This window comes from Leucopleurus acutus (assembly GCF_964270905.1).
Source record: "Leucopleurus acutus genome assembly, chromosome: 12".
Taxonomy (NCBI): domain Eukaryota; kingdom Metazoa; phylum Chordata; class Mammalia; order Artiodactyla; family Delphinidae; genus Leucopleurus; species Leucopleurus acutus.
Window position 1 is genome coordinate 87363066 of NC_139154.1, and position 144179 is coordinate 87507244.

The 144179-nt window shown below is 42.5% G+C and overlaps 4 protein-coding genes and 1 pseudogene across 7 annotated transcripts; 4 read left to right on the forward strand and 1 right to left on the reverse strand.

Annotated features, from left to right (window-relative positions):
* The first annotated feature begins 652 nt into the window (after positions 1–652).
* On the forward strand, positions 653–48093 carry GMCL1 (germ cell-less 1, spermatogenesis associated). Of its 2 annotated transcripts, XM_082852089.1 has the most exons (14): positions 653–1054; positions 6041–6164; positions 7967–8063; positions 9162–9259; positions 11606–11718; positions 12682–12747; positions 14813–14897; positions 16658–16748; positions 19601–19738; positions 27798–27867; positions 32703–32778; positions 37972–38117; positions 40197–40284; positions 46796–48093. In XM_082852089.1, exons 1-14 carry the CDS (start codon positions 795–797, stop codon positions 46922–46924), a joined length of 1581 nt encoding a protein of 526 aa, XP_082708215.1. In that variant the 5' UTR covers positions 653–794; the 3' UTR covers positions 46925–48093. The 2 variants fall into 2 exon arrangements, with proteins under 2 accessions (XP_082708215.1, XP_082708216.1); XM_082852090.1 differs by lacking the exons at positions 32703–32778; positions 37972–38117.
* A 4810-nt stretch (positions 48094–52903) lies between these two features.
* On the forward strand, positions 52904–61297 carry SNRNP27 (small nuclear ribonucleoprotein U4/U6.U5 subunit 27). Its single transcript, XM_082852322.1, has 6 exons — positions 52904–52967; positions 53966–54086; positions 55220–55332; positions 56146–56225; positions 59626–59690; positions 60657–61297. The coding sequence occupies exons 1-6, from the start codon at positions 52934–52936 to the stop codon at positions 60709–60711; spliced, it is 468 nt and encodes a 155-aa protein (XP_082708448.1). The 5' UTR covers positions 52904–52933; the 3' UTR covers positions 60712–61297.
* A 9615-nt stretch (positions 61298–70912) lies between these two features.
* Positions 70913–96306, forward strand: MXD1 (MAX dimerization protein 1). 2 transcript variants are annotated; one of them, XM_082852091.1, is made up of 6 exons: positions 70913–71178; positions 71926–72025; positions 76890–76919; positions 90769–90883; positions 92859–93018; positions 93257–96306. In XM_082852091.1, exons 1-6 carry the CDS (start codon positions 71106–71108, stop codon positions 93442–93444), a joined length of 666 nt encoding a protein of 221 aa, XP_082708217.1. In that variant the 5' UTR covers positions 70913–71105; the 3' UTR covers positions 93445–96306. The 2 variants fall into 2 exon arrangements, with proteins under 2 accessions (XP_082708217.1, XP_082708218.1); XM_082852092.1 differs by having other exon boundaries at positions 93260–96306.
* Positions 96307–111055: 14749 nt separating this feature from the next.
* Positions 111056–111763, forward strand: LOC309969776 (STARD3 N-terminal-like protein; annotated as a pseudogene). The gene has a single exon. The product of its transcript is annotated as an STARD3 N-terminal-like protein (transcript).
* A 9422-nt stretch (positions 111764–121185) lies between these two features.
* ASPRV1 (aspartic peptidase retroviral like 1) lies at positions 121186–122311 on the reverse strand (the record flags this gene model as incomplete). Its single annotated transcript, XM_082851447.1, is given in 4 exon segments — positions 121186–122060; positions 122063–122192; positions 122196–122251; positions 122254–122311. Coding segments are annotated over 4 exon segments (1119 nt in total).
* Between the last annotated feature and the right edge of the window lie 21868 nt (positions 122312–144179).

The following is a 144179-nucleotide window of genomic DNA, read 5'->3' on the forward strand; positions in this document are numbered from 1 at the left end:
CAGTCCCGGTTCAGACCCTATTCAGACATCCCACTGCCGCTGGGAGGGAAGGAAAAGAGAGCGTGGAACGGTTGCCATAATCAGTTAAGGGCAGCGAAGAGGTGCTGCTTAAGAAACCCGAGGGCCTAGCAAAGTTCCACATTCTAGGTCCTCCTCTGTTGGAAAGCCTGCGCAGGGCGTGACCCTAGCACATGGTGAACTCCTCCAAAGATGACCCCAAACAGCAATGTCTTTTTTGCCCCTTGCCTAACACAGGGCCTGGTAGACATCTGGAGCTTAAGGAACCTTCGCAGAAAGAACAAACGAGGTGGAATTGCCGGTCTTGCTAACACAAAGGGATGTATAAAGCAATTCTAAAAGCTAGCCCGGCCCCCAATTCAGGATTGCAGGTGGGCCTAGCTGACCTCACGGCAGAAAGCGCCAATGTGGCCACGCACGGCCGCGCTCCCGCCCTCATCCCATTCTGCGCAGGCTCCATCCGTGACGTACACGCACCTCCCCCCGCCCCTTCCGGAGGCTCGCCGTGCGCATGCGCTCTACGGCCCGCGCTTTATTGCGAAAGTCTGGGGGCAAGGTCCTGAGGTCCGCGCGCGCTGCGCGGCGAGACGCGGTGGGCGTGGCGGAGGATGGAGGCGGTAGCGTCCAACGCAACGGTCGGGGTTGCGCGTGAGAAGGTGGCGGTGTAGGCACTCGCGCTACGTGGAGGCCGGCGGTGGTGGTCGGGCCATGGCGGGAGACCGTTTTCGTTGGACTCCCTGAGGTGCGCTCCCTGAAGTGTCGGCGAGCCGTGACCCATGGGCTCGTTGAGCAGCCGAGTGCTACGCCAGCCGGGGCGAGCCCGAGGCCAGCAGGAGCCGGGTTCTGGGGCTGGGGGCTCGGCCCGGAGGCTGGAGAGTGGAGGCGACGCGGCCGCCCACGGCTTCTGTTACTGTCCGGGCAGCCGTAAGCGCAAGCGGAGCGGAGAGGCCTTCTGCTCCTGTCACCCCGATTCCGAGACAGACGAGGATGAGGAGGAAGGGGACGAGCAGCAGCGACTCCTCAACACCCCTCGAAGGTACGTGGGGGGACGCGCCCGCACCTGTTGGGCGGCTGCCGCGGTCCGGGCTGGGGATGAGCCCGGTGCCCGGGGGGCTTCGGGGGCTGCGGCGCTCCCCAGCCTGTGACGAGCGGACGTGCCCTTGATGGGGTAGACCTGGGAGCCGGTCCGAGGCAGGGCGGATGGGGAGCACCTGGGGAGACGCTCGGTATTCTGGTTTGTAAACCACAGACGCCGCCAGGGTGGTGCTACAGCCCCAAGACGAGACTGAGAAACGCCAAGCTAGAGCTTGCGCCTCATTAAACCTTAGACAGGGCCGGCCGGCCGGCCCTTCGTAATACACCTTGGTCCTCTCTGAGCGGGTGGCAGTAGAGTAAGATGTTTTGCATCCGGCTGCCTTCTATGGGCCAAGACACGTAAATTTAGGCTCTGAAGTGGGCACGCCTGTTGTCGGTCCACAGTGGAAGGGAAATGATTACAAACAGGAGCTCTCGCTGTACAGGTGAAGTTTATCAGTACTGTGTACATTTGTTCCTCACTAGGAACAGAGTCTTTCAACGTCTCTCGTACTCGAAGTCGTTGACCGTGGATATATGTAAGGCAGCTTGCTTAACCTTTTCTAGAAGAGGTGAAAAACGGAATATTTACTTGTGAACTAAAATGTAGTTTATAAGTGGAATAAATTTTCACATAAAAAATCCGGTTGCTCCTCTTTTTTTAAAGGCCATCAGTGGGTCACATAGATGTAATAATTTTTTTAAACGAAACTTTGAAAGATTCTAAAATTTTAGGCTACACGTGTTACATATTTATTGTCAAATAAGAGTATCATAAACAATCTCTGTTAGTAGTTTGATTTATAAATCCCTTCATACAGTTTTATGTATGAATGTTTATATTTACAAAAATGGACCCCCACTTCCAAATTGTGCAGTTACCTTTTTGGAGAATTAGTATTTTAAGAGCTCAGATTCTGAGTTCTAGTCTGTACTTTGCACTTAATAGCCTTATTTCCTCATATGTAAAATGGAGATACTAATACTTGCCTTATAGGACTTGACAAATATTAGAAGGCATGCGACGCACAGTGCCAGGTATGGAAGCACTCAGTAAATGTTAGGACTCCTTGATGAATTGGCTCCCCTTATCTTTACAAAATGTAAAGACATTTACATTCCTGATACTATAGCCACTGCCACTTTCTTTTGATAAGTGTTTAAATGTTACATCTTTTCCCACTCTTTCCCTTTAAACCTGTGTCTTTAAGTATCTTGTAGACAGCATTTAGTGGGGTCTTGATTTTTTAAAAATCCAATAGGATAATCTCTGTCTTTTAATTAGTATTTAGACCACTTGCATTCAGTGTCACTATAGAAATATATATGTCAGGGGTCCATTTCAAAGAAATCACACAGTAATTTGAACAGGGAAAGTTTAATATAACCATTATTAGGAAGTAACAAGCGATTAACTACTAAAGGTAAGTTACTAAGGTAAAGAGATCTCTAAAAAATACAGGAATAGAGGACATAGGGAGCTATCACTACTTCTAGGACTGAGACAGAATACCCAAGGAAGGAACAAATTTGGGCTAGGACCACCTTTCCCAAGCTGAGATTCAGATGTTGGAGGAGTTGTGGCCCACTGGATGGTAATGGAGTTTGCTAAGATGTTGAAGCCTGAGACTGGCAAGCGAGAAACTGCCCGCTGGCGTGCCAACAAAACTAGCTTGGAGGCTGTCTGGTCCACGAAGCTGAAAATATTAACTGTCTAGACCTTTACAGAAAAAGTTTGCCAACCGCTGAACTACATGAGTGGAGTGGAATGGAAAGCTTCTAAAGCAAATTTTTGTTGGAAAATGCATGTCCGAGTCTAGTATGTGTTGTATCAGTACAAGATGCCTAGTTTATTCAGCTCAGCATGGATGAAGGGTGTAAGAAAATCTTGTATGTTGGCACTAATATGCTTCCTGAGGTTGTCTCATGTGCACTTCCACCTCAACTAACAACTCCATGAAAAGCCTTGGCCTCCAGGCCCACCTTCTCTACCTTATACCTTTTGTCAAGTGCGTGTTTTACTTTTATGTTAACAAGACTTAAAACTCAACTGTTCAGCAACCAGATCCTTAGTTTTTCGTTCATAGGTTGTCTCTAAACATTGAAATCTAGTAAACAGTTAGTTGTTGTTATAGCTATGTAAATATTGTTCACTGCAGAGTCAAGTAGTGTGCTGGGATTATAAATCGTACTTCTTGGGTCCAGTGTCACAACCCCTTGTTTTTCTCTTGGGAGAAATTTTCTAACCTCATAATTAAATGGATTTTTTTTTACATTCCATCATGTTGGACCCTATTTTCATTTGTAGCTTATTAGAACAATACTTTTTCGTATTACTTTTTTATTTTCTTAGACTTTCTGACTGCCTTCCCTCCCACCCCCGCCATTGACAAAATAATAATATTCCTTCATCATATCTTCAGATTTTTCTCTTTCCTAACACACTTGCATGGAGTCCTTCTTCTCTAAACCCAAGACCTCCCTCCTGGGTCCCTGCATCTTCTTGTTCCAATCTGGATCCATTGCTCTCTAGGTCTACATTTATCCTGGGACTTACTTTGACTCTGTCTCTAGGATCGGATCCACTGTTTTCTGTAGCCTGTATCTTTTTGTTTCTAAACTCATTTGAGGGAACTACATCCTCAAATATTTTCCTAAGAAAGGTGCAAAAGAAGGTAATTTGTGCTTATCTAGTTGTAAATTTAATCTCTCACTTTAGTCATCTTTTGACTGGGTGCAGAAATCTAAAATAACTTTTGATATCTTTGATGGTATTAATTCATTGTCTTCTAGCCTACCATACTGATGAGAAAATGTGATGCTGGTCTAATTCTCTTTTCTTTTTAGGTGACTTTTTTTCTCTCTGGAACTTTTGGAATTTTTTCTTTAGTGTTTTGGGATTTAACTAGAAGGTGCTTAACTGTAGGTCTTTTAATGGCCTTGGTAGTTGGTGGATCCTTACAATCTGGAGACTAGTTTGGGGAAACATTCTTCTGTAATTCTCTTTCTCCTGTTATCTTTGTTTTCTCTTTCTTGGACCCCTCTTAACTGGATTTTGGATTTCTTGGATTGTACCTCTTTTCTCTTTTCTTTTTTTCCTTTCTAGGTCTTTTTTGCTTTGTGTTCTGGGAAATTTCCTTAACTTTCCCTTTTGTTTTTTTGAATTTCAGCAACTGTGGTTTTGGTCCCAAAGATCTCTTTTTTATTTCCCCCTTGTTCTGAGTAATACTTTAGCTTAGCATCCTATTATTTTATAAATGTAGTAATCTTAACTCTCTAGATGTACTAGTTATAATTAGAGTGTTAGAGTTTTTTTTTTTAAGTTCTGTTTTCCCTGAATTATATGGTCCTCTGATGCCAATTTTTCTCTTTTTTAAAATAGTCTTTAATGCTGTTAATTTTCCTCATGTTGAGAGATCCTTGATTGTCTGCTTCAGAATGAGTCACTGGTGTGTGTGTGTGTGTGTGTGTGTGTGTGTGTGTGTGTGTGTGTGTGTGTGTGTGTGTGTGTGTGTGTCTTGAGTAAATAGATCTGTTTCTGCTGGGCCTCCTTTGTTTTAGAGCAGAGATTCGCAAGCCTTATTGGTTCACAGTGCCCTTAGTGTCTCAGTAATTTTTTTCATGGCACCTCTGGTCCTAAAGAAATATCTCATAGTTAGGTCCAAACAACTTAATAGCGTAGATTGCATGGTATCTGAAAGATGTTTCTGTGATTTCCTTTAATTTTGGAATATTCCACATGCATCCCTGAATTTGCTGTGGTGCTCTAGGTGCTTTGGCACACAGTTTGGGAACCATGATTTAGGGTGAATAGGTTGGGAGCTAACAGGCTACAGATTCCTCAAATGCCAGAATGAGGATTGCTTTGTCTGGGGCACCAGCACCTACACCAAAGTCTTAGATCTTCCTGATAGATTTGTTCTGTTTCTTTCTAGAAAAACCTTGGAATCTGTTTGTATAAGTTATCTGTACTCTGTGTTCATAGAGAGTGGGGGAGGCCATTAGGGGAACAAGTTTCCCCATTTTTTGCCTCACTCCTCACTTCTGCCTTCTGTTTCCCTTGAGACCTCATCCTCCCAGCCCCATCCCTACCCCCACGGTTCTGAAGGGCAGATGGGCTTCAACGTCCATCCTAGACCGTGATATCTTTTGGGCTGTGGTTGTCACTGCTCTTTTCCATTCCAGTTTATTTTCTAACTTCCAGATCCATGGAATTCTCTCATCATGTGATAAGCCCACCCTCACAAATCCAAGATGTTTACAAATATAATATATGATGCTGCTCTGGTTGAAGTTAGATGGGATGCCCAGAGTTCACACCTCGGCTCTCCCTGGTGGCCCCTAAGACACTCCTCCATTGAGCATAATTTTGAAAACCTTTGGTCTAAGGCTGCAAACCATTTGTCCAATATGGGGAAAAAGACATTTTAAGGAGTTTAAGAATAGTTCGATACTAAAATAAGATTAAATTATTTTTAAAATTACTTGTGTAGGGTGAAATTTTTATTCTTGTTCTTCATTTTGTAATTGCATAGCAGTATTATTGCAACTGTATTACATCATCCATAGTGCTGGTTACTAAATAAGGAAATACGCAAAAATCACCATGCTGACTTTTCTTTATTGAATAGGTAATTCTCTTAGTTCAAAAATCAGAAATTGCAAAAAGCTGTATAGTGAAAGGTCTCTCTTCCACGCTGCCCCCATCTATCCACTATTCCCCCTCTTGGGAATAGAGTACCCCACAGGTAACCACTATTATTAGTTTCTTATGTACCCTTTCATACATGAGCACGTTTGAATATATAATATTCCTCTATCTTTTTATACAGTGGACAGATTGGTTCTATTTAATAGAAATTGAGCAAAAGGAGTATTTTGAGTTACATGCAAAATCAGTAAAACATTCAGTTTTACATATATGTAACGTTTGCATTTCTTTTAACAGGAAAAAATTGAAGAGTACATCCAAATATATTTATCAAACATTATTTTTAAATGGTGAAAACAGTGACATTAAGATTTGTGCTCTAGGAGAAGAGTGGAGCTTACACAAAATATATTTATGTCAAGTAAGTATTTTATTTTTCTATATATTTGAGTAACCAAGGTAGTCACTTAAAACAACTCACACTCTTATAAGTCTTGTTCTTTCTCATTGCATTTCACAGTAATCTTTTGCATGAACATTTGTTGTTTAAGTCCTGTCTGATGAAAAGTCTTGTTTTGTAAGAGATATGGTGAACATTTTTAGTGAAAACTTAGTTTGGTCTAGAAAACAGATTTTGAGTTTTCATTGTCATACCAGCCTTTTTGTCATTACTCCAATAAGGTACTTATTTTGGTGCCTTCTGTTGACAAAAAGGGAAAAACCATTCAACGTTTAAGTTAGGATTGCTGAATTTGTTTATTTTGTATATGATTATTTCAGTTGGATAAATTCAGCTGAAATGTTGCTTTGTAGTTAAGACTGAATGTAAATGGAAAGTTCTTGGCACTTACTCTTCCCTCTCTCCTGGAAAATGCCAAAACCAAAACCAAAAAAAGTATATGGACTAAGTCATTTAGCTGATATTCCTGTTTGATTTCTGTGAAAATATTATTATCAGCCACCCCATTTTAAAGATTCAAGACTTTCAAAATAAAAGAAAACGTTGTTCTAATGGCTCAAATATTTTAATCATTTATTCCTTCATCAAATCTGTTTTCAAGTCATTGGTCTAGGCAGTGGGAATAGAACAGTGAACAATTCACTTTTTATCCTATGGAGCTTATATTTTCCCTCTCCTCTTCACGATATGACAGTAATTACTGGTAAGACGGTATAGTATAAGATTTTTCAGTAGAAGCATTTGAAAGGAATTTTTTCTCTTACACTTTAATCATGTTTTTTATTTAATTTTTTTGAACAAGTTTACTTTGGCTTGCATTATATACCCCAGAGACTATATCAGAATACTGGTCTTAACTTGAGGACATGGTCCATATCTTTCTTTTTGATCTCTGAAAGCAGTTTTGTGAATTCAAGGGTGAAAATGCCTCTGTTAAGGCTTTCCCTCTCAAGAGAAACTGGATTGATCATAGTGCAAGACACATGCTAAATTATAAGTCCCCTGAGGACAGAAACGTCTGTTTTGTTTTCTGCTATATTCACAGTGCCTTGAACTACATACTCAGTAAATTTTTAAAAATTAGTAGTTAGTATTTGATCCGTTCCAAAGTATTTCTAGTTATGGGAGGTGCTACCTAGAAGGTAACTAAAGACTTCATCCATTCTGGTGTCTTTCCAATAATTCAGATTCATTCTGGAATTTTTTTTATAAGCTAAAGCTAAACTTTGGATTTTCCCTAATTCCTTGGGGATCATCCTATTAGTGTTGACTTGGGACTGGTCTGGACCCTTTATAGCCACTGAGATAGAGTAAGGACTCAACAGCTTTTAGTTTTCTCTCTTCCTCAGTACATTATTTTGTATCCACGTTGTGTGTTGTTATATGTTTATGAGAGATACTTAAATATATGATATAATTTCTAAGCTTGAATTTAGAATGCTATTGAAAAGGAAAACATATTCATGTAATATACTCAGAAATTGTTCAACTAAGTAAAAAGCTTAGTTGGTTCAAATAGTAACATAGGAAGTCAGTTCAGATAGTAATACGAGAATTTAGTTTGGTTTTCAATAATTAAAGTATTTGATAAGCCTAATGAGTGTCCTTATCTTAATTTCTTTTCTCCTATCTGGCAGTTTGTTTTCTCTTGAAATAATATGATGCGTTAGTTTTGATAGAATAGTTGCTTAGAGTTAGAAATGGGAAAATAATTTGGAAGACAAAGTACTGCATAAGTGTGTTTTTTGTTTTTGTTTTTTAAGTCTGGCTACTTTTCTAGTATGTTCAGTGGTTCATGGAAGGAGTCCAGCATGAATATTATTGAACTGGAGATTCCAGACCAGAATATTGATATAGAAGGTAACCGCCACCATGATTACTATTATGCAAAAATCATAAAAACATAAACTTTGTATTCTTTTCACAGAAAATAAATATTTTCTTCTAACTTTGTTGGCTAGAGAAAAGTTCCATTTAACACCCTAAGGTGACAACTTTATATTAATTTACTCCAGAGTTTATCAGTTCTGTTCTAGTATCTTTAATCTATTTAGTCATGTCAGCCTTATCAATCTGTTTACTTCATGTTTGTAAATATATCTGCCTGGGATATAGAGGATGTAGAGTGAAGGAAGGAGAAGTATGACCAATAAACAATAAGCCAATAAATATTATTCATTGATTATTCCCTATATATGAAGACCTTTTCTGGGAATAAGTATATGAATCATGTAGTCAGTATTGTTTTAGAGCTGTAAGGACCTTAGATGAGGAAGCTGAGGTCCAGAGGATTTAAGAGACTTACTTTAGGTCTCAGAGCGGTTTAGTGAGCCTACATCAGACCGTAGGTCTCCTAACGCCTGTCCTAGTGCTCCTGCTCCTGTCTTTGATAGCTGAAGTGGAAGTACCCAGCACTCACCTCATAGGCAAACAGAAAGGAACATTTATAAAGCAAACCATGTAGGACATGCATGAGAATGGCAGTAGAGAAAAGGGTGGACAGACTTAAATAGCTGTGGCAGCTGGGTGAGAGTGTGGCATGCATAGGACCAGGAGCTTTTCCACACTCCCCAGTGGTAAAGCACTGAAAGCACCAGGGTTAAGATTATCATTGGGTCTGTGTAGTTGTACTTAATGATTGGTTTACTCAGGGATATCTTTATAAAACTTTTTCCAAGGGTGTCTTAATTCTGACCACTAACTAATGTCAAGATTAGATGTAGAAAAATCCAGCATGATTTGGTAGAACAGATGGAAATGTATAACATTGTTATTAAATTAGCACCATCAATCCATAACCATTACTAATAGTTAAATTAATGATACTAATCTTATCCTTTTCTGTACCTACTAGATTTAGACATATGTCTTAGTGTATAAAGACTGTCATTGTTATTTTTGTAATACTCTTACAGCTATAACTGTTATTTCATTCTACCTGTGTACTTTTGCTTTAAGCACTGCAGGTGGCATTTGGGTCATTGTATCGAGATGATGTCTTAATAAAGCCCAGTCGAGTTATTGCCATTTTGGCAGCAGCTAGTATGCTGCAGTTGGTAAGTATGCATAGTACTGAAAAAAAGGATCACACTTGTATTTTTGTTTCAAGGTATCTGTTCCAAAAACCATAATAAAACTTAGCTTTTTTATAACTTTTAAATGAAATGTATAAATATTCCATTCATGATAAGTCATTTAAAATGTTTAGTGAAAAGCAGTTTATTACAAATGAGACGGTCTCGATGCCTATGTAAAATGAAGGCAAGCTATTTCTGTGTGGATATCTTAGAATGACTATAATGTGGAAGGAAGGTACTTGTCTTAAATCCATTTACAGATTTCTGTTCGTTAATAACTTATCTTGACTGTTTTAAGCAGGTGGCTTATTACTAATTCATATAGTTCATGGGTTTGGGAAACATTGAGTGCTTACTATGTAAATGTTTTCTTAATTAGGAAATAATTGTGTGTAAACCACCTAAATGTATATAATCTATTGGTAGAATGACAGATTTGTTCATTCATCGGAAGTGTATTGAGCAGTGTGTCAAGCTAGGCATAGAGATACAAAGGTAAATAAAGATATAATCCCCACCTTTAAGAAGCTCACAATATAATGAGTGTGTAGAGTGGGGGAGGGAGGGTTGATATACAGACTCAAAGGTAAAGTAAGAGCTGTCCAATATTATAGATGTGATGGTAAACTTTCTGTAGGATTTAGTGGATGCACAAAGTGGTTGGTTTAACCTGTTGGTGTCAAAGAAAGAAGTTGTGTTTGAGGTTGAGCCTTAAAAACTGAAAATGTATTTATCTTGTGAAGTAAGAAGAGAGGGGAAGAAAGAACATTTCAGACAGAAAACTAAGACCTAGAAATATGAAACAATGGAGGATTAGAGAATCTGAGTGGAACATAGATCTAGCACAGAATATAAGAAGGGTTCGAGAGAGGGAGGCAGAGACCAGATCACGAAAGCCCCTCAATCAATACCTTTTAAGAAGTTGAGACTTTACATATAAGTACTTCTGGAAAGTTTTAATCAGGGGAAAGACAAAGTTATATTTCAGAATGCTTTGGGAACAGTGTGAAGGATGAACTGAAGGAAGGATGAGTATAAAACCTATTACATTCCCACCAACAGCTGATTCACTTTGATGTACACTTGAAACTAACACAACATTGTAAATCAACTATACTCCAATAAAAATTATAAAATAAATAAATAAATTAGAAAAATAATGATGAGAAAAAAACTCAAGGTATATTAACATTAAAAATTTGTTGCCACATCTAGGAGAATTATACTAGATATATTAAAATTACTGTACATTCCATTAAATATGAAGAAAATGAAAAAAAACCTATTGCAGTAATCCACGGGAGGGTCTAAATGAGGGTAGTAGCAAAAAGCATGGAGAGGAAAACTGGTTACTGGAGAGGTTAAGCAGGGATAATCTACTGGACTTGGTGACAGATGAGATATTAAAAGGAAAGGGAAGGAGTCTAGAATGGCTTCCAGGTAAGTGTAAAATCACAGTGGAGTCAACGTTTTATTTTGATCATTTTAAAAAGTTGTTTCTTTTTATGTGACTTTTGTATACTGATTTATTTTAAGTATTAGTTAATAGCTTGCTAAATATCCTTGGCTGAGGTAATTTGATTTTTTATAAGTGTTTTGATCCTTTCAATACTTATTTCCAATAATTATACTTTATTTTTTAACTTTTAATCCTTTTTTGGTTTCGTTCTTAACTCACTTTCTGCATTATCTTTATGATTTAACTACTTAACAATAATACACTTGCATGATGAATATATCTCAGAAATTTGAGTAAAAAATGATGGGGTCCTTTCCATATATTAAATAAAGTTAGCTATTTGAAATCTTCCATATAAACATTTTAGATTAAAAATTCATTGTAAGTTTTAAACAATAATATATTTGTTTTAGGTGTATTTCTTAGGTATTGATAGGTGTTTTAAACTAATAAAAACTTTCTGATGATTCATATTGTTTACTTACCTAGTCCATCACCTGGTCATCTGACTATATAAAGAGGTCTTAGTTTTAAAAGAACAGGCAAAACAGACAGAATGCTGCTTAAATTTGCAAAGGTCCCAGAGAGGGGAAGGACAGAAAAGAGAGAATAGCAATATTCACCTCTGTCTTACTGCTTTTACTTCCTCCTTTCCATTTTCACTTCCAAGTATTTAGTTTAATACTTGCTGGATTTTTTTAGGTATTTTTACTGGACTTATAAAAAGACTTAGGTTTGCTGCACTTATGAGTTTTCTTTCTTTCTTCCTTTTTTTTTTTTTAACTTTTTAATATGTAAAAGCACATATTCAGAGCTTATTTTTCCCATGTGAAATGGGCCTTTCCAGTGCTTATTTATATTTACAGGATGGTTTAATACAGCAGTGTGGTGAGACAATGAAGGAAACAGTTAATGTGAAAACCGTATGTGGCTATTACACATCAGCAGGGACCTATGGACTGGATTCTGTAAAGAAAAAGTGAGTTACCTTTCTTGTTTTTCCTTTTATCCTGCTTTAGGGAATTTGGCTGCTTTGGTTTCTTAAGAGAATGTATAGCTATAAAAAGAAAGAAAAAAAAGGGAGGATAGAATTTGTTATAAAAGGTCTGTTTTTACATTTGGACTATTTAGTAAATTCCTCAAAAGTGTGGTCTTTGTGATTGTGGGTGGATTATACATGCTTATAAAAACTATGGCCACTCTTTACAGCACATCTCTATTAAATTTTTTTAAGCAGTAGGCATAAGAGTCATTACAGTCGTCCCTCACTATCCGCAGGGGATTGGTTCCAGGACCTGGGTGGATACCAAAATCTGCGGATGCTCAAGTCCCTTATTTAATGGTGTAGTATTTGCAAATAACCATCCTCCTGTATACTTTAAATCATCTCTGGATTACTTATAAATACCTAATACAATGTGAATGCTATGTAAATAGTTACAAATACAACGTAAATGCTTTGTAGATAGTTGCTGGCTTGCGGCATATTTAAGTTTTGCTTTTTGGAACATTCTGGAATTATTTTTTTTTTCTCCAATATTTCCAATTCTCGGTTGGTTGAATCCATGGATACAGAACCCGCGGATACCGAGGGCTGACTGTATATCAGTGCAACTACTGGCAATGTTTTTAATTCTTGAGAATTGCAGTACCCATTTTCAAATTATAAAGAAGGTAATAGAAGTATGTAAACCCCTTCATAAACCATTTAACACAAACTTGAAAATGAGGTTTTCTTAATTAGAAATGCTCTTTTTAATATAAAGGGAATATTCCCTTACTAACTGCTGACAAAAACAATACTAACTTTCCAATTGTTAAATTTAAAAATTTGCGCATGTCCTAGAAAGATTAATATTCTTTTTAAATTTTAACTGTAAGTACTACTTAATAAATCATAGATACATGATATATAATGTAATAATTCCATGTTTAATTTCAGGTGCCTTGAATGGCTTCTAAACAATCTGATGACTCACCAGAATGTTGAACTTTTTAAAGAACTCAGGTACTTGAATTTTAAATAACTTTATTATCATTTGTTAAAGTATGCAAGACATTTTTGTATAAAGTAAAAATATATTGCTTATGAAAAAGTGAACAATTTAATGAAAGGTATCTTGACTACATCATGAATTGAAAAAATGCTACACAAATTTCTTTTCTTTTTTGTAAATGATACAATGTGTATTATGAATACTCCTTTAACCAATTTTAATGTAAAAATTCATTGCTGCTATAAAACTATAGAAAAAGGGTTACCTCACTTTTGCTGGGCTCTTAGAGAATCTAAAAGTTTATTTTAAAAACCATCTTTTCCCATTGAGAAATTACATTTGAGGAAATTGCTTTAAACTTTTTGCTAAGCTTAGTGAAATTAAATTCACAATTAAGTTGGTCTTTTGAATTAAGTTTGCTTATTATTCCTTCTTTCAACAAATAATTTCTGAATGTCTACTGTGTGTAAAGGTACTATGTTAAGGGCTGTGAAGGAGGCAGAGGTGATTATGTCATTGAGGTCTCTGCCCTCTAGGAGCTTATTTGTAATAATGGAGATGACTTATCTGCCCTGGGTCTGAGAAATTCAGAGTGGGAATGAACTTTTAAAGGCCAGTAGACTATGCAGTCACTTTCAGGCTTGCAGTTCCTTGACAGTGATGCTTCTGAGACAAGGGTACAGATGTCCCTAGGAATGTGTGGCATTCTGATGGAAATATGCAAAACCAAAGCCTTAACATTGCATAGCTTACTGGGATGTCAATTTTAATGATTTTTGGGGGGAGGTGTGGGGAGGAGTAGGAGAGAAGTAAACACTTTTATGTTTAAGTACATTGTGGAATAGAGAGAATTAAGTTTCTTTGGATTTACAAGATGAAATACAAAAATTAATAGAAATGTTATTCTTATGGCTAGCCTACTCCTGGATTCCTGGGTCCTTTCCTTTCCTCTGCCCTTAAGAGGTACTTTGGTAGAAAAGTTTGAGAAGCATTATTCTACCAAAAAATCATCACCTAATGATATCAAGGCGTAAACAAAGCTCTGCAGTATGTTTGGTTTAAAAGTCATTAGGGGACTTCCCTGGTGCTGCAGTGGTTGGGAGACCGCCTGCCAATGCAGGGGACGCGGCTTCGAGCCCTGGTCCGGGAAGATCCCACATGCCGCAGAGTGGCTAGGCCTGTGTGCCACAACTACTGAGCCTGCGCTCTGGAGCCCATGAGCCACAACTGCTGGGCCCGTGTGCCACAACTACTGAAGCCTGCGTGCCTGGAGCCCGTGCTCTGCAACAAGAGAAGCCACCACAATGAGAAGCCCGTGAGCTGCAACTAGAGAAAGCCCACGCACAGCAACAAAGACCCAAAGCAGCCAAAAATAAATAAATAAATATATTAAAAAAAAAAAAAAAGTCATTAGAAACACTTTTTCTCTTTTATAATTTCTCGTTGAGTTTTTTCAAAAGAAAGATAAATCATAGTGGTCATCTTAAAGCCCCAGATGCTCTTCTGGCTTTTTGTGGCTTAAAGGAAGGAAAGAAAAAGGAAAAAAGAAAAGAAAACAGCTAGTGATATTATTTCCATTCTAAATTTAAACTAACACATATTTCTTGATTTTAATCTCCTTAACAGTAATAAAAACATGTTTTATGACTAAGCAATTCTCTTAAGCCTAGAGGTGAAAGATAGACTTTGAAGATATATCTCTTTCAGTGAATTTTGACAAGTGTCTTTTTTTTTTTTTTTTAAATTGAATGAGGGGGAAAGAAAAAAGAGGAAGGCTGCCACTTTATCAGAGCATACTAAAACTTATCTTACTGGGACCTTGCTTTAACTTGATTAATTAGCACAGCAAAGCTCTTTGTTTCCTTGTCAGTGCAAGAAAAGACCTTTCACAGCATACTGTCTGAATTAAAAGTATCCTTATGTTCGGATAGATTCTTTGTCTTGGGCAAAAAGACTGATGTAATTTTTAATTCCACAGTCTCTTTTGATAAAAAAGACTTAAAGTTTTCAGTTCCACCAGGGTCTTTTAGCTTGTGCATGAAGAGAGGCTCACTACTTCTATTTTATCTTTTCTAGTATAAATGTCATGAAACAACTCATTGGTTCATCTAACTTATTTGTGATGCAAGTGGAGATGGATGTATACACAGCCCTTAAAAAGGTATTGCCATAATATGATGTGTGTAAAGATATCCCCACTGCATTGCTTATAATATTGAAAAGCTGGAAACAGCTAGTGTCCAGTGGTAAGGGAATGGTTATAAATGTGAGAAAAGGAAATATGCCAAAATGTTAAGAAGTCTTTGTGTTTAGGGAGTTGATATCATGATTGATTTCAGTGGTATTCTTTATAGTTTCCTCTCCTAAGAATACATTTCTGTTTTTTCCCAGATTTTTTTCAACAGTTAACATGTTATTTACATAATCAGAAATGTTAAATGTTTTATATGTTTTTCAGAAATGTTTGCAAAATTGAGCTTTAGTTGAATTAATAACTTTATGATGAAGTTTTCACATGTTTTTCTAGAGAATGTTGAAATTCTTTTAAAGGTCTTTTGTACTTCAGGCATATATTTCAGTTCATCCTTTTGAAAGGTTTCAACATTTTTAATATAATTTTGTTTTCACAACGTCTCTGAAGAGACAAATTGGCTATTACTCTTGATCTGTAGATGGTAAAACTTAGAACTCTTACAATTATTAAGTGGCAGGCTTGAGGCAGAACCCAGGCCTGTGAATTCTAGTCCATTGCTTTTCCCACTGCATAATTTTGCCTTTAGCCTTTGTCCCTAGCTAACATGGGACAAAAATGTAGTTGAGTGGCTTCCCTGGTGGCGCATGTGGAAGATCCCACATGCCGCAGAGTGGCTGGGCCTGTGAGCCATGGACGCTGAGCCTGCACGTCCGGAACCTGTGTTCCTCAGCGGGAGAGGCCACAGCAGTGAGAGGCCCGCGTACCGCCAAAAAAAAAAAAAAATGTAGTTGAGTCTACACTCACAGTGTAGTTGAGTCTATACTAACGCGGCCGTGAAATCTGGGAATAGTCACCTTCTAGGTTATATCATTGGGATTGTTTGTCTTATGATAGAGATGAGACTCTATTACTATTTTTCCTCAGGGAAGTTTAATAACTGTGTTAACCAGTCATTAAAGGAGGGTAGAGAGTCCATTTCTATCTCTGAGCCACTGGTAGTATTCATTCTTTCCCATAATTATTGATGAATGCTTACTATGTGCCAGGCACTGCTCTAAGTATGTTACACATATTAATTCTTTTAATGTCCTGTGACATTGACATATTATCATGCTCATCTTACAAATGAAGAAATTAAGGCCCAGATTACAGAATGATGTAATTTCCCTAGCTATTAAATGACAGGGCTAGGATTTAAAAAACAGTAATGCTCTTCATTACTCTGCATACTGTCTCTCAACAGCAATTAAGACATAAGAAACTCCTTTTTCCCATATTTAATTTCTTTCTTTTATAATCTCACATAGTATGTAGTGAAACTGAATTAATTGGTGAGTAGAATAAATTAGTATATTTTATATATATATAGTATATTATAATATACATAATAGTGTGTGTATATTATATATATATACACACACACACACACATAGAACATTTACCTTTTTAATACTATAATTACAGTGTGTTTGAGACCATAAGTACTTTTCAGGGATTAGCTTATTCCTTATCATATACTCATCTAGTTTTTATCTTTGGACCATGATTAATGCCATGATGAATTTAAGAATTCTGAGCATATCCTGTGATAGTTCTACTTCTTTCGATTGCTTGTAAAATGGAAATTAAATTTTTTAGCTATTATGTTTTAAGGAAGCAGTTTGAAAATGTAAAATCATAAACTAAATGAAGTCTTGTAATTTTTTTAATTTATTTTTTTAACCTAGTGGATGTTCCTTCAACTTGTGCCTTCTTGGAATGGATCTTTAAAACAGCTTTTGACTGAAACAGATGTCTGGTTTTCTAACAGGAGAAAAGGTATGCCTGAAATTTTTATTGAGAACTTGTCTTTTTTGTTTTAAATTGAAATTTAATTAAAATCAGGCCCTGATAAACCTAGGGGATTTTAGAGCTGGAGAGGACCTTAGCAATGATCTAATTCAACTCCGCATTTACACTGAGAAAATTGAGACTGGATAAAACAGACATAGAAAAAACAAAATTTTAATGGCCCTCAGATGCAAAGAAGTGGATAAAAATCGTAATCCTTAGCTCACGATTTTCATAGTTTACTGTCATTTTTGGTCCATGCACGGCCACCTTTTTCATTTTTTTAAATAATGTATTGAACCTCAGTGAACTAATCTTCAAGTACTAGAACATTAGTAACTTCAGTCTGCTCATGTGCTTCTTTCCTATTGTGCCCCTCTGAATTTGCTTTTAAAAAATGTTTAATGTTATGGCATTTTGCACTTCGTAACATGAATGCGTTACATAGTGATGTGCTGGTAAGCTGCCTCTCTGAAAAAATAATCACTTATTTGTAGCATTTTTTAAAATTTTCATGATACAAATTCTCCCAGCATGGCTAATTTCAGGCTACTAATGTGACACCGCTGAATGTGGAGTTAGGAAGAAATGCATACCGTCAGCTCCTGTGAGCCAGCACAAGCCAGATCCAGCACACCACTGGACAGTATATCATCCTGTTTTTTTGTTATTGAACTATTTCATATTGTGGTATTGATTTTCATTTCCTTGAAAACTAAGGAGACTGAACACCTGTTTGTGTGTTTATTGGCCGTATGTTTCTTCTTCTGTGAAATGTCTGTTCAGGTTTATTTCCTATTTTAATATTGTATTTGTCTTTTCTTACTGATTTGTCGGCATTCTTTATATATTCTTGATTCTTTGTCATAAGTGTGTGTTGCATTTATCTTTCAGTTTGTAGTGTTTTTTTTACTTTTCTGAAGGTGTCTTTTGATGAATAGAGGTTCTTATATTAAAATTTAGTGCTCTTTTTGTCTTGTTTAAATAAATTTTGGGAATTATTTTATGTAGTGAGATTGACTAGCTAATTATTTTTCCTTCAAGCTCATGAACCAAAAATGTGTAAGTGACCATATCAATAAAATCTAACTTGATTTGCTTGAAGAACAAAATGCTAAACTTCTATCTTAAATTACACTTTAGAGCTACATTATGGCATTTAAAGAGGGATTTGAGAAATTATAAAGGAAAAAAGTAGAGGAGAAAATTTAACTTAAAAAACAGAGATAAAAGCTGAAAAAGGTAAGGACCGTGGAGAAGCTAAAAAGGCAAAGGGGGTCTTCCCTGGTGGTCTAGTGGGTAAGACTCCATGCTCCCAGTGCAGGGGGGGCCTGGGTTAGATCCCTGGTCGGGGAACTAGATCCCGCATGCACGCCACAGTGAAGATCCCACATGCCGCAACTAAGACCCAGCAAAGCCAAAATAAATAAATAAATATTTGTGGGGGTGGGGAGCAAAGGGACTCAATGGAAACAATAGATGTTAGGTAAATGTTGACATAAATTTATGCTCATTTGAGCTCCAGTTGGATTAACTGCAGCAGTCCATCAAGAGAGAAATTATTCTGTAGCCTAAGTGCAGAAACTAGAATAAGAAGCTGTGGTCCCCTTCTGGTTTTCCCACTCCAGGCTCTCCATCCCAGCCTCAGTAGTGTAAAAGTATACATTTTAAGATAACTTTTCAGGGAAACATTTATTGCATAAGGCAAAATGTATGTCTGATGCCCTTGTTTTTCAGTGAGGACTTTATAAGTTGTTTATCAGTGAGGACTTTATAGGTTTATTTCATACAGTTTTTAAATTATAAAAGTGATGAATACTCAGGAAATAAGACCAAAAAAATCACTCATGGTCCCCTCACCCACTATATTTTAGTATATTTCTCTTAGGTTTTCTTAATTATTTGGCTTTGCAGATATATATGGGTCAGGACCATCAGAACAATAGAAATTTTTCTGCACAATTATATGTAGGGATTGCTTCTTTTATTTACTATCCTTAACAGCAGCAAGGCTGAGTACACTGCCATAGGTATACCTTGTAATAGAGAACAGGCTAGGGATTATGTACAAGTCTCTGCTTGATAGCAGTAACTCCAGATCTTTCCTTCCCACTCATGAAAGCATATTAGAATGCAACTGAGAGTATTTTTAGAAATAACCTTAAATTATCCCTATAAGAAAAAATTGATAAACTTGAATTATTTTAACAATAAATACTACCCTTGTGTTGCAAATCCATGGCTACAATGTCTTTGTATCTTATTTTGTATTTTAATAGAGAATTAATATGTTAACTAGTATTCATCACATGTAACTAAAGCATAAATTAGAAAGATCCCAAGAAATGTTCCATGTCCTGTGTATCTTGTGAAGACCCTTGAGTGAGGCATCTGGGCTCTAGAGTTCCACTGAAGTGGTGGGATTCTGGAAAGATACCTGAACCCTAACCACCATTCTCAAGCCTTCTTTTCCCACCTTGCTGCACTGTAAGCTCCAAATTCCAGAAAGGTGTCAATTGAATTCCCAGCCCAAGGGTCTAATTAGGACCAAAGTTAATTTCCTGGGGTTTTTTTCTAAATCTCCCCAAGTTTTTTATCCACACACCCAAAGTTTATAAAATCCTTGAAAACTTTGAAACTAGCTTATTTGTATTCTAGTAGACGTGTGTGTGTGTGTGTGTGTGTGTGTGTGTGTGTGTGTGTGTGTGTGTGTGTGTGTGTGTGTGTGTGTGTGTGTGTGTGTGTGTGTGTCCCTGCCCATAAAAACATGTAGGAATAAATAAATTGATTTGAAAAGAATGGCTATTTAATTTAATCTGTTTTTTTGTTTTCTTTTACAGATTTTGAAGGTATGACCTTCCTTGAAACTGAGCAAGGAAAACCATTTATGTCAGTATTCAGACATTTAAGGTTACAGTATATTATCAGTGATTTGGCCTCTGCGAGAATTATTGAACAAGACTCTCTAGTACCTTCAGGTAAGAACGTGATGAAATTATGATTTTAAGTAATATCTTTCTGATTATAATAGTAATATCATAGAAAAAAATAATGAGGAAAATAGAAATTATCCTTAATTCCAATAAGGTATACATTTTTATACCAAAGCAGAATCATACCATATAGATAATTTTCTGTGTCCACATTATATATTGTATTTTCCCATATCATTAAATACTCTTCAGAACATTTAAATGGCTATATAATATTCTATAATGTGTGTGTTCTTTAATTTGCTTAACCAGCACACTATTTTGGACTAGACTTTCAAAAGACTTTTGAAAAAAAAAATAAATTAATTAAATAAAATAAAAAAGACTTTTGAAGCACTATTTAGAGGTCAACTGCTTTTTCTATTAATACTCCTTAAATTTGTTATTTTCTGTTTTTTTTCTTATCCTAATTAAGACTTTATGTCAAAGTAAATGTAATATCTTTGCCAATTAAAATTTTGAAACAATTAACTGGTTTAGTTTTTTAAGTTAAGTATCTAGTGCTTGTGTAGGATTAAGTTTAGTACTATATTTGCGTTTAAGAAACAGAAAATAGAATTTGTTTGAAGATTGACTTGTAAATTTGTATAGATTTGTCTGAAAGTTGTAAGTTTTTTGACACCTCGGTTTTTAATATAGCTGTGTGTTTATAGATTTAAATTGTTAACTGAAATCTGTAATTTATTTACAAAAGTATTGAATGGAAAACAAACCCAGAGTTAACATTTCTGGTAGTTTTAAAATAATGCATTTTTTATAAAATCACTCTAGGCAGGTTTATAGACAGTGTTTTTTTTGGTTAATTTTGTATAAATCATTTGTATTATGTTTGTGTGGGTCGTGGGTCTGGGGTTTTTTTGTTGTTTGTTTGTTTTTTAAGCCACACTTTCTCTTGAAGGTTATGTTCCCTTATAGTATAGCAGTTCTGTAATAGTTTTAGTTTGTGTATACACCAGACCCTAGCAATGGTGTAATATTAGATGCCAAGGCCTATTACATACTCCCACTCTAATCATACTTGCTTTTAAGGCTCTCTAGAAATGAATTTTGAAAGAGGTTAAAAGATAAAGTCTGTTGTAAAGTAGTTTAATTTAGGCGTTTCTGTGACGCAAGTGGATAAGCTTTGTATTTTTGGAATGCAAATGGGTACAAGTATTTCTAGTCTGAAATATTTTATTTATTATAAAATTAAAAAGAATTTGTATCCTAAATTTCTGACCAGATTTCAGCCATTTTTTTTCCTGACCTAAAATTACAATAAAGGGCATTATTTTTTCATTTTAGAATATAAATGGACAAATAGTTTTTCCTATATATCCAAATAAAAGTTATCATTTCAAAAGCAGAGTCTAAATTAAAATTATATCCCATGCTGTTTGCGAGAGGGCAGAAAGTGGCCACATAGCTCACATTTTTAAGGTACATTGGTAAATGCTGTCAATAGCAATGTATCCTAGGTTTGAAATAAATGAAAATAATTTCAATTACTTAGCTAAAATTGACTGCTCATTTTTCAGAAATAGTGCCAAACACGTGTTAACATTATTCAAAGTTATGCATTCAGTAATCTGGGGAATTTTAATGCATACATTTTGATCATCTTTAGGTCAGAATTAAATTCAAATAGAAATTAAAATAGAAAAAATTAAATTTAAATTAAAATTTTAATAGAAATATGTTTAATTCCAAATTAAATCAGGATTTTGTATAGAAGCATTGTATTTTAGGATTTAACTGTGTCAAGCACAGTTGAATTCCATTATATCATGGAATTAGATTTACCTTAGGTCAGATCATTATGTGTGTTTCATTCCATGCTTTCATTGTCATACTTCCCTTCCCTTTGATACCTCTGACCTCTCTTGTTGCCATTCCTCCCTGACCTTTCTCTTATGTCTTCTCATGTCTTCCATCTCTTCTCTCCATTTATTTAGCTCTCCCAGAAGAGACTATTTTCCCTCTGTAGAGGACATTCTGTCTCTTAAGACACCCTGCTAATAAAGGGTTAGGAGGCCAGATAGTAATGGGCCAGCCCCCTCAGTGCCCTTTCCAAATCATTGTTGCATATGATCCAGCTCACCCTCTATTCTTTCTCTTCTGATCCCTAGGCATTCTTCCACATTCAGTTAAGACTTGGGCACTTAATTTCTGTCTGCCTCTCTACACCTGTTCAGTAACATAATGTGTCCATATTATCATTCCATTTAGTACCCTAACCTCCTAGTAATTTGACCTCAACTCCTGTAACATTTATCTTTGCTGATCGTTAAGCACTTGCCACCTATGAACCTTGTTGTAACCCAGAATTTCTCAGCATGAGAAATCCAGTAGTTTGCAAGCTGTAACCTTCTAGCATGTTCATAGCCTCATTCCTTTTACACTGTTGTTTGCTTTCCAGTCCGTTTTTTAAAAATAAATTTATTTATTTATTTATCTATTTATTTTTGGCTGAGTTGGGTCTTTGTTGCTGTGTGCGGGCTTTCTCTAGTTGCTGTAAGCGGGGGATACTCTTCGTTGCAGTGCTTGGGCTTCTCATTGCTGTGGCTTCTCTTGTAGAGCACAGGCTCTAGGCGCGTGGTCTTCAGTAGTTGTGTTGCGCAGGCTCTAGAGTGCAGGCTCAGTAGTTGTGGCGCACAGGCTTAGTTGCTCCGCTGCATGTGGGATCTTCCCAGACCAGGGCTCAAAGCCGTGTCCCCTGCGTTGGCAGGCGGATTCTTAACCACTACGCTACCAGGGAAACCCTCCAATCCGTTTTAAGCCCCCCATTTTCTGCCAGTCTTTCAAACCTCCTGCCTTTTCTTCCTTTCAGGCCTGGATTTCATGTTAGATCATCTGAACCACTCTCTTTCACAGTTGCTTTCAACTCTTTGTCCTTCTACTTTACAAAATTCTAAAACTACATTAAACCTTCTTTGTTTCTATACCCTCTACTCTGTGCTGAGTACTGCTCCAGAGCATTCTATAACTTTTGTATTGGTGCCACTGCAAACTCATATTTCAGTGCTAAGCCTTGACCTTGGGACTCCTTATATACTACTTTTACTTGGTCATTCCTCATTTTCATTTGCTTCAGCAATTATATATCAAACCTCTGCCACTCTGTTCAAGCTTCCTCTCCAGTAACCTTGCTGTCAGTATGGAGTATGGGAACTCTCCTTCTATTTTTTTATATAAATTCTCCTTTAAACTTTTATATAAATTTTATATAAAATTTTGCAAGGTTATCAGGCAAAAATTTGTTTAAATTCCTGGGCTTCCTCACCTGTCCTTCCTGTCTTGTCCCAGAGGTTGAGGTGCTCCCTCCCTGTTCAAGCCAACCTTCTACTGTGTTCATAATCCTATCACTTCCTGTTTATTATGGAATTTTGCACTGTCATTTAATAATCTGTATCTTCAACCCCCTCCTGTTCTCCCTCAGCTTATAAGTGTGGTCAAATCTCTTATTAAAAAACAAAACAAATGCCTCCCTCCCCCCCCCCCGCCCCCGGTCTTGACCCTGAGTCCGCTTCATGGTAACTGCTCTTGTCCTTATAATCACTTTCTTCAGAGTTGCTGTCTCTATCTCCTTACCTTTCAGTCATTCCTCAGCCCATTTCAGTCTGTCTTTGGCCCCGCTATTTCACTGAAACTTTCTAGTGAAAGTTAGGTTTGTCCTGTTTGTAAAATCTAGTGGCCTCATGTTAGTCTTACTTTAACTTCTCTAGCATTTTATATCATGGTTTGTTAGTTTTTTTCTTGAAATTCTTACAGTACTACCTTAGTTTAGAAATACTGTACTCTCCTGATTCTTTTCCGGTGTCTTTGACCATTCCTTCTCTTTTTCTTTTGTAAGCTTCTCTTACTCTGCCCACCTCTTAACTTCCTGAGGGCGCCCTTAGTGCATCATTGATATTTTCATTCTATATAGTGTCCCAGAGTGATTTCCTTCATTCATATGACTCACTGAAAGATTCTAGTTCTGACCTCTCCTCTGAGTTTCATACTTGAATATCCAACTGTTACTAGCCATGTGTAAATTGCTTCAGTTCATCTATTCAAAACAGTACTTACGGGCCTGCCTGGTAACGTAGTGGTTAAGAAGCCGCCTGCCAATGCAGGAGACACGGGATCGAGCCCTGGTCTGGGAAAACCCTGCATGCCGTGGAGCAACTAAGCCTGTGCACCACAACTACTGAGCCTGAGCTCTAGAGCCCATGTGCCACAACTACTGAAGCCTGCGTGCCTAGAGCCTGTGCTTCGCAGCAAGAGAAGCCACCGCAATGAGAAGCCCACACACCGCAACGAAGAGTAGCCCCCGCTCGCTGCAACTAGAGAAAGCCCGCTCGCAGCAACAAAGACCCAACACAGCCAAAAATAAATAATAAATAAATAAGTAAATACATAAATTATTTTAAAAAAAAAACAAAACGTACTTATATCTTTCCCCTCCAGCTCTAGTCCCTGGTTTTTTCTTCCCATGTTCGCTTATCAGTCATCAACGTTAAAAACCCACCCAGCGGGATTCCCTGGTGGCGCAGTGGTTGAGAGTCCGCCTGCCGATACAGGGGACATGGGTTCGTGCCCCAGTCCGGGAGGATCCCGCATGCCATAGAGCGGCTGGGCCCGTGAGCCATGGCCGCTGAGCCTGCGCGTCCGGAGCCTGTGCTCCGCAATGGGAGAGGCCACAACAGTGAGAGGCCCGCGTACCGGGGGGGAAAAAAAAAAAAAAACCACCCAGCCTCACAGAAAATGGCAGAATCCTGCAAGTCATCCTGTCCTCCTCAAACTGTCTTCCTCCACATCCATTCAGTATGTCCTATAGATTTTTTCCCTAGATAATTCTCAAACTCACCTCCTTTTTTTGCCTGCTACCACTTCCTTGTTAAGACATCGTCATCTCTTGCTAGATTACTGTAGTACAGAATATATCTGTGTCCTGGTTGGACTGTATGTTTTTCATCTTTTTCTCTCAGGTACATAGTACAGTGTTTGACAGGTAGTAGGCACTCAGTTTGTGTGAACTAAAATCATTTTCTGAAACATACTAACTTACATATGGCCTAATACTGTATTTACTCTATCAGATAAGTTTAGGTTCTAGCTCCTAATCTAAGAACCTTAAAGGGGAGGAGGAAAAGTAAACAAATATGTGTAGATTCTTCAGTGTCCCAGGTAATATGCCAGATTATACATTTAACACCTATCATGTAACGTAATCTTTGAAATTATCAAGGTAGTTCCCATTTTATAGATGAAGTATTACTATCCTGTCATACAACTAGTGAGAAGCAGAGCTCAAATGCAACCCCAAGTCTTTCCTGTTCTAAAGCCCATATTGCTTTTGGCTCCATCTTACTTAGAAGAAGTCCGCTATGTTTAATCTCTTTAAGTTTGCATATCCAGTTGCAGAAACTTAAGCAAACTTAACTTTGAATTCAAACTTAACTTTGAATCACCATTCTTTTGAGTATGTTTAATTTTTTGGCTTTTGATAACAAAGTAATGCAATAGATTTATTCCCTTGCTTTGCATTGTGGGCAAGAAAATAGGTATTCTTGTAACTTTTTATATCAGGAATTACTGTTGTGGGAATAATGGGGAAACTTAATGCTTAATATTTTCGTAAATTCAATAGAGATGATAATTGTTAAAGCAGTATGAATTTTATGAAAATAAGTTGCTTAAAATGAAAAGGTATATAAATTCATGTAATTAGTTTTATTGAGAAATACTGTACTCAGTAGAGTAAATTTGTCATCTTTTGGAACTAGATTTTTAGGTTATTATACATGAAGATCTTTGAGATGAACTTCTCCATAATTTTATACTAATATACCTATAGATGCTCTGTACAAAATATTCTTTTATCCAGATAGGAATTTTTTATTATGTAGACTTCCTTCACCTTCATGATCTAATTCTGACTTAACGTGTTTCATATAACATTCAACCTGTAGGCTGTTTTTTGCTACATGCTTTACTGGTTGTGAGTAGATTTTTGTATGTGTATATACCTGAATATACACTGTTTCTTTGATTTAAACAATAAAACTAGGCAAATTCAGGGCGTATCTTATCTTTCTGTTTGTGTTTTAAAGTTTTGTAAATCTAAGACATTTAGATTTTCAAATAGTATACTTTTGGAGACCCCCTTCCCCATATCCTTTGTATAAGACAAGAGAAATGATCTAAATAAATTCATTCTGACTTATCTCATTTATTCTATTAGAAAAGTACTGTGTTTACATTCAAAACTGCTGTCGATTAGATCTGCAGCTGCTGATTTATAGCACTGTCAAATGCCACTTTGATGTGCCCGTTTTGAGTTTTTGTTTTGTATTTTGGTCTGATAAAGTTTAAAAGTGCTTAAATTTGTTTTCACTGAGTGGAAGTTTCTTGAAGGCACTTTTTCAGAATCTTTCCACTGAACACTAACTCTGCCAAAAAGGATTCTGGGAAACTCTGCCTAGCGTATCTGCGTTTTGGGAGATATGTCTGCATATAATCGTATTAAAAACTCTGTATAAGGCAAATTGTTCCACTTATTTTTATCCCATGTTTTTCAATCTCATTTTATCAGAGATTTCCCTGTGTATTAACTGTCAACATTGCATTTGAACTAGTGGTTCTAGTGACATATTTTGGGGCTGCTGCTACTGGATGAACTACCTGTGACCAAAAAGATATCTAGTTTGACTTTTTACTCTTTTAGATTAAGGCAAGAAAGGAGGGACAAAAATGTGTACCCACATTTTTAACTTGTTAAAAATGCTTTCAGGGAATTCCCTGGCAGTCCAACGGTTAGGATTCGGCGCTTTCACTACCGAGGCCTGGGTTCAATCTCTGGTCAGGAAACTAAGATCCCGCAAGCCAGGTGGCGCAGCCAAAAAAAAAAATGCTTTTAGTTTTAAAGGAGTTTATTCAAACTACAGGCATAACCTGTAGTGAGTTGAGAAATCATTTTAATGGGAAGGGATCAGCTTTTTTTTTTTTAATAAAATACAGTAAAACAGAATTTTAAAATCCAAATACCTTGCAAATAAGATGAACAATATGTGTGTAGGTATACAGAGTCACATAAATTTTGCTGTTAGTCTTTACCTACTGAAAATGAATTGTTTGTGGCCTAGATATTCAGCAGTTATTCCTTATAATAGCAACAATATTATTTTAGGGAAAGAAGCACTCATAAGTGTATTTATAGAGAATTTTAAGGAAGGACACCAATAAATCAGTGCAAGTCATCTGGATACCTTTTATTAGGTAGAGAATTATGAAGTGAAAACCCAGATTTTAATTGCACTAGGGTTTTTCCCCTGCCTTTTGGTAGAGGTAGAGAAATCATTTAACTTAAAAATTAGAAAAACTACCCTTTTAGTTGGGAATAAATAAGAGCAAAAAATAAATATGGTGCTAAGCCAGTTCTGCTTATATTTTTAATAAATCCATGTTTTATGTAAAATAATTAAAATTTCAGCTTCCACAGTCTCATTTTGTGGAAAAATTATATGCTTATTATTAAAGGGAAGAATATCTATAATTATTATATTCCATTTGCAATAATTTAAATTATAATAGTTATCTAAATCGTGTCAAAATTATTTCTTGAGTTGCATAATTCATCTAATAATTTAGAGATGGTATATTTCTCATTAATTGTTTTTAGATAATTTAATTTAGGAACAATCCATTATTCAGTTTTCTATTAAAGCTTTTGTTAAAACTGAAAATATTACTTTTGGTATGTTTCTCACAAATGAAAAATAGTATCAGCTATGAAAAGGAAATTATTAAATACAAGAATATACTTTTAACTGAAGTTTTAAATGTATGTGATCTAAGTAGAGTCTATCCTAAAGCAAAGGAAGATAACATTTACCACTTTAAAAATCATTAAGCTGTATCGTTATAGCATATTAATAAAATACAAATTACCAGCTTTACTTATTGCTGTGTTAAACTTGAATTTTAAAATGGTAAAAATTTTATCAGCTTCTTAAAATTTTTAAATCCTTTATGTTTTTCCATATTTCTTATTATTCTTATATGTATTTTTACATTTTAGAATGGCTTTCTTCTGTGTATAAACAGCAGTGGTTTGCTATGCTCCGGGCAGAACAAGACAGTGAGGTGGGGTAAGTATGGTGCATCATAGCATTGTTCATTAAGAAAGAAAAATTTTTTTTTTTTACTGAAATATAGTTAATTTACAATATTGTGTTAGTTTCAGGTATACAGCTAAGAGATTCAGTTGTATAGTATATATTTTTCAGATTATTTTCAATTATAGGTTACTATTAGATACTGAATATAGTTCCCTTTGCTATACAGTAAATCCTTGTTGCTTATCTATTTTATGTATAGTAGTTTGTATCTGTTAATCTCATACTCCTAATTTATCCTGCCACCCCTCCCTTTCCCCTTTGGTAACCATAAGTTTGTTTTGTCTGTGAGTTCTTCTGTTTTTTATATAGATTCATTTGTATTATTTTTTTAGATTCCACATATAAGTGATATCTTATAATTGTCTTTCTCTGTTTGACTTACTTCACTTAGTATGATATTCTCTAGGTCCATCCATGTTGCTGCAAATGGTAATATTTCATTCTTTTTTATGACTGAGTAATACATATTCCATTGTATATAAATATACCACATCTTCCTAAGTCAGTCATCTGTTGATGGGCCCTTGGGCTGCTTCGATGTCTTGGCTCTTGTAAATAGTGCTGCTATGAACATTGTGGTGCGTGTATCTTTTTGAATTAGAGTTTTCATCTTTTTAGGATATATGCCAAGGAGTGGAATTGCTAGGTATGGTAGCTCTAATTTTAGTTTTTTAAGGAATCTCCACACTGTTTTCCATAGGAGCCGCACCAATTTACATTCCCACCAACAGTGTAGGAGGGTTCCCTTTTCCCCACACCCTCTCCAGATTTATTATTTGTAGACTTTCTGATGATACCCATTTTGACTGGTGTGAGGTGACATCTCATTGTAGTTTTGATTTGCATTTCTCTAATAATTATTGATGTTGAGCATCTTTCCATGTGCCTGTTGGCCATCTGTATGTCATCTTTGGAGAAATGTCTATTTAGGTCTTCTGCCCATTTTTTGATTGGGTGGTTTGTTTTTTTGAGTTGTATGAGCTCTTTGTATATTTTGGATATTAACCCCTTGTAGGTCACATCATTTGCAAATATTTTCTCCCATTCCCTAGGTTGTCTTTTCATTTTGTTTATGGTTTCCTTTGCTGTGCAAAAGCTTTTAAGTTTGATTAGGTCAGGTCCCATTTGTTCATTTTTGCTTATATTTCTTTTGCCTTGGGAGACTAATCTAAGAAAATATTGCTGCAGTTAATATCTGAGAATGTTTTGCCGATGTTCTTTTCTAGGAGTTTTATGGTGTCATGTCTTATACTTAGGTAAAGTATTTTGAAGTTTTTTTGTATATAGTGTGAGGGAGTGTTCATATTGATTTGCATGTAGCTGTCCAGCTTTCCCACCACCACTTGTTGAAGAGACTGTCTTTTCTCCATTGTATTAATATATTATTGCCTCCATTGTTGTTAATTAATTGACCACAGGTATATGGATTTTGCTATGAATTTTTAAATGTATTCATTATGTTGAAAAACCAGTAACAGTATTAAAGTCAAGAACTGTTAGAGAAAAAGATCATGTAATCAGCTTTTATTCTTATATTTCTATAACTATCAATATTATAAATATCTTTTTGGTCAATTAGTATAACAATGTTTGTATTGTCACTTGCTATATATTAGTAAAATTGAATAATTGATATACTTTGTTTCACTTAGTGTTATGATATTCTTTTTTTTTTTGATATTCTTTTAAGCTATTGAAATATTACCTGGAATAATGCTTTCATAAAGCATGATCTTCATATATATGTATAGGTAAAGCCAATTTTCTTATTTGTGGCAGTATTGTCAAATTCTCACTAATATAATAGGGGTTGTTTTGTTTTTTTAAGTTCTTTTTTTAAAAATATTTATTTATTTATTTGACTGCACCAGATCTTAGTTGCGGCACGTGGGATCCTTAGGTGCAGCACACGGGATCTTTTAGTTGCAGCACGTGGGATCTTTTAGTTGCGGCATGCGGGCTCTAGTTCCCTGACCAGGGATGAACCCAGTCCCCCTGCATTGGGAGCGTGGAGTCTTAGACACTGGACCACCAGGGAAGTCCCCTGTAATAGTTTTTTTGAAGACTTGAGCGTAAGGTGAATTAACCCATCTGGTTACACAGGTGCCTTCATCAAAAGCATATGACCCCTCTAGAAAATATTTATGTACTGTCTTCATTTTAAGAGAAAGCATATTATCTGTTCTTTCAATGTGTAGTGCTTTGCAGTTCAGTGAAGTACTTCCACATTTATTGTTTGATCTTTATACTAGTTCCTTGGTATAGGCAGCGTGAAGAGACAGTCCACCTGTGAGTACATAAAAAGGTTTTACATTTAAATTTTTTTCTGCCCTGATCTCTTTTAATTTATTTTTATACACTAAAGAACTTCCTAAAATAATAGCCTAGTTGTGTTTATAGCTAAACAGTGAGTGTGTGAAAGGGTTCTATAAACTTAAGATAATGATTGCAAGATTATTATCCAGGGTTCTTAGTTTCTACTTTACTTGTAACTTATATCCCATCTTTTCCCAAATATATTCATAGCATACTTATCTTGCACAAATACAGTAAGATTGTTGAAATAGGAGACCCCTCCAAAAAATGAGAGTTAATTATTTACTGGAATTCAGATTTGAAGCATTTTGTAATGTATGAAATGTTTTATAAACCATCCTACCTACTTCTTTTGTATATTCAGTTTTTAAGTGTTGGATGTTCTCTATTATTCAAGACTTTTCTCATCTGTATCCTTTTTGAGTTTAATATAGAGTCTCACCGAAGAGACTGAGTTAGAATAAGTGGCTTTCTTGCATTCTTATTATGTATGTGACTGTATTGCCCCTAATGAAGCACTCTCTTCCACACATACTGAGTATCTGCTCGCTACTGTAGGGCTGCTAAAGTGAGAAAGACAGTGTACTCCATTGACTCTAGGTTATAATCTAGTAAAGTCTCCCTCCAGGGTTCTCCTCTTCCAAACGCTTTTCCACATTGCCAACAGGATTAGCCTCCTAAGTAGAAATATAATTTCACTTCCCTGCTTAAATAAGACCAGGGACATTAGATGATAGTTAGGGATTATTGCTTTATGTGTGATATATATTTACAGATTAAAGGATATGATGTCTGGAGGGTCAGCCTCAATAATAATTAGTTGGGAGGGATGTGGGGAGAAATGGGAGTAAAACTAAAACAGGATTATTGAACCTATATGGTGAGAAAATTTGGCTCATTGTACTATTTACTTTTTTTTTAAGCAAAGCTTTTATTTATTTATTATTTTTTAAATTTATTTATTTTTGGCTGTGTTGGGTCTTCATTGCCGTGCATGGGCTTTCTCTAGTTGCAGCGAGTGGGGGCTGCTCTTCCTTGTGGTGCACAGGGTTCTCACTGCGGTAGCTTCTCTTGTTGCGGAGCACAAGCTTTAGGTGTGTGGGCTTCAGTAGTTGTGGCGCATAGGCTCAGTGGTTGTGGCTCACAGGCTCTAGAGTGCAGGCTCAGTAGTTACGGTGCACGGGATTAGTTGTTCCACAGCTTGTGGGATCTTCCTGGACCAGGGTTTGAACCCGTGTCCCCTGCATTGGCAGGTGGATTCTTAAACACTGTGCCACCAGGGAAGTCCCTATTTACTTTTATATGTTTGAAAGTTTTCGTAAGAAAAAATTTTAAAGTAACAGAACAAATACATGGGAACTCTCTCTTATATACAGGAAAATTTGAAACTCCTGTGAACGTAGCCTGTGGGGCCCTTCAACAGTCTGTCCCAAATGCCTTTCGCTTTATCTCCTCTCATGCTCATTTTAGGCTCCAGCTGCACCAAGTTCTTCATACATTTAGTACCCTTTCATGCTCCGGTCCTTTTTTGCTAGTCCTTCTACCTGGAATGCCCTTCCTCTGCATAGAGTTCACCCCTGACGTCTACCCCAACAAACTCCCTCTCAGGCACAAATAATACTTCCTCTGTTATTATCCCCACTCTTAATCCCAGGCAATAAATCTGTGCCTTCTTCATGCTGTTAACATCAGTTCTCTCCACGTTATTATCTTATTACTTATGTCTAGTTCCCTGCTAGACTGAGCTCTTGGATGTCAAGGATATGTTTTATTAGTTTTATTTCCATTTCATTATTTTTTATGTATTGTATTTGTTTCAATATATTTATTAGATAATGATGATGAAGATGGCCCCAGTATCTAGGTACTTAATAAATGCTGTATATGAATGAATGTATTTTATCATTTGGAATTCTAAGCTAATAATAATGTCATTTTATTATTACATCTTGAAATAACAGTGTTTCTCTTAGTTGATTAAGGTTTTTAAAGTAAGAGGGCCAAGTAAAAATTAACTGATAAAATTCTACAGCTGTTTTCTATTAAATACTGAGTTTGTATAGTTGTACTACTTTAAAAAATGGCTTGTGTGCGAAACAATAATATCAAATGGTAGGTGATACCAAGTCACGTCTTAAATAATAGATTTTAATTTAATTTTACTTAGTAGTTAGACTTTTAAGTGTTTTATTTTCTCGGTAAGCAGAATTTCTCATAGATTATTTCCCCCTCTTCTCTGGTTTCACTGGGCCCTAGTAAAAGTATTCTAGAAGTCAAGGCAATAAATGAAACACTAAAGATTTAAATTTTTTTTTATTTAGCAGAGGTAATGGGCTAGATTTAATCATTGCATTTTGATTTTTATCTGTACTACAAAATTTTATTTTTAAATCTAGTAGAAAGTTTTTCTCTTGTTGTAACTCACAGTTATTTTTCAAATATTAGTTGCTGATTTTCTGTGAGATTTCATGTTTTATATATATTTCTAGGCCTCAAGAAATCAATAAAGAAGAGCTAGAGGGAAATAGCATGAGGTGTGGTAGAAAGCTTGCCAAAGATGGTGAAGTAAGTATGGGTTGTGACTCTTAATAGTCTTACACAAATTGTTGTACTATTAGTGCAAAATATACTTTCAATAACAATCATGATACATATTATACCTCAGAAGAGCTTTTCTGTGGATTAGTTTCTGTAGCATGATCTCCTGGGCAAGGAGTTACATACTCAGTGGTGATTGATTATTCAGCCTTCCCTGAGACTGTTGAACTTTCTGGGTCTAGATATGAGATATGAGAAGATCCCTCAGCAAACCAGAAATAAAGATAAATAAGACGTTAAATGGGAGCTGTTACATAGTCTTAAAAGTAATTCTTTCTATTTTACAGTTACCCTGCATCAAAGACATTCAAACGCTTTGATTGCTACCCACATTAAAAATTATGTATTTCATTAACACCCAGTACAAATGCATATAAGTGAAACAAAAGTATTACAAAACGGTGCTTACAGCTACTTTGTCCTATAGATGTATTTCTACTTAATTTTTTTTAAAAAGCTGATTGTGACTCATTAAATTGATTTTACAGCCACTAAAGAGACATGAACTACATTTTTTTAAAAACTCTACCCTAATTGTAATTTTCATCTTTGAAAACAGTTCAGCCTAATTTAGATAACCATTTGGTTATTTTTCTCCCAGATTTTCCCTAATTTTAACTTTAATTTTGAAAGTTTCATTATTTTATGTTTGCATTCATAATTTCAGAGTATGAAAGAGGAATAGCATCTTATTTATTCCTTAGTCCTCCTTATTGTCGCTTCCAGACCTTGTTCCACCCTCATCGTCATTGAATCACAGCTCCTTTGAAGTGCATACTTCTGCACCACTCACTACTCTGACTGTGGCCATCATTCGCTCGGCTTGCTGGCTTTCTTTCTCCCTACTCTTCTTATCAGTCTTGGTGATTTTAGCATCTGTTCCCTGACCTTCCTTCCCTCCGTGATTTTGTGCTCTACCCTACCTCAGGAACCAATGTCTTATAAGCATATCCTCAATGTTTGTATCACTAATTCATGTACCCTCTTCAAAATTTCCATTTTAAGCATACCACTTGCAGACTCCACCTCGTGTTATCTTTCTAGCACTCTCCCTCTAGTACCTGGACTCCCAACAACTTTTTAACCCCACTAGAATGTACAATACATTGTTCTTACTATCTTTTCCCCATTACCCTCTCACCACATCCCTACTTCTTTCTTTACTTGACTTATATTTTATGTTCCATCTTAAAATTGGTCCCTGGCTGGGGTGGGATGAATTGGGAGATTGGGATTGACATATATACACTATTGACACTATGTATAAAATAGATAACTAATGAGAACCTACTGTATAGCTCAGGGAACTCTACTGAATGCTCTGTGCTGACCTAAATGGGAGGGAAATCCAAAAAAGAGGGGATATATGTATATATGTATAGCTGACTCACTTTGCTGTGCAGTAGAAACCAACACAACACGGTAAAGCAACTATACTCCAATAAAAATTAACTTTAAAAAGTTATTGACCAGGGCTTCCCTGATGACACAGTGGTTAAGAATCCACCTACCAATGCAGGGGACATGGGTTCGAGCCCTGGTCTGGGAAGATCCCACACACCACAGTGCAACTAAGCCCGTGCACCACAACTACTGAGCCTGTGCTCTAGAGCCTGCGAACCACAACTACTGAGCCGGCACATGCCACAACTACTGAAGCCCGTGCACCTAGAGCCCGTGCTCCGCAACAAGAGAAGCCACCGCAGTGAGAAGCCCGTGCACTGCAGCGAAGAGTAGTCCCTGCTTGCCACAACTAGAGAAAGCTGGTGCGCAGCAACGAAGACCCATTGCAGCCATAAAATAAATAAATAAATACATAAATTTATTTTTAAAAAGTTATTGAGCAAAATTAAGGCTGGGAACTTTTGTAGGTAACAATTAATTAAAAACAATATACAAGGTGAAAAAAAAATTGGTCCCTGGCTTATACTCTTAACTTCCTTTTTCCCTTTTTCACTCAGTCAAATTCACCAGGCTAAACCCCAGTTCTTGTTAAATCCCACCTTTCCATGCATTCCATGCCTGCTTCCATACAAATGAACGTGACTAAAGAAAAACACCATACAAACCCCAGCAGGTTTCACTTGAATGTTGTAACTGTAAACTTCAAGCAGGTTTTTAGTGCTAAATGGTGATCCTCCTACATTTCCCTAGTGAATTTATCCTCCTACTCCTGGAGTAACTCTCATACCTTCTCAAAAGGGCAATGCTACCACCCTTATTCTTTCCATTGGCCTTGCTTCTTTCTTTATTCAGAAAATAAAAGCAGTAGGAAGAGAATCTGTGCATCCTCCTACCAACAATACTACCAGTCTCCTTGCATCTGCAGCCGTGTGCTGTGCTTTTCCTTTTACTAGAATGGATGAACTGTCTGCTTCTATCCTAGTCCACCTCCTCTTATAATGGACCCCATCCCTTCTCACTTGTTCAAAAAGTTTGCTCCTACAGTCATCACCTCGCTCTCCTGCATCATCAGTTTTTCTCTTCTGTATCATTCTCATTTAGCATATTAACATGCTACAGCATCCCCCATCTTAAACCATTCCCTGACTCACATTCCCCTCTAGCTTCCACTCCATTTCTCTGCACCCTTTTTAAGCAAAATTCATTGAAAAAAGTTGCCTGTATCCACTCCAATTCATTTACTCCAGTAAAGTCAAGTGAAACGCTGTGCCATTGTCACCAGTGATTCCTACATTACCAAGTCGAGTAGTTTTTAGTCTTCCGAAAGTTCTTGGCAACAAGTGAGTTCTTCACTCACTCCACGGAGATTTTCTCCATTTGACTTCCAGGACAGCATACTGTGCTGGTTTTCCTCCTGCTTCGTTGGCTGCTCCCTCTAAGTCTTTGCTAGATCCTTCTCTTTCTCAACAAATGTTGGTGTGACTGGAGGCTCAGTACTTGGACTTCTTCCATATCTGTACTCTCTATGCTGACTCCTAAGTGATCTCTTATAGTCCCATGACTTTACACCAATTCCTAACTCCTGTATCCAGCTACTCACTTGACATCTTTCTTAGAATTCTAATAGCCTCTCAAATATAATGGTTCCAGCTGAACTCTTTGATTTTCATTCCCAAACTCCTCCTTCCCAAGTATTCTCCAGCCCATAGATAACCCCTCTGTTCATCCACTGCATAAGCTCCACACTTCAGGTTCTTCCTTCTTTTGTTCCATATCTGTTGTCCATAAGAAGTTCCTTTGAATATATATCTTCCAAATATATATAATTTTTTTTTTTTGGCTGCATTGAGTCTTCGTTGCCATGCATGGGCTTTCTCTAGTTGTGGCGAGCGGGGGCTGCTCTTCCTTGCGGGGCACGGGATTCTCATTGCAGTAGCTTCTCTTGTTGCGGAGCACAGGCTATAGGTGCATGGGCTTCAGTAGTCGTGGCACATGGGCTCAGTAGTTGTGGCACATGGGCTCTAGAGCACAGGCTCAGTAATTATGGCGCTCGGGCTTAGTTGCTCTGCAGCATGTGGGATCTTGCCAGACCAGGGATCAAACCCATGTCCCCTGCATTGGCAGGTGGATTCTTAAACACTGTGCCACCAGGGAAGTCCCCCAAATATATTCTTACCACATCTACCACTACAACCCAAGTCCAAGCCACCATTATCTCTTGCCTGGACTGTTGTAGCTTCATAACTGCTCTCCTTGTTTTTACTCTTGTTCTTATACATTCTGTTTTCCACACAGCAGCCAAAATCATCTTTTTAAAATGCAAGTTAGATCATGTTACATCCTTCCCTAAAGTTTTCCGTTAGCCTCTTACCACAATTAGAAGAAATCCAAACTCTTTCCTACTGTGGACTCTAGGCCATATGTTTTCTGGCCCCTGACTGACTCTCTGAACTAATCTCCAGCCTCCGTCCCCCTCAGTTATTGCCCTAGCCACATAGCCTTTTTGCTGTTCCTCAGATGTGCCAAGCATGTTTTTACCTCCAGAACTTTGTACTTGTTTTCTTTGTCTAAGTCACTTTTCCCCAGATAGCTACCCCGTCCACTCCTTAGTTGACTCAGGACCCTAGTCTCATAGCACCTCCTTAGAGAGATGTTCCCTGACCACCTGCCTGAACCAACAGGCTCCCCAGCTGCCAGCCCACCTCCCCTACCCTGTCACTCTCTCCTGGCATTCTATTCTGTCCTCTTCCATCCCATTTCATGTTTGTTGTTCATCTCCTCCTCCACACAAACACACACGTATTAAAATATACATTTACTAGGGCAGAAACTTCTTTACTGCCATTTCTTTAATGGCTAGAGCAGTACCTGGCACAAAATATGTGCTCAATAAATATCAGTGAACTCTTGATTTAATGTTGTAATTCAGAGGGTCAACCAAACACTTGAAGTCCTAACTTTACTTCATTATACAATGCCACTTTACTTAATAGTCTCTCATTAACTATTAGGTGATAGAATAAACAAACTTGTGAACCTCATGATGGTATTTAAAATAACTCAGTTGTGTATCTGTTGGTTAGTTCCTTAAGGTATTTTAGGGTATTTTTAAAATTTATTTAAACTAAAAAAAACAGTTCACTCATTTCTCCCGCTCCCCACCCCTCGCCTCTGGCACCCACCAAGCTGTTCTCTGTATCAGTAAGCTTAGGGTTTGTTTTTTTTTTAGTACATATTTTTTTTTAGATTTTACATATAAGAGAGATCACACAAGGTATCACTTAAGGTATTTCAGAGTATTTTTAAAGCAGGAAAAATTTTAGCGGATTCTTACTACCTCTATCTAGACTCCTAGTCCCCTAAACTATACCTACTTAGAGTTGGTATAGCTTATAACTATCAACTAAGCCATATTAGTTATGATAAACTAATTAGTTTAACATATTAGTTATGATAAAATGTGGAGAGTTGATGAAACAGATCATTAAGAGACGATATTAGGAAAGTACCCGAAGGAATAATGATCACAGAGGCTGCTTTTGCTGGCTTTGATATATACTATGTCTATGTGGCAAACCTTGTATATATATCACAGATATATTGTGTGTGCTAAGCCTTAAGGCACTGACAAAAAGTAGGGACCCATAAGACAGAAATACTTGAAATGAATTAGAAAAAGAAAAGACAGTTTGAACTTTTTATTTTTGACTTGCTAATATGATAAACTGAAGTAAATCTTTCTCCTTTGTATTTTAGTACTGCTGGCGGTGGACAGGTTTTAACTTCGGCTTTGACCTGCTTGTAACTTACACCAATCGATACATCATTTTCAAACGCAATACACTGAATCAGCCATGTAGTGGATCTGTCAGTTTACAACCTCGAAGGAGCATAGCATTTAGGTAGGATGAGATTTTCCCACCCCACTCTTCCTCACTCTAAAAGAACTATAAGAAATGAAATAAAACCATAATTTACACCAACAATAGTAGAACTTTGGTAAGATACAATATATATGAAACTGCAAGGAAATGATAAAGCTCCATTCCTACAAAATGTATCAATAATCAAAATTATAAGACCCAGATCTAGTATGTCAGGAAGAAAGAATGGGCTGGAATATGAATGGTGTAGGATTGATACTGGGCTTGAAGCTGTTGCCTTGCTGCTATTCCTAGAAAATAAAAGGTCTAAACTGGAAATACAACAAGGTATTCTTAGAGGAAAACATGTCTGGTATTTTCCTTCACTTTCTATAGGATTTCAGATGTCCAACTTTGCCTAATAGTTGAGCTGGCAATATTTTTCTGGAGAGGATGCTGACAAAATGGAAAATAGCTTAATGAACGGATTATTTAAAAGTCATATATTTACCTTATACCATACACAAAAATTAACTCAAAATGGATCAAAGACCTAAACATAAGAGCTAAAACCATAAAAGAAGTCTTGGAAGAAAACAGGGGAAAAGTTTTATGACATTGAATTTGACAATGATTTCTTCAGTATGATACCAAAGCACAGGCAGCAACAACCACAAAAAAAGTTGAACTTCATCAAAATTAAATTGTGTGTCAAAGGACACTTAACAAAGTGAAAAAACAACCCATGGAATGGGAAAAAATATTTGCTAACTGTATATCTGATAAGACTATATAGAGAACTCCTAACATTCCCCAACAAAAAAACAACCTGATTCAAAAATGGGCAAAGGACTTAAATAAACATTTCTCCAAAGAAAATATACAAATGACGAATAAGCACATGAAAAGATGTTCAACATTACTAATCATAAGGGAAATGCAAATCAAAACCACAGTGAGATACCACCTCACACCCGTTAGGATGGCTAATACCAAAACAAAACAAAAGTGTTGGTGCAGATGAGGAGGAATTAGACCCTTGTACATTGCTAGTAGGAATGTAAAATGGTGCTTAGTTTGTGGAAAATGGTGTGGCAGCTCCTCAAAAAATTAAATAGAATTACCAAAATGATCTAGGAATTCCTCTTCTGGTTATTTACCCAAGAGAATTGAAAGCAAGGACTCAAACATATTTGTACACATAGCAACATTATTCACAACAGTTAAAAGGTGGAAGCAACCCAGGTATTGACAGATGAACGGAAAAACAAAATGTGATGTATACCTACAATGGAATACTATTCAGCCTTAAAATGGGAGGAAATTCTGACATGTGCTATAACATGTCAGCTTGAAACTTGAAGACATTACACTAAGTGAAATAAGCCAGTTACAAAAGAACAAAAATACTGTATGATTCCACTTACATGAGGTACATACAGTAGACAAGTTTATAGAGACAGAAAGTAGGATGGTGATTGTCAAGGGCTGAGGTAAGGGGAAATGGGGAATTCATGTTTACTGGGTACGGAGTATCAGCTGGGGAAGAAGAACAGGTTCTAGAGATGAATGGAGGTGATGACTACAGAACAGTGTGAAATGTGTTGAATGCCAAGAACTACATTTAAAAATGGTTAAAATGGTAAATTTTATGTATATTTTATCACAATAAAAAAGGCATACTCGGGGACTTCCCTGGCGGCGCAGTGGCTAAGACTCCATGCTCCCAATGCAAGGGGCCTGGGTTCGATCCCTGGTCAGGGAACTAGATCCCACATGCATGCTGCAACTGAGAGTTCTCATGCCACAACTAAGGAGCCCATGTGCTGCAACTAAGACCTGCTGTAACCTAATTAATTAATTTTTAAAGGCATACTTATAAATTATTTTTATATCTCAGATATGTATAATAGCACAAGCTTGTAAATCTAAATGGAATCAGTTTATAGTTTGAAAAGACTTTAAATTCTTAACAAATAAAAGACTTAAAGAGATTTTAAAAAATTAAAAGAATATGGAAGAAAAAAGTAATTATTAAAGTAAGGTAGGGCTTATTTAAATTGATATGTGCTTTAAAAAATCATTAGTTTTTGTGTGTGTGTGTGTTTTTAATTCTAGATTACGTTTGGCTTCTTTTGATAGTAGTGGAAAACTAATATGTAGTAGAACAACTGGCTATCAAATACTTACACTTGAAAAGGACCAGGTATGTTTGATTACTTTTCTGTTAATTTTTTCATTATAGTATTTGCCTTTTGACTCTTCTTTTGAAAATTCTTAAGTAGATTTAATGTTTGATTTAAAGATTGGTTTGAGAATTTTTTGAAGGTAAGTATGGAAGTACCATGTTCACTTTTGCATAATTTACTCCATTCTACCAGAAGTGTAACTAAGACCAAAAACAATAATAATAAAAAGAAAACAGGGCTTCCCTGGTGGCGCAGTGGTTGAGGGTCCGCCTGCCGATGCAGGGGACACGGGTTCGTGCCCCGGTCCGGGAGGATCCCACATGCCGCGGAGCAGCTGGGCCCGTGAGCCATGGCCACTGAGCCTGCGCGTCCGGAGCCTGTGCTCCGCAAGGGGAGAGGCCACAGCAGTGAGAGGTCCACGTACCGCCAAAAAAAAAAAAGAAAGAAAACCAATTTGATTTGAGGGGCAGAGCTGACAATAAGGAAATAATTATTCATCCTGAACATGATCTTCACAAAGTTATGAATCTTAATTGTTTTCTCCATGTGTTCATTTATTTATACAGTAATAACATATCTTAAAGACAATCCAGTATATCTCCATAGCTCCTAGATATTAAGTGAACATTATCCTCTAGCACAGTAGGTTTCTAAAATGACAGATGTCTGTAATGTTCCCAAAATTATCTCTAAAGCCATTTGTTTTTTCATAAATCACATGCATGTAGAAGTTTCAAAATGTCATGATGAAAAAGTAAACCAGTTTCAAAAAGTAAAACGAGAGCTGTTAAAAATCAAGGATGTTTATTTCTAGTAAAGCTAACCACCATTCCAAAGGACATACTGTTTTAATAAAGGGTTTGGAGCCTATGGTTCACATAAATTATTAGAAGTTAGCAGTTTTCCTCAGACTGAAGAGACTCTCATAAAACATCAAAATTTAGCACTGCAAGGAACCTTGAAGTGATAGTTCTGACCTCACCTACCCTGTATGAGAACTCCTTTAACAGCATTCTTACAGAGGCTCCTCAACCATTGTTGGAACTCTTAGTGAGAGGGAGCTCTGTCGTGTGGTAGGTGTAAGTGAGAGGGTAGATACATAAGAAGATTCAAATCTGCCTCCATTGGAATTCTCTGTTGGTCCCTCTCACCCTCTTGAGCTGCATGGACAATATCTATGTTTACCTTCAACTTGGAACTTCATTAAAAAACATTGTCGGGGCTTCCCTGGTGGTGCAGTGGTTGAGAGTCCGCCTGCCGATGCAGGGGACACGGGTTCGTGCCCCGGTCTGGGAAGATCCCACATGCCGTGGAGCGGCTGGGCCCGTGAGCCATGGCCACTGAGCCTGCGCGTCCAGAGCCTGTGCTCCACAGTGGGAGAGGCCACAACAGTGAGAGGCCCGCATACTGGAAAAAAAAAAAAAAAGAATTGTCATGGCTCAAAGCAGCCAGAGACTTAATTAAAAAGCACCAGGCCAAGATAGTAGTTGTATTCCTAGTGTTCCTTGATTTGTTCATTCAGCAAGCATTTGTGTCCCTACTACTTCATGCTAGGTTCTATGCTAGGAGTGGAGGAAATAAAGAGGAGCTTATATAGCTAAGTAGAAGGAGAGGGATGGGCTCAAAGAGTGTGTAACGTTGAGGGAGACATCTCTAACCTTTACTGTGGGGTTGGGGACGGGTGTGGTTATTGGGGGAGGGGCAGAGACACAGTTCAGGGAAAACTTCTTCTGGACAAGTTGAAAAGTGAATGGATACCTGAACCAAGCCTCAGATGATGAGTAAGATAGAGGCAAGGGGGCTTCCCTAGTGGCGCAGTGGTTAAGAATCCACCTGCCAATGCAGGGGACACGGGTTCAAGCCCTGGTCCAGGAAGATCCCACATGCCATGGAGCAACTAAGCCCACGTGCCACAACTACTGAAGCCCGTGCGCCTAGACCCTGTGCTCCGCAACAAGAGAAGCCACCTCAATGAGAAGCCCGTGCACCTCAACTAAGATTAGCTCCCACTCACTGCAACTAGAGAAAGCCCGCGCGCAGCAACGAAGACCCAACGCAGCGAAAATTAAATAAATAAATAAATTTAAAAAGATAGAGGCAAGGCAGCACATGGGTCATTCAAGGAATGGAGAGGTTTGGAAGAGGAAGGGTTCAGTAGGTGTAGAGCCAGGGCATGATGAGCTATGGATGGAGTTTGGACTTTTTCCTGAGCTCTGTTAGAGAGCTATGGAAGGATTTTAGTTGGGGGGTTGCATATGTGTTTTATGTAGCTTATAGACGTTTGTTATAGAAAAATAGAAAATAAAAATAAGCAGAAAAAAAATCATACATAGTCCACTGAGAGATGACACCGCTGATATTTTTTTCATCGCCTATATCTTTTTTCCAAAATTTTATCTTACTGTTAACTATGTTGTAGCCTGCTCTTTTTCCACTTTGTTGTATATAGATAGCTTTTCTTGTCAATAAATATATATCCACAACATCATTTTTATTACTGCATAAGAGTTATTTTAGATATACCATAATTTAAATAATGCTTTTTTGGATAAAGTTGATTTTTTTCACTATTATAAAAAATGTACATGTATCTTTATATGTTTTTCTGATTTTTTAGAAGATGAATTCCACAAAGTGGAGTTCTTGTCAAATAAATGGTGTATATATTTTCTTTTTTTTCTTTTTTCTTTTTTTTTTTGCGGTACGCGGGCCTCTCACTGTTGTGGCCTCTCCCGTTGCGGAGCCCAGGCTCAGCGGCCATGGCTCACGGGCCCAGCCGCTCCGCGGCATGTGGGATCTTCCCGGACCGGGGCACGAACCTGTGTCCCGTGCATCGGCAGGCGGACTCTCAACCACTGCGCCACCAGGGAAGCCCGGTGTATATATTTTCTAATGGCCAAATTGCCCTCCAAAACTACTGTCAACTTACACTCCCTCCAGTAGTACAGGAGAGCATACGCAACAAAGTGTATCATTCTTTCTAGTCCTTCTCCCAATATAATAAGTGGAAACAAATCATTTATTTTAGTTTTCATTTGTTTGGTTTCTGATATTTTTTTTTACTTATTGAACATATTGTGTAAATTGACAGTTTATGTTTGTTTTTTTTAATTAAGGTGTTTGTTTTCTTGTTAATTTTAACACCTTTTATATATTAAGAATAATAACTTTGTGATATGCTATACTTTTTCCATTTTTGTAATTTATCTTTCACCCTTCATGAAACAGTCTATCAATCTCTTCCTTTAATGAGCTCTTCTTTCGATGTGCTATTTAGGCCTTCTAACTGGGATTATATAGTCATCTGGGGTTTTTTCCTATTCCTTTTATTTTTTCATTGGAGTATTTTGATACATCTAAAGTGTATCAGATGTGTCAATGTGTTTGAAATGCCATTTTTATCATATACTGTAAGGCCTTATATACTTGGTTTCATTTCTGAGATTTCTGTTTTACTGATTTTATTGTGGAGACAATAATGCTTTGTTTTAATTAGACTCAATTTAAAAAGAATTTTATTAACAGTAATGCAAATTCACCTTCACCCTTCTCTTTTCAAAAATCCCTGGGTTCTTTGTGCATGATTATTCTTCTGTATGGGGTATAGAATCATTTTGTCCAGTTTCCTCTCAAAAAATCCTATGAGGGTTTTGCTATATACTGTTAAATATAAAGTAATTTGTGAGAAATTGATATCTTCCCTTCTGGAATATGGTATTTTCTACATTTAATCAGGTCTTCCCTTACATCTCTAAAATTTAGTTTTCCCCCGTATTTATTCTTATATGTTTCCTGGAAGTATAATGCTAGGTATTTTATATTTTAATTACTAACATGAAATGAATCCTTTATAAATAGTTTTTGATGACTATAGGAAAGCTAGTGATTTTTATATATTTATTTTAAAACTATCCCTCTTACAGGACTATGCTAACTTTAATCCTTGCACTATAGAAGGATCTCTCAGAAATGTGTAAGAAGGACTAGAAACATGATAGTGACAGAAGACAATTTAGAAGCTATTGCTATAATCCAGATCAGAAATGGTGAGAACCTTATGGAAGGTAGCAATGAAGATGAAGAATTGTTGATGGGTTCTAGAAATAAAGGGGTGCAATTGATAAAATTTGGTGCTTAAGTATGTGTGAGGGTGAGGACAAAGAAGTCAAAGATAGTACCTGGTTTTGTGACTTGGGCAACTTAATTATAGTGGTAATAATAATCTGTCCTATAATTACCGATATTTGAATTATAGGAAGGAAAATGAACATGACTTAAAGTGAGGGTGAAGAGATGATGAATTCAGTTTAAAGCATATTTAATTTGAAGGCATTGAGGTGAGAATTTGATAGACCAGTGGATAAATGGGTCTGGAGTTTATAAGCAACGCCTGGGCTAGAAATAATGATTGGATGAGATAAGCTACAGGAAAATATGTCAAGAATATGACAGGAGGGGAACCTAGGGAACACTGGTCTTTAAGGGGTGGGCAAAAAAAGTAACCTGGTGAGACATGTAAGAGCTGGGATGGGGAATCAAAGCCAATTGCAAGGGTGAAAGTATAGATGGCACAGAAAGAAAGGAAAGAATAGGTAGTATTCAGTAGCTGATGATTTGAATTTGAGCTGCTTTATGCCTAAGTGAAGATTTCTAGTAGGGAATTGGATGTATGGATCCTGGAACTTAGACCTATAAATAGAATGTAGGGCAGTAATAGAGCTATAGTACAGGTAAGTAGCATGAGCCTCAGAAAAGCAGAGAAGATAGAAATAACGGTCTGGAAACAGAGATGAAAACCCAGGAAGATACCACCACTCTGATGCTGTGATGTGTAGACTTCACTGCTTCCACTGCATAGTGGAAGAAGGAAAATGGAGCTTTTCTATAAAGATGCTTCAATGCAAATGTAGGTGTAAATTGAGCCCTCAGGTGGAGTTAAAGGTTTGATGAAGCTAGAATTAGATCTGTCTAGTTTGGGGAGGGGAAATGGGGATTGATACAGTTCAATATTCAGAAATTGGTATGTCCATTCAGCCCCCAAGTGATGTCCGCATGGATCCCTTCTTTTCCCAGAGTTGGCCCTTTGATCTACTCTCCCCCACCAACCTTAACTATATTCAGATACCAGAATGCTAATCTTCCTTGGAGTCTTTGTTTGGTCGTGGTAGAGAATCTTGCTTTTGTCATCAGATACACATATCGTCAAAGCATATGTCCTCAACAAACTTAGTACATGTGCCTTCACTCAGGTTATTGCTACAAATGTTGACTAGTCCAGGGTGACTCAAGCATCTAAAGATCAACTATGATTTGACATAATTGCTCTCTGCTTAACCCTGTTAGCACCATCAGCCCAGGTGATTGCTTCACCTGACCTATCATCGTATCCATTTTGTTCACTAACTTAAAAAAAAAAAAAAACACCACTTTGCCCATTTTGGAGAACATAGAGATTGTGTGTGTGTGTGTGTGTGTGTGTGTGTGTGTGTGTGTGTCACATTTCTATTCCCTACCTTCTTTATCCAAATTTATCTTGCTGCTCCCCCAACACAAGCTGTGTCCAGTTGAGCCTTTGTCAATCACTCAAATGTTGCAGTTTTAGTCCCTCTTCATTGCAGGAGCACATGCTTCAGTTAAAAATTTTAAATTCTAGATTTAAACAGTATTTTAATAGTATATTCTCCAAAATGTATAAAGGTGAAACTAATGCATATTATTTCAGTATCCAAGTATTTAAAAAGTAGGAGTTCTCATGTCAGTGCTACGGCTTATATTCTGAGGATTTATTCTGTTCACCAAATACTGCTGGTAAAGGGTTCCAGAGATCTGTAGCATTGAGTGAGTGAGGGTTCCATTCGTCACTCTCAGGTGTAGTATCAACTCCTGTCTCTGTGGAATTTCAGGTCATTCTCATGTGTATTCATGTAACTGAACCTGAAACTGATTTTACATGATAATGTATTTTAGGTTCCAAGAGACAAATAACGTGTTTGCATTAGAGACAGTGGGAAATCTTAGACAAGAGTGGGAACCATGCTTGTTGGTGATAATAATGACTCCCCACCTTCATCCCAAGTATTTGCTATACATAAAGACCATCAGACGTTGAAGCCAAATGAGAAGTGTGTGTATTTGTGCACTGTATCTGTTCATAAAATATGTAGTTACTTGATTAGAAATTTTTCAGTAATGAAAATTACTACCGTTATTTATTACTTAATATATAGCTGGCTTTGTGAGCCCTCTATGTGCGTTGTCTCATTTAATCCTCAGTGTAATCATATGAGGTAGGTATTCTTATTGTCCCCTTTTACAGTAAGGAAGCTGTAGTTGATAAGGTCAGTGACTTGCCAAAGGTCACACAGCTAGTGGGTGGGAGTTTTGAGATTTGAGCAGTGACTCTCAGACTCCAGATGCATACTTTTAACCACCATACTAACCTTCAGTTTACTCAATTCAATAGTTTGGTTCTCTGTTTTATTTTGATAATATTACTATTATTATTAAAGCAACAAATTTGTTTTATAGGAACAAGTAGTGATGAACTTGGACAGCAGGCTTCTGATCTTCCCTTTATATATCTGCTGTAACTTCCTGTATATATCGCCAGAAAAAAGAACTGAAAATAATCACCATCCAGAAAATCCAGAAAACTGAGGATCTCATCAGCTGGAAACAGTAGCACTTTGTAAACTTTTTTGGCCAGATTTAATTTAATGGCCCTGCAGATATTCACATCTAAGGTGACTAACAGTGACAAAGGCCTTATGAACTGTTCAGATAATACAGAAGACTATTCTTATCCTCATTATATTTCTATGCATATTTAAAAAAACATTTTAAAGCCAAGAAAATATCTGTCAAACCGTTTGTTATAAAGATGTCGACTTATGCTTTTTAATTTGGCATCAGTAGAAAATTGCCGTAGGTAAATTTCACATTTCTCTGCAACCAAATATAGAGTTAATTTTTAGCTTGAACTTTGATCCTACCTAATGTTAGTGAACCTCGATTATCCATCTGTAAGTTTTATTTTTATTTGGCTAAAAGAATGCTAAAGGAATAATTTGGCCAATTATAAATGCTGTTTCAGTTGGTGTGTTTAAAGCTGTCCTTTAATTTTTTCAACTGCTCTTTATGATTCCTCCTCCTAGTCGAATATTCTTCCAATCTATGTATGTTTTTAATCATTAAATTTTTTTTCATGGTTTTGAAGACTGAGGAACTTTTTCTTTAACTTAAACATTTTCATGCTATTTTATTTTGCTTTTTATTGATATTTAGCTTTACTAAGACTTTAACAACAAAAAAATCAGGTTCAGACTTTCAAATGAACTTGGATGGGGGAGAAAATCAGTTGGATTCTGAGGATATTCCTTTGCCTTACATGGTCTTTTCTTTGACATTCTGTACAACTCTATTATTAGGTCACAGATTATTTATGTACCAAATATTACACTTTAAACATTCTCATATTCTGTGATCTTTTTATTTATGTTCAAATTTTTTAAATTGGGAATCCTATTTCCTACTTAAGCTCAGGACTTTATAACCTCTGAATTGAGTGCCTTTGAGTTACACATGCTATTAGAAATCTCATAGTAAATGTAAATAAGGTCGGAGGATATCATATAGAAGCTGATAATAAAACATTAATATACAAATAGAACTTATTTTTGTCAAAAATGAGATGTACATTTGTCATGATTTATATATGTTGGTTTCTTGTGTTTACTGCTGTTTTGAAAATAGCCATACTCATTGTCTTTCCAGTCAAAGTGAGTACTTTTTGTGGTTAATGTATATTTTTAGTATGTTTTAAGAAAAATGGGAATTACTTTTGTGTATCTGTACAAATAAATACTCATTTGGAAAAAAGAATCAGCTATTATATAAAATGACCAAAATAAAAAAATTAGTTGAAACCAGAATTTTTTTCCAAGTTAGATTTTTTCCAATTAGATTTAACTTTTAGAATTTATTGCTAGTTTTTCTTCCCTAGTGATATGTCCATAGATTCATAAATCACTTTTGTCCTTTCAAAATTCATCCTCATGGTAAATTTAAAGGAAGCTTTTAAATGCCTTCCCTATCTCTACCCCTAGAACTGTAGTAAAAAATACAATAATTTGGCTGTATTGAGGCTTCATTTCTTGTTTTTGTATTTGGCTATAACTATATATCTCTTCCATGAGATGCTTTTGTTTTTTTCCTATCTATGGTAACATCAGAGGTTCCTCACCCTTACATATTAAAAAATACAAATAAATACCAAACAAATTGAATTCTTTGAATAATTGAATTTTTCCAAATCTTGGGAGTAAAGATACTTAAAATTTGAGTATATTAGTGAGTAAAATTATTTCATTTCACTTATATGAATTAATCAAATTGGAATTACATATGGTTCCTGTCCATTCTTTGTTTCCTGGCCAAATTGCTTATGTCATTCACAGATAAAATAAATATTTGTTCAGTCATAAGTAGGTTGTGTTCTCATTGGAGAAACTGGTAATTGTCAGCTAGTACTTCACATTGATAGTAAAGATCTGCTTTTGTTTTCTTACCAAATACTTTAATGTTTGCATACTTTTCATTCTTTATAATTGGAATATTTTCAATAAAGTATTAAAAGTGTCAGCTGAAGTATCATATAAACTATTATATATGAAGGTGTTTGTCAGCTTTTGCCTTATAACCTTTGCCAAGTCTTTTTTTAAGCTGCAAGGGCTAGAAAACAATATTTACCCACTAATAATTATTTTTACTTGGCTATCAGTAAAGAAGAGGTCCTTAAGAGAAAATGTTCTAGAGTTCCATGCTAAATTATTAAAGAGAGATATGAGTGTACCTTTCCTTTTTTTTTTTCTTAAATAAATTTGGCTTGAACCTTAGCAAGGTAGGCAAAATTAAATGAATGTTGTAGTCATTAGCTTTTTAACCAAGTGTTTAGCAGCCAACATTTTATCGCATTTCAAGTCTTTAAATAGGATTGATTGCCATCATTAATGAGCAGATTTCAACATCAAATGCAAAATTAGGGTTACCAAGAGTCAATTTGGCTTTCTAAATTTAAGTTAATTAAAATTAAATAAAACTTATTAAAATTTACTTCCTCAATCACACTAGACCCATTGTAAGTGCTTAGTTAACCACATGTAACTAGTGTCTACTGTATTGGACAGTGCAGATATAGAATATTTCCATCATTGCAGAAAGTTCTCTCCAACAAAGGTGATCTAGAATATTGGACTGTTAACGCTGAAACTATGTCAGGAGTTACATTCACTTAAAGATGAACCCATGTAAAGAATAGAAAGGATAATAGAGCCAGGGGTGCAAATGGTAGATAACCTGTCAATCACCTAGAACGATGTGTTGAATCATAATTTCAAGCAATGTGTACCTAAATCACTTGACTACATTCAAAAACAAAAGTCATTGTACAGTTTCATCCCAACCACAGAGTTTGCAGTTCTTCCCAAAGTCCACGGTACAGGGATACAAAAGCAAAAAAACCTCAAACATCATCAATCACTGTTAACTAGTGGTCAGACTGCATCTAAATTAGGGGGGGAAATTACTGACTCAACAAGGTGCATCCATTTGTAATGATCAAGTAGGATACTTTTGTAAAGGCTGGTGATTTTACATAAAATAGGACTAGAAGAGGTAAAACAAAGTTCAACCAAGGCTAAAAATAGTACATTTGCCGGAATCACAGATGGTTAATGTTGATTCTTATGTAGAGTACATACATACTTTACAGCTTGCCTTTACTGAAAAATTGCTGTCTGGTTGGGGAGGGAAGTTATAAGCCAGTGTGATTACAAGTGTTGACAGTACCCCAGCCCTACTCCACTCAAAACCCATTAAAATGGCCATTAGAATGAGAGAAACTCAGGTATTGAAAACAGGATTTTTCTTCCAGATACAGTGCTGGATAATCTGCATTCTGAGAGCGGGCAACTTGATCAGTAAATAAGGAAGCCCTAGCAGAATACAGTTCTATCCCACATCTTAAAGGGGGAGGAGCCACTTAGAGACATACCACTTCTTTTCCTGCCTATGGTTAATCTCAGGGCTGTCCCTTTAGGAAACTTACTCCTTTGGTTTTTTTCTTTCTCTTCTGTACTTTGCTTTTTTTCCCTCTATACTCACACCAATATTTTAAACATGCTTAAGTTTCTCCCATCTTTGAAAAACCTTCTACATTTACCTCCACCCACTGCCATATTTTGCCCTGCATAAGCCAAACATCTCAAGAGGGTTTTATGCAGGGAATTCCCTGGTGGTCCAGGTTTTATGCAGGGAATTCCCTGGTGGTCCAGTCCCTGGTGGTCCCTGGTCTCAAGAGGGTTTTATGCAGGGAATTCCCTGGTGGTCACTGCCTTTCACTGCCATGGACCTGGGTTCGATCCCTGGTGGCAGAGCTAAGGTCCCACAAGTCGTGTGGTGCAGCCAAAAAAAGAAACAAAAGGTTATACAAGTTCTCTCTCCACTGCAAAAGCCATTCACAACCCAACTCCACTAAAACTGAGTCAGCAAAGACTTTGTTGCTAAATCCTTTAGGTTAGATGTGGGGTTTTTTTCCCATTCCTTTTAATATTTAAAATTAACCGCTTTGTTCTCCTTAAAAACAGCAGCCTTCTCTTAAAACTTCTCTGACCTCACACTCAATGGGTTTTCCTTCTCTTTCTCTGGCTCCCCCTTAGTCTCATTTTGGGGTTCTTCCTCTAGCTGTCTCCAGGCCCTTTTCTCTCAGCCTCCCCGGGGTGGTTTCATGCACTCTCATGGCTTCAAATGAACATCTATGTTCTGATGATTCCTTTTTTTGGAATCAAAAAATCAGCCTAGATCTCTCTTCCAAGCTCCAGATAACACATCTAGTTGGCATCTCCTTTTGGATGTTCAGAATGGCACCTCGGATTAGTATGTCCAAGATCTGAACATATGGTCTTTACCCAAAACTTACATTATGTACCTTAGCAAATGATGCTACCATCTACCCAGTTGCACAAACCAGAAACCTGGATGTCATTGTTGAATCTAAAATTCTATCATTCTCTGCCTCCAAAAATCAAGTTTTTCCAGTTTTATCGATTACTTCTCAAATTCAGCCACTTTTCACCTTACCTACTGGTAACACTCTAGTACAGGCCACTGGAGTTTCCAATCTAGATTATTGTACCATCCTCCCTAGGTGTTCTCCCCCTGTAGTCAAGTCTCCAGTTACCCAAAGTGTTCTCTGAATAAACGCAAATGGGATTCCCTCTGGTCCTCAAAGCCCTTCAAAGGCTATTGCTTTTGCCTCAGGATAACTCTACCATAGCTTACAAGGTTTCTAGTCTTGTCTGTACATTTCACTCCTTGCTGCCTAGGTGGCTGCCATACTTCTTTAGTTCTCTACTTTTAGCCTGTCTGCTCCCTTGCCTCTTGCCCTGGCATATGCAGTCTCCTTTGCCCAGACAATCTCTTCCACCTGTCCACACCACAGAAATCACCCCATTTGACCTGGCTAATTTCTACTCATCCCTAAGGTCTCGTTTGGACATCATTTCCTCCTGGAAACTTTTCTTGAGAAGCTTTCCCCTCAAACCAGTTAGGTACCCACTTTATGTGCACTCATAATATCTTGTTCTGCTCCTCTCAGTGCATCTTGACACTGTATCCCTCACTGGACTGCAAGCTACTCAAGAGCAGAGTTGTTTTTTTCATTGATTAAATCAATGAAACACATAGGTGTGCAATAAACATTTGTGTGAATAATTGTATTAATCATGCCTTTATTTCTTTCATTTTCTGCTGTTTTGACATCTGGGGCCTTGCTGAGACTGCCCTTCCCAGGGCTAGCTAATTTCTAGAGATAGCAAAAGACTCCCCTTCTGAGTGTGCCTTTCATATGCAAACCAGCCAGGGGAAAGCCCGTACTCTCCAACCACCTCCTTTATCGAGCTCACAAGCCAAGGCATTTTTCCTCTGCCATAATGACCCCAGGGCCAGGTAACAACAGCTCTGGACAGCCCCTAAATCCCAAGGCCCGCTGTAATTATTCAAACTAGTCAGTCTTAAACCTACTTAGCCTGCTTCCCAGCCTCTGCTATTCCCTCCCACAAAACTCAATAAAAGCTCTCAACCATACTTTATTTCCCCTTTCCCCCTCTGCCTCCTGACCCACCCTAGTTCTTCCCCGGGTGGACTTAAAACTATTTGCGTATGCTGTGTTTACAATTGGTTTGGTATGAAATATTTTATGCATGTGGACAAGACAGTCGGAAAGAAAAATGGGGGGTGGGGAGGAATAAGAACTGTATTAGGGTGGTTTATATATGGCTTTTTCCAGACATTTCTATAATAACATCAGGCAACACATTTTAACGCCCACCATGGACAAAGAAGATGGGAAAGCCACCTCGAAACGGGGGTTGAAAGAGCAGACAGGATAACTCTACTCTCAGCGAAAACTCCGGGCTCGGAAGAGGGGGGCATCGGGCCTGGGCCGCGTCATTCTGCGCAAGCGCACCACCGCCCGCCTTCCTTAGAAGCCGGAACCCTGGCGACTCGTTTCGACGCTTCCCAGGCTGCAGGGAAAGCTCAGTTCCCCGCCCTCCCGGAAGTTGTTGCACAGTCGTTTCCGGGGCGGCGTGAGGTTGGGGAGGACTCCGAATGGGTCGCAGCCGCAGCCGGTCCCCGCGAAGGGGTGAGTCCAGAAGCAGTTCTGAGGGTCTGGGGCTCGGTCGAAGACCCGTCCCCCATTTTGTTCCCAGTCCTAGGGCCGCGGAGAGGGGGGATCTTTTCTTAGGAGGAGAAGAGAGGGGGTGGATGGGGAACGAAGACCTGGGCCCTACACGTTTCAGCCCTCGGATTTGAAGGCAGTTTTTTTCCGAAGTTGGGGTTTCGCCGACCCTTTGTCACCCTCATACAGTAACTTTTGTTGTACTTGTGGCTGGGGAATGTAGAGTCAGGCCACGGTTCCCTTCATTTCTGGGTGACCGATTGCAAGTCATTCAGCCTTCCTGCGTCCGAGTTCCCGTAATTAGACATTGGGGGTAATATTGCTTACCTTTAAAAACTGAAGTGAGAATTGATGCCACACTGCGTAACACTCAGCATGTGATACCGCCAGGTTCTTAAATGCTCAGGGTTTCCTTCCCAGTTTATAGTAGGGAAATCGATGGTTAGGAGTTTGCGTGCAGGGAGCTCACCTCGTAAGCTCACCTCGTAATGTCTTCTGGCCCATGAAGTGGGCAGTGAGAGGTAGAGAAGCCAGGACTTGGAGAGATGTCAGGTAGTCCCTCGATTCTGCCCCCTCGTTAGTTTTTATCACCTTCAGCTAATCAGGGTTGATCTTAAAAGTTAAATGAGCCCTCGAGCCACAAAGGGCTATTGAGCACTTAACATGTTCTCAATCGGAATTGAGAGCTGCTGTTGAAGTCGAATACACACCGGATTTCTTTGATTTAATGCGGAAAAAAAAAAGAATAAAGTGTCCTTTTTTTTATAATGAGCACATGTTGAAATGCTAATAGTTTGGATATACTGGGTTAAATCTATACTGTTAAAATTAATTTCATGCGTCTTTTTTACTTTTTTAATGTGACATCTAGAAATGGCGCGCATTATATTACTATTGGTCGGCGCAGCATCCAGTAGATGTTGGAGGTAATTTTCGGCTCTACAATTTTGTATTTATATTAGAGCGTAGGCGGTCCCGGTCCACCTCCCGAGAGAGAGAACGCAGGCGCCGAGAAAGGTCCCGGTCCCGAGAGCGAGACCGGAGAAGAAGCCGCTCTCGATCCCCGCACAGAAGACGTTCCAGGTAAGTGCAGAAAATAACCAGATGTTTTACCACAGCTTTGTAGTCGCTGCGCTTGACTCTGTTGTTATCACTTACAAAGGCACTTATGATTTCATGAAATGAGGGGAACTTTATCCCATTGATAAAATGGGGTTGATAACATTCCACATAGTAGAGTTGCCGTGAGGAGTAAATGAGAAATAATACATGAAAAGCACTTAGCAAGAGTAAGAAATAAGTGTTTTGTATTTTTGTCTTGCTTTTTATTTACTTTTGGTGATAATAATTTATTCAAGTATATAATCAAGAATGTGAGGGCTTCCCTGGTGGCGCAGTAGTTGAGAGTCCACCTGCCGATGCAGGGGACACAGATTCGTGCCCCGGTCCGGGAAGATCCCACATGCCGCACAGTGGCTGGGCCCGTGGGCCATGGCCGCTGAGCCTGCGTCCGGAGCCTGTGCTCCGCAACGGGAGAAGCCACAACAGTGAGAGGCCCGTGTACCGCAAAAAAAAAAACAGAATGTGAGATCTTGGAAGAATCTTAGAAGTGGACTCTGATTCTTTTTTTTTTTTTAATAAATTTATATATTTATTTTTGGCCGCGTTTGGTCTTTGTTGCTGCATTCAGGCTTCTTATTGTGATGGCTTCTCTTGTTGCGGAGCACCGGCTCTAGGCACACAGGTGTCAGTAGTTGTGGCTCACGGACTCTAGAGCACAGGTTCAGTAGTTGTGGTGCACGGGCTTAGTTGCTCCATGGCATGTGGGATCTTCCTGGCCCAGGGATCGATCCCGTGTCCCCTGCATTGGCAGGCGGATTCTTAACCAATGCGCCGCCAGGGAAGTCCTTGGACTCTGATTCTTAATAAGCATCAGACACGTTTGTTTCGTTGCTTTTTTCTGCCTTACAGAAAATTTTTTTGCCCTAGCTATACTGAGTGTAACTGATGATTAAACAATAAATAATTTTTTGCTAACAGTCAGAGCCTAGGCAGAACCTTCTCCCTCATTCTGCTTTGGGGAACAAATTCCTGGTGCTCTAGAGCCTGGCTTTTGTTCAGCCTTTACCTTGCAGGCACTCATGTATATCTGTGCTCATCAACACAAGTGGCCAGGTATGTCTCTGTTTCTGACATTTTTACTTATTAAATTTTAGATCCCCAAGACGACATAGATCCACATCTCCTTCCCCTTCTCGACTAAAAGAAAGAAGAGATGAGGAGAAGAAAGAAACAAAAGAAACAAAGAGCAAAGAACGTCAGATAACTGGTAATGTTATTAGATAAATAACTGTAGGAAAAGTACAGCCATGTTTAGATAACTACAGTTATGATAAAATTATAAAAGTATAATTTTTGAACATTTAACTATTAAGTTTTTAATAGTGTTCATTGCATGTAGTTTTGAGATGTTGTTTTAGTTGTACCTTAGTTGCTGGTTATCTGGTGCTCTAGATACAAGGACAGTTAAAAACATGAGAATATTATATTTTGGAAGTATCATCAAAACTAGTGTTCTGTCTGATATTAAAGGTGGTCCTTCCTAAAGGCTCCAAGCATGTCATTTTAAAAACACTTATTTATTTATTTATTTTTTGCTGCGTTGGGTCTTCGTTGCCAAGTGGGGGCCACCCTTCATTGCAGTGCGTGGGCTTCTTATTATGGTGGCCTCTCTTGTTGCGGAGCACGGGCTCCAGGCACGTGGGCTTCAGTAGTTGTGGCTTGTAGGCTCTAGAGTGCCGGCTCAGTAGTTGTGGTGCACGGGCTTAGTTGCTCCGCGGCATGTGGGATCCTCCCGGACCAGGGATCGAACCTGTGTCCCCTGCATTGGCAGGCAGATTCCTATCCCCTGTGCCACCAGGGAAGCCCCCAAGCATGTCCTTTTAAGCAGTCTCTTACGATGGAGGAAGGAGAGCGCAATCCTTCCTTGCCCCTTAAGTTATATGCTATCCAAATTGAGGAATTTCTATCATTAAACTCAAGTCTTTAGCTAATTGTTTAGTGTATTCTCTGCGGGTAAGCCACCTCTCTTTTTATATGTATAGAATGATAGAGTTTAAAATTTTGTCACTTATTTTTGTAGAGGAAGACTTGGAGGGCAAAACAGAGGAAGAAATAGAAATGATGAAGTTAATGGGATTTGCCTCCTTTGACTCCACAAAAGTAAGTAAAACATGTAGCCAGTTAAGTATTCTTATTTGAACTGATCTGTCCCATTTTTCCATATTCTTTTATTATCACTTGTAATTTCTTTCACTGATACAAGTTTTTTGTTAGAAGACAGTAACTATCTGTGTGAAGGGATTTGAAAGCAAAGAGAAGGAAGTGGTGAGCTGCCATTGGAATTCAGGGAGTGTTTGCCTGGGATATTTGAGTTAGATCTTAAAGGGCCAGTAGAGGTGATCAGACAAAGAAGAGGAGGACGATGATTTGAAGCAGGGGGAAAAGCTCATGACAATGCCATGTAGGCATTAAAGAGCATAGAGTATTGTGGGAATTTCAAATTCAGTGACTAGTGAAAGCATGTTGGTGGGCTGGTGGCTATGAATGAGGCTAGAAATAGAGGTGGGAGGCAAATCGCAGAAGGCTTGTGATATCCTTAGCCATGCTGAGGAACTTAGGGTTGATTCTTTAGGTGATGAGAGGAAGCAGTGGTTTTTAAGCAAGGGAGTAACATACGTGTGTTTTAGAATGATGATCTGGGGCTTCATGGAGGACAAATGGGAGGCTGAGAGAACTGCCGTCGTGCAGTGAAAGATGATGAAGGCCTGAACTGAGAAGAGGGGCTGGAATATGGAGAACCATTCAGAACCAGAGTTAGTGGTAGTGGGATGGAGGTGAGTAGTCAGTGATGACTCTGAAGTGTCAGGCTGATAGGGTTAACCAAAGAAAGGATTATAGGAAGGGGGAATGCTGTGAAACAGAACGAAGCGCAACTGCCAGATAAAGATGGCATTGCGTAGTTGCATGCATATCTCATAGCTCAGAAGAGGGGTTGACAGGAGTTTGAATGCTCTCTAGCCCTGACCATAATCCTGGAGAGAATAAGGAAGTAGGGGAGGCAAAAGCGGGAGGGATTGTGGAGTAGGAGATGAAGAGAGGGAGGGCGGAGAGAGATAGGGAGATAGGGAAGTACAGCAAAGGGGAGATGGAGGGAGAGAGGAAATTGAATGAAGAGAGAAGGGAGGATAGAGAGAGGAAGCTAGTAAGGATAGGCAGGGAGAGTGTGTGTGGAGAGAGAGAAAATATATTTTAAAAACTCTCTTTTATAGAATTTTAAGTCCTTTTAATTTTGCAAATTGAAGTTGGAATTTTTGAGGAGAGTTGTCAAAAATAATCCACTTCCCCTAATCTTGTGTTCCATTGAGTTGTGAACGGAGTGGGGTAATCTCAGGTGCTATAAGAGTTTCTTTCTAACTGATGTGATTATGTGGGGCTCCCATGTATTTTTTTTAAATGACAGTGTATGACCTAAGAGGAGTACCAGAGGCATGACTGTTATGAGGTGAGAAAATTAAGAATGCGCTCTTGTTCTCACAAATGGTTATGTGAACCCCATTTTAGAATTTAATGCAGTTTATGTCTCAGGTTTTTTTCCTGAATATACCAAATCCTTACTTGTTATTCAAAAGAACATTTTATGAGTGAACTGGTTTATTAATACATATATTGGGTAAATATATGGATAAAAATATCTCCAAAATGAGACAACTAAATTTTATTGTTTTTAGAATAGTGAAGGACCTTCACTATTAGAATTCTTTTCTCTTTTGGTTTTACTGTTACCGGATATTATGTTTGAAATTCCTGAGAATCAGATGTAAAGATGGAGCCACTACTTTTAAATGTAGTCTTTTAAATGTTTGTGTATAAAGGAGAAATTAAGTGAGAATTTATAGATCCCATAAAAATTATGGAGTACCACAAGAACAAATGATGTCAGTTGTTTTTTTAATGACATCTACAAGGATGTTAATTTAATTCATATGCAGTTGGCTTCATGACTATCAGTTACAAAGTCTCTCAGCTCATTTGTATTTTTCAGTAATGTGTATCTTGTGATATTTCATCATTAATCTATGGTGGAACCTCTTCATATGCCAACGTAGTCACTTATTTTCCCTTCCATTTTAGCATTCTAGAAAGTTTCAAAGTTTGGCTATGCTTATTAATGGATAATTCTCTATTCCAGCATGTAAATGAGAGGAGAGCTAATAATATACAACTCTGCAAATAGTTTTCAAAAATCAGAAAGCCTTTAGTAATTGAACTTAGTAAAAAGGTTAACATCATTTACTTTTTTTTCCAAGTCATGCCTACCTCCTATTCTTGGGAGGTTAAAATAATACACCTTAAGTAATTTACTCAGTATTCCCCCGGCCCCCAAAATGCGGTGAAAACAGGAATAGAAAAGGAAGACCAAATATACTTGTTTTAGCTCACCTTCAAATATATACCTCACCTGTGCATGCCAGTGGATAGGAATCCTTTTTTTTGGCCTAACACAGATATCTAATAAGTATGCTAAACAGGGTACACGCCCATGTGTAATAATAGGGGAGGGAGGTTATGTGTGTGTTCCTGCACATGCACTCATGGTGGCATTAACTGGCAGTGTTCATACATTTAACAGTCATTTTCTGAGTACCTGCAAGTGCAGTAGCCTAGGATGTGACAGTTGCAAAGGTCACTCACAGCCATATCCCTCCATCAAGCTCCATATGAGCTTGCAGTCTGATGGGAAATAACATCATGTATATGATGTTATACATCATGATCATGCAGAGTAGAAAATGCAGGGTATTGTGAGGAAAGCACAGTTAACATTCTGTGGGAGTTAGAGAAGAGGGTGCTTCCTGGCAGCTGGATCATTTGAATTGGGCCTTGAAGGATGCATAAGAACCAGATGGTTGAAGATTGGATGGGGGTCAGGAAGACAATTCAGGCATGAGGAACAGAAAGGGGAACAGGTTGAATCAAAAGACCCATAAAGGAATTACTGAAAAAAAAAGTCTGAGATACAAGTGATACAACATTAGCATCTGTTATTCTGATTCTTGATTTAAAAATCAAAACTTCAAGGCCTATGTAAGAAATGGGATTTAGATAGGAATGGTGACTGATTTGAGAATGCCATCAGTTAAGGTCATAAGTGAAGTTTTTGTGAATGGATTTTTCTAGAGAAAATATCCATAACTTGTATTTGGTTTTGAAGAATTCTTTGACCAGAAAAGGTGAGGCTCTGCTACCCAATTTCCCTGTATGTCTTGCATATAATACATATACCATGAGTGTTTGTTGGTTTGAATATTGGTTTATTTGCTTATGTGTGACTATAAAAAATGTGAACAGAGAGTTATAACGCTTGGGAGATCATGGGATATCATCAGGATCTGAAAATTCTTTCACTCATTGGACTACCTCATGCTTAAATGAATCTTGCCATTTAAGAGGGTCTGTGGGATGCAGCTCTTTGATCAAGGCATATAATATGTTCTTTCTCTGGTGTGTTGTTTGCTCGTTTGTGTGTGTGTTTTGTTTTTTGTTTCTTGCTTTTCTCCAGGGGAAAAAGGTGGATGGCTCTGTAAATGCCTATGCCATAAATGTGTCTCAGAAGAGGAAGTATAGGTATGCATAGCTGCCATTATTATGTTTGAACTAATATAAATTATATGCTTGGGAAAGAATTTTTTATGGGATAATGATGTTTGTAGGAAATGTAGCAGTTTTCCAAACAGTCCCTTACTTTAATAGTTTCCATATTGTCCCTTGTTTTAATCTTCCTTGTTTATATTCTTGTATGTTAAAATAGTTTCCCATTTACATGTGAACTAGTAACTATTATAAAGAAGGGTAGTTGCCTTAAATATTTTAGGGCTCTAAGTAGTTCTTTCTTTAAAATAACATAGTCTTAAGTCTTTAGGCTTTAATTTCATTATAATTATAGGTTTTAAAATAGATTCCTCTTGAATTATTTACCTAACTTGATTGTATAAGGATTTCAACTGTAAATATCCTTCTGTTAAATATAGGTATATTTTATTAATACCACAGAACAAACCAATCCATACTTGAAATCTCACTGAATGAATGGAAAAGTCAAGACATCTTAAAACATTGCCTTTCTGTCTACATTTATCACTGATAAAAGACTAATATTCCAATTAATTTAGAATATGAATAGTGTGATTTGAGACTGCTGTGAGTTAAAGTACCAGAATCATCAACAGTCCATTGTAAAATTACTTTCAATTAAGGTCTTATGGGGAGAACTAGTACAGTGTGAAATCAGATTTGCTTGATGGGTATGTATTTTGAAACTCTTCTCTATTTCCTTAAACTAGCTAGGTGTTTAGTGTTACCTAAAATAAATATGGATTTGCAGTTGATTTTTTTAAAGTCTGTAGAATCTTCCCAAATAATATTGAAAGTATATTTCCGTACCTCTATTTGGATTTTAACTTTGAATACTTCTTGCCCTAGACTCTGCCATTTTAAAAATGGTTTATAGGTTTAATTTCTGAAGCAAGTGATTAGTTCTTTTATAAGACGAATCCAGAATTTTTTTAATGACAATAAATTTTCTCATCATAGGCAGTACATGAATCGAAAGGGTGGATTCAACAGACCTTTGGATTTCATTGCATGAGAATTGAAATATTGAAGAATGATTTTTTTCCCCTCATCTTGATGAGAACAGTGGATTTTGTATTTTGTATTTAATATGCATCAAAAACAGGATCACAGTCCCTCCTCCTTGTAAAGTAAGAAAAGTTTATTTATGATGTGTGTAGTTCACTTACCCTGCCTCAAAAAAAGGTTAAATATTACATTTTTTTCCTTTAGGAAATTTCATTTGGGGCAATCATCAACCCCATTTTTTTTTCCTTATTCCTATGGAAACTGTATATGTCTTCTTCTTGGATGCTCTTTATGACTTTTTAAAACACATAAGAGTAATTTGGAAGTAAGTTTCTCAAATAAAGCAATATTTTTACCCTTTTGTATTTGATACTTTTATTACTAGGTAAAAGAATCTCCCTACACGTTTTCTTTTTTCGTACATAGATTTAGATATCATGATTCTTTATAGTTTAAAAATTAGAAGAATGAAAAAGGATAACTGGATTTTTGTATCTTCTGTGTTTTTTGCCCCCCAAATACCATTTTTTCCCAATAGAAAAGTAATACATGCTTATTATTTTAAAAATTAAAAAAAAAAAACTTGGAAGAAATCAGAAAGTAGGGGGAAAAAGCCAAAAATCAGCCAATAATCTACCACCAGAATATTAATATTTTGGTATATGTGTTTCCAGGCTCCTATGGGTATGTATTTCTTGCCCCTACCCAAAGAGATCAGAATGTTTATGCCGCTCTCTTTTACTAATCTTTATACTCCCGTGTACTGTGAACTTTTTTTTTTGGCTGCATTGGGTTTTTGTTGCTGCACTTGGGCTATCTCCAGTTGCGGCGAGCTGGGGCTACTCTCTGTTGCAGCGCGCGGGCTTCTTATTGCGGTGGCTTCTCTTGTTGCAGAGCATGGGCTCTAGGCGCGCAGGCTTCAGTAGTCGTGGCTTGTGGGCTCTAGAGCGCAGGCTCAGTAGTTGTGGTGCACGGGCTTAGCTGCTCCGCGGCATGTGGGATCTTCCCAGACCAGGGCTCAAACCCGTGTCCCCTGCATTGGCAGGTGGGTTCTTAACCACTGCGCCACCAGGGAAGCCCATACTGTGAACATTTTTTTAAATGCTCGTATAAATTCTTTGAAAACTTACCTTTTAATAGCTAGTTGGTTATAGTGATACCATAATTTATTAATTAATCCTTTATTGGTGAACATTGCCTTCCCTCCCATGATTTGCTATTAGAATTAAAGCTGTGAGTAGATTATTTAGGGGTTAAAAAAAAAACCAAAATACAACACCAGGACATCCCCAGCAGTCCAGTGGTTAAGACCCTGCCTTCTAATGCAGGAGGCACAGGTTGCATCCCTAGTCGGGGAACTAAGATCCCACATGCCCATGCCATGCAGTGTGGCAAAAAAAAAAACCAAACCAAACCAAAACACAACACCTGTGAGTAGTATCCCTGTTACACATATCTTTTTGTACTTGTTGCCTTATTTCCTCATGTTTCATTCTTGGAGGTGGCATTGCTGGGTGAGATAAAGGGTGCATGTTTTACCCTTTGTGTGCATGTTTTATGGCTTTTTTTTAATATTTATTTTTATTTTTTGGCTGCATCTGGTCTTAGTTGTGGCACGCAGGATCTTTCGTTGCAGTGCACAGGCTGGTCTCTAGTTGTGGTGCGTGGGCTTCTCTCTAGTTGTGGCGCATGGGCTTCTCTCTAGTTGTGGCTCACCGGCTCCAGAGCATGTGGGCTCTGTAGTTGTGGCATGCAGGCTTAGTTGCACCGCGGCCCTCACCAGTGAAGTATGAGCATTTCCATTTCATATACATGTACCAGTATTGAATGTAGTTTTTTCTTAAGTTTCCACTCTGAAGGTTAAAATAATGGCATTTAGTTTTGTTTAATTTCTGAGGAAGGTGAACATTTTAAGAATGTGTTAGCCATGTATATTTCTTTTGTTTAATACTAATTCCAGACCTTGGGTCCATTTGTCTTTTGACAAGCTTTTCTTTTTCTTATTTGAAGGAAGCTCTTTTTATATTGAAGATAATGACTATTACCTATTCTGTTTCTATCTCAGTGATATTTGAGGCTTTGTGGCTAGATTTTAAATTTTGTGTTGTATTTTTTTGAGTAAGTAATATAAACACATGGAACACAATTTAGACAGCACAAAGGGTATATAGTGATGAGGTAATTGTGTATCCTTTCAGAGATATTCCATGTATACACAAGCATATAATATATATGTATATTATTACTCAAATTTGAGCAAACTCTACACACTATTTTGCACCTGTTGTTTTTTCATTTACTACTACATCTTAAGATTGTTTCTTATATTGCCCCTTATTTTTTAAGGGCAGCAATTATAGTTCGTTGTAGGATGGACTATAATTGGACATTCAAGTTGTTTCTTATCTTTTGGTATTAAAAAAAAATAATGTGGGGACTTCCCTGGTGGCACAGTGGTTAAGAATCTGCCTGCTAGTGCAGGGGACACGGGTTTGAGCCCTGGTCCTGGAGGATCCCACATGCCGCAGAGCAACTAAGCCCGTGCACCACAACTACTGTGCCTGCACTCTAGAGCCCATGAGCCACAACTACTGAGCCCGCATGCCACAACTACTGAAACCTGTGTGCCTAGAGCCTGTGCTCCACGCCAAGAGAAGCCACCACAATGAGAAGCCCGCGCACCGCAACAAAGACCCTATGCAGACAAAAATAAACAAATAAATAAATTTATTTTTTTTTAATGATGTAATTACTATTCTTATATGTCCATGATTTTACAAGTGTCTAGCTGGATTTTAAATCCATACTGCATCTGAAATTTGACCACCTATTGTAGGTCTCTAAAAGCTTTCCTGGCAAATGAGTTCCCTGTAAAGAAAATAATAGTAGTATGACTGCATTGCATAATACAGTGTACAGAGCACCTTGGTTCATTTAATCCTTATCAGATAGAGCAGGTACTATTATCTCCATTCCCAGATGAGAAACCTGAGGCTATTCAGACCTAGAGGCAGAAATGATTAATGTTTACACTACCTACTGGCTTCATTACTTAAATATTTAAATGTGCTGCATCAGCTGCACAACTTGTAGTACCCATTGCACAAGTGTCACTACCCCGAGCAGGTGGATTATTCTGCTTAGACTTTTTGCCAGGTAAGCTAAATAGATTCTCATACCCCCACCCTCCAAAATACTGTCTATCTGTAAATTATCTATGACAAGGACTTCCTGACCACATTTTTGCACATCTAAAGAAATGAGACCCAATTGTTGTCTTATTGGGAAGCTAAAACTTCTGGGATGAAATAATATGCCCAAAATCAGATGATAGGTTTTTGGGTTGTCATGTTAGTGTGGTTTTAGTAGAGATTTGACTTGAGATCCTTAAGGCAGCATACTTTGTAAAGAAATAATCTGAGAATACCCGGTAGGTCAATAGGTTCACTCTCCGTAAGCTAACACCAAAGAAATGGAACAGGAGGAAATCTTTAAAGATCCAGAGATAAGACACCTCTGATCTTAATAGAAGTCTTGGTTTGAAGGAACTTTTATCCATCAGATCATCTGATTCTGTAAGAATAAGAAAAATGGAGCATCCTTGTCTTCCTCTAACAGGCTACTGCCTCTCAGAAGACATAAGTTTTGCCAAATCTTCTAAGTATCTAAATGCTAAGAGTGTTCTAGGGCCCAATCCATGGACTCTCCAATCTCCCTCTGGTGAGTCGTCCATCCACATAGCTTCAAACGTCTTCTGCCATGGCTCTCAAATTTATATTTCTAGCCTGACCATTTTACTGAATTCCAGGCTTGTATATGCACTTGGATTATTAGGCAGCTCAAATTTAAGATGAATTGAATTCTCATTTCCCTGCCCAGTCTTCTTCTCTGAGGCTTCCCCATCTCAGCAAGTGGCCTCTCCATTTACACCTTTGCTCAGAGCAAAATCCTTAGGGGGTCATCCTTGACTCCGCTCTTTCTCCTGTGCCCCGCATCTGATTCATTAGAAATCCTTTTGGCTCTAACATCAGAGTGTATTTTGAATCCAACCACTGTTTTCCCCAGATTTACTGTGATATAATTGACACACAATTTTAAGATACTGAAAGTGTATGTTGTGATTTGATGTACACTGAATCTGACTACTATTCACCATCTGTACTAACAGAAGCCATCTCTCTTGCCTGGACTACTACAGTAACCCCCTAATAGGTTTCCTTCCCTCTTCAGCCTCAGTTTATTCTCCACCTAGCAGCAGAGTGAACCTTTTAAAATGTACATCTGGTCACATTGCTTCTGGCTCTGGTGGTTTTCTATCATTTAGAGTGAAGACCAATCCTTACTGTGCTCTACACGTCTGTATAGTTTGGAACCTGGCTTCCTGCAGCCTCACCCTTGCTATTGCACTCAGCCACGCTGCTAGCCTCCTTGCTGTTCCTTGAGAACAGGTATGCATCTACCTGAAGAGTCTTCCAACTTGCTTTTCTTCCCAGAATGTTCCTCCTCCCCCTCCCCCACCTCTCAGATTTACATGGTTAGTAGATTTACGTGGTTATGTTGTTCAGGTCACTGCTCAAAATAAGTTCATTCCTAACCACCTTGTCCAAAATAGTAGCTTCCCCTTCCCTCTCTATCCCTTTACCCTGTTTTACTCTTTTTATTTAGCGGTTTAAAAATTGAGATAAAATTCACCCTTTAAAAGTATATCATTTCAGGGAATTCCCTGGCGGTCCAGTGATTAGGACTCTGTGCTTCCACTGCAGGGGCCATGGGTTCAATCCCTGATCAGGGAACTAAGATCCTGCAAGCAGCGTGTGGCACAGCCAAAAATAAATAAATAAAGTACACCATTTCAGTGGTTTTAGTATATTTACAGAGTTAAGTATTTATTACCACTATCTAATTCTAAAATATTTTTATCATCCTAAAAAGAAACCCCATACTCATTAAAGTCACTCCTCATCCCTCCCTATCCACCTCTACCCTCCACCCCAGAAACCGCGAAATGTACTTTCTGTCTCTAAAGGTGTGCCTATTCTGGACGTTTTCATTTAAATGGATATTTCAAATGGATGGAATCACAAAATACGTGACCTTGTGTGTCTGGCACCTCTTGTGCTGCTTTTACATAGCATAATGTTTTCAAGGTTCATTTATGTTGTAGCACATATCAGTACTTCATCCCTTTTTATGGCTTATAATATTCTGTTCTGGGGATATACCATATTTTTTTAAAAAATTATTTTATTTATTTTGGCTGCGTTGGGTCTTCATTGCTGCGTGCAGGCTTTCTCTAGTTGTGGAGAGCGGGTGCTACTCTTTGTTGTGGTACACCGGCTTCTCATTGCGGTAGCTTCTCTTGTTGCAGAGCACGGGCTCTAGGTGCACCGGCTCCGTAGTTGTGGCACGCGCGCTCTAGAGCGGAGGCTCAGTAGTTGTGGCGCATGGGCTTAGTTGCTCCGCGGCATGTGGGATCTTCCCGGACCAGGGCTCGAACCCGTGACCCCTACATTGGCAGGCGGATTCTTAACCACTGCGCCACAGGGAAGTCCCCACATTTTTATTTATAAGTCATCAGTTGATGGGCATTTGGGTTGTTCCACTTCTTGGCTATTACGAATAGTGCCACTATGAACATTCATATACAAGTTTTTGTATGAACATATGTTTTCAACTCTCTTGGGTATATAACTAGGAGAGGCACTACTGGGTCATACAGTAACTCTATGTTTAACTTTTTGAGGCACTGTCAAAACTGTTTTCCAAAGCAACGGCATTATTTTACATTCCCACCAGCAATGTATGAGGGTTCCAGTTTCTCCACATGCTCTGCAAAGTTTCCTTTTCCTTATAGCTTATCACGGCCTGACACACTCTATATTCACCTGTTACTGTCTGGTTCTTCCACTAGACTTTGAACTTTCAGGAGTAGCGCTTCTGTCTTGTTTGCTGCTGTAGCCCCGGCACCACACAGTGCCTGGCACACAGCAAAGCACTCAATAAATATCTGTTGAATTCATGAATATAGTTCAGTAAACTTTTTTCACTTAACCACTTCCCTTGGTGTTTTTTTTAAATTAATTTTTATTGGAGTATAGTTGATTTACAATGTTGTGTTAGTTTCTGCTGTACTGATACAGCAAAGTGAATCAGTTATACATATACAAATATCCACTCTTTTAGATTCTATTCCCATATAGGTCATTACAGAGTACTGAGTAGAGTTCCCTGGGCTATATAGTAGGTTCTTATTAGTTATCTGTTTTATATATAGTAGTATGTATATGTCAATCCCAATCTCCCAGTTTATCCCTCCCCCCTCTCCCCCTTGGTAACCGTAAGTGTGTTTTCTACATCTGTGACTCTATTTCTGTTTTATAAATAGGTTCATTTGATTCCACATATAAGCGATACCATATGATATTTGTCTTTCTCTGTCTGACTTACTTCACTCCACTTCCCTTGGTTTCTAAGTTAACCTTTAGTTCCCCAACTCATAAATGAATACATTTTTCCTATAAAAATTTTAAAACATTATGACAGCTAAATCTGTTTTGCACAGCCCTGGTTCACTGTGAATCCTTTGGTGTTTACTTCCAGATCTTATGCATGTATGTATGTAACAGAGTTAGTGTTGGAAATGAGGAAAATACACAGTTTGGCCTTCTTTTTTTTTCTTTTTAACACAAATAATATGCTTTAGGGATCATTTTATAACTTATTTACTCAGCACTGCCTTGGGGATGTTTCCATGCCAACGTATGTACCTCTACCTTTTTTTTTTAACTGCTACATAGTGTTCAGTGTAATGTATGTACCCCTGTCTAGCCATTGCTCTATTTTTAAAGAAGCAAATATTTGTGGAATAACTAACTTTTGCAAAGCAGTGTTTTAAAAGGTTTTTAAATTTTAATTTTCTGATATTGGGTATCATGATATTTGAGTGTCCAAAGTAGCCACAAAGAAAGGGACTGATATTAAAGCAGAAAATTACAGTTCTGATTTTTATACTTAGAAGAATAAAATCAATTCCTCAAAAACTTATAAAACAGAATTCATTTTAATGTCATAGTGGTTAACTATGTCAAACTCAGTTATAAATAGTGTTTTTTAATTCAGCAGTTTTGGAACTTTTTAGACAGTTATATAATATCAACAGTTGTCTTCCCTGCCACTCTGAGGTACTCACTGAAAAGCACCTCTCTGGCAGAGCTCCTGTTGCATTTAATGAACCTTCCCCTCAGCACCGGCATTTACATACTGTCGTATACCCACCTGGAGTATAAACCCCTCAGAGGAAGGAAACTGGGGCTTTCTAAAATATGTAGTAAAGATTATCTGACAAGTATAATCTTTTGTGGTTCCCATTTTCAATATTTTCTTTTACTCCCCAGTTCTATTAGTTTAGCTTGATGCCTGATCAAAGATATAAACCATTGTCAGCCTACGTTTATCTTATTACAGATAGCTTTTTATTTAAAATTCTGGTCATAAAATTCAGGTTCAAACATTCTGGAATTTCGAATTCTTATTTTGGGGGTTGTGCCTATCTGTCAGTGTTTATGTAATGCCTTTGAAGTGCTAGATGCTGGGAGTCACCACTTCTACTTTGTTTTAGGATTTCATTTCTTTTTTCAAAATCTGTACTTTCAGATTGTCTTATTTAACTGGTCATTGTAATGTATTTGTGTAAAATAATTTCCAGAAAAACAAGAAAAAACCCTTTGTTTTATACTTACTGCTTGATGTCCAGTAGATGGCACCAAATGCCCTTTGGAGTTCTTTATGATGCTAATTCCTGGTTGGTATTGCTGGCTTACTGATCTTGTCTTCCACCACTGCCAAGGAACAGAAAGGGGTCCATTCCTTAGTCTAATTCTCTGATTGTTATATAACTTAGTATTTTTGTTTGGAGTTTAAGATAGACCTGTTGGTGTTTAAATGGTTCCTTGCCATATCTCAGATTTCAAACTTTTTTCCTTTTTTAATTTTGTATAAGTGTGATTTTCAGTCAGGGCAATTCTAGGGGAAGGATCATGACTTTGAAATAAGACTGGGTTTTAAAAAAAGAGTTGAGGGTAAGGGAAAGAGTAAAGAGATTCTGAGTGTTCATAATAAAATCAAAGAGAAAATATAGAAGTATACAAAATCCAAAATTAAGGTAATGAAATCAAAGTGTTTTTACTGTCAGTTTGGGCACTTTAGAATTGTATTCATTTCTCTATGATTTTCAAATTTGTTTTACAGATAACTTGCAGTTAAAACATACTCTTTAAAACTTATATCCCCATTCTTCTAGCTTTTTTGTGCTTTCTTGAAAACCTTTATCTTCAGTGGTAAAAGTGAATATTTATTAGTTTTCATAAAGAATCACCTTTTAGGTCCAATTAACCATTAAAACCAGAAAATATGTGTTCTGTATGTCAGGCCTGGTTTACTGCGTATTAATTCTGTTGAGTTTATTTAATTTTAATGGATTTGTCAGCCATTAAAAAGGACACATTTAAAAACTTACCATCGTAATGTGTTTCTTTGTTTTTCCCCAGTGTTTGAGTGTCATTGTTTGTGACTCATATAGAAATCCGTCTCTTAGTTGTCTTGTTTTTAGAACAGCTACCAACTGGAGCATTGACACCATGGGCTCTGAGTGAAACAGATCTAGGTTCAGTTTCCATTTCTGGCTGAATGGATGTCTAGGAAAGTCATTTAGCTTCTTGGGCATCAGTTACCTCATGTGCAAAATGTAGATAATTAACCTATCTAATGGGGTTATATTGAGGATTAGCAATAATGTAGGTAAGTTACCTGACAGGCTATTGTTTTCACATATTGGCAACAATAAACTTTTCTAAAAAGCTTTGTTAAATATGTTCATGCTTTACTCATTTCTATATTCAGGACTCTCAATTTACGAAGAGTTTTATTTCCGTTTGTTAAAATGAAGATGTCAGTATATTAACAGAGTAACTTGGGTCTTGAGATAGCTTAGGGAACAATTCCTAAATAAAGTTTTTAGTTCTATGTACATTTATATTGGTACCACACAAACACCATTCATAGCCGTCTTGAAAAGGAAGGATTCTTTTTGAGTGTTCTCCTCTAGAATTAAAAGGGAAGGAAAGACCCCGAAAGAGATTTATGTCAAAGAATCTCAGAATTCAACGCCAATCTGTAGGTACAGGAAGTTTCTGAGCTTTTAAAACCCAGTCGCGTGAGGGAGTAATTAGCCAGCACTTGAGGCGGGGGTTGTGCCTAGTGCCTTTGGAGAGCTCAGCTCTGTATACAGCCTCGCTACTCCAGCGCTTTCTGAGGAGAGGAAAAAAACGCTGGGCGGCGAACACTGGACAGGAGACAGGCTTTTCCCCCGAGCCCCTCAGCCACGTGGCGCTCGGCGGAGCCCCAGCCCCACCGCCCTACCGTCGGGCTGTCTGCCGCTCTCCCTTCGGAGAGATTTCGCGGCTGGGCCCTCGACCTCGGGAAGCCTGTAACCTCCGGGTCTCGGCCAGCAGGCCCAGGGATCCAGCCCCGAACCCGAGCGGGGCAGAGCGCCCAGGTGACGCGCGGTGCCAGCTTCCACTCGAGGGACGCCCAGCAGGTCCCCGGAACTTTTCCCCAGAGACAGGTCCCGGCAACAGGTCCGAGGTGGGGTCGGGTGGAGCCGAGCCCGGCGGCAGCCGGTGAATCAGCGCCGGTCGGCGCCCGGGTCAGCCCTGACGGCCCATGCCAGATCCCGCGAGGAGTAGCCGAGCCGCTGACCACCAGCCATTCAGGGCTCGCTGGCCTGGGGAAAGGTGACGTCATCGTAGCTGGGCGGTGTAGGAAGGTTCCACCAATGGGAGACAGGCAGAGTGGCTTGCTTTCTGTAGCTCTTGGCCAATACTAACAAAGCAAAAGGGGGCCCGGTTGTCGGTATAGAACCAATGGAAAACAGGGAAGGAGCACGAGGCGGAGTTGCGAATCCTATCACCAATTGGAAAGAGAGGGTGGAGCCCGGGCCTTATCAAGCGTGACCAACCAGCGAGAGGAGCGGACCCTGGGGGGCGGGGCTGTAATGCCTTCCCCCAATCGGACAGCGCCAGAGGCGGGGCAGTCTTTGGGGTGCCCAATGAGGAACGCAGCCGAAGCGGGCCTGTCAAGAGAAGGGGCTGGGGGCGGGGGGACGGTGAGTCGGGGATAAACACTCCGCGGCGGTGGCGGCTGCTGCTCTTCTTTGGGTTCTGTCACGGTGTCGGTGGTGCTCGGCTCACCGGTCCCCTCCCCCTTCCGGCGAGCGTGGTCGCCAGAGAGCTTCTCTCGGCCCTGCTCTGCGGGGTCCACAGCGGGGTGTGGGTGTCCGGCGGCAGCGGCGGCGAGTCCGTGGGCAGTGGGGGTTGGTCCAGTGGCTCCGGACCCCGGTGCAGAATGGCGGCGGCGGTTCGGATGAACATCCAGATGCTGCTGGAGGCGGCCGACTACCTGGAGCGGCGAGAGAGAGGTGCACGGGGACGGGAGGAGTCTGGCCCGAGCGGGGACTGGGGGCTCTGAGGGGCCCAGCCGCAGGTCCGGGTGCCCAGCTGCTCCGGGGGTAGTTGGAGGAGCTGAGAGCGCGACCTCGAGCGCTCCCAACCCCTCCAGCTCTCCCCACGCGCGGTCCGAAGGGAGGCCGTCGCTGCCCCAAAGGCAATGAATGGGGGTGGAAAAGGGACCGCTGCCCCGGGGTCCGGAGCGCCGCCCGCTCCGCACCCCGTCGCGAGTGGGGGGCCCGGGGCCCCCTCAGCCAGGCCCTTGGTTTACCTCACTGGGGCTCGTCCCGGCCGGCCCCCAAGTGGGCCTGGCGCCGGGTCTCGCAGACGGAGGAGCAGCGCTTCCCCTGCCCCACACCGTCCCTCCCGGGCTCTGGCTCCCGGTGTTTGCCCCGCACCTTCGCCTGAGGCTGGTCCCACTTAATACACACCAACCTGCTGGACGTTGCCAGTGGGAAACCCAGGCTCCAGGAGACTTGCTGTCTTTCTCAACAATGAGCAGCTGGAATGCTCCTTACACCTGCTCCTCACTGAGGATATTCACTCAATTAAAAAAAAAACCAATCATTGTTCTAAGAATTCCACCTTGCTCCGTTTAATTATTTCCACAATCTTCTTTTAATGAAAAATAAATCAATCTTAAAAGGGAAATACTGTGGAGGGGAGAGAGTGTTGAATGTTCGGGGCTCATTCATTAACTGGATCCTCCGGTTTTCTAGAAGCTGAACATGGTTATGCCTCCATGTTACCATACAATAACAAGGACAGAGATGCCTTAAAACGGAGGAGCAAATCCAAGAAGAATAACAGCAGTAGCAGGTAATTTGGTAAATATTTCCCTTTCTCTTTTAGGTTATACTGTAGATGATACAAACTGCAGAATGGACGTTGCCTGTTGTGATTATAACAGGGTTATAATCATGTAAATGAAGTGGCGATCATGATTCAGTAATGTACACATGGTCTTAAGGCGTTGGAGGAAGCCCTTCTATTTGGGTTGAGGGGACTGAAAAGAAGAGAGAAATGGAAATGTTTTCTATTTCTTTATGAACTTTTTTTAAAACTTAATTTTGCTTTTCTTCCCTTTTGGAGCAAAAATCTGTGGAAACTTCAAGTGAGATTAGCAACAGTGACAATATTTTGCCTTCAGAAGTTGCAGATTCAGGGCAAGTTTTCTATAATTGAAAATACTGGACATTATCCACTTTTTACTTTTCATAGTAAAGATTTTATAGACGTGTTAAAGTATTTGACTTGGCATAGGTGATAGGATTTCATATTTGACATGTAAATTAAATACAGTTATGTGTCTGATAATCTAATTTGTCACTCTATTTATAACGGCAAAGAGGAACGACTGAGGCTAAAACCTGCCTTTTTGGTGATGCAGGAACATATAATATTAAAATATTAATATGCCACAACCCTTTTATGTTAGCCTTGTAGTTCTTGAAATTTGTAAATTTCACTGGGAAGTAAATACTGGTTAATGGTCAATGAAATCACATACTAAAACCCTGAATGTACTTCTTGGTACATGTTGAGTACTCCACTAATGCTATTGCACCCTTTTTTCCCCCTCTTTGCCCTTAATATATGTTAGCTAGGAAATCTGCTTTTATTAGACTCATTCAATTATACCTTTTATTCCAGTAAATTAAAAACATTGACATTTTCAACACTGATTTAGAATCCTTATCTGTCTCCCATTCTCATGAAAATTCCCTGCGAGTAACTGTATTTGGTTAGCCTCTGTGGCATAATACAGACTACTAAAAGCCAGAGGTTTCCCTCTTAAACCTTAAACTCCCTTGTCCTTGCTGCCTCTTCTGTCCTTGATTCACCCCATTGTCCTTAGCACTGGAAGAACCACAGGATATGAGTGAACAGCACATATGTGCCGCGCTCTTGAATAGGAAGGCACATGAAGGATGGATCTGTTAATTAGTTACCTGGTAGTTCTTGAAATTTGTAAATTTCCCTCCCACCTTTAACATTATCTGAAGGTGGTAACAAGTAAAACTGTGCATGAGTACTGACAACCTTTAAGAAGAAGGTTAATGCTGACTTGTATTATGCAATGGTATACAACAATTTATGTGTTGCTTTTTGTTACAGTATTTTTAAAAACTTTTTTGGAAGAACGTTGAAGCCTTTTGGTTTATGTTTCTGGATAAGTGTAGCTCATTTGTTACTTTTATCCTTGTCCACTCATGATTTGAGAGGAATTGCTCACATTAATAGTCAAGGCTTAATCCTTAGCATTCTGTTTTTTTCTAAGTTTCACTCTATTTTTTTCAAAGTTTTCACTCTGTTTTTTTCTAAGCTTAATCCTTAGCACTCTGTTTTTTTCTGAGTTTCGTTTTTTTCTAAGTTTCACGGGAAAGTTGTTGAGGGGATGTTCAGTGGTGAGGAAAAGAAGGGGATGTTGTTGAAGAGAAGTAGCTTGGCCCCAAAGTTGATTAGGAAAGAAAAATAATGATAGTTGAGAATTTCAATTCAGGAAATAGCTTCTTTCTCTTCTCTTTAATATCCAGCTTTATTTCTGGGGAAATGGCTGCAACTCTGGATTTGGGGAAAAACTCTGTTATTTCTGTCAATGGGTTTGGTTTGCTTTCCATGGTTAGAGACCGGAGGCTATCACCGTTGTCCATACTCTTGACTAATAATGAATTTGTGCAATAACTTAAGTGGTGCAAGGATTTCTGAGAGACCATGATTAAACCTGAAGATGGCACCAAGCAAACATATGAAGCAAGAGCAGGTTGTTTTGTTTAAATGTACTCACTTCCTTTATGACCTGTTCAGAATGACCCTTACCTGAGCAGTGAGACATCTCCCCAGAGAATGCAGTTTGACCCCTTGATTTGAATTAGACTTATATCCAAGGCCATATATGGTCAGGATTTTGAACTGAGGTAAGGGCTATAGAAAGATTACTGCTGGTTTACATAACCATTGGTAACAGTTTATTCTTGTTAATTCAGGTTGAAATGCTGGGCTCTTTGCTTGTAGTGTCTGGGGGGTGTACTTTTCCTTGGACAATAAAAAATAAGATTTAGCTACATATCAAAACTTCTTGGGAAATGAAAATGCAGATCTTAAGTTTCTCTAGTTGCTTGTTTAAAGAACAAAAACAAATGAAATTGTGAATATTGATTGTCTTGGAATCATCCAGAGAACTGCAGGGAGATGGAATCTTTTTTTTTTTTTTCTTTCCTACTGATTTTTGAAATCAGTTACTAAATATTTAGAATTGAAATCCAGAGTTTTTAAAAGTATGTTTTGTTAAATTGGTAAAGCAGGCATTGGCAGTAATGTGAAAGAGGAAGTTCAGCACTTGCCTCCCAGTTCTTTTATGAGACAGTGGCCGTATAGCTGACTTGACAGGGTGAGTCTTTTTTAAACCAAGGACTGGTTTGGCTTAGTTATCTTTTTGTTAGAATATATTTTTAAATGGTGACATTTGACCTTTATCAGTGATTTCAGAGTTATCAAATCTTTTCAGTAATTACATGGAAAATGATTTTGACACAAGGAAGATGATTTTGACACAAAGTATCTGTATATTCTTATAATGCTTTAATTTAAAATATAAATGTTTTCCCATCAACAGAGTTGGCGGGCAGTCTCTTAACTGGTCATTTTTTGAACGGCCTGCTTTTTATTAAAGAAAAATTCAGTTTCACTAAACCAAATGTACTTCAGTAATGCCCTAGCCATTAGGTATAAGTCCGCTTGTAGAAATCACCATATGTTCAGCACTCTTAAGTAATCAGATAAGATCTATAGTTTCCAAAGCTCTGTTCAAAGTTCGGAAGGAGTTATGCTGCTTATGGAATTTGTTTAAAAGATTATCTTAGGGATTCTGAATTTTTTTATATGTATCTTCAAAGAATCCAGAAATTTTGGGTAAGGGTGCCCTGTGTGCTACGATTTTTCTATAATCAGAGACCATGCTCTTTTCAAATATCCACCCTTCTCTCCTCCACCACCTTCCCAGAATGGTCCTTGTCTACAGTTAAACAGGGAAATCTTGACCAGCTTTCATCATACACTTTCATCCATTTAAAAACTCTGTCAGGCTTTGAACTTGTTATTCCCTGTTAAAACCAGAATGCCACGTGCTTTAAAGCCAAACGTTTGCAGTTGCAGGCCAGACTCTTGTTAACTGTGATATCCTGATGGCCATTGCAGGAAGTATACCATCAGAAAAATATAACTGAAGAACACTGAAGGATAACCAAGTGAATCAATTTAAAGCTTTTAAGTCAACCAGTTTTAAGGTTCCCATGTCCTTTATCTAGAAAACAAATATTCTAAAATTGAAACTACTGTCATTATCTTATTATTTGTTTTTCCTCATGAATAAAAATTGGCATCCCAGAAGCCTTGTGGAAGAGAAGTTTAGTGCTGGGTTGGAAATTTCCCATTCAAGACTACCCCGCACACACCCCACCCCCAGTCTCTGGTGTGAATGAACTTGGTGGTGGTGCCTCTTGATGTAAATGAGTGGCTGAGCGTTCACAGAGGTAGTGTTCCTCCATGATTACTGTGAGAATTTATCTCCTAGGCCCAGTAAGGTTCCAGTTATGGCCCCACAGAATTCTCGACCTGAGCCAGGGTGTCATCTCTCCTGAACTGATTAGGGTCCAGAGAATTTCCATAAGTAAAGTCAAGATTCAGCTCCTTTATAATGCTGGGACGTTCCTCAAGTTTATTTATAACTAGTTAGGCATGAGTTGTATGAGAAGGACAATAGCCACATTGACTGATTTCTTATGACTTCTGTGGAAACCTGTCCATAAATCCTTAGACCAGACCTTATATTCAGGGTCAGCTATAAACACACTAAGAGTATGATTTCACATACACCTCCACTTTCATCCAAGACTCTAACCACTTTTACAGTTGCTACCTCATTGATCCACGCTTGTTCAGTAGACAACTGGCAATCATTTTTATTTCCATTTTACAGAGGGGTTAACCGAGGACAGGATGGTAAGGAATTTTATTTCTTTCACAGTACCAGTCGGTGGCAAAGCTGGACTTGAGATTCCACCCGAAGTGCTGCCTTAACTAGCCTATCGTCTTTCTGTTGAGCTGAGTCTTGGAAGCCTCTTCCTGAAATAATTTGGTAGCTCTTCAACAGTAGCATCTTTCAGGAGGTTGTACATGATAAAATAACTTCAGGAAATAGAAAGATTGAGCGAAGAAGAGTTATTTTTATCCATTTTAAACTGTATCCTATAGCCAAACAACTTAGCATACAATTTTGGTGTACAGCACACCTTGAGGCTGCAGGGCAGGGGTGGGGTGCCCCATCTCCACTGCTGCACGCTCGGCCTGAAGAGAGCTTTGCGGTGTTATACAGCCCAAATTCACATAGCAGTGTGCGGCTGTTCTCCTCTTTGTGTAAATAGAACCCTCTTATTTCCTTTCTTAAAATGGACTACTTTTCCACTAGGGAATGCATGCCTCTTAGTTTGTCACTTCTCCTTGAACTCTGTTTTAGATCTTTACATTTATCTAGTTCCCCAAAGGGACTAATTTCTTTAGTAGCGCCCTTTCTCTGTCTTCTCTCCTACCAACTTGGGAGAGAAAGCAGTTAAAATAATTGTGTTGGTGTTGGAGTAGTCCTTTAAGACAAGAATAATCTTACTTTTATTGTTCCCTCTTTCAGATCGACTCACAATGAAATGGAGAAGAATAGGTGAGTTGCAGGTTCTGGGGGTGGGATGGGGGGAGTTTTGATGTATTCTTTTTTCATTAAGTTGAGACTTAGTTGTGGCTCTTAACTTCCCACACTTAGCACCTGATACAAGAGTTTACTCAGGGTCCTCTAATCAGCACTGCCCGTACATCACTTAGATAGACCCAAAGACAACACCCCCAGTCCTCAGCCCCCGCAGCCTGCTCTTCCCGAGCAATGCGTTTCTGTGTGACTCTTCTAAGGCCAAAGCATTTTAGGTCAGAGGCAGTGTTTCTACAAATAGTGTTTTTTAAAAATTACATGCTACTGAATATAATTGGTAGCGCTGTCTTAAATCATGCACACACAGATATATAGATATAGATCTATATATATAGATCTATATAGATACAGATACACATACACATACATATGTGTATTTACAGTTCACTTGTGAACAAAGATTCTCAAAAGTCAGGCAAATGTATGCATAGCAGAAATTGGAGATGGTGAGGCACTCAGACGAGGCCAGCCACCCGCACCGGGCTCCATCTTGCCACAAGCTGGAGTTTGTCTCTCACCTAGATCCCCTCTTGCTGCTTATTTAAATCTTTATTTTTCAAATGACATAGCCTAGTCACTCTCAACTCTGGTTGCACATTAGAATCACTTGCAAAGCTTTTATTTTAATGTTTTTAAATATTTATATGAAATACATTATACACATACACTCATATACTTGGGGGTAAGAGAACAAATTTTTATTTCTACTGATTTATTTTATGTATTTATTTTTTGTCTCTTACGGATGCCTTTTTTTTTTTTTTGGCTGCGTTGGGTCTTCACTGCTGCGCTCAGGCTTTCTCTAGTACAGCGAGCAGGGGTTACTCTTCGTTGTGGTGCACGGGCTTCTCATTGTGGTGGCTTCTCTTATTGCAGAGCACGAGCTCTAGGTGTGCGGGCTTCAGTAGTTGTGGCATGTGGGCTCAGTAGTTGTGGCTTGCAGGCTCTAGAGCACAGGCTCAGTAGTTGCGGCACATGGGCTTAATTGCTCCGCGGCATGTGGAATCTTCCCAGACCAGGGATCAAACCCGCGTACCCTGAATTGGCAGGCGGATTCTTAACTACTGCGCCACCAGGGAAGTCCCTCTGCTGATTTTATAAAATAACTTTTTGTTATAGAACTTTTCAAATATACAAAAGTAAAGTGAATAATGTAATCAATTTCTATGTATCCATCACCCAGCTTCCACAATTATCAATATTTTTCCAATCTTGTATAGTCAAAACCACCCCTCTCTGTGGAGTGTTTTAAAGCACATTTTCTTCTATCTCTAGTAAAGATTAAAAAAAAAAAAAGACATAACCACTTGCTTTTACCATGCTGAAAAAAAATTAATAATTCTTTGTGAAGCTTTAGGGCAAAAAAACCCCCAAAAACACCAATGCTCAGACCTCATCCCTAGCAATTCTGATTTAATTGGCTTGGGTTGAGGGTCTGCACTAGTATTTTTTTATAAAAACTCCCCAGGTGATTCTCATATGCAGCCAGGGTTCCAAACCATTTAACAAGCCCCATTCTGGTCTCTGAGCTCCCATCAGTTTGAAGTACAGGCTACCCATCCAGATTGAGTGACTTTCTTGGTGGCCTGCATGAAGAAGATGATATGTAATGATGGTTCTGTAAATATATGTGGTTATTTCATGCAAACCCTCTTTGAAGAGGGAGCCTGACTCTGATAGTCAGGATGTGAATGACATGTTTTGTCAGTGAAAGGGCAGACCAGGCCCTGACTAGGAAGGAAAATCTTGGAACAGGGCAAAGATCTAGCATTACTCCACTGTGTATGTGTGTGTGCGTGCGTGCACGCAAGCGTGTGTGAGAGAGATGGATGCAAGGTGAGTGTGCCTCGCACATGTGCTTCTCCCCATCCTTCTTCTCCCCTTTCAGTTTCTTTGTGATCGTGACTGACCATGTTTGAAATCAGAGCGTCTTTATGCATTAGGGATTTATGTATCATGAGCTGGAAACTCCAAAGTATCTCTTCTGAAGACAGAAAGGTAGTCTTTCTGTCTTCAGATGTGGCTTCTCTTTCTCATCTTTAGATTCTCTCCCATCTTCCTGCCTCTGGGGTGAACTGGGTAAACTGGGACTGTTTCTGCTGAAAAGTCTTCTAGTTCTCCTCTCCCTAGGCATTTTTTTTTTAGGCATTTATTTTTATTATTAAAATTTCATCCCTTCAGGTAAGGGCTCTTAGGCTTACTTACTACAGCTTTGTGCCTTTTACCTCTGCAGGAATACCACAGGATGTCGATTTTATCATTTTTTTTTAATATTTATGTATGTATGTATGTATGTATGTATTTTGGCTGCGCCGGGTCTTAGTTGCAGCATGCGGACCCTTAGTCCCTATCGTTTATTTTAGCAGTTGAAGAATGTTTATTTTCTGCCTATAGTGTCTTAAGAGCTTGTGCTCAGTACTGGGTACTAAGTAAGTTCATACTGGGGTATTAAATCAGCATGGTCTCTATCCTAGAGAAATGTAGTTTGTCTAACGAGAAAGACACAGAAACAGTCTGCACAGGAGGCTGTGGAGGCAAAGTTTCTAGAAAATTGGATTTGAAGTCATCACTGAGCAAGCTGCTTATGATTCAGATTGCTTGCATGCGGCCAGTCTACTTTTGCTTATTGAAAAGTTAGTTATCTAGTTTCCTTATTGTCCTTTTTGTTTGGAATTTGGTCTTCTAAGGTCTTGAGCATTTTTTCTCTAGTCTAGAGCATGTGAGCAGAAGAGAAGGAAGTCAGGACTCAAATTTACTTAATTTAACCAAGCACTGGTTGCTGCAATCCGGGGTGGGGGGAGGGAGGGTTAAAATTGTTGGGCTCTTCTCCCGTATAGTGTAGCTGCTTAAGATTTTAGGGTTTGGTGGTCCGCTGAACAGCTGCATTTGTAGTCCCCTTGGTTTCAGTAGCTGAATCCTATAAAACAGTACCTTTAGCCTTTGCTAAAGGCTAATACACCCTTGCCACTTTTTACCTTAACATCACATTTTTTTAAAAGATTGGCATGGCTCTCAAAAAAACAAAAAAGCAACTGAGGAAAAGAACTTTCAGTTATTGGATTTTTTTTCTCTTTAATATTGCGAAGTTAATTATACCTGTGTTAGTTTTTTCATGCAGAAACCTTTTCTGAGGCACGTTAGAGATTCTGGAGAGTTGGTGTGCATCAGGACTCCACTATGAGAATACTATATTCAAAACCACCCATTTAATAATCTTGGCATTGGTGGGAAGATAGAAGAAAAGACTTCTAGAAAGGTGGAGGTGGGAGGTGGTATTGGTGGCAGCAGCAGTATTTTTCATTCAATAGACTAGGCATTCGTGGAGCACCAAAGATGCTGGGTGCTAGGTGCTGGGGATCCTGAGCCCACAGAGGCCAAGCCCCCAGGGCGGAGGGCTACATTTAGTCTCACTGTAGATATGTCTGTCACTTGGCCTGTGCTTCTCTGCATTGTAAGTAATTTTGTGGGTCTATCCTCCTAAGGAAACACCCTTGGTGAGTGTGTGGTCATTCTTTCTTTTTTTTTTTAAAACTAATCTTGTAGAAAATTTTGAGAAATATAGAAAATCATACTAAAAATTAAATCATCCCTAATTCTAGCAGCCCAAGGAAACCGATGGAACTTTGAAATGTATCTTTCCAATTGTTTTTTGGAAAGTAACTTTAAAAATAGTTTAGTGTAGAAAATTGGAAAGTTCAGAAAAGCACAAAGAAAATAAACATTACATGTAATAGACCTTGCAGCAGTAGCAACCGCTGAGTTCTATATCCACCTAGACTTTTGTGCATACTTTTTAAAAATCAATATGGGATTATATAGTAAATAATTTGCTTCTTTTCAAGCTACGTTATGAACATTTTCCAATACCGTTAAATCTCCTTTTCTTACATTACTTTTAGTGAATGCCCAGTATTACATCATATGGATGTGCCATAACTCATATAACCAATCCCCTATTTTAGGTTCTTCCCAGTATTTTTTTTTAATTTATTTATTTATTTTATTTTTATTTTTGGCTGTGTTGGGTCTGTTGCTGCGCGCGGGCTTTTCTGTAGTTGTGGCGAGCGGCGGCTACCCTTCCTTACCGTGTGCGGGCTTATCACTGCGGTGGCCTCTCTTGTTGCGGAGCACCAGCCCTAGGCGTGTGGGTTTCAGAAGTTGCAGCACATGGGCTCAGCAGTTGTGGCTTGCAGCTCTAGAGCTCAGGCTCAGTAGTTGTGGTGCACGGGCTTAGTTGCGCCGCGGCATGTGGGATCTTCCCGGACTAGGGCTCAAACCTGTGTCCCCTGCATTGGCAGGCGGACTGTCAACGACTGCACCACCAGGGAAGCCCTTTCCCAGTATTTTCCTAATATAAGTGATGCTTGCTTAAACTACCTTATGGGTAATTCTCTGTCCAACATCATAATTCTTTCCTTAGGGTAAATGTATAGTTGTGGAATTCATGGTATCCACATTGTTACGGTTTTTGATGTTGACTGCTGGATTGCCCACCAGGCGGGTTATAGGTCATATTTTCCTTGTACCTTTACAAGTTTATATTTTATGTTAAGACTTTTATGAATTTAATAAGTAAAAAGCAAACAGAAACACACAAACTTGTTTTAATTTTCATTTCTTGTATTACTAGCACAGTTTAATAATTTTCATATCTTTGACAGTTTGTGTATGTGTGAATTGCCTGTTAAATAACCTTTGCCCAATTTTCTACTGCGGAGTTTATATTTTTCTTTATTTTTAAAAGATTCTACTGTATGAAGGATATATATGAAAGAGATTGCCTCTTCATGTATCATATAATTGTCCAGTTTGTCATTTACCTTTACGGAATCAGTCTTCTCTCACTATCTGAAATTGCTGCCTCTGTTGTATACTGACTTCTTGCTTATGGCTAAGTCTGGTTCTAGACTTGTTCTTCTGTTCCACTGACCCACCTGCTCTTCCTGTGGCAGCGTACACTGTTTTCATCATTGTGGTTTTATGCACTTCAGGATCTGGTAAAGCAAATCTCTATTATTCCCTCCTCCTCCTTTTTTTTTTTTTTTGCGGTACGCGGGCCTCTCACCGATGTGGCCTGTCCCGCTGCGGAGCACAGGCTCCGGACGCGCAGGCTCAGCGGCCATGGCTCACGGGCCCAGCCGCTCCGCGGCATGTGGGATCTTCCTGGACCGGGGCACGAACCCGTGTCCCCTGCATCAGTGGGCGGACTCTCAACCACTGCGCCACCAGGGAAGCCCCCTCCTCCTTTTTTTTATTTTACTATGTTCTTAGCTCTTTTCACCAGTTTATTTTTCCTAATGAATTTTGTAGTCAGTCCTTCAATTCTCCGTACCCCAAATTCTTTTGGGGATTTTCAAAATCCAAATTAAATAATTCCAGTATAAATTAACCTTTAAAAGTTCATGTTGACATTTTAGAGCTCTCCATCCAGGATTTGATGTGTGTGTTCATTTATTCAGATCTCTTTTCTGTCTCTAAGTAAAGTTTTTTGATGCTCCCATATGGATCTTGCACATTTCTTGTAAAAGGTATTCCTGGGTTTATTTGTATATATTTTAAAATTGCTATTGGTTTCCCATTGTAATTACTGATTAATTATTGTTGGGATGTGGGAAACCTTTTAGTCTTTGGTTGTTGTTATATGCCCTTTATTGATGATAATTCTGCTCTTTCCTTTCCTTAGCCGGGAACTCCTCTTGTTTGAATGCCTTTCAATAAGCCACTCAGCAAATGGAGGCTGAGTGAACACATATACGCTGCAGCCAGTGGGTCAGGAGTCAGGTGCTTGAATGGGCTCCTTTTCAAAAGAAGGTTCTAGTATCTCCTTTAATTACAGATACTCGTTTTTCTGGAATGGTACATATGCAGGCCTTTCTGGAATTAGGCAGCTGGTCTAGAGAGATTACCTCTGCCAGAGTCTTATGACTCTATGACAAAAGATTTTTTTGTGTGCTCTGTGAGGAGGATTCAGCAGCCTGATCTAAGCTGTTGTTTTCATCTGGTCAAACAGTATTTCAGTGGCATCTGGTCTGTCATGAGAAACCATTCCAGTCAGGTCTCTTCTGGCAAGATATTCTAATTGATTGCAGTTCCCTAGAGTGGTTTCTCTTGGGTCTTGTTTTTCAAATGGCCAAACTCCTTATATCGGAAGGGGTAGGGTCCTGAGTTGTGGTGTGCATTGCACCATTCTTACCGCTTCTGAACGCCCTTGACCAAACTCCTTATATCGGAAGGGGTAGGGTCCTGAGTTGTGGTGTGCATTGCACCATTCTTACCGCTTCTGAACGCCCTTGACCACATTCAGATTTCACTCTAGGATGTTGTAATAAATCCACACTGCTTTGTTGCCACATGGGGCTAAGGGCATGGCCTGGTTATTACGAAGGAAGAATATAGGTATTAGTGTGGTCTATGGTGGCGGTGTGGAGGCGCACACTGATTTTTACTACTAGAATCCATCTTTCCTGGACGGTACCTCTTGGAAGAACATGAAGAAGAGACATGCTGGTTATTCAACCAATTTCCAGTCCCCTACAGGGAACATTGGAGGCACTCCCTGACTTTTTGTCATAGACACTAATAGTCAAAGGGTGAGAAAGAGCTAGCAAGTACTAATTATAATCTATATTTTGTATTTTTTTAATTGGGCTCTAGGAAGGAAATATTAAATATATACTTATGTATTTAATACTTTAATAGAGAAGTGACTTTATTACTTTAAAATGTAGCCACCATGAATTGCTGTTTCCACATTGCTTACTGAGTGCCGTGTTCCCATACAGTAAGCATATGACTATCTCTGTATATTTTACAAAGATTACGATCGCAGTTACGAGAAATCTTCAAACCTTCCAAGGTTCCGCCTAAGTCGGTAATAATAATGCATTTGGCAATTATTTCTAAAGGGTCCATTTTAGAAAAAGGAGAGTACTTTTCTTCCTCAGAGGGTGACTTGTAGTCTTCCCCTGGATTTTTTGTTTAACCCAGTAAGGCTTTGTTCTCAACCCAAAATCTGGAGAAGGTTATGATCTCTGTGACCTATAATCACTTTTAGGGAGTAATTTTTTGACCCATTAAGATTTGTTTCTTCTTAGTGTATACTAAATATCCTTTTTTTTTAAATCACTACACAGCTCATACATGCCCATATCTGAAGTTATTTTTATTCAACTTCCAGTTATCCTATAGGATTTACAAAGCTATTTAATGGGCTAAATCTGTGTCCACACAAAGGTAGGAGAGGAAATAGATATTGTTTATGCAACTCTTTTTTTCTTCTTTGGAAATAATCTTGGGCCCAATTTTAATGAAAACTAGTACTCAGTGAGGTCCAGTGTATCATGTTCATTAAGTAGGGTTTTCCTCAAAGAGAAGGGACATGAATTACCAAAGAGATCAGATTCTACTCTTAGGTCAGCATCTGCAGGTGTGTTATTATTTCTAGGCTCCAGTGGGTTAACACGAAATAGAAGACTTGGTGATTTCCATTATTTGGTAATGAAAGAAGCAGAACATTTAAATACATAGCAGGTCTGCAGCACGCAAATAAACAAATGAATGAATGTGATCTATTTGGAAAGGAAAAAAAGCTTCTGATAGGCTATGAAAGCTTGAAAACCTTTATGGAGAAGTTAAGTCAAACAAGATGTGGATGAGGGAAAAGAAAGAATATGTTTGGTAGAGGGCAAAGGGGAGCCCATTCTAGAACTTTCAGTAGGAACGGATATTTGTCATGGTCTGAAGGTAGCTCATATAAATAATTCTGCAATAATTTGTTTCCGTGTTTAATCACTCCAGCTAAACTTTAACCTTTAAACTTTTACCTTCAAGGCAGGGACTTGGTCTTACTCAACATCGTATCCCCAGCACCTAGGAAAGTGGCAATATGTAGTAATCCTTTGAGAAATGCTAGAGGAATAAATGAATGAAAGAGCCAAGCATATATTTCAAGATTTCCACCTGCGAACCTAATTACTTATCTACCCTCTTAACTGGCTGCCATACTGTTTACTGTGCCCCAACCTGATTCTTTTTTGTCATACACTTCACTGTGAAAGTCTGACGGAGAGAGTTCAGTTACATCTTCAATAAAGAAGAGCAATATCTGATAACAGTGTCTCCCTCACAATACAAACAAAGACAGACAGACACACACCTGATTTCATACGATTCCTGGTCTTGACTGCATCCAAGTCAGGAAGAACTTTAGGGACGACAGAGTAAATTCAGGAGCACTGTCTGCAGGTAGCATAATCTCTACCTGTAATCTTACTTTTTTTGTTGCATCTTTCTCCCAATTTACAAATCTGCTGGCCTGAGAGAGAGAGAGAGGTATGAATAAAATCGAAGAAGCTTGAGTCTGGGGGCTTCCCTGGCGGTCTAGTGGTTAAGACTTAGTGCTTCCATTGCAGGGGTGCGAGTTTGATCCGTGGTTGGAGAACTAAGATCCCGCATGCCACGTGGCGTGGCAAAAAAAAAAAAAAATCTTGAGTCTGGAGGCAGAGGTATAAAGAGCAGCCTTCAGAATTGTCTGAGAGCGCACTGGTGAGCCCCGGTGCCGTCCATCAGTGCCAAAGCTCAGGTCGGGGTGGCGCCTCCAACAGCCCAGAGCCCACTTCACTGATGACCTCCTTCACTTGCATATTAATTTTCCGTACTTCATGGCTGACAAGAGTGAAGGAAAACTAACAGCAGAACTCTGAGGTATCCAAATATACTTTAAATCTTTAATATATTTGGAATTTATTTTGATGTTAATCTCCCCACTCCCCTGCCATTTTCTGAATAATCTGGGCTATCTCCAAGGATTTGCAGTGTTAGCTCCGTTATATGCTAAATTCATATCTATTCCTAAAGTCTGTTCCTGGGAATTTTTTCTTCTCTTCCTGTGACTTGTCCATCTTCTCCTGTATTAGTATATTCTGTTTTTAATTACTGCAGCTTTATAATACAATTTAATAACTGGTACCAAACAATCCTCTTCATTCTTCTTTTTCAAAAATTTTGGAGGTCTCTCACGCAGTTATGCTTCTAGGTGAGGTTTAGACTAATTTCCCAGCATTAAAAAGATTACGGTTGGGATTTTTTTCTCTTGGTATTATGTTAAATTTGTAGACAAACTTGGGTAGCATTGACATTTTTACTTTGAGGGTTCATATCTAGGAAAGTGCTGGTTTTTTCCATTTATTCAGATTTTCATATGTCTCTCTGCAAAGTTTTATAGTTTTCTTCCCAGAGATCCTTCCCAAACTCTTTTTTTTTTTTTTTTTTTTTTTTTTTTTTTTGCGGTACGCAGGCCTCTCACTGTTGTGGCCTCTCCCGTTGCGGAGCACAGGCTCCGGACGCGCAGGCTCAGCAGCCATGGCTCACGGGCCCAGCCGCTCCGCGGCATGTGGGATCTTCCCAGACCGGGGCACGAACCCGTGTCCCCTGCATCGGCTGGCGGACTCTCAACCACTGCGCCACCAGGGAAGCCCCCCAAACTCTTTTAAGTTTGTTCTTAGACATGCTCTCCTTTCTTCTTGCTATTGTACGTGAGATATTTTAGGTTCTCTGGGTATGGATAACACATCCAGAGATGTGCTTGGATTTCCAAGGTCAATACATATTTGCCCCAATTTTTATTTTCTTTTGGCCATCACAGTAGAGAGATGTAGGCAGAGATCTCGGTGTGCTTCAGATGCTTCCCTCCCAACCTTGGAGTCCCTTCTAGCCCTGCCTCTACACGATGGGGGTGGCTCCAAAGGAGTCTTTCCTTTAGCCTGGGTTAGCATTATAAAGTCCTTGCTGATTTTTAAACGTAAAAAAATAATACCTTTAGCATAAGCAAGATCTTTATTTCCATAGAAAATGGGTTAGATTTTCCATTAAATCTTTTAATGACAAAAGATGTCAGTTTTCTTTAAGGGAGAGTTTAGTGAATTTGGATTTTACCAGATAGCCTCTATTTACCCTGTGAGATACTCTTGAGTTCCCTATTGATTTTGAAAGGAATATGATAGGGTTATAATTATCTGTGTTTGCTCCCGGCAATTATCCTTCCTCAAAGGAAGCTAGAGTTGAAAGAATGACTGCTGCCACATACAGAGCACTTCATGTCAGACCCTGGTCAGGGGCTTCCATACCCTATCTCAGTTAATGCTCAATGACAGCCCTGGCAGGAGGCATTGTCATCGTCCCTCTACTGCCAAGGAAATGGATGCTACATGGAGTTAAGTAATTTGCTCAAGGCTACACAGGAAATAAGTGGCAAGGCCAGGACCCCAAACCTTTACCCTTAATCACTACACTAATATTTGGTTGTATAGTGACTGACAGATTCAGAATATAAAAATAATTAAAAACAAAAATAAATAAAATTTGAGATACTAAAAAGAAAAAACAATAAAAAGCTTACTGAAGAGAAGCTCTAGTTTGTATCTAGTTTAATTATCATAGGCCGCACTTGATTCTGAGCGTCACTCACTGTAGCTCAAAGATTGGTTTCTGTGTGCTACCGGAGACCAAAGGTATATCAGCGCATGCAGAGTAAGGAGAGTGATATTTCTGAAGAATCAGCAGGTGAGGTTTGTCAAAGTCCATTGGATCAGTGTGAAGAGACGAGGCAGTTGGGGCAGGAGGGAGCCAGGACTTGACTACCCTTCTCTGCTGCCAGTGGGGAGCTGGGAGGCAGCTCTTGACAACAGGGGGAGCTCTGTCTGAATATGTGATGAGAGGGGCTCCAAGTAGGGGTCAGATGTGGGTACCAGGTGGCTTCCTGTTGAGGAAATGTAGCAAAACCCCCTGCTAGTTCCTGAAAGAGGGGTTAGGCCTGGTTCACAGTGGGACAGCAGGCTCCTTCTAGAAGGCCAGAGCCCTGGGCACGGGCGTGGTCGGGACTGAGGACAGAGAGCTGAGACAGGAGCTTGTTCTACTTGTTTGGGACCTGGGCACTCCATGGGTGCTCACGGCTGGCTGAAGGATTCTGGATCCCGTCGTGGGGTAGAGGGGGGCGGGGTGTGTCTCAGGCTTGAGGCCCCTCAGTGGGAGCTGCTACAGAGGGGTCTGTTTGCTTTTTTGTCTGGTTCAGGAATTGAATTTCACTATCATATCATGGAACTGAGCCTGCTTCACATACCTCGTCCCTCCCCTGGGGGTGGCCCAGGCACCAGCCCGGGGATGTGCTGCAGGTAGGCGGCAGGCGGGCAGGGCAGGCATCAGGCTGGAGCGGTGAGGCAGGCACTGCGAAAGATGCAAGTTGGCTTTGACTCTCTACGAGAATCCAGAAAGCACTGTGCTCCTATTTCCATAAAACTAGGTCAGAAAACACTGAATGAACGTGTTTTAGCCTAAACTTGAAGTAGTCAAATGGCTTATTTCAAGTTTCACAACTGGGAGTGTTCTTTGGAAACCCACATTTGGGTAGTGAATATTGTACTTTCTGGGCTAGACTCCCTGAGTAACTAGGAATGATGACGCATGGAAAGATGACTTTATTATTTTTATCAGTAGACAAACTTCCTTAAAAATTTACATACTCATATCTGTAGATAAACCCACATCATAAAAGGACTAATATGACACTGTTCTGAATCATGTAGTCTTTGCAATGAGCAGGCTGAAAAATGTCTAAATCTAATTTTATTTTTGAACTTTTTTTAAAACTTGACAGTCTGTAAACTTTGTAGTGAGAATAACTATATGTGACTAATCCTACATTCTCCTGGTGTTTCTAATAACATGATCTATTTTCATGGCTCTTTGTGAAGAATATTATCCAAGGTGAACAAGTACCTTTTATACACAAATTCTGTTTTTGTTTTTTTCTCCTCATGTAGTAGTTGGAGGAGCAAACCTCTAATGTGGCTCTTTGCTGGTGGCCATTCCATGTGGGCAGGTTTTCAGAGCAAGCGGAAGTCTTGTAAAATAGTAAGGCTCTTGTACCGCTACCTCTTCCTAGCTCAGGAGTGAATGCTGGACTTCTCTAGCTTGCCAGGGCTTAGGGGACCTTGGAGAGTCTAGGACAACCTCAAGAGCCAGAAAAGGGAGGAGGCTCAGAAACAGGTGAGGTGAGAGCTCAGAACCACTTGTTGGATCTGCCTTGGGGGAACCTCCTGAAGTCTTGATGTGAAGGGTGTGAATTGACTGCCTTGGTCAATATCAGGCATACTGGCCTGTATTTGAGCTTTCTGAAGCAGTTTTCTTCTTTCGATTCCAACCTTTGTTAATACGGTGAAATTTTTAAGAGGGAAAAGGGGGCAAACTGAGCTTTCCAGTTGTCTTCCAGTTCAGCTGGAGGATAGCCTCTCAGGCTCCCAGGACCTCTTCTCCAGGTTGCCGTGGGGACGGGCAGTGGACATGTACCTAAAACCCCAGGACCCTGAGCACTACTGAAGGTGCAGAGACATAGCAGAGATGGACTCTGCCCCGAGAAGCTTGAAGTCTAGTGGAATAGACGACACCAACCACGCGGCAAGCGTGCATTAAGCCGATGGGAGGGGAAGGCACCAAGGCAACCCAGCAGTGGTTAAGTTGCGGCCCCATCTTTCTAAGGAGTTGGCAATGAATGGTTAAGTCACAGGTACCAAAAAAGGCAGGCAGAACAGTGAATTTCCCAATGAATAGGATAAACTAGTACGCACTCAGAAAATGGAGGAAGCACTGTGGACTGGAATGGCCTGTGAAGACTTGAAGGAGGTGGTGGGCTGAAGCAAAAACTCTGAATCTTGGCTGTTTCTCACATTCACGGAATCTGCTAGCCTCTAGGATAAAGCCTAAACCAAGGTTTCAGTGAAGTATTAATTTCCAAAATTTTAGGGACTCTTGTGCTTCTGCCACATTCTGCCACACTGCAAGACCTGTTGGTGGTTCTCTCCAGCTGTCAGCATGCTTGTTAGTATAGCAATACCACTGATGGGCATTTTCCTTGTTTCTAAAAAATGCATCTAACTTTTTGAATGGTTGAAGGACGAAAAAGTGTAACAAATTATTCAGTAAAAACTCCCCACCTTTCCTTGTCCCTGTTCGACTAGCCCCTGACTCCCTTCTGCCCAGCCACTGTTACTAGTTTCTTATGTATCATTCCAAGCTTTCTTTATGTTATACAAGAAAACATGCCTTTAGATAATTATTTTTCCTCCACTTTTACCCAAAGATGTAGCATGTTATATGCACAGTTTGGTACCTGGCTTTTCTTTACTTAACAGTATATCTGAACGTTCTTTCCTCATAGTACATAGAGTACATTTTCATTCTCTTTCATAGCTGCATAGTACTCCACTGTATGGATATACCATACTTTATTTGATCAGTTCCCTATTGATGATGAGTTGGGTTGTTTTAATCTTTGCTATTACAAATAAAGTTGTAATGAATAACCATATACATTTGTCATTCACATGGGTAAATATTATATGTAGCAAGATATAGTTGTAGTGATTTAGTGGTCCTGGAAGGGGAAAGAACAGTATGGGTTCAAAGGATTTTCTCACTGGCATGTCATTACTTTCTGAACTTGGATGTTCTGTAGGTCACATCATAACCCAGAAACCTGGAGATAACCTGATTCATGTGCTTAATAATAGTAGATATGAGTCTCTACCCCTTCATACATATTATAGACTTAACTTTAGAAAACCATGGATTTTGCTTTTCCTTGGTTTTTACCAGAGTTGTATAATTTCAAAAGATGTCCACTTGGCTGGAAGTCACTGGTGGCATTTGCCATCACTGGGCTGGGCGACTTCATACTTTGTTTGAGCTTGTTCTCCCGGGTGACTTCCGGCTGGCTTTGAAAGTCTCCAATGCTACTATGATCTTGTTTTTGTAGACGGGCCCACCTTCGCTTATGCCTGGAAAAGTTGAAGGGGCTGGTGCCACTTGGTCCAGAATCAAATCGACACACTACACTGAGTTTATTAACAAAAGCCAAATTGCACATAAAGGTAAGTGCATCCTGGGATGCCTTTTTGTCTTTACCTGCCCAGGGAGGGTTTGTTTGTTGTTATGAGGGACAGCAGATGTCTGTCTCTAGGACAGTTCTCTCCTCTGAACTCCTCGAACTCCAACCAAGTCAGTGTCTTGGATGACTCACAGACTCAACATGTCCAGAACCCAGCTGAGTAGTTCTCACCCCTGTGCGCCAGAAGTTAAATTGTCTATCCAGCTGTCCATCTCATGTACAGGCCAGAAAGTCAGGGTCATCCTTGCCGCTGATGATCATCTTGCTCCTCAGCCACGTGTCTCCAAGACTTACATATGTCACAGCCTGCTGTATTTCCATAAAGTCCATCATGTACTGTAGTAAACTCCTCAGAGGCCTCTTCCAAGCTAATCTCCAGGCTTCCCAAGAGCAATCCTGCCGGAGCTCAAATCAACATGTCACCACATTTAAAAGTCTTCTGTGGGGCTTCCCTGGTGGCGCAGTGGTTGAGAGTCCGCCTGCCGATGCAGGGGACACGGGTTCGTGCCCCAGTCCAGGAAGATCCCACATGCTGCGGAGCGGCTGGGCCCGTGAGCCACGGCCGCTGGGCCTGCGCGTCCGGAGCCTGTACTCCGCAACGGGAGAGGCCACAACAGTGAGAGGCCGTGTACCGCAAAAAAAAAAAAAAAAAAAAAAGTCTTCCGTGGCTCAGGACACGCTGTATGACCAGGCCTGCCCGACCCGGCCGTCCCCTGCCTTTGCAGCAGCAGCTTGTGCCAGAGGCTCCCCTCTCTGCCTCAGCCCTTCTTTCAGTCCCTTGCACTTGTCAGGCTCTCTCACCACAGGGCCTTTGTACATGCTATTCCCTCTGCTTGGTACTCTTTCCCCTCCCTTTTTCACCTAGTTAACTTCTTGTCATCCTTCAGACCTCAGCACAGGTATCACCGTGTGGGGAAACCTTCCCTGACTAGGTCACCTCCCTCCTGTGACAGATGGTCCTTATTATTACTGGATCTCTCTCTCTTAGCACTTATCACAGTTGACACCTGACCATGGCTTGTGTGGCTATGTGGTTGTCTCTGTCCATGCTGTTAGAGTATGGACAAGGGAGGGGACCAGATCTTTGTGTTCACCTTGTATTTCTAGCACTTGCCGGAGGGTCTGAAACAGAGTCAGCACTCAGTATATGGCTGGAATAGCAAAGGGTAACTCCTGAGAACCACAGCCAAAATCACTGTTTAGCATGTTTTTATAGTCAGAGTCATAGCTGGACACGTGTCACTTGAATTATGGTTGATAGCCTTGCGTACATGGCAGTTTTAGGAGGGAAAAGAACCTCTGTTTAGAGCAAAACAACCACAGTTACACAGTCTTCAGAATTATCTGAAGAATTGTCTGAGAAGCTAGAGAACAGATTTGTAAGATCAGGGTGGTCTGTGGAAATGTGTTGTCTAAGCTCTTATTTGGACAACTTAGAATCAGGACTTCAAAAGGGAATGTTATTCCTGCCAACAGACAGAAGTTAAATGAGGTTTGGCATGACGCACAAAAAAGCACCTGTGTAATTGGGACACGTACTTGAATAAACATACTTCTAAAGGAAAGTCTGTTTCTTAAGCGCCCGTCACACGCAGTGCTCTAGCTCAGGGAGTAGGTGTTTGGGGCGTCACAACAGACAAGGGAGAACAGGTTGGGTGTTCCTGCCACAGTCTTTCCACTATCACAGTTGAGGGGTGCTGGACGCTAGAGTGTTAGCTCACCCCGGAAGCCATGCGACAGTGCAGGTTCCAAAGTGTTGTCGATGCTGAAAAAGTTAGATGTAGACAGGAGTCACCGGCCAGGCAGCTTCCTGTCCCTGCGAGAAGCTTGACAAGGGACACAGCAAATGGCTTCTGAGGAAAACTGCCGTATTTCCCCACAAGGCAGGGAGGTGCAGGGTCATTACCAATTTTGAAATCTGCCTGTGCCCTTCAACAACTACCCCCTTTGACTTGCAGAAACTTGAAGACTGTGACAGAAAAGCCGTTCACCAAATAGACCAGCTTCAGCGAGAGCAGCGACACCTGAAGAGGCAGCTGGAGCAGCTGGGCATCGAGAGGATACGGACGGACAGCACCGGCTCCACGGTCTCCTCGGAGCGCTCCGACTCTGACAGGGGTGAGCCCCCCCGAGCCCGCATCCTCAGGCCCCTCCCCAGCCCCCTGCCGCCTGCCAGAGGCGGAGCCGAGGGGAAGCCGAGAACCCCCGTGACTCGGAGAAGTCGAGGGGCGTGGCCTGCGGGGACAGGCGTCCTCTCCTGCAGCGGTTAGGCACCGCGGCCAAGGAGCGGCCCTGCCGAGTCGCTTGGCCCTTACGAAGCAGGCCTTCACCACGCTCTGTCTCGTCCTTCCCACAGAAGAGATCGACGTGGACGTCGAAAGCACAGACGATCTCACGGGCGACCTGGACTGGAGCAGCAGCAGCGTGAGCGACTCGGACGAGCGGGGAAGCATGCAGAGCCTGGGCAGTGATGAGGGCTACTCCAGCTCCAGCATCAAGAGGAGAAAGCTCCAGGACGGCCACAAGACGCGTCTTGGGCTCTAGGAGAGCGTGGTCGCTTCGGCTGCCGCCCGGATGGTCCTGCCCGTCGGCTCCGATTAGGTAGCGTATCGGACCTGCCCACAATTCCCTCGCACGTCAGCTTCCGTGTTCCACCGTCACCAAAAGCAGCTGTGCAAAAGTTGTCAAGGAAGTGCTTAGGAGTGTGGGTTTCTTTTTTTTTTTCTTTTTCTTTTATCCACGATCGATCCCCATCTTGAATGGGGTTGAGCGGCCCCCGCGCCTGCTGGCGTAGGGTAGGCACACGCTGAGCCAGTCAGTGCAGCCTGGACACCTGAGGGCGTCACAGACCCGTTACTGCTCAGTCTGGGGTGGCCGAATGCCACTCGTCCCCAGGATTGTGGGTTTCTGACTGCATCCTCTAGCTTCTCTCTTTCTCTCCATAAAAATTCGTCTCTGACAGACTGTACATTCCAATCAGTTTGAAGCACCCAAGAATTCTTAGACGGGATAAGCACTTACTCACATCTCGGCAATTTTCCCCTCTTATTTACTGTCCCCGTGTAGTCTACCAGACCTTCCCTGAAGTTTTCTGGCTTCCTCTGTGACTTGCCTAGCGGAAATGTCCGAATGTGTCTTGTGCTTAGGAAACTGAAGGAAACAAAACTTTTAAAGTTGAGATCCTGATCTCAGAACTCCAAAGTAAGCTTTGAAAGTGGGATTTAAGAGCGCTTAACCATGGCCCTCACCGCCTGTGAGCAGGCAGGAATACCTCCAGAAAACACACCCTTCACACACGTCCCGCGCCAACGCCCCCGACCCGCGTGTGGATGGCCGCAGTATTTCTCACTCTCAAACGGACCCCTTGCGAGCACGTCTTTGGGGTAGCACAGCTTATAAAAGTTCCAACATCGTTTGTTCTCACGAACAGAACGGTACAGTCTATTTTTGTGCGCTGTCCTTGGGACCATGCTGTGTCCTGCTCTCCCAAGGCACATTTCCCCTCCAAGTCGGTTATGCTCCTTGTCTCTGGAACATTTTTTTTTCCTACCTCAGAGATAAATGAGATCTCCATTTCCCACTTAACACAAACTGATTATGCCTCTTTTGTTTTGTTTTTGGTTTTGGTTTTTTTCCCCAAATAAGTGACATTTGGTCCAATTCTAATCTATTTTGCTGTTTAACTTGCAGCAATAACTGAGCTTTGGCACTAGCTGAGCTAGTGTCCATCATCAGTGCAAGGAGAAGTCTACATTTCTACTCTCTGTTGCAGGTGAACGGGAGGGGATGGTACAGTGTTACTACAATTCCTCTCCTTACTGAGTATTTTTGGACACACCCAGAAACTTCTTTATGGAGGCTTTTGGGTTAATAGTTTAAAAGGCTGATTTTTCTTTTTGGTTATGATTTCTCCCGTAAGTGGCCTCCCACTTTGTAGCATTTTTATTTAAGCTAAAACAGAGCACATGTATATGTACATAAGACACATTAAATCTATAAATACTATTTATTCATTTTATATAAACTAATGTAATGGAAAATAAATTCTTATGACTGTGCTTTTATAGATGTTCTAGAAACTTTGTATGTAGGTATCTACAGAATTGGTTCATTTCCCCTTAATACTTTTGCATTCATAGTTTTGAGGTCTCGATGCTTTCAGCCTCTGGTGAATCTTTTTCATTGAATTCAAACCATTTGTAAAACCTGTGACGCTGAAACAGAGCGTGTGTCACAAAGTGATGAGAACATTCCTAACTCCACAGCCGCACTGCAACTTAAGGGCTCCCTGGCTGAACCAGTAGCGGCGGCGCCTGTGCCCCCCGCTGGCCTGTGGTCTCCCCGGCCCCAGACTCACCTCCTCAGCGCCTCTTCCTTGCCCACGACTAAAAGCTCAAACGCACTCCTCACGGAAGCTCATTCTGGACGTGAAGAACAGTCGAAACAAAGATTACTTTTGTGTTTATTTTTTCTTTTTATGGATTTCTTAATGTATTAAAATTTTTTAATTGGAATTAGTGATTCCTAAATGATTCCAAAGTCATCTGTAATTCTTCTGTTTTTGTTTTGTTCTGTTTTTCTCTCCATTTCAGGTTTGGGTGGGGGGAGGGGCAGGTGACACAAAGGATTTTTTTTTTTAATTGTTGGAATCTTTTCCAATTACCAGCTGAAGATTTGCACTGAAATACAACTTGTATGCCTTTTGCATTTTTAAAGCCTGCTTCCTGAATTTAAGCAGAGTGATAGTGTTCAAAGAGCCAGCTCAGCCTGTAACATGTTTGAAAAAGATATACCTGCACTTTGAGGTCCCTTTCGAATGCCATTCGCTAGACCTCGCAAGCATTTTAATTGCTACATTCAAGCGCCTCACAAGTCCACGATGCTAGATCCTGTACGGCATCGAAAACTCAAGACTTTGGCAAAAGCTTGTGGGCTTGCATTGGGGGAGGGAAGGGAACAAAACTTGTGTATTTGTTTGTTTAATTTAGAAATAAGGCATCTGAGAGATGCCATTATTTTCTGTGTTTTAATTGTTGTGCCTTTGAGTTAAACTGCATTTTTGTCTTTTGGTTGAAATATGAAATGTACTGTCCCAATATAAAATAGTAATTATTTGACCTTTGCACTGTTTGTCTGGTCCTTTTCAATTTGATAGCATATAAATGTGGAACTTAATAGATCTCTATATTTTTAATGCGCTTGTGATAAACTGACACCAGGGTTAGACACGACTTTCAAATCTTGAGGTAGACCGAATGCTAGACAGGCCTCTCTCTAACCAAAACTGTAACCTTCAGGACCAGCAAACTCAGCCCCAGGCAGCTAATCCCCTTCCCCACGTGGCTGACCAGCCGCCCTGATGCGCCAATCTGTCGTGTCATTCACTGATCCACCAGCATAACTGTTAAGAGCTATACAGTCTTTTTGGTTCTGTTTTGTTGTTGTTGTTGTTTTGTTTTGTTTTTTAAGCAAAACGAAAAACCTTTCTATTAGGGTTGTTGGGGGGAGGGGACGGGCAAAGATATAAGCCCCAGCCTTTAAGACTTTGACTATTGTACGTAAATATAGATGTGTGTATATATAGGCACATGCATATTTTTATGTGAAAACTGGTTTTAGGAAACTAAAATCAAGTCTACACTCTTATTGATACCATTGCAATGCAAATGGGAAAGTAAAGAGTATGTAGTGCAGTTTAATTTCATGCAGTGAGAAAATATATGTGTGCTTCTGTTAACATCCCAGAAAACCTAGCTTTCCATACCTGTTGGCTTAGAATGGTGGGCAGGCACCCAGGGTATATTTGTTTTCTTTTGCTAAGCAGAGATCTGGGATTCAAGGTGCTGATAGCGACCGTGGCTCCTTTCTCTAGTCACAGATCTAATGCTAGTGATTCGGTGTCACCTTTTTGAGCAGGACCTACATTTTTCTTCCTGTCAACCCAAAACGAAAATAATTTCAGTGTCGATTCAGAATTGAGTACTGAGAAGGCCCTGACCCTGCAATCGGCCGCTTGAGTGGTTTGAGGGTTTATTTTTGAAGGTGGGCATTCTCCTTTAACCTCTACTTTTTTCAAAAGAAACAAAGGGCCCTTACCTGGGTTTCCTAGGAGCCTCTCTTCTCAGTCCCTGAAGTGGCCAAAAGCAAATCCTGGGGTGTGTAAACTAGGTAAGATTGTGATGCTCAAAATAACTAACAATATCTTGGGGCTTGATAATGGATTTTGTGGGCTTGCTTCTTGCCTCTCCCCCATCCTTTAAAGAAAAAACTTATTTTTGAAAAGTATACACATACACATGATCAGGTTTTTATATCATACTGTATTGGCAAGGATACCACTTTCATTGTGCTTTATTCCCCCGAATCTCACTCCTTTCTTTCTTCTTGTTTCCCCAAGTTTCTTTGTCTTTCCCCTTTATCGGCCCCGTGTGTTGAACACCAGAAAGTCAAAGGCTGCAGGGCGATTTCCTACAAGTCAATCTATTATTGTTCTATGTTTAACTCTTGGATGCAGTATGTTTAGGTTGCTGGCTACTCCTGATTTTAAAAATCCTTCCTGGCAGAAGACGACCCAAAGACCCCTTTAGGTGAGGTGGATTTTCTCGTTCTACACTATCAGGTCTCTGTAGACTGTGGGATGTTTTGTTTTCAAAAATACCTGGGGATGAGGCCGGGGCTGGGGGGGTACGATATGTGATTTATCCTGATTTTTTCATTAATATTTATTACATGGATGATTTTCTTACCCTGTGTTCTTCTGAAAGAAGAAATAACTGCCTGGCACCGTTAGAGCCAGCTGTTGAATGGCTGAAGAAGTTGAGTATCTTTGTCTTCTCGCAAAATCGTAAAATGAGAATTAGTAAAGCACTAGATTCAAAGATTTACCCAGATTTTAAATTTTGATTTCTTATTCTGTCTGGGGGGTGTGGAGGATTGAGAGGGCTTTCTTCATTTTAGCTTTTACCAGAGAACCAAGCTTGCCTTGACCCCTTGTCCTTAGAATTGGTGCTCTGGGAATGTTGCTGTGAACCGTCAGCGTTGGGGGCCATCTTCCTAACGGTGAACACAGCCTAAACAGGGAGCAGCAGATGAGAGTATGAAATTCTGTTTCCAGATGTTTATTTCTTTATGTAAATACGATGCCAATGTAAATCCTGTGTCAAGACATAGAGAATGGTGCTTTTTACTACAGTTAGTACGTGCATTTTGAGAACTACTCATGTTTCAGAGAATCTTTGCTGTGTATATGTAAACTTCTGTATTGTTCAACTGTTAACAAGTAATAAATTATTTCATTATTAAAGATATTTTGGTCTTCTGGATGTTTTGTATCCCAGTTTAGCCTTCCATGGTTTTTACTTACAGAGCTGAGTTCATCAGGTTTCTTTTTCCTTTTGATTTCATGGAAAGTTTGCTGGCCAAAAGTTTTCAGCCCTTGGATTCTGTGATGGGAGCTTTGATTGTGTGGCTCTGGTTGAAGCGCTTCCCAGCTGCTCTCCTCCCGTTTCTCCTGCTCATGCGCTCGCTCTGTTAACATCCCAGAAAACCTAGCTTTCCATAGGCTTCCCTGCGACCCGTCTGACCGTGCAGGCTGCGTTCGGGGCCGCACAGCAAACGAGACTGCCCCGTCTTTCCGGCAGCCTGTGGTCTGGTGGGAAAGAGGGAGATGCATTCACAGTTTGATGCAATATAGTCGGTGGTGGCATAAAGTCATACAGGGACGGGCTGTGAGAAATCACAGAGGTGGTGGCATTCGAGTTGGGCCCTGGAGAAAATGTGGGTGTTGGATGGAAAGAAGCCTTGCAGGGAAAGAGAACAGCCAGTGCAACGAGGCAGGTGATGGGGAAGGGAGAGCTCCTGGGACTGGGACGTGGCTGGGAGCCCATGGTGTGGAGACACCACACAGGGAAGGACCTCCTGTGTTGCACAAGTTACTGAGAGGAGAAAAGTCACCTGATTTCGGAGATTCGTTTTTTTACATATTAACCCCTTGGTTAATTCACATTTAGTCATTCATTTGACAAACAGGGATTGAGTGCCTAGTCTCTCTATCTTAGCGCTGAAGACAAACCAATGAACAAAACACACAAAACCCTGCCCTCTGGAGCTGCCTTTCTAGTGCAACCGACTGGCGTTCAAGTCCTCGGCCAGGCAAGTTTTCTGAGCCAAGAACGTCATCCTGAAGCACGTTCCCTCAGCCGAGCGCACGTTCCCTCAGCCGAGCGCTCGTTCCGAGTTCAGGGGAAGGAAAGAGGTGTCTTTCTCTTTCTTGAGCGGTGACTTCTTTTTTTTTTTTTTTTTTTTAACATCTTTATTGGAGTATAATTGCTTTACAATGGTATGTTAGTTTCAGCTTCACAACAAAATGAATCAGTTATATATATACATATATTCCCATATCTCTTCCCGCTTGCATCTCCCTCCCTCCCACCCTCCCTATCCCACCCCTCCAGGCGGTCACAAAGCACCGAGCTGATCTCCCTGTGCTATGCGGCTGCTTCCCACTAGCTATCTACCTTACGTTTGGTAGTGTATATATGTCCATGCCTCTTTATCGCTTTGTCACCATTTACCCTTCCCCCTCCCCATAGCCTCAAGTCCATTCTCTAGTAAGTCTGTGTCTTTATTCCTGTTTCACCCCTAGGTTTTTCATGACATTTTTTTTTTTTTAAATTCCATATATATGTGTTAGCATACGGTATTTGTCTCTCTCTTTCTGACTTACTTCACTCTGTATGACAGACTCTAGGTCTATCCACCTCATTACAAATAGCTCAATTTCGTCTCTTTTTATGGCTGAGTAATATTCCATTGTATATATGTGCCACATCTTCTTTATCCATTCATCCGATGATGGACACTTAGGTTGTTTCCATCTCTGGGCTATTGTAAATAGAGCTGCAATGAACATTTTGGTACATGACTCTTTTTGAATTATGGTTTTCTCAGGGTATATGCCCAGTAGTGGGATTGCTGGGTCATATGGTAGTTCTATTTGTAGCTTTTTAAGGAACCTCCATACTGTTCTCCACAGTGGCTGTATCAATTTACATTCCCACCAACAGTGTAAGAGGGTTCCCTTTTCTCCACACCCTCTCCAGCATTTATTGTTTCTAGATTTTTTGATGATGGCCATTCTGACTGGTGTGAGATGATATCTCATTGTAGTTTTGATTTGCATTTCTCTCATGATTAGTGATGTTGAGCATTCTTTCATGTGTTTGTTGGCACTCTGTATATCTTCTTTGGAGAAATGTCTATTTAGGTCTTCTGCCCATTTTTGGATTGGGTTGTTTGTTTTTTTGTTATTAAGCTGTATGAGCTGCTTATAAATTTTGGAGATCAATCCTTTGTCAGTTGCTTCATTTGCAAATATTTTCTCCCATTCTGAGGGTTGTCTTTTGGTCTTCTTTATGGTTTCCTTTGCTGCGCAAAAGCTTTTAAGTTTCATTAGGTCCCATTTGTTTACTCTTCTTTTTATTTCCATTTCTCTAGGAGGTGGGTCAAAAAGGACCTTGCTGTGATTTATGTCATAGAGTGTTCTGCCTATGTTTTCCTCTAAGAGTTTGATAGTTTCTGGCCTTACATTTAGGTCTTTAATCCATTTTGAGCTTATTTTTGTGTACGGTGTTAGGGAGTGATCTAATTTCATACTTTTACATGTAGCTGTCCAGTTTTCCCAGCACCACTTATTGAATAGGCTGTCCTTTCTCCACTGTACATTTCTGCCTCCTTTGTCAAAGATAAGGTGACCATATGTGCGTGGGTTTATCTCTGGGCTTTCTATCCTGTTCCATTGATCTATCTTTCTGTTTTTGTGCCAGTACCATACCGTCTTGATAACTGTAGCTTTGTAGTATAGTCTGAAGTCTGGGAGCCTGATTCCTCCAGTTCCTTCTTTCGTTCTCAAGATTGCTTTGGCTATTCGGGGTCTTTTGTGTTTCCATACAAATTGCAAAATTTTTTGTTCTAGTTCTGTGAAAAATGCCAGTGGTAGTTTGATAGGGATTGCATTGAATCTATAGATTGCTTTCGGTAGTAGAGTCATTTTCACAATGTTGATTCTTCCAATCCAAGAACATGGTATATCTCTCCATCTATTTGTATCATCTTTAATTTCTTTCATCAGTGTCTTATAATTTTCTGCATACAGATCTTTTGTCTCCTTAGGTAGGTTTATTCCTAGATATTTTATTCTTTTTGTTGCAATGGTAAATGGGAGTGTTTTCTTGATTTCACTTTCAGATTTTTCATCATTAGTATATAGGAATGCCAGAGATTTCTGTGCATTAATTTTGTATCCTGCCACTTTACCAAATTCATTGATTAGCTCTAGTAGTTTTCTGGTAGCATCTTTAGGGTTCTCTATGTATAGGATCATGTCATCTGCAAACAGTGACAGCTTTACTTCTTCTTTTCCGATTTGGATTCCTTTTATTTCCTTTTCTTCTCTGATTGCTGTGGCTAAAACTTCCAAAACTATGTTGAATAAGAGTGGTGAGAGTGGGCAACCTTGTCTTGTTCCTGATCTTAGTGGAAATGCTTTCAGTTTTTCACCATTGAGGATGATGTTTGCTGTGGGCTTGTCATATATGGCCTTTATTATGTTGAGGAAAGTTCCCTCTATGCCTACTTTCTGCAGGGTTTTTATCATAAATGGGTGTTGAATTTTGTCAAAAGCTTTCTCTGCATCTATTGAGATGATCATATGGTTTTTCTCCTTCAGTTTGTTAATATGGTTTATCACATTGATAGATTTGCGTATATTGAAGAATCCTTGCATTCCTGGAATAAACCCCACTTGATCATGGTGTATGATCTTTTTAATGTGCTGTTGGATTCTGTTTGCTAGTATTTTGTTGAGGATTTTTGCATCTATGTTCATCAGTGATATTGGCCTGTAGTTTTCTTTCTTTGTGACATCCTTGTCTGGTTTTGGTATCAAGGTGATGGTGGCCTCGTAGAAGGAGTTTGGGAGTGTTCCTCCCTCTGCTATATTTTGGAAGAGTTTGAGAAGGATAGGTGTTAGCTCTTCTCTAAATGTTTGATAGAATTCGCCTGTGAAGCCATCTGGTCCTGGGCTTTTCTTTGTTGGAAGATTTTTAATCACAGTTTCAATTTCAGTGCTTGTGATTGGTCTGTTCATATTTTCTATTTCTTCCTGATTCAGTCTTGGCAGGTTGTGCCTCTCTAAGAATTTGTCCATTTCTTCCAGATTGTCCATTTTATTGGCATAGAGTTGCTTGTAGTAATCTCTCATGATCTCTTTTATTTCTGCAGTGTCAGTTGTTACCTCTCCTTTTTCATTTCTAATTCTATTGATTTGGGTCTTCTCCCTTTTTTTCTTGATGAGTCTGGCTAGTGGTTTATCTATTTTGTTTATCTTCTCAAAGAACCAGCTTTTAGTTTTATTGATCTTTGCTATTGTTTCCTTCATTTCTTTTTCATTTATTTCTGATCTGATTTTTATGATTTCTTTCCTTCTGCTAGCTTTGGGGTTTTTTTGTTCTTCTTTCTCTAATTGCTTGAGGTGCAAGGTTAGGTTGTTTATTCGAGATGCTTCCTGCTTCTTAAGGTGGGCTTGTATTGCTATAAACTTCCCCCTTAGAACTGCTTTTGCTGCATCCCACAGGTTTTGGGTCGTTGTGTCTCCATTGTCATTTGTTTCTAGGTATTTTTTGATTTCTTCTTTGATTTCTTCAGTGATATCTTCATTATTAAGTAGTGTATTGTTTAGCCTCCATGTGTTTGTATTTTTTACAGATCTTTTCCTGTAATTGATATCTAGTCTCATGGCGTTGTGGTCAGAAAAGATACTTGATACAATTTCAATTTTCTTAAATTTACCAAGGCTTGATTTGTGACCCAAGATATGATCTATCCTGGAGAATGTTCCATGAGCACTTGAGAAAAATGTGTATTCTGTTGTTTTTGGATGGAATGTCCTATAAATATCAATTAACTCCATCTCGTTTAATGTATCATTTAAAGCTTGTGTTTCCTTATTTATTTTCATTTTGGATGATCTGTCCATTGGTGAAAGTGGGGTGTTAAAGTCCCCTACTATGAATGTGTTACTGTCGATTTCCCCTTTTATGGTTGTCAGTATTTGCCTTATGTATTGAGGTGCACCTATGTTGGGTGCATAAATATTTACAATTGTTATATCTTCCTCTTGGATTGATCCCTTGATCATTATGTAGTGTCCTTCTTTGTCTCTTCTAATAGTCTTTGTTTTAAAGTCTATTTTGTCTGATATGAGAATTGCTACTCCAGCTTTCTTTTGGTTTCCACTTGCATGAAATACCTTTTTCCATCCCCTTACTTTCAGTCTGTATGTGTCTCTAGGTCTGAAGTGGGTCTCTTGTAGACAGCAAATATATGGGTCTTGTTTTTGTATCCATTCAGCCAATCTGTGTCTTTTGGTGGGAGCATTTAGTCCATTTACATTTAAGGTAATTATCGATATGTGTGTTCCTATTCCCATTTTCTTCATTGTTTTGGGTTTGTTATTGTAGGTCCTTTCCTTCTTTTGTGTTTCTTGCCTAGAGAAGTTCCTTTAGCAGTTGTTGTAGAGCTGGTTTGGTGGTGCTGAACTCTCTCAGCTTTTGCTTGTCTGTAAAGGTTTTAATTTCTCCATCAAATCTGAATGAGATCCTTGCTGGGTAGAGTAATCTTGGTTGCAGGTTTTTCTCCTTCAACACTTTCAATATGTCCTGCCACTCCCTTCTGGCTTGCAGAGTTTCTGCTGAAAGATCAGCTGTTAACCTTATGGGGATTCCCTTGTGTGTTATTTGTTGTTTTTCCCTTGCTGCTTTTAATATGTTTTCTTTGTATTTAATTTTTGACAGTTTGATTAATATGTGTCTTGGCGTATTTCTCCTTGGATTTATCCTGTATGGGACTCTCTGTGCTTCCTGGACTTGATTAACTATTTCCTTTCCCATATTAGGGAAGTTTTCAACTATAATCTCTTCAAATATTTTCTCAGTCCCTTTCTTTTTCTCTTCTTCTTCTGGAACCCCTATAATTCGAACGTTGGTGCGTTTAATGTTGTCCCAGAGGTCTCTGAGACTGTCCTCAGTTCTTTTCATTCTTTTTTCTTTATTCTGCTCTGCAGTAGTTATTTCCACTATTTTATCTTCCAGGTCACTTATCCGTTCTTCTGCCTCAGTTATTCTGCTATTGATCCCATCTAGAGTACTTTTAATTTCATTTATTGTGTTGTTCATCGTTGCTTGTTTCATCTTTAGTTCTTCTAGGTCCTTGTTAACTGATTCTTGCAATTTGTCCATTCTATTGTCCATTCTATCTCCAAGATTTCGGATCAACCTTACTATCATTATTCTGAATTCTTTTTCAGGTAGACTGCCTATTTCCTCTTCATTTGTTAGGTCTGGTGGGTTTTTATCTTGCTCCTTCATCTGCTGTGTTTTTCTGTCTTCTCATTTTGCTTATCTTACTGTGTTTGGGGTCTCCTTTTTTTTTTTTTTTGCAGGCTGAAGGTTCGTAGTTCCTGTTGTTTTTTGAGTCTGTCCCCAGTGGCTAAGGTTGGTTCAGTGGGTTGTGTAGGCTTCCTGGTGGAGGGTACTAGTGCCTGTGTTCTGGTGTATGAGGCTGGATCTTGTCTTTCTGGTGGGCAGGTCCACGTCTGGTGGTGTGTTTTGGGGTGTCTGTAGACTTATTATGATTTTGGGCAGCCTCTCTGCTAATGGGTGGGGTTGTGTTCCTGTCTTGCTAGTTGTTTGGCATAGGATGTCCAGCACTGTAGCTTGCTGGTCGTTGAGTGAAGCTGGGTGCTGGCGTTGAGATGGAGATCTCTCGGAGATTTTTGCTGTTTGATATTATGTGCAGCTGGGAGGCCTCTTGTGGACCAGTGTCCTGAAGTTGGCTCTCCCACCTCAGAGGCACAGCACTGAGTCCTGGCTGCAGCACCAAGAGCCTTTCATCCACAGGGCTCCTTAATTTGGGATGATTCGTTGTCTATTCAGGTATTCCACAGATGCAGGGTATATCAAGTTGATTGTGGAGCTTTAATCCGCTGCTTCTGAGGCTGCTGGAAGAGATTTCCCTTTCTCTTCTTTGTTCTCACAGCTCCCAGGGGCTCAGCTTTGGATTTGGCCCCGCCTGTGCGTGTAGGTCGCCGGAGGGCGTCTGTTCTTTGCTCAGACAGGACGGGGTTAAAGGAGCCGCTGATTCGGAGGCTCTGGCTCACCCAGGCCGGGGGGTAGGGAGGGAAACGGAGTGCAGGGCGGGCCTGCAGCGGCAGAGGCCGGCTTGACGCTGCAGCCTGAGGCGCGCCGTGCGCTCTCCCGGGGGAGCCGTCCCCGGATCCCGGGACCCCGGCAGCGGCGGGCTGCACAGGCTCCCCGGAAGGGCGTGTGGCTAGTGACCTGCGCTCGCACACAGGCCTCCTGGCGGCGGCAGCAGCGGCCTTAGCGTCCCATGTCCGTCTCTGGGCTCCGCACTCTTAGCCGCGGCTCGCGCCCGTCTCCGGAGCTCTCCCAAGCAGCGTTCCCAATCCCCCCTCCTCGTGCACGAGGAAACAAAGAGGGACGTAAAAGTCTCTTGCCTCTTCGGCAGGTCCAGACCCCTCCCCAGACTCTCTCCCGGCCAGCCGCGGCGCACCAACGCCCTGCAGGCTGTGTTCACGCCGCCAACCTCAGTCCTCTCCCGGCGCTCCGACAAAAGCCGGAGCCTCAGCTCCCAGTCCCGCCCGCCCCGGCGGGCGAGCAGACAAGCCTCTCGGCTGGTGAGTGCCGGTCGGCCCGATCCTCTGCGCTGGAATCTCTCCGCTTTGCCCTCCGCACCCCTGTTGCTGTGCTCTCCTCCGCGGCTCCCAAGCTCCCCCACTCCGCCTCCCGAAGTCTCCACCCGCGAAGGGGCTCCTAGTGTGTGGACACTTTTCCTCCTTCACAGCTCTCTCCCGCTGGTGCAGGACCCGTCCCTATTCTTTTGTCTCTGTTTAGTTTTTTCTTTTGCCCTAACCAGGTACGTGGGGGGTTCCTTGCCTTTTGGGAGGTCTGAGGTCTTCTGCCAGCGTTCAGTAGGTGCTCCGTAGGAGTTGTTCCACGCGTAGATGTATTTCTGGTGTATCTGTGGAGAGGAAGGTGATCTCCGCGTCTTACTCTTCCGCCATCTTCCCGGAACTCCGAGCGGTGACTTCTTATCGTAAATACCACCAAAAATTTTTGAAGGGTTTTCATGATGCCCTAGACGTAAACTGGGATGACCTGGGGGTCTTATGAAAAAAAGGATCCTTCTGGTATTTCTGCTTGGGGTAAGTAGCCCAGCTCTTCTGCTTTCTCCAAAACGGAGGGACACATCTGGACCCTCCTAGGACATGTGATTCTAGAACCCATCTCTGTGGTCAGGCTCCAATTTGAACCCACCAAAGACTACATTGCCAGCAACATGGAAGAAAGCCACGTTCTGCCCCAGCCTCAGGATCCCCATTTACTGTGGCCGAGGAGAGGAGACTCTGAACCACAGGTCACTAGGAAGACAGCTCTCACATAAAGATAGCCTCCCCTGCAAGATGACAAATCTTATTTCCAAGGTTTCCTGACTTTGTTGGTTCACAGTAGCCTGATGAAAAGTGCCCTTTGTAATGCTGTTTGGACCCATGTCTTAATCACGGTCAACTAGGGCAACTCTCACGGCTCTGGGGTTGAGGCCCTCGTCGTGCCCATGTCACAGGGGAGGAAGCAGAGAGAGAGCTGAGGCATCTTGCCTCAAGTCCACGGAGCCGGTGAGCTCTGACTCCAGAGCCCAACACTCCCTTGCCTCCATTTTTGCAAATTGCAACTGTGTCCGATTCTAATCTATTTTCCACGCAGAGCACCTTTTCTTTTTTAAGGCTTCGAATGCAGCTACCTATTTTCCACGGAGGGGTCCTCGGTTCCTGTTAGTGGGGCAGAAACGCGGAAGGCACAAGACAATTGTGGATCGTCATTGCTAAGTCATTTCCCTCCCACCTCCCTACTCCCCTCTGAGTCTGCCCTGACCCAGCCATTCCTGACCCTGACGCAGGCCCTGTGGCAGCAACCCAGGCTGCTCCTGGGGGAGCACGACCTGTAGAGGAGTTGAAGGCGATCTTCCACTACCACATTTTTTGGGCTGAAGACCCCGTGACATCACTCTATTGATTCAACCAGTATTTATTAAATACAGCTCCTACTTAGCCTCCAAGTCCCTGTCATCGAGTGCCCCTTTGTCCACCGCTGAGGTGTCACTGTGACCTAGACAAGGAGGGACACACCGAGGCTCCCTGCCCAGAGACTCTGGAATAGCAGCCCCTGTTCCCATTGCCCACTAGGTCTTCCTTCCCATCAGTTTGGGACACTCAGCTTCCAGGGGTCAAGGGCCCCATGGGAAGCAGGGCTTGGCACTGGCCGGGTGTCAAATCAGCTCTGCTCCCCCTCTGTCCCATGTGGGACTCCTGGGGCATCCATGTGGAACCCAGATAAGGTGGATGGGGCTGCTGATTAGGAGTGAATAGGTTGCCCAGAGGCAAAGGAAGCTGCAGGTTGGGAGAGAGGGGGGGAGCCCCTTTCAGGCAGACAGGAGGGCAGGCTCCGCCTGGCTGGAGCTTCTGGGAGCCTCCCTCCTTATGAGTGAAGGCAGTGTCTCTGGTGAAGACAGGCTCTGGATTTAGTGGGCAGCTGAGGCAAGAGCCAGCACAGGAGCAAAGGGTGTGGCCCCAGAGTCACGACAGAGCTGGTAGCCGAGGGTCTCGGGGGCTGGAGAGGTTCACTGAGGCTCTGGGGGAGGAGGGGGCGCCTTTTATAGGATGCCCTTGGCCTCACCCGGGGGCAGAGATGAACGAGGACAGTCAAGGCAGGGAGCTCTGTGTCGGGGATCTGTCTACCTTCAGGGAAACCGTGACCCGGGAGAGAAGACACCTGGAGGGCCGAGGGGACAGAGAAAAGCGAGAAACACACCAGCCCAGCCAACCCTGTTGGCCACCCAGATGCCAGGCTGGGTCACACCTGGAAGCAGTCCCCAGCCCTGCACAGGGACCAGTGGGATAAGAGACCCAACATCCATCTGCTGGAAAGTTCATTTAGTTACAGGCAGAGCATCTGACTGACTCCTGCCCGGCCTTGCTGATATTCACATCACACGGAAGGTAGGAGATGATGTTTTCATGAAGCGCTGGAGCTAATTCTGATCAACAAAGACGAGTGGGCTGGCCAAGTGGAGGAAGGAGAGATCCTTAGGGGGAGCACTGTGTCCCTAGGGTGAAGGTCAAGCACACACACTCTGGTGGGATGGATCCGCAGGCCAAAGCCAACTCCAGCCTTTCCTCTCTGGGTGACCTGGGGCAAGTGTCGTGGGCTGTATTTACTTCCTGGGTCTCTTTGGGAGAATTAAAAGAGATGATGTATGGAAAGCCCAGTGCCTGATGGTCAGGAAGCATTTAATGCCTGTGAGCAATTATGGTTATTTCACTAGCAAGGAGAGAAGCTGGAGGAGTGCTGGGAACGTAACTTAGATTTTTAGGAAACAAAATTCTGACTTCAGAAAGAAATCAGCCTGGAAGGGAAAATTACATGAGAGGGTAGGGAAGTGTTCAAGTATGTCATTCTGACTGTGCTATTTAGACAACACATTGTGGGCAGGAAGTGGTTAAACTGAAAGGAGGAGCAGAGAAAGGATGACTCAGGGACTGAAGGTGACAGGGTGGAGGAGGGGCCGTTTTCCAGGTGGTCCCTCGCCTTGCTGCTCCTCAGAAGGGCAAAGCTAGCCCTAAGCCCCTCAGCCCTGCAGGGTAGCTCTCAAAGAGAAAGCAGGCAGTGCAGGGGTGGCTCTGAGAGAGGGCCTTGCTAAAATGCCTACATCTTCAAGGAACTCATCAAAAGAGTGCAGGATGGGCTTCCCTGGTGGCGCAGTGGTTGAGAGTCCGCCTGCCGACGCAGGGGACACGGGTTCGTGCCGTGGTCCGGGAAGATCCCACATGCTGCGGAGCGGCTGGGCCCGTGAGCCATGGCTGCTGAGCCTGCGCATCCGGAGCCTGTGCTCTGCAATGGGAGAGGCCGCAACAGTGAGAGGCCCGCGTACCGCAAAAAAAAAAAAAGAGCACTGCCTGTGTATAATGAAAAACGTTCTAGTCTTTTCTTTTGCAAGCAGGGAGAAGTGAGGTTGACTAAGCAAGGGTGAGGTTATGAGGGTCAAGAGTGAGGAGAGGGAAGGTGAGTGTGTTTTCCTCTAAGTAGAGGAAATAAACTTGCCAAAGTATAGAAGGGAGCTGCCTCAGGGCAGAAGGTAACCCGCACCTTGTCTAGAGGAACTGGGGCTCCTCTGGGGGTTTCCACAGAGGCAGCAGCAGAGTCGACGTGGGTCTGAGTCACCTGTCAGAAGCAGAAGGAGCACCGCCCTTTCTTCCCAACTCAAGAAATTCCTTGGATTGAAAGTAAATGAGAATAACATTCTTACAGGACTAGCGTGGAATCTGCTCTAGTGCATATTTTTAAAAAGTAAATCACCTGCAAATTTCAGTATTTTATTAACAAATCACTCGTGGCCACACCAAGGTTAAATGAGTGGACATGGGTCGACCAGCAAGACAGCGACAGGCGGTGTGAATGGAACACTGTCCTCAGCCCTGACCCATTCACCAGGACCCCGGGAACTTGGAGTCAGGTGTGGCTGGCATGTTCTCCACATCTGGGATGACACCCAGACCACCTGACAGAATCAGGATCCAAATGTTCTTGACAGGCTGAAGTGAGGGGCATCTTGGACAGACGCATTTTAAGAGAGAGGACAGACTCCAGTACTCGGCTATGAATGCACCTGTCACAGAGAGGCTGTCGGCAGCCAAGTCTCCAGAGTGAAGGGGCCACCACAGAGCAAAGGCCCTAGGTTATATGAAGAGGCCCGTAGGGCAAAGCAGAGCAAGGAGGGGCCCCGGGATGGGGGCTCAGGGCCCCAGACAGCACTGGGCCCAGCAAAGCTTCCTCCCTGGCTCTGCTGCCCTCACCCCACCCCAGGCTCTCCCCAAACCCCCATCCATGACCCCTTTAAAACAGACATCAGGTCTCAGCATTCCTCGCTGGCCCAAACCCTCCTGTGGATCTCCATCCAGCACGTCTATGTCTCATCAGTGGTGGGTCCCCACCTGATCTGGCCCTGGCCACCCTGCCCGAGCTCAGGTCCTAGCACCCTACCCCTCACTCACTCTGCTCCACCCGCCCTGGCCTGTGGACTGGGCCTCTGCACTCGCTACTCCTGCCTGGAATGCCATCCCGGCCACCTCCCTTCACTCAGGTCTCTGCGCAAACATCACCTTATCCACGAGGCCTCCCTGACCCCCTCAGCATAAAATTGCACATCCCCCATCACTTCAATCCACTATCCCCCTCACCCTGCTTCATTTCTCTTCATCACCACAGGACAAATCATCTTTTTGTCCGTTTGGTATTCAAATGCAGCTGGGTCAGAGCAGAGGCTGAACTCTCCACTGCGGCTCTACCCCAGCACCGAGGCCAGTGTCTGGCAGGCAGTGGGCGCTCAGTGACCCACATTTATGGTTGGATGGATAGAAGCACGGATGGATGGACGGATGGGTGAGTGAGTAAATGAATAAGAGACAAACTTCTGGCTCAGAGCTGAGGCAGACCATAGTCTCCAGTGTCATGTGCCCCAAGGACAGATGGTGGGACACAGGGAGTGAGGTTTCTACTACACAGGAAGGGCTTCATCACCATCAGAGTTGTATGAAGGCAGCATAATGAGGGTCACGGAAAACGCCTGAGCTTTAGAATAATCCAGATGACTTGGTCAAAAACAAAACAAATCCGAAAGAAAACAATTTGGTTGAGAACAAGGTGAGAGGAAAACAATTCAGCCCGAAGGACAATTTGGTTTAAAAAAATATACTCCACCTTACTTTTCAAACATTGGAATTTTGATGTAGCACGCAAGTGGAGTGCGTTCTTTTGTGCCTTTTCAAGTATTTTGCTTAAATTTCAGAAGAGTTTTACTCTCTGCTTTAAATTTCTAGTTAATATTTTAGCTATTTCTTTTCATTCTGTTCATTTAAAAAAATTTGTTGTGCAGCCTCGGGCAGCCGGCCCGGAACCACCTGGTGAGATCTCTTCTCTCTAGGAATGGTGGAGCTGGAGAGAGGCTCCTTTAACCCTCCTGCAGGATGAACCCCCCGCCAGAAGACATGGAGAACGCTCTCATGGGGAGTCGGAGCTCGCACGCTTCCCTGCGTGACGTCCATTCCATCAACCCCACGCAACTCATGGCCAGGATTGAGTCCTATGAAGGAAGGGAAAAGAAAGGCATATCTGACGTCAGGAGGACTTTCTGTTTGTTTGTCCCCTTTGACCTCTTATTTGTAACGTTACTGTGGATAATAGACTTAAATGTGAATGGAGGTATTGAGAACACGTTAGAGAAAGAGGTGGTGCAGTATGACTACTTCTTTTCTTACTTTGATATATTTCTTTTGGCAGTTTTTCAATTTAAAGTGTTAATACTTGCATATGCCGCGTGCAGACTGCACCACTGGTGGACCATAGCGTTGATGACAGCAGTGACCAGTGCCCTTTCACTAGCAAAAGCAAAAGCGATCCTCTCAAAGATTTCTGTCAAGGGGCTTTCGGCTACATGCTGCCCATCATTTCCTTCATCTTTGCCTGGATCGAGACGTGGTTCCTGGATTTCAAGGTGTTACCTCAAGAGGCAGAAGAAAACACTCCTGATAGCTCAGGATGCCTCGGAGAGGGCGGCACTGATACCTGGTGGTCTTTCTGATGGTCAGTTTTATTCTCCTCCTGGATCCGAAGCAGGATCTGAAAATGAAACTGAAGAAAAGCAGGACAGTGGAAAACCACTTTTAGAACTATGAGTAAGACTTTTGTTAAATGTCAAAAACCTTTACTGAAAGTCACCAGAGGGAAAAAAGGACTGGAACTGGGGGTCTCCCTATTGAAGGCTGAAATGGTGACATCCACTGCTGACATTACTGAACGGCTAATAAAAAATTTATTGATTGTAATACCTCACAGACATGGTCCCATCTCCACATACATTTAGTCACCTGCCTGTGGCTGGTAAGATAATGTCATGATCCATCCTGTATTCAGTGAGACTGAGTCTGACCTGTCAATGAGTAGTTGCAGAAAGTCTTGTGCTGTGTTCCTGATCAAAGGACTTCTTAATATATTGGAATAACACTTTTTTAGTATGCAAAATATCTTTTTATTTTGACTTGCAGAATGGAATTTTTTTGTTCCACGTCTCGGATTTCTTTTGTCTTTCTTTTTTAACTCCCTACATTTCCCTTGTGTTTTTTTAACTCACTCACATGCACTATTTGTACAATTTTAAAAGGTAATAAAATCCAACATATCAAAATGAAAAAAGAATTTATTGTGAAATGTCACTCATACAGATAAAAGTACATAAAACATAAATGTGCTGCATAGTAAATTATTATAAACACCACCCAGGCAAGAACCAGGACGCTGCCAGCCCCCAGGCGCCCCTAAATGCCCTTCCTGACACACAACTCTCATAACCAAAAGGGACAGGACAACCCTGCTTCTGCCCTAATCACATTCTTTCTTGTCTTTATAATTTTGCCTCCTGAGGAGACATCTGTACCCACTGTAGTTTAGTTTTACCTGTTGGTTTTAGAATATTTTATAAATGGAATCACAGCATACATGTCTGTGTCTGGCTTCTTTCACTCAACGGTATGGCTGCGAGGCTTGTGTGTCGTGTGGTTGCAGTATGTTCCTTCTCATTATTGTGCAGTTTGTAACAGCAAAATGTTGGAAATAATCTGAATCTGCAAAAATAGGGAATTGGCCACATAAAGTATGGGAATTTACAAAACAGAAATTACCGCATGATCCTATTTTTGCTACAAAGGAAAAACGAGGATTTCCTTTTTGAAAAGGAAAAGAGAGTGAAAGAGAAAGAATGAAGGAAAATCCATCCATATGAATGTCTATAGAGAAAGATCTAGAAAAATATGCCACATTTGACCTAGGGAGGGTGAGTGGGTGCAGGGTTCTTCATGATGTTTCTTTATATTTGTTTGGATTGACCTAATTTTCTGGTTTTCCTATAATGAGCACTACTGCTTTTGTAAAAGAAATAAGAAAAAAACACTAAAAGGAGTTTAAACAATGAAAAAATCATCAAGCAATAAGAAGCAGCAATAAAAAAATGGTCGTGGAACTTTGGTAAGGTTTTTAGGGGGTTTTTTCCCCTCCTAATTTATTTTCAGCCAATATTTCTCCTCGTTTGATGATTTTTGTGAATTTTTTTTCATAAAAAAATGTGATAAAAACAATGAATGTTTCCAACCACAGTTAACATGTTCATGAGTCTTGCAAATACCTTACACACTTGTTTAGTTAACCTCTTTGTTGGTCATTTCAGCTGTTCAAATTCATTTTCACCCACTTTGTCTTGCCTTGCTCTATTTATCATAAATGCAAACAACCTAAATTCATTTTAGCCAAATCTTTGTTTGTCCAAACCGCTCCGGTGGACTGAATTGAACATTCTAAAGTCAGGCAGGCTTCAACCTGCCTGACTTACCATTACAGCAACGCTGTAATCACTTACCATTCAATCACTTACCATTACAGCAACGCTGGGCAGACTAACTTTTCCCAATTTCAACTTCCGCATCGGTTAAATGGGGATAAAACCTACACTGCAGGGGTTTCCTGAAATTTAGAAAGAAGTGGCCACGTCAGTACCTATGAGTCACGTCAGGCGCACTCTCTCAGTGTCGGCACTGCTGACATCTGGGGCTGAGGAATTCTGTGTTGGGAGTGGGGTGGGAGGTGTCATGTGCACTGCAGGACGCTTTGCTGCGTCCCTGGAGGATGCCATTAGCAACCTCCCCACCCCCCAACACCCCCCCAAAGCTGTAACAGCCAAACTGGTCTTCAGACATTGCCAAATGTGCCCTGGGGGCAAAACTGCCTCCAGCTGAGAACTGCTGCCTTAGACTTGTCCCTCGCTCATAACTGAGGTCCCCAAGTCCTGTTGGTTCCTCCTCCTTGTTACCTTGGGAATCGGCCCCCTTCCCTACTGAGCCTGCGTAGCCTTGTCAGCCAGCACCCGAGCAGCACAAAATCCCCACCAGACGACCTCCCTTGACCCTGTCGTATTCCCTGAGCCCTATCTGTGGGCTGTGGAACAGGAAAATACCAATGTGTGGTTCGCTCCTGATTCTTCCATCTCAGTCAAGTAGCCAGGGCTTTCAGGGCTCTCTTACATCACGGGGCCAAGAGTCAGTGCTGCCTGTAAGACGGAAGATACTTCCCCCTCCTGTATTCTGTACCTGCCCAAACCCACGATGATGATATGTTCGTTGGAGTGCCCAGGACGGGAGGTGTGGGGTGGCCTCAGGGTGAGTGAGAGGAGATGAAGAGGACAGATCTAACTGGACAGGGGACAGACAGTAGTCAGTCCTGGAGAGAAGAGACACCCACACACCACTCAGCAGCCTCATCCTGAGAAGTGATAAGACATCACAGGGAGGGGCTGCCTGGTGTCCCTAGGAAGGCAGGACCCCAGACCCCTTGTACGACTGTGCATGGCACAGACAGCAGCACAGTCACGTGGCCTAGAGGGATCCTGTGGACGGAGACACAGGTATCTATGACTTGCAGCCTCCCTCCCCTCCATGCTTCAGTGCCACATAAGATCCTGGGACCTTTCCCCAATCCAGAGCAGGAAATGCCCCCAAAATGACTGAGAGTGACTGTCTTAAGAGCCTGGCTGAATGGGGGCTCAGAGTCAGACATAATTAGCTTTAATTTTGGAAAAAAAAATTTTTTTAATGACATTTCTCACACATCTCTGAGTTTGTGGAGAGGCTCAGGTGTGTTACAAATACAGATGTCACCGTGTCACTTCCCTGCCTTCCCGTTACCTAAGGTTGAAGAGCCCCTGATTGCACACAGCAGAGGAGGCAGGGGCTTATTCTCCACACTAGCTCCCAGGACAGACAGCACTAATCGATCACGGCACCTTTCTGGCCGTGTCTGAACACAGTCCCAGGATACTGTGCAGCACCTCCCATCAGACAGCTGCATGGGTCTGAGTTGGTACTTGAGATGAAGTCACGTGTTTTCTCTACTTAAGGACCCACCGCCACCCCCCTCCCATCCGCCACAAACACATTTTACTGCTTTTTAAATCAGGATATACCGTGGGTGCATACATTAATGCTAACAGGGTTGATTTTTTTCTTTCTCCAAAACGTATTAAATTTATAATGCACTTTTGAACTGATTGCCTCTTAGAGGTGAAGAAATCCGGCGTTGGCTATCCCTGGCCTTCTGGAGTTTCCTCAAAGGCCGTGCAGGCCCCTCCCACCTGGCCCTCTGTCTCCGCTGCCCCAGTCACCCCGTTAGCCGGCACCAGCCCGGCTTGCCTCCCTCTCGCCCCTCACATTTCTCCCTCTGCCCTGCATCGTCTTGGAAAGCAACCACTTGTCTTTTGAGACTCAGCTTAAAGACCTCCTCTGTGGAACGCTTCCTGGCCCTCAGCCCCACCACGTGACCCTCCCTCTGCACAGATGGGAGCGAGGAGGGGACGCGACACGGGGCCACTCTAAGATCCGGGGTTCCTTTGCCTGGCGGCCTCCCTCTTCAGACTGTAAATCCCTAGAGGGCAGGGCTCACTTCACACACTTCCCAGGACTGGAAGACGCTCTAACGGGAGCTCAGAGAGAAGGGGCAGGGCAAGGCCAGCCCCAGGCGAGTCCCACAGGCGACAGGTGGAGAATTCACCCCCATCCAGGCTTGGGGGAGGCTGGCCCACAGAATCTGAGCAGTCAGAACTTGAGAACCGATTTATGAGCCCACAGTGAGAAACAACAGCTGGGCGGAGTGGGTGGCTAGAGTGGCCGGACCAGGGTTCCCCCTCTGTGGCCCAGCCATGGAAGCCACATTCAGTATGCAGGGTTGCTTGGCAACAGCGGACTCTGGCCAGGACAGTGACCGACGGGACTGGAACATGTGGCGGCATCAGCCCTGACAGCTGCCTCAGTGTCTCCTCGGGGGGCTGAGGACCAGGTGGGCAGGCCAGGTCACCTGTCTGGGGATGTTGAGGCTGGCCACTCCCTCAGCTGCCCTCCTGATGGACACACTGTGTCCTCAAGGTAAAGTAATAGCCATAGACTGGCACCTAAGCATACCCGGGAGGCTTAGCTCTCCTTACGATAACTGCAGTCTGATTTCATCGTTTATGAAGTTTATTTGCTGCCAGGGCCCAGCCACACCTGGCACTGAGTAGGTGATTAATAACTGGTTGCTTCTGGGTTTGTTTTTCATAGGCTACCGGTTAGCAATGCTGAAACTACTTTATGGGTATTTAGGGTAGAGCAAATAAGTAACCTGGAGTCAGGTTTCTCATTGGAGAAAGAAGTTGCAAATATGGAAAGGGGGAAGATTAGAATAAACCCTGTGACGCTGCATTGGAATTGGAGGTTCAGTATGAACTCGTATTTTAAATATATAGAGAGAGTATATATACAGGGAGATAGACACAGAAACATACATAGATGTTCTATATTTTTTTCTGACCACTGAGAGGATCTAGGAGTAGTGACACCCTAGTAGTAATAAGCACACCCAACCCCCAGATCCCGGTTTCTAAATACCAGACTCCACCAAAAGGAACCAGGGCTCCTTGGAGAAACGGCCAGTTTCAGGGGTGGTACAGGGAAGGTACAAGATGAACCTAGAACATCTTGTGACAGAGAATAAAGAAGCGTTCAGATGATGGTGGGGACATGTGCCAAGAAGACAGAAACCAGTTTGAAGAGTTCCCCGAGGCCAAATTTAAAACAACTTGAGCATCAAAATAAATAGTGGTAGTAACAGAGTATAACTCACTGAATAAAACAAGCGTCTGTGAGCCTACAATTATATAAATAAATAATAAACAAACAGGAAGGGAAAACTCTTCTTTAGAGTTGAGTGCCAACTAACAAATGTAGAAGGGTAGAATTAGAAAATCACCATGGGCAGGCTAGGATCATCAACAGATCTAGCGGGTGACTGATGAGAAAGCCTACTTATATAGTCTCAGAGCATCAACCCAGAAGACACTCATTAATGACACAGGGAAGGGGACTTCCCTGGTGGCGCACTGGTTAAGAATGCGCCTGCAAATGCAGGGGACGTGGGTTCGAGCCCTGGTCCAGGGAGGTCTCACATGCCGCGGAGCAACTAAGCCTGTACGCCACAACTACCGAGCCTGCGCTCTAGAGCCCGCAAACCACAACTACTGAGCCCACATGCCACAAATACTGAAGCCCATGCGCCACAACTACTGAAGCCTGCGCACCATAACTACTGACACCCACGCGCCTAGATCCTGAGCTCCACAACAAGAGAAGCCACCGCAGTGAGAAGCCCGTGTACCGCAGGAAAGAGCAGCCCCTGCTCGCCACAGCTAGAGAAAGCCAGTGCTTGGCAACGAAGACCCAACACAGCCAAAAATAAATAAATTAATTAATTAATAAAAAAATTATACAGGGAAAATACATGCAGTTTACAGGGGGAAACCTGGCAGACACCACTTTGACCAACTAATTAAAGTTAATATCACCAGTAATGGAACAAATAGGTATCCCATGCCTCCTGATATGATCCACTGAGAAGGACACAATATCACTTTTAGGTATTCCTGCCCGAAACGCTTAACCTGAATCTAATCCTGAGAAGATATCAGAGTCATCCAAATGTAGATTCTCATTCTACAAAATAACTGACCAGGCCTCTTCATAAATGTCAAGGTTATGAAAGACACAGACAGACTGAGGACTTGTTCAGATTAGAGGTTGCTAAAGAGACATGACCACTCAATGCTACGTGACTGAATGGGATCCTGGATCAGAAAACAATTGTCTTCTTTCACTATAAAGGTCATTATCGATACAATTGGGAAAACGTAATAAGGTCTGTAGATTAGATAATAGTAATATCATGTCAATGTTAATTTCCTGATTTTGATCCTTGTGTTGTGGTTATATAAGAGAATTCCTTGTTTATTAGGAAATAAACACTAAAGTATTTAGAGGTACATGTATATCCTATTTGCAATTTTCAAACAGTTCATACACATCTAGATACGGAGAATGTGAGAGCGAATGATAAAGTTAATTGGTAAAATGTTAATATTTGGAGAAAGCAGGTAAACCATATATGGAAATTCTTTGTACTACTTTTGCAGCTTTTCAGTAAGTCTGGAGTTATAGCAAAACAAAAGCTCAAAAATAAAATAAATGTTTGCTGGATAAAAGCATGAAGAATTACCTAGCACAGTTGGTGGAATTAGTAGGCATTCAGTGTAAGGTGGTCATTACTAGAGTGTGTCTGGTGGGGGCCGTGAGTTGCCCCTTAACTAGAGGTATCAGAATGTTCTAGGCCAGGGATTTTCAAACATTTGTGTGCATAAGAATCACCTGGAGATTTTGCTCAGTACAGGCCCTGCTGTGTGTCTGGGTGGGGGTGAGATCCTGCATTTCTGACAAGCTCCCAGGTGATGCTGTCGCTGCCTTTCTGCTGGTCCGGGGATCACACTTTGGGTCACAAGGGGGTGGATACAGCTGGGGTTAAGACCAGGTGTTCTGGAGCCTGGCTGCACTTCAGGACCACCAGAAGAGGCATCGTTAATTGGTCTTCCCAGATGATTCTAATGGGCAGCAGGATTAGACCTTGATGACCTTGCCAGCATCTGTCTCCTCCTATCTGTCATCTCAAGTTCAGACCCTCAGTCTGAACACTGCCCTGGCTTCCAAGCTGCCTTCTTTGCTGCTGCCTTACTCTGTCCTCTACCCAGAAGCCAGGTGAATCTTCCTATGCTCCTCCCCTGTTCAGACACTTGTGTGCAAGTCAGGTGCGAACTCCCCACCCAGGGGTCAAGCCCTCTGTGACTTGTGGCCAAAACCCACTTTACCTGACTGCTTGCCAGCCCCCCCTCCCCCTTGACACCCTGCTCTCAGGAGAGCAGTGTCCCCATCCTGCATCTCAGGTTCCTTGCACACAATTGCGTTGGGAACCGGCCCCCGACACACACACGCAGCAGGTCTCCAGGTAAGAACCACCACTTAGTACCTTCTTCCCCGGGGGCCCGTGCCATGATGTGTCAGTCTGGCTGGGCTCACCCCAGGGGCTCACTTTCCTCCAGGAGAGAGAGCTGGCTGAGAGCCTGGTAATCAGGCGCTCTCCTCACTCATAGCAGGGCAGGGAGGGTCTCTGTGGCTGGGACACAGGTCACCCTGTTCCTGTTCACCCAGGACAGGGCTCGGCACCCTGTCTGCGCGGGGAATTGCAGGGAGGGTCCCACTTGGGTGTTGCCCTGAAACTCTGGCCTGGCACCCAATTCCCCATTCCCCTGTCCACCTCCCACCCACTCTTTCCCCTCCCTCCTTCAGCCCAGCAGGAGGCTAGGATCTGAAGGACCTAGCCAGGTCACAGGGAGATGCCACCTACGTTGTCCCCTGGGGGGAGGGTTTGGCCTAGGAGAGAAGCTACATTTGTTAGGGGGTTGAAAACCAAATTTGAGAAGGGGGATGGGGGACCTGGATGCCACGAGACCACCCCCTTCTCTATTTCTCCTTCTCCCCTGCAAGCCAAGACCTCTGGCTGGGCTGCCCCTTCTCCAGTCCTCGCGTTCCTGGGGAAAGACTTTCCAGATCCAGGACTGCCTGTGGCCCCACGTGCCCTGGGAATGATGGAGCTAATTCCAGGTAAGATGTTGGGCTGCCCGGGGAAGGGGCTTCAGTAATCAAAGGCGTTAGGGGCTGAGCAGTTGCCTCAGTTCCCAGGAGAATCATAGCTGGAATCTGAGGGACAAGCAGCCACTCTCGGCTCAGATAGGTTCAAGGTCAAGTCCCCAGAGGCTTCTTAGAAGGCTCGTCCCCACCTCTGGTTCCCACTCAGGCTGTTTCTCTCTCCCTCAGGGATGTCCAGGTGGAAACTCCCAGGAGAAGCTCATTCCATCCTCATGAAAGGAAGATGCCCTTCCTGCCTCCCATCAAAAGGTCTTGAAGCTTTGCACACTTCATCTCCCTTTGGACCAGGGAGTCTTCAGATTCCCAGCCTTGCTGAGTTCTAGAGAGAGGGCCAGGAACTTGGAAGCAAATACGAGGTAGGCCCTTAAGAGGGATGACCCCATTTTCTGGATCTAGAATGTCCTCCCACCGCCCGGCCCCCTCTACCCTCCAGATGCCCTTGGGCGCCCCACGCAGGTTAACACCTGGCCCCCAGCCCTGCTTTCTGCCTCCAAGTCCTGGATCCCAGGCGGCTGGAAGAACCTATTTCGCAGGCAGATACTTTCTCAGTTGTTTACAATAACCATAATTTTTCCAACCCCCAATCAAGACCACAACTTTAGGGTCACTCTTGGCTATAAGAGTCAGTTTGGATACTAAAATATTGTAGTTTGTAATGATTAGAGGAATCACGATTAGATTAGAAATGACAAGAATTATGGAGGGAATAAGTCAAGATATTTGAAATTGAGGCTGTCTTGGAAAATCCAAGATATATCGTCACTGTATATGTATTCTCTTCTATCTCCAAGCGAGACCCTCCGTAAATACTTGAACCTTCCTTCTGTTCTCCGTTCACTGCGTATTTTCCCCACCCTTTCACATCCATTCCATTCATCCCCAGTAAACACATGACATGGTTTTCCCATGAGCCAACCTTTATTGGTTTTTGAAGTAATGAATTATTGGCACAAGGCTCAATGAGTTTCGAAGCAAATCACAGAAAGAAACACACATTGTGCAGGTGGGAAGACCCAACAGTGAAGAACCCCAGGGCAGCTGTGACCCACACCAAGAGGGCTGGGTCTTGCTTGTAAGGACCCTGCAGCCAGGACCCAGCCCAGCCGAGACAGGCTACCTGGGCCCAAAGGTGACTGAGCCACATCTCAGGGAACCTGAAGGCGTCCCCCAGTCCTCTCCCAAAGATCATCATTTCTAGCCTTCTTGGAACCTTCTTCTAGCCTCCGAGTCTTTGCCACCAGCAGCAGCTTGACAGCCACGAGGACCTGCCACCCCTCCAAGAAAGCCAGCCTGCTCTCCCTCACCTGTTCCTTTTCCCATGGAAGCCTCCCCCATCAGGGGCAGATTAAGGGCCCTGCAAAGGAGGAGCAGGAAGGCGAGGGTTGGTATAAGAGCGCTGGCCAAACCGAGTGACCCCTGAGGATATGTGCCCATCCCCTCCACCGTGGTGGGTCCTCCCGCCAGTATCTGGGGGGTGAGGCAAAGGGGGCTTCTCAATAGGGGAGCTGCTGCCGCCCCTCCTCTGAGTAGAGCTCCTCCTCTATGAACTCCAGGTCGAACTCGTCCTCCAGGGACCCTCCTACAGGCAGAAGGCGGAACTTCTTCCCTTGCAGTGTGCACGTGCGATGCTCGAAGTCCAGGACGGCGTTGTGGTCCTGGAGCAGGTCGGTCCCAATGATGGCATCTTCGGCACTTGCGTTGGCCACTAGGAAAGCCGCCTTCAGCTTCAGCTTGCCCAGGGATATCACTGTATCCCAGACACCCAGGATCTTCATTTCAGCCCCGTTGGCCACTTTCACCACATTCTCAAAGGGTCGCAGGGAATCCAGGTCGCCACCGGTGACTTCCTTCCACAAGCGCGGGTGGACCACGGAGACCTGGGCCCCAGAGTCCACCAGGAAACTCACGGGCACGTCGCCAATTTTCCCCTTGAGGTAGTAGCCCTTACCCATGCTGTTGGCAAAGAGGATCTCCTTGGGCTGGTAGCTGTGGGCCGCCCCGGGTCCCCCAGTGGTCTTCAGGAGGGCCTCTTTCACAGCCCCGTATTCCCCCTGGTCCTCAGGACTGAGTCCACTGTAGGCCTCCAGGGCGTCTCCCCTGAGGGACTCTTTCAGGAACCTCAGCTTGGTGGCGTGGTCCCAATGGCTGAGGTCACTGATGACCTCAAAGCGGTTCAGCCAGAGGTGCGGGGCCACATTGGCTCCATCAAAAGGCTCCAGGACAAAGGCATGCTCCCGGTGGCCCTCCCAGCTCCTGGCTGCACTCCCGGCCATCCCTCTGCTTTCCTCTGGAACTGCAGCAGCAACCCACACCAGGCAGAGAAAGCCACAGAGCAGCGTCTGTGCAATCACGCTGGACACGAGGCCTCTCTAAGCAAAGTGTTGCTCGGTATTCGCCATGGGCAGGCAGAAGGGACCAGGTGAGGATTGTCTGACCGACTGCTGGGTGCAGAGACGGAGAGCTGCTGTAGCCTGCTCACTCTGCAGAGCCTTTTTGATGCCTAGCCTGAGCCCCCAGGGCTCCCCAATTGCCTTTGTTCTGGAAGCTCCGCCCTGCTCCTCCTACCCTCCTGCCAGCATCCTGTCCATCTAGCAGGATCAGTACCTCACCCTCCTGCATTCGTCATCGGGACGGGTACCTGCCAGCCCACATTGCAAGGAAGGCCAGCCTGGGTCAGAGGGGCCCTACTCAGGTACCCTCCCCAGCCTATGTCCCAGAATAACAGATGAGGACAACAGGGGATGTTACGATATCCAGGTGTTTATCATCAGCTGGAGAAGGAAGGGGGTGGCAGGGACCAGAGGCCCATCAGCTTCTAGACTGGAGAAGCCCCTTTGCATCAACCTCGAGTGACCCCTTTGAGTGGTTAAGGGAAAGGAGCTTACATTTATTGCGCTTCTGCTCCGTGTGGCGAGGGCTAGGTGTTTCTCGTGCGTTCTGAACCAAGTAGAGAATCCCGTAAGATTCTCTGGAGAGGGAGGTGGAAGAGAGTCCCAGAATCAAGAATGTCCAGAAATAAATCGATTTTCAAATGAGGGGACACACACACTTTCCATGAACGCAATTGTTAGAGTAACTTTCCCTCGTTGATCACGCCTAATTCAGAGTCAGCATGTTTGCGGGCTAAGCCTTGGCCCGCACACCCACATTAGGGCCTTGCAGTGGGCTGGTGCGTATCTTGCACTTATGGGAGTGGGTTCCAGAATCCGGAGTCGGGCTCCTGCTCTAGCTCTGGGTGGGCCCCACCATGGGCTCCTCCTCTCTCACCTTCCGGGAACCTTCCAAGAGCCCCTTCCCCAGGTGCTGTAGTCCATTCCCTCACCCAGTCATTCGTGGAAAGAGCAGCCAGGGAATTCCACTCCTTTGTGTTCCAAGAGGGGGAAACGTCCACCATGTTGGCAAAGCCAGTGGTGAGAGTCTGGAAGGCTTTGGATGGAGGAGGTTGGCTGTGGGACCTCTTGCAGGGGGAGGGTGCGGGAGGGTGGAGGGCCACCCCGGGCCACCCCATGGATGCCCGGAAGGCAGATCTGGGAGTCCTAGGGCTGGAGCCTGACTCGGGCCTGCGCAGGGTGACCGGAGCTGTTGGGGGGCCCACATGTATGACCTCGTTCAGATGTCGCCCCTCCATGGAGCCCTCTACTCCGGCCCTCGCTGGTATGCCTGCTCCCCGTTGAGCCGTGCGTTGGCTGTGCTGGTCCGTTCACGAGTCCGTCTCATGCGCGTGCACGTCTGTCTCCAGGCCCCGTAGAAACTTACTCTGGGGCCAGCAGGTGCTCTCTGCTGGGCTCCAGGCCTGGCTGAGTAGCATCACCAAACAGGAGAGAGGAACACAGGAGAGGAGCGAGAAGCAGCGGCACACCTGTGGCTCTGGGCTGTTTTTCCTCGCCCAGAGCCTGTTTCTCACCAGCCGCCTGTACCACCGATCACCCAGTGCCTGGCTGAATTCCAGAGGCCCCGGGCTCCAGTCCTGCCTATGGACGGTCCCAGGGTCCCCGACCATGCCGAAAGACCCTTAGTCCCTGCGGCTGTGTCAGTCTCTTCCACCTGACACAGTGAACCAGCACAGAGGCAGCTGGGTCAACACCTCTCGTCACAGCTGCCTGGCTGAGGTGGGGCCATCATGCCATTCCAGGAGCCCAGAGGAGGGGGAAGTGGAGTCAGTGGGAAGGTGTCAAGGGCAGGTGGGTCTCCGAGAAGATTGCATAATGCAAAACCTGCACCCAGAGGAATGGCCCTGCACCCACAAGACCAGGAAGCCCCTTCTGCAAGCGGACGTTTGTCGACAGACTCCCAGTCCCTGGAATGGGTGTTGTTCTGTGGCCCAGGGAACTGACCTAGTGGCTCTGTGGCTCCCCGGTATTCGTCACCCCGAACACCTGGTCCCCTGGAAGTGGGAAGGAGTGAAGGGGCTGGCATGTGACCGAGGGAAGTAAGAGGCAAGGTGGCTTGCCAGCTGACGCGCTTGGTGGGCACTGGGGGCACCCCAAAAACTGCGTGCCTCCTTCTCGTCCCTGTGTCTGCTTCCTGACAACTGCTGGGGCCACACTGGGGGCCCGGGGAGGAGCCTGAGCCCTCAAGTCCCCAGGGTGGTGGGCAGGGCCCCAGGGTGCAGGGGGTGCAAGGGGGGCCTGGGAGGGCAACCGCACGTTCTCAGGAGATCATTTTGAGCAAAGAGCCTGGAGACACTTTATGGAGTCTGGGGCCCCCCGTGAGGCCCAGACTGCAACACCAGGAGGGAAAGAAGGGCACCACCAGCCCTTGCCGGGCACGCGGGCTCTGGTGGGTGCCTCACACTCCCAAGATCAAGGTCACCCTGGGAGCTGGATGGGGAGTGAGCAGGCGGGGATTTAAGGATTGTTCAAGGCAGGAAATGAAGGCTGAGGGGACACAGAAGGTGCTCTAACCAGGACCGCTTCATGGGCATTCGATCTGGGGAGTCACGGGTGCTCTGCACTCAGCAGGGCCCGAGCTCGTTCGGAGGCTCTGCTGTTGCTGTCTTGAAATTCCCAATAGTTTGGAACAAGAGGCCGAACACTCATTTTGCGCCAGGCCCTGTAAATTACGTAGCTGGTTTTGTCTCCATCCAATCTCCTGGGACTTCTCTCCACACACACACACACACACACACACACACACACACACACACACACACACACACACACAGACACACACAGACACACACACACACAGACACACACACACACACACGAGACAAACGCCCTCCTTACCCCGCCTCACACATACATGTCCACAGAAACGCACCCCCCCACACACTGTGCACACATCCTGCACATGTAAAACCCACCCCCAGCACGCAGTCACACTACCATTCTCGGTTCAAAACCACTAAGCAATTGCATAGGCTTCCCTGGTGGCGCAGTGGTTGAGAGTCCTCCTGCCGATGCAGGGGACACGGGTTCGTGCCCCGGTCCGGGAAGATCCCACATGCCGCGCAGCGGCTGGGCCCGTGAGCCATGGCTGCTGAGCCTGCGCGTCCGGAGCCTGTGCTCCGCAACGGGAGGGGCCACAACAGTGAGAGGCCCGCGTACCGCAAAATAAAACAAACAAAAAAAAAGAAACTGCGTAACATGCATACCGAATTCAGCCCCCACCTTTCGTTTCACAGATTTCCTTGCATGCACATTTCCACCGAGTGCTCATATCGTATTTTACCTGATGTTTATGAGCCTCTGGGCACGCTTACTGGCCCAGAAAACTAGGCAGGTCCCGTCACCACGGCTTACAAGCTGATGAAACCAGGATGCAGATGTTTAACAGCCCAGTTTCGAAGAGTTTAAGGCCGACGTGTATATGCAGGCTGACCCCCTGGAGCAGACCCAGTCACGGCCACGCCACTTTGAGAGTGGGTCGTCCCGCCTTCTGCCCTTCCTCCACTGTGCGGAGCCAAGGACACGACTCCCTCCATCCTTCCTACCTCTCGGCTCTGCCACCACGAGCAAGCTCCCCTCGGCCTGCCCCACTCCAAGAGCTCCTGCCCCGGCTCGTCCCTCCCGAGGCCCCATCCCGGGGTTGGCGTGAGCGTGGGGCTGGGGAGGGGTGATGGCACAGCTCCCGGGAGCGGGGTCCCAGCTGCTTCCAGGGTTTCCCTTCAGTGGGTCGTGGCATCAGGTCCTCAAGCAGCAAAGAGGGGCAAAGAGGTGAATTCTGCATAAAAATCCAGTTAGGGATTCAGAGCAGAGCCCAAGGGAGTCTGGGTGGGCTCTGACCAAAGCAAAGCCTGTGGGGAAACCCAAGGCACCAGCGGGTTCCTTATTTCCAAACCACAAACCCTCAACTCCCAGCCCCGCTGTTGCTGAGTGGGAAGTGCCCAGCACTCACACCAACTGTAGCCAGAGGCTATGAGGCAGGACAGCTTTTCCTTGCCTGGTCCCCCTCCTGGGTCCTGGGCACAGCTCAGGGACAAGGAATTCCTGCCCGGCCTTCCCTGCTCCCGTTCTCCGCTGTTCCAGAACCTCTTCCTCCCATTTGGGTCGCCCTCCGACTCCTTTACCACCTGGTTTAAAAGCCTTCCACCCAGAAGCCGCTCCACTCAGCCCACCGGCTGAATCCACTCTGTCAGCAGGCAGCAAGATGCCTGGTGCCCATCGTCACCCTGGAGGGTCCCCGAGATGTTTAGAGAACAGTGATCTGAGGCCCCAGTGCCACCTGCAGTGCTCCAGGCCAAGGGTCAAGACCAGGGCCAACCAACAGTCGGTCAAAACAAGTTGCTGACTAACTCCCTAGAAGTTCAATACGCCAAAACCGGTTCTTACCCTGTTCTTAGCTTTCAGTCAAATACGAAGACTTCTTAAGGTGTTCGGAAGGCCTCCCCACACCCCTCCTCACATCCCAGCCCTCCAAACTGGGTTCCCGCCTTCTTCCCATTTCCTGATGCCCCAACCCTAGAAGGTCATGCCCTCATCCCTTCTGCCACCCTCCCTCTGGGCCACAGAAGCCCAGGGGTTCTGCCTGGCCAGAGGGACTGGCTCTAAGGAAAGACCCCAGGCAGATTCCCCTCCTCTCCCATCTCCACGCTCCCCTCCACTTAACTGAGACTGGGAATGGGACTCATCATGTAATCCAAACCGCTTTGGAGATATTGACCCACTTTGGACAAACACCCTTGAAATTTATGAAATATTCAGGCATTCAAAATATATAGACTGCAGTCTCCAAATACAAGGGGGCTTCTAACGACACCAGGAAACTTGGCTCAAAGCTAGACACGTGGAGGACTTTTGTCCAACTTAAAATACCTCCAAGGCAGCTCTGAACTGATCCTGAAACAGTTTTAATTGCTGCTAATGATAACTGGTATCTTGAGCCGTGCAAGCATATAACATAGCCTCAGCACAGGAGCTGTTCCTTTTGGATCCATTGTCAACTCAGCTTTGCTCCTAACTTACAGACGATGGGGGGACAAAGGGGGGCACCTTCCCTCTGGCATGTCAGAATGGTCTCTTTACCATCCGGAGGAAGGAGGGGAGGGTGGGAAAGGGAAGGAGGAAAACCCAGCGGAACCCTGACCGGGATGGAAATCCCTAGGTTATCGGTAGCAGCAGTAACACATTTATCGAGCACCTACTAGGTGCCAGACACCGTGCTGGTGGCTGTAAATTAGTGTAAGGCACTCTGAGTCTGCAGTTCTTTGGGCAATGCCAAAGAAGCAGGTTGATTCAATTCTAGACTTATTTCCTGAGGCCAACTCTGCTTCACATTGAGCGCTGAATCAGATCTGAGCCCTCCACTCACAGAGTTCTCAGGTGAGCGGGGGAGAAAGACTCAGACACAGACGTCCCGATTCCAGAGAGATGAGCACCTCATCCCACCAGAAACCAACCAATATTACCCAAGAAAAACCAAAATTAAAGGAGCGCCAGAGAGGAGCCCGGGGAATGAGGGCAGCCACAAACCACAAACTCAGATTGATTTGTTGTCGCTCTCGGCAGGCTCTCTGGAGGGATTTGCGGGGGAAGGCCCTGGGACTGAGCCAGCTCATATGGACACACCAGACCAGGAAGCCAGTTAGTCTCTGGATACAACAGTCCGACAGAAAATACAAATGTAAGCATAGAAAAAAGACTGGAAGGAAAGACGACAAAACAATGACAGTACTTTTTTCTGGGTGGTAGGCTCATGAAGATCTCAGTTTTCTTCTGTATCCATTCTGAGAATGTATTCTCTAATAAGAAAAACACTATTTAAAAATAAAGAAGCTTCTTGCAAGTTCTGTAAGTTTAAAATTATTTTCAAGTAAAAAAAGATTTTAAGCGGGGGTAGATGGGAAATCGCTGTACCTTCAGATCAATTTGGCTGTGAACCTAAAACTGCTCTAAAAAATAAAGTCTAATAATTTTTTTTTTAATTTTTAAAAAGGCACTTAAAGGAGTGGTAATAAAATAACACTGACAATAGTAATAACTGTTGAAACTAAATGGTAGGTGTAAGAGGGTTCATCTGAGTTTTCCACAACTTTCGGGTGTGTTCAAAAATGTTCTATCATAGAAAGTAAAATACTAAGTATACGAAAGCTCTGTGCCAAGACCCTCCGCAGCCTGGCCGGTTCTAGGCCCGCTGTCCGGCAGTCTGCATGTCGCCCGGTCTCGGTCACCGGAGCCGCTGGTCACTCAGGACAGGTAAGCTCCGTGTCCCTGCTGGGCGTCCTCTCCCAAGCCCCAGAGCCGAGGTTCTCAGCTCAGTGCTGCCTGCAGCACCCGCCGGCACACCGCGCCCCAGGCACACAGCCCTGCTCCTCAGGCTGCCCTACCTCAGGCCCTTCAGCGACCGGCTCCCCAGACCCCCGGCAGGGATACCAGGCTTGCTTCCTCCTGCCCAGGCTCCCACCTAGCTTCCTGTTGCAGGCCCCGGTCCTGTACTCTGTTTCTTCATGGGCTCCCCTCCCTCATCCGAGCCAGCGTGCGCTAGGCTCTCACATCCTAAAAAATACTCCCTCACGTGATCCAGCACTCCCCTTGGTCAATGACTATCTTTCTCCTTCCTGCCCAGTCAGTTTCTAGCAGGGCTGGTCCACACTCGCAGGGCCACGGCATGCAGATGCCCCACTGCGGGGCGCACGGGGCTGAAGGCCACCCACGTCCCTCCCCCACCCCAAGCCAGCGTGCTCCAGATCTGTCTGGAGGAAGGAGGGGCCCCTCCAACTCGCACAAAGGTGCCATGTGGTCTAGAGCAGCCCGCTTCCCGCTGGCTCTCCGTGTCCGCTCCACTCACTCCCCAAGCCGCTGCCTTCTGCCCCTCCACCCTGAGCTACGCCCTTGCCAAGGGTGTCGGTGGCTTCCCAATGGCCGCATCGCAGGAGCCCCTGGGGATATCTGATTTTCCTAAGCGTTTGCCTTGCTGCTTTTCTTCCTAGGTCTTTTCTGCCCCATTGGCTCCTGGGACCCAAGTTTTTTGACCTTGTGCCTCAAAGACCATTCCCCTCAGTCTTTCATGGCGCCTTTCTCATGAGGCTCCCTCTACGGCCCTTTCTCTCTCACTCTCCCCAGCCTGTACCCCTGGCCTAACCTAGCCCCCTTGCTACATGCCACACCCACCTACAAGTGCCACTTTCCACACTAAATGCATTGTCTCCTGCCTAGACCTGCTCTGCCTCATGTGTTATCTGAGCAAAATGTACCATCAACCAGCCAGTTTCCCAAGTCAGCCACGCTGGAGTCATCCTCGCCTCCCCCCTCGTCTCGCTGCCCATTCAGTCAGCTGATGGGTGGCCTTGTTCTGCTGGCTCCTCCTGAGTCCCCCCATCCTGCCCACCCTCTGCACCCCGACTGCCCTACCTCAGGCCCAACTGCTGAAATAGTCCCCTCCCTGCTGTCCCCTCCCCGGTAATTCATTCTCCTAAGGCTGCCAGAGTCCTGAGATGGAAGTATACTCATTGCATTCTTCTGCGCAAAATTCCTCCATGGCTCCTCAGGCCAAAACAAAATCCTGACTCGCAACATGGTACGTAAGGCCCCTCCCTAGCTCACGCTCCACCTACATCAGATGACTTGTATCCCCAAGCATGAGGAGCTTTTCATGCCTTTTCACAAGTCACTCACTTGGCCAGGCAAGCCTTCCCCACACCCCTGTTCCCCTGGTGAACTCCAGCTCTTTCCTCAGAAGTCAGCTAAGGTATTGTCACCTCCAGGAGGTCTTCCTTGATTTCCCTGACAGACTTAAGGGTTCTCTCCTCCAAGCTCCCATCACAGGGACTGCAGTCCTCATGCCACCTGCAAGGTCCTGGAGGCCAGGACCAGACCCATTCCTAGTTGGAGCACCAGCACAACCTAGGCATGAAGGTCGTGGTCTTTTGGGGTCTTGGCTCATGTCATTCCCTCTGCTCATCTATCCTCTAAACCCTGCTCACCTTCACCCTTTTCCCAGGAAGCACTGCCTGCTCTCCCTCAGCAATTGCCTCTCCTCTGTGGCTTTGCACGTCAGGCTGGCAGTGCTGTCTTCATCTGGTAGACCACTGTATTCAAACTTTTTTTTATGGTGATCATAGGAAGAAAGACATTTTTCATCATACTCCAGCACACATATGCATTATATGAAATATATATATACATATGTGTGTATACTGTATATATGATATACGCATGTGTGTGTGTGTATGTGTGTGTATAAAGCAAAGTGCATTTACCACATGTGAAACACTCATATTTTCTATTTTACTCCACTTTTTTCTCTTTCTTTAACGCTGGTATTGACACAGTAAATTAAGCTCCCAACCCATGAATTGGTCCCCACCCGCCATTTGAAACCTCTGCTGTAGCCAGTGGGGATCACTAAGGGTTTCCAGCAGGGGAGCTGTGTGATTAGGAAGGTGGGTTAGGAGACTTCCTTGGTGGTCCAGCACTCCCAATGCAAGGGGCCCGGGTTCAATCCCTGGTCAGGGAACTAGATCCCACATGCATGCCGCAACTAAGAGTTTGCATGCAGCAGCTAAGAGTCTGCACGCTGCAACTAAAAGATCCTGCATGCCCCAGCGAAGATCCCACGTGCCACAGCTAAAACCAGACACAGCCTAAATAAATAAATATTAAAAAAAGAAGAAGAAGAAGAAGAAGTGTGGGCTAAGACAGTGCTTCTCAAATGTTTGAAGTTTTGTACATTTCCAATCTGTCATGTGCTTTATTTTTAAAAATACAATAAAGATGAATTATTAGAAAAGAAAATAACAAAGATATAAAAAATAATGCAAGCCCGCATTTGTTATTATGAACCTCCGTAGACACTGTGGAGTGGCGCCACGAGCACGCTGGGAGATGGACGCCAGACCGGGGCCAGAGGCGTGAGGCGGCTTTGCCAGGCCTTTTGAAGCCTTCAAGCCCTTGACACGTGCGACACCTGCACTGCCAACCTCTGTCCTGGAGGAGTTCCGGTTTGTACAGTCTGAGGTGCTTTGCTAAGGAGAAAGGCGGTGCTGGTCAGGCTCCTTATCGATGGAGCTGCCCAGCCTGTGTTCGAATCCTGACTCAGCCAGTAACCAGCTGTGTGCCGTGGACAAAGGACTTAACCTCTCCCAGCTTCCGTTTCCTCTTAGGATCATCCTGGGAGATTAATAAAACAATCCATCCGGGCTTCCCTGGTGGCGCAGTGGTTGAGAGTCCGCCTGCTGATGCAGGGGACACAGGTTCAAGCAGGTTCATGCCCCGGTCGGGGAGGATCCCACATGCCGCAGAGCGGCTGGGCCTGTAAGACATGGCCGCTAAGCCTGCGCGTCCGGAGCCTGTGCTCCACAACGGGAGAAGCCACAGCAGTGAGAAGCCCGCGTACAGCAAAAAAAAATAATAATAATAAATAAATAAAACAATCCATCCTGCAGGGTGGGGCCCAGGAGGGGAACTTGGTTGACACACCCCCTTCTGGCGCTCATGGTTAGGATTTTGCTGTCCTGGTCTCCTTTCTTTCTGAGTCAGCCTCATCCTCACAGGTCCCTTCTCTGCCCCTCAGCGACCAGCGTGATCAAACCGCCCCAGCTCCTCCCTTCGTCTCTGCTTCACGCTCTCAGAAGATGGGTCGCATCCTACATGGCAGAGAAAATAGTGAGCCCCAGGTTCTGTCCACTTCCACTCCTTTCTCAGGGACTCTTCACCCATCCAGGCTAATCCCTCCACCTGAGTCTCACTTACCCACCCCTCCTCTCTGCATTGATGGGAGCTTCTTTCCACAGATAATTCCCTCCCTCTTCTGGGAATCCTTTCAAAGAGTCAAGCCTCTGGTCACTCCTCAGCCTAAGGAAATCAGCCCTGTGGTGTGCAAATGTTAACTAACAGACCTGCTGGAGAAAAAAATGTATGCATACATACATATATGTGAGTTTATTATAAATGTTATTGACATAAAGGATGTTTAGCAATTTACAAATAATAATAAACTATACAGTACTCTTGGGACTCCCCTGGTGGCACAGTGGTTAAGAATCCACCTGCCAATGCAGGGGACACAGGTTCAAGCCCTGGTCTGGGAAGATCCCACATGTCGCGGAGCAGCTAAGCCCGTGCGCCACAACTTCTGAGCCTGCACTCTAGAGCCCGCGAGCCACAACCACTGAAGGTCCTGCACCGCAACTATTGAAGCCCACGCGCCTAGAGCCCGTGCTCTGCAACAAGAGAAGCCACAGCAATAAGAAGGCCATGCGCTGCAACTAGAGAAAGCCTGTGCACAGCAGCGAAGACCCAATACAGCCAAAAATAAATAGATTAATTAATTTAAAAACATATATACAGTACTCTTTATTGTCAATTGCATATAGCAAATCGAGCCTTACAGAATGCTTTCATTTATTTTTACCAACCCACTGATTCCATAATCAACCTATAATTATAATTGAAAAATGAATGTAGTTCCAACATGAATGGTGGTTGATATTTTTGTGCCAACTAGCAAGGAAAAAGTGAAACAATAAAGACATATGTTGGAATTTCACTCATTTGTCCATGGCGTAAGGAACTTCCTTACTGAATCAGATAATGGTTTTTGAATACTGGAAGAACATTTGCTCGAGTTTTCTGTGCCATTCACAATGTACTGGCCACTGGTACAACATACATTTAGATTTAATGTAATGTGCCGTGTTAACATTTCCTCTATAAATTTCTTAAGTCTAGATAGTCAACAAAACAATAAATCAAGCCCTGATTTGTGATGTTTGCCAGTTTCCATGGTGTAAATATTCCCACCATGGCCGATTTCAAGCTACCAATGTGATGTCACTGTGTGCAGAGCTGGGAAGAAAAGCACAGTAACACAACATTATATAGTATTTCCACAGACGTAAGAGATGTAAAGAATCTTAAAGGCATAAATAGTAAAACACTGCGACACTCAGCACTGTCTGCGGCTGGGGCCGCTGCCCCCCAGCCCCCCGCCCCGGCTTCCCTCCGAGGACCGAGCAGCATGCCTCCACGACAGCAGGGGCTCCCCACCCGGTGACCTCAGATTTCTCCGAGACGTGGGATTGGGGCTGTTTGCCAGGAGTGGGGTGGAGAGGTGATGGGTGGAGGGCTGCGGGGGAGGCTTGGAACCATCCTGGGGAGAGGAAGACTAATGCTGGAGGCCTCCAGTTTGTAGCGGCCCCAGTCACCCCATGGCGGAGATGAGGGCAGCAGGAGGCTGGTCTGACCCAGATCCAGGATGTCTAGCCCAGCCATGGGCAGCGGAAGGACCGACAAGCAGGGCGTGGCGGGTTTGGGGAAAAGGGGTCTGACATGATGGAAAGGGTCTGGGCCTTCGGGAGCGGGAGGTAAGGATGGGCTGGGGCAGGTGCTGGGGAACTCTGTGAGGTTGAGGATGGGAGTCACGGATGAAAACTCTGTAAGGGAGAAGGCTGCAACCAGAAAGTGGGAATTCTAGAATTGTTTTAGATCAGAGGTGGAACAGTTCTAGGTAATGACAATGTTGGGTGGCAGAGGACGGCACAGAGCCATGAGGCCAGGCTGTTCCCAGGATATGGGGTCATGGGCTGATGGCATGGACAGGACTGCAAAGTCCTGTCGCATCTCCTGTCAGCCAGTTGCCCTGCAACCCTGCTCCTGACAGCCCCCAGAGCTCCTGGGGCAGGGCTAACCCTCGGGCACAGAGCAGGCCCTGGTCACACGCCTCGCAGCTCCGGCCATGCCCCTCCGGGACACTTCCAGGCTAAGACTTGACCCTCAGGCGGGAGGAAGAGGGTCCACCCCAGCCAGAGGCCACAGAAGGCTGAACAGCCTCAGCCGGTGAAGGGCAGAGCTCGCTTTGAGGAGACACTAGGGTGCAGAGGGTAAATATAAGAGGGCATTTAACAGAGGACCTGACTGCCTCCAGGTACTTAGGGAAGGCTTTCCAGATTTCAGATCTGAGGAAAAAAGGAGGTGTCCTAGGTGAAGTGGGGGGATCAAAAGGGGGTTCACAGAGAGGCTCCACTTGCCCAGCAGGAGCCCAACCTTTCCTTCCCTGTCACACTGCCTTCCCTCAGGTTTTGGAAGGTCCCTGTGGCCTTTCACCACAGGGCCTTTGCACATGCTGCTCCTCTCCCTGGAAAGCTCCCCTGCCTCCTCCCCCATTCTTTAGGGAATTGCTAAGTTTGGAAAGCACCCGGAATTACTTGAGGAAGACTCTGTAGCAGGTACATTTGAATTTGCCATACACTTCACTCACTTAAAGACAGAGGCCAAGCCTGTGGTTTTCTCTCTGTGGTGCCATGTCGTCATTGGTAAAATGTGGGTCTTGCTGAGTGATAAAGGGGAAAGGAGTGGAGCGCGAAGGAGACGTGAGCCTGGAGGCCCCTCACTGTGCGAGGCACAAAGTAGGTGCCCAAATTTATTTGCTGAATCACCGACCAGCCGGGCCCGGCCAAGGGGGCCTATTTAACGTCCACAATTTCCCTGCAGTCAATGAATTTGCCTTTGACTGGGCTAAGCCAGACAGCCTTGAGGTCAGAGCCTATGTTGGAGACTACGCATCTCAGGGCACAAGGGGTTATACGTGTCCTTGCTCAAAAACTACAGGAAGTTGCTAAATGGGCCAAAAGAAGAACCAGCACGCTTGTTGCTCTGCCTCTCTGCCCCACCTCCAGCTGTTGCCTCATGGAAGGTCAAAACAAGTAAGATAAAATCTGACTCACAGCTCCAAAGAGAAAGGAGTGAGAAATGTGACCCACCCTGGGCTCTGCCGCATCCAGCCCCATCTCTCCCCACGATGTGGCCCCGGGGAGGCCCGACCCAGGACGGCGACCCCTGAGGCCAGCGCCCCAGCCTGTGCCAGGGTCCCCCTGGTTTCCATTTTTATACTCTTTTCTGATCTCTCATGAGATCCAAACCTGGTTTCATTTCTTGATAGTGGGTCTGGTTGTTTTTACCTTCTCTGACAAAAAGTTGGGTGTTAAGTCAGGGAGGGTTGGAAACCCACAATCCTCCAAGCCCTGCTCTCGGCCCACTGGCTTCTCAGAGGAGGTGCAGTGGCATTTTTCCTTGGAAGCCAGGCCCGGCTCCCCAGCACCTCGCTCCCTCCCATCTGATCTTGGTGAGGCAGCGGTGTGGCTGGCAGCCTTCTCCCACACCCCAGCCGCAGGAGGCCCAGCCCGGCCAGGAGTCTCTCCGGGGCCCTGGAGGCTGAGTGGAAGCCCTCAGGCAGGCCGTTGGACCAGAGGAGGCTGATTCTCCAGAACCAAGACACATCCTTAGACGTAAAACACATCTTTTCTGGAACCTGACACAGGGCCTTTGCCCAGAGGTGATTTTATTTATTCTTTTTTTTTTTGGCTGCGTTGGGTCTTTGTTGCTGTGCGCGGGCTTTCTCTAGTTATGGCGAGCGGGGGCTACTCTTCATTGTGGTGCACAGGGCTCTAGGCACGTGGGCTCAGTAGTCACAGGCTTAGTTGCTCCACGGCATGTGGGATCTTCCCGGACCAGGGCTTGAACCCGTGTCCCCTGCATTGGCAGGCGGATTCTTAACCACTGCACCACCAGGTAAGCCCCCAGAGGTGATTTTAGATCATTATTTGTTGCATTCTTTCCAGGGTTATTTGAGTGAATGAATGAATGACATTGACACTGTCAGGAACCTTCAAAACCTATACATTTCTGGGTTAAGAAAACCCTTTACCAGCCTCTTTCCTTTTTCCCAGAGACACCATCTCACCCCACCAGTGCACGACCGTTGCAGACGCCCTTCTCCTCCAGGTTCAGAGGCTCCCAGAGAGTAAGACGGCATGATGCCTCCTTTCCTCATGGGCGACCGTTGCCTCTTCCCCACACCTCACTCCCACTCTGCTCTGTCTCCGTCACTGTGCCCCAGGTAGAACACACCTAGACAGAGAGCCCTCCCCCAGACCAACCTATGTGAAATTGTCTGAGGATAGAAAGTGCTAGAATACGAAACACACACACACACACACACACACACACACACACACACACACACGGAAGAAGCACAAACTGGGCAAAAATATAGGAATTCAATTTCACTGATTTTTGTTTTTAATTACGGGATTTCCCAGTGTCTCAAAAGAAAATTACAACCCCCCAGACAAGCATATATAAGTAAACACATAAAGACACTGGCAACAAGCCCACTGTGGGTGGGAAATCACCAACAAGGGGAACTCTGCTCCCCTCTAAGAGTTCTGTAATTGTTCCAGAGGCGCCATTCCTGCTCCTCCAACCATAGTGTAAGTTGCCTAAGATGCTGTCGAAAGAGCGCAGGGCCAAAAGGCAGGAAGCTTGAGTTCCAAAACCATGACGGCCCCTAAGTAGCTGTATAACCTTGGCCGAGCTCCTTAGTATCTCTGAGCTGTCCTCTTTCCATCTGTTAAATGAAGGCTGGCCTTTAGAACTTTTCTTGTACTCACAGTGCCTGGCCCAGTACCGCCTAGGAAGAGCTTAGTAAGTACAACTGGACAGAAATGGCCCAACATGATTTTTGTATCCATGATCCCAAACCTGACTTCAGATTTGGATAAATAAGGTACCATTTCCCAACAAGTTCATCAGGAAAGTTGGATAGAATGCATCTTCGGAGGATCATAAGGTCTTAGAGATTCTCTCTTTTTCAACAACCAATTTTTCAGCCCATGGGGTGAAGGGGAGAGAGGTTGAAATTAGTAGGAGTAAGTCTGTGGGGGCAGTGGAGGGACCTATGTGACAGAATCACTGAGGGGAGGCTTGCTTGTGTCACTGCTCCGTTGCAGGCTGGCTCGTACCTGTCTCTAGGTGGTAAGGCCCAGATGTGGGTCCCTGCCTTTGGGGGGTGCATGGTGATAATGGCATGTGCCTACCCATTGCCTGGATGCAAACCCAGATGTCACCCCGACCCCGGCCCAAGGAGGAAGCGGGTGAGGTACCCTGGACCACCTGTGCAGGAACATGAGTGGAGAAAGGACAGCCCTCTGCAGGATGGGTGTGCAGGCAGGGTCCTGGGCCTACTGTCCAGGCAGAGACCCCAGAACTCTGAGAGATGCTTACTGTTGCCCCCAGAGAACGCTCGTCCGCAGGAGTTCCTATGCATTTCCCAATACCCTCTCCCCAGCTGCTCAGGACTCTGGGGGACGTGAGAACCTGGGAGTCTCCTCGGGGAGGGTTTTCCCGGACTGGTTCTCAGAATGGTCACACACGCATCCCAGGACGTTTGCCTTCAGGTTCCCTCTGGCCCAGAGGGGACACAGCCCAGTGGGCTAGAAAGCTCAGCGTCAGGGCCAGGCCAGTTCTGCCCCTCCCCCACCATTTGGCTACAGGAAAGCTACCTGGTCTCTGTTTCCTCTCGTATAAAATGAAAAATAGGACCAACCCGACAAGCATTAATGCAAATTAAATGAGATAATGTACTGAGAGCACTGGCAACCCAGAGCTAGCTCATACTTACCGTGAAGATTACACACAGCTACAGACCCCACACAGGTCAGACAAGCAGCAGGCCTCGGTAACGTTCTGTCGGCCACTAAAGGGCTCCTGGCCAGGTCATGTGATTGTGACTGGGAAAGGCCAGGCACATCAAAATGAAAGAAAACCTCGTCCCCACCCAGGACTGGCAGACTCTAGGATGGAGAGCACCCATGGCTGCTCTAGAGGTTATGAAACCCACCCCTCATTGCACAGCTAAGGAAACCATCTCAGAGAAAATGTGGCCAGAGGCCACACTGCGAGTTTGTGACAGTATTTGGAAAAGAGGACATATCTTCCAATGTCTTCTAGGCGTGGCCAGGTTACTTTCTCAGATATTAACTTGTGTTTAGGTGGTTGCATTCTTCTTCTCCCTTCCCATTCCAAGGTCTTAGATCTGTCCTCTTTGAGCTTCAGGACCAGACGGAATCTGATCCTGGGCACAGAAGCCTGACTGTGGTCTGGAGCAGAGTCAGAGCCTCACAGGGCACCAGGGCCCATGAGAGTGGACAGCCCATAGAAGGCCCCTTTCCCAGGCAACACCATGAGCCTCCTGGATTCCAGGGTGACCCTTACCGGGAAGGGGCCTATAGTGACCAAGATGGAATTTCCTCCCTGTCAGACCAGAATGGGAGCTCAGGGTTGGAACTAAGTTGATCTCAGGAGGGTGGTGGACTGAGATTCATACTGTCTACACAAGGCACTTCTCAGTCCCCTTCACAACATGGTTCCCTCTGACCATATCACCCATTTGTACAGCGCTTGACAAAGTGCCTTCATTCGGTCCCTGAGATTTCGCCCATTAACCAGGTGAAAAAACTAGAGCTCAGTAAATGGAAGGGATTTGCTCAAATTCACATAAGTAGTAAGAGAAGTAGGACGAAAGCACAATTCTTCTGACTCCAAGACAGTGCTCTTGACAACACGTCACTGCCCACCCTGTACTGCTCTTTGTACACAGCTGGCTTCCTGGCCGCCAGCTGAGCCCACTCTCAGAGAACACACCTCACTGTCACCTGGGTTCCACGACCTGGGGCAGGCCTCTGTAGGAGAAACAAATCCTGCAGGGAGCATCTGGGCAGGCCAACCCTTCCCCGGGGCCCCTACCCTGATGACTTTGCAGGATGCAGTGATGGCTTTCTAGAAACTCACCTGACACTGGTAGTATGTCAGCTTGGATGGAAGCTAAAGGCGTAGACATGGACAAAAACCCCTATAGATGATTGGGAAACCAAAAACAAAAGTACAGCTGGCCACCAAATATGAAAAAATCTGTAAACCCAGTAGCAATTAAGAAATGCCTATTAGGGGAATTCCCTGGTGGTCCAGTGGTTAGGACTCCGCGCTTTCACTGCCAAGGGCCTGGGTTCAGTCCCTGGTTGGGGAACTAAGATCCCAAGCTGTGCGGTGTGGCCAAAAAAAAAAAACAAAGCCTGTTAAATTCACATTACTGTTTTTGCTGTTACGTCTATTAGGTTGGCAAAGTTTTTTTCCTCCTATACTATTGATGAGACTATAAATTGATGCAACTTTTTTACACACACACACACGCTCAAAAGTCTTAAAAGTATTCACTTCCTAAATACAACATGGTATCTTGAATTTTCATGGAATGGAAAAAAAACATTAGGAAGAAAACTGGTGAAAGCCAAATAAAATCTGGAGTTTAGTTAATAGTAGCACACCAATGTTACTCGATGAGCTTTGACAAATATAATCTGCCTGGGTAAGATACTGATATTAGAGGAAGCTGGGTGAAGGGTATATGGGAACTCGCTGTACTATCTTTGCAACTTTTCTGCAAATCTAAAATTATTTCAGAATGAAAGCTTTATTTTTTTAAATGCTCACATTCTTTTGCCCAGAATTTCACGTCTAAGATTTTATCTCAAACTTATCAGAGATATGGATGGACACTTACATACAAGGATATTGCCCCGCTTGTGATAATCATAGAAATGTGGAAATGAGTATGTCCAAGAATAGCATGTTGTTAGAAGTTATAATAAGGTATATATAACTTATATATATATAACTTACATATACATATGACATATATATATAAGTTGTTATAAGTTATGGTGCATCCAATGATGATAGAATGTGGTCAGAAAGAATCACACTATAATAATATTTATTGGCACTGAAAATGCTTACAATAAAGGTAAAGTGAAAGAATTAGGATACAAAACTGTATATATTTTAAGCACAATATAATTCTTTAAATGATGTACATAAGCAACTACACCAATACATTGAAGGTAGTTATTAATGGGTCATATAATTAGAGTGAATCTAAGTTTCTTCTTAATACATTTATGCATATTATAAATTTTCTACAATGAACGTATACGATGTTTAGAATCAGGAAAGAAGCTATCAAAAATCCCCAACCCATGGCAGTTCCTCAAAAATTTAAACACAGAATTACCATATGACCCAGCAACTCTGTGAGGTGTATACTCAAGAGAATTGAAAACATGTCCACAAAAAAAAAAACTTGTACGTGAATGTTCACAGCAATATTATTTATAATAGCCAAAAAAAGAGAAAGCAATCCACATATCCACCAGGACAAACGCAATGTGGTATATCCATCCAATGGAATATTTTTCAACGATAATCAGGAATGAGGTACTGACATGTGCTATAACATGGATGAACCTTGAAAACATTATGTTAAGTGAAAGGCACCAGACACAAAATGACACTGATTGTATGATTCTGTTCACATGAAATGTCCAGAATAAGTAAATCCATAGCGACAGAAAGTAGATCAGTGGTTGCCGGTAGGGCGTAGGGAGTGACTGCTAACGGGTTGGGGTGATGAAAACGTTTTGGAATTAAATAGTGATGATGGTTCTGCTACCTTATGAATACACTAAAAACCACTGAATTATACACTTTAAAGGGTAAAGTTTGTGGTTTGCGGATTATCATATCTAAAAAAAAAAAACAGAGAGAGAGAAAGAAAAAAATTCCCCTACCCAAATGCCACATTTCACTGCTTCTCATCATTTCCCTTTAAAAATTTATTTTCTTTACTTCTATTTCTTTTATTTCTTTATTTATTTATCTGCAGTACACAGGCCTCTCACTGTTGTGGCCTCTCCCGTTGCGGAGCACAGGCTCCAGACACGCAGGCCCAGTGGCCATGGCTCACGGGCCCAGCCACTCAGCGGCACGTGGGATCTTCCCAGACCAGGGCACGAACCCGTGTCCCCTGCATCGGCAGGCGGACTCTCAACCACTGCGCCACCAGGGAAGCCCTATTTTCTTTCATTTTAAAAGATGCTAGGCTGGTAGAGTCCAGCTGCCGCCACAAAGCCAGACCTTTGTAGGCAGGGGAGGCGGCCATCTGTTTATGGGGTGGATGGAAGGTGACTGTGACCTGAAATCGCTCCTCATCGGTTCCTTCCTTCCCACCGGTTAGTCCTCCCTCCCTCCCTTCCTTCACCTTCTTTCCCTCCCTCCCTCCCTCCCTCCCTCCTTCCCTCAGGCACTAGAGCTACACTGCCCAGGGGACCCCACAATGAGGAGCTCATCCTTAGAGGTACCCTTTGCAATTGACACTCTCTCTTAAATCTCCCATAGAAAACACAAGTTTTCTGGGATTTTAAATGTAACACCTGTGTGGGAATTAACTGATCTGAGCCTCCCGACATACCACTGGCTGAAAGGGAAGGCCATACAGGAAACTTGCCAAGGGCAAAGGGAAGGGGAAGGTTCCCAGCAAGCTGTGCCTCCTGGGATGGACAAGTGTTGGTGGGGTGCCAGGGCACTGGCGCTAGGAACCTTGGAGGAGGGAGGGAGGACAAGGGCATCAAGGCAAATACACTGACTTCCCGGTCCTGAGGAGATAGGTCCGCTTCTCAGCCTACTCGGGCCGGAGGCCCCTTACTGTGAACTCTCAGGCTTGGAGGCCTTTTAGATGTCCTGAGTGGACGATGTTGCTGCCTAGAATAGCGGGAGCAGAAAAGGGGAGAGAAGAGGAACAGAAAGGGCTGGCAAAGCTCACGATGGGTCCCTCCCCCAAACCCTTCCCCCCACAGCCCTGTGGAGGACTTGGCACTTAAGGACGCTCGGCAATGTCAGTACTTGTGTCCTCAGTCCGTGTCAGTTGAGCCTCTTGTTCTGCTGGAAACCCAAGGTCTCTGGTAGCCTTCCTAAGAACACGGGACGGGGCCAAGTATAAAGTAAAAAGAAGATTCAGTTTCGAAAAAGTATACTTGAAAATTTACCCAGTGGGCTACCCGAGCACCAGGTTTCGGATAGAAGGTGGGAGTGGAGGGGAAACTCATGTGTCATGGTCAACAGTTCTGCCCGTCTAGCCATCTCCCCCTCCCTTCTTCTGGATACAGCGTCTCACTTTTCTGAGGGAGACCTCCATCTCCCTCAATTCCCAGTGGGACTGTCAGCACAGTATCCAAACCTGCCCATGAGACTCTGTCTGGAGATCACACAAGGAGGCTGGCACTACTTCTGTCCAAAGGCAGCCTTCCTGTTCCTGAAAGTCTAGGTCCAATTTTCCTGGACTTCCTGAGGCCTCAAGGTCAACCCTTTCTTCAAGGTGGTGAGCTAGGATTCTTCTAATAAATGACCTCTTTTGGCTTGTATCAGCTGGACCTACACTGATAAGGTATGCCAAACATGATGCAATGGTACTAAAAAGTCCCATTATTTACTGATTATCTACCATGTGCCAGGAACAGTGAGGGGGCCTGTCACATGTATTATCTAACTCTCTTTCCATAGAAGCAGAAACCAGGACTCAGAGGATTAATACCATGTCTACAGTTCCATAATTAAAGGAGATGGAAAGGGGATTCAGGTCCAGTTTGATCTAGCTTCCGAGTCTAGGCACACTCTCTTGTTCTCTCGCTCTCCTTTCTTCCTTCCTTCCCTTTCTGTCTCTTTTAGACTTGGACCTTGGGGCAGAGAGCTGAGTTAACCAAACTCCTCAGTTCCTGGCACTTGATCACCATTGGTCCACATAAAGTCCCTCTCTTGTTTCATTATCCAAGTTCTTCCCACCTCACCATACCACCTTCTCACTGCCCAGGATCATGGTTCGCAAGTGATAGGGTCTGGCCTCTCACTGACAGGCACTCCAGGTATTTGGGAGAATCTAGCCTCTGGGTTTCTTTATTTCCTTGAGAATCAAAATCCAGTTGGACCTGGGAAACTTTTCCTGTTGACTCTCCAGCACTCCCATCAATTGGCCAAACTATCAGCCTTATTATGGGCTCAGGCCTGGGCTGGACTGTGATGTGGAATTAGTAAGAAAGGGAATGACTGAGTCTCTACTCTCAAGGAGTTTAAAGTTCATACATCCATCTAGTCAACAAATACATATGGAGCACAAACTTCATGTGCGAGGTCCAAGGACAGAAAGATGAATGCAACAGTTACTGCCCTCTGAGAGATAAGAGCCTCCTCCACTAGTAGGAGAAGAATATTAAGCAATAAGACTTGTGTCACAAGGCTGTGGTAGGAGAGATGCAGGAGAGGTGAACACAGAACCCAGGCCTGGGCATGGTGTGGCTCGTAACATAACCCCAGAAGTGATGAAGAAATAAGAAATATAAATCTATAAGTACATTTGTTTCTCCTTATCTGCCTCAGCATTGCACAATAATGGTGGGTGGATTTTTCATCAGACTTGGAGGGGAAGTGTGGGATGGCCAGACTTAAAATGTGGACTATGGGGCATGCAGTAAATTAGATGTGGGGAGCCCAGAGGACACCTCAGACAAGGAAGCAGTCATCCTAGACTAGATCTGTCTAGGAACCAAGGGAGGCCTGCCTGCCTGTCAAATGGGACACAGATGTCCCCATATGCAGATGCCTTCACTGGAGAAAAACAGTGTGTCTAATATGAATCCCAATCAAAAGACACAGTGCAGAAGGCTCTGCCCTGCAGGCAGGGCCTCAGAGCTGGGCTGCTTCCCACACGGGATAGGTAGTAGTGGGGGCAGTTTAGCTAACAGTGCCCATTACAGGTCCCAGCACAGAGCAGGGCTCCAAAGCAAAGGTTTCTGATCATTGAGGAATGTTCCAATATTACAGCAGACCCCCAAATGGTGTGGGCTTCCTTGTGAGGTAGTAAGCTGCCTGCTATGAGAATTCTTCAGGCAGAGGCTGCAGACCCTAAACAAAAGTGTTTTTCAAACTCTTGGTGATCTATTACACATGCACACAAACATTAGGCAAAAAAACAAGTTTCACAGATGATACAGGTAAATGATACTTACTCTTTCTTCCATGTAGTATGCCCTAATATTTTTATTCGATTTCATTTTTAATAAATGCTTTTAACCACTAAAAATTGGTTTCACGAGCCACAAATGGTTCGAGACCCACAGTTTAAAAACACTCCTATGCTAGCCAGCATGTTCGATTCCCTGACCTCCACAGTACTACCATTTCTCTTGACACCAGTGGGCACCTGTAGATGACTTACCCCATCAAAAGGGTGATTCTCTTAGAGCCGAGCAGGGACTAGAAGGGGAAGGTTCTGCTGACAGGTACAAGGGCTCCCTGGTACAGCTGCCTAGAGACCAAAGCCGCCGATTCATCTGACCCAACAAATATTTATTGAGTACCTACTATGTGCTGGGCACTGTTCTAGT

Coding starts and splice junctions, on each gene's coding strand:
- GMCL1 (XM_082852089.1), top strand. CDS start 795: ATGGGCTCGTTGAGCAGCCGAGTGCTACGCCAGCCGGGGCGAGCCCGA. Junction 14,898..16,657: donor TATACACAGCCCTTAAAAAG/GTATTGCCATAA, acceptor TTTTTAACCTAG/TGGATGTTCCTTCAACTTGT. Junction 16,749..19,600: donor GTTTTCTAACAGGAGAAAAG/GTATGCCTGAAA, acceptor TTTCTTTTACAG/ATTTTGAAGGTATGACCTTC.
- SNRNP27 (XM_082852322.1), top strand. CDS start 52,934: ATGGGTCGCAGCCGCAGCCGGTCCCCGCGAAGGG. Junction 54,087..55,219: donor CCGCACAGAAGACGTTCCAG/GTAAGTGCAGAA, acceptor ATTAAATTTTAG/ATCCCCAAGACGACATAGAT. Junction 56,226..59,625: donor CCTCCTTTGACTCCACAAAA/GTAAGTAAAACA, acceptor GCTTTTCTCCAG/GGGAAAAAGGTGGATGGCTC.
- MXD1 (XM_082852091.1), top strand. CDS start 71,106: ATGGCGGCGGCGGTTCGGATGAACATCCAGATGCTGCTGGAGGCGGCC. Junction 71,179..71,925: donor CCTGGAGCGGCGAGAGAGAG/GTGCACGGGGAC, acceptor CCGGTTTTCTAG/AAGCTGAACATGGTTATGCC. Junction 72,026..76,889: donor AAGAATAACAGCAGTAGCAG/GTAATTTGGTAA, acceptor TCCCTCTTTCAG/ATCGACTCACAATGAAATGG.